This window comes from Crocodylus siamensis, chromosome 3 (assembly GCF_052110815.1).
Source record: "Crocodylus siamensis isolate JL-2025a chromosome 3, ASM5211081v1, whole genome shotgun sequence".
Taxonomy (NCBI): Eukaryota; Metazoa; Chordata; order Crocodylia; family Crocodylidae; genus Crocodylus; species Crocodylus siamensis.
In genome coordinates this window covers 42,627,243-42,771,421 of record NC_143397.1, presented here as the reverse complement: position 1 = coordinate 42,771,421, position 144,179 = coordinate 42,627,243, and positions in this window count along the sequence as shown.

Below are 144,179 nucleotides of genomic sequence, written 5' to 3'. Positions count from 1 at the left end.
ATAATCCTTTTGTGTCCTTTTCCTGGGGCAGGAAATACATTTTAACATGAAAGCGGTCAGACAGTGTAATCTTGAACTCATTTAAAGCAGCTTTTTCCAGTATTATTGCTACTATTAAGGCATGGCAGTAATGAATTTATATTCTCCATGCTCAGCTCAAAGAGTTAGTTTAGTGATGCTAGTTCTTGTATACAGGGTAATGTCGATATTAATTAATAGCAATAAATAACCCTTTTGTGTCTGTTAACTTATGACCAGGCACTAGAATAGCCATGATTCAAACCAAGATGTGATCTGAAGTCAAGAGCATTAATGGTTTAGCTAAAGAGAAGGCACCTTCTAATTAGCTTAGTAGGAACTCTGTGACTCTTCTTCTGGAAGTCCTCTATGCATTTTGTGTAATTGTAGCAAAAGAGAAACTGAAGTAGTGGAAGCTTAACTGCAGAGAAAACCAACAAGTTAATGTTACCTGTGTTAGTCTGAAGGCAGGCAGAAGGCAGGATAGAGATGTACCTTATAGATTGAATTGGAAACGTATACACTTACTTATCTGAGCTCACTTCCTCAGATTTCTAATTTGATTTCATCAGATGAAGTGAGCTCAGGCTCACAAAGCCTTATGTATATCTGATTTAATTAGTCTATAAGGTGCATTGCTACCCTGCTTTCAAGTTAATATTGGAAATTCATTATAGATCAACGTTTTGAGATGGGTAGAATTGAATGATTCAGATACAATTATTCATTTGTAATCTCATTTTCAAAACCAGAGTGAAAGACTGGAATCAGTTTTGATTTACTGTTAATTCTCAGTGTTACCGGAGACAGAATGATGGTAAGAAAACAGCTCTTGTGGGTTCATATTTTTTAATGAATTATAGAATCCTGAAGCTCTGAACGTCAAGATTATTTTTATGGTGGAAAGCTTGGAAATGTTCAGTCATTTTCAAAAACATTTTTTATTTCAATATTTGTATTGGGTGATTCCATTAATGTCTCTAGGGTAGACATGTCTCAATGTCTCAAAGATGAGGAAATTAAATAATGTTTATATAATTATTTCAAAATATTTTGAACTTATAATGCTGCCTTGTTTAAAGTTGTTTGTAGATTTTACACATCAGCAATTCATACTAGAGACTAGCCTGTTTTGGAAACCTATAAATATCTAAAAAAAGAATAAGAGTTAAGTAAGAGATAGAAAGATATTTCAAGTGGGGGTGAGGGGGAGGTGGTGTGTATGCACAAGTGTGTGCATATGTTGGCATATCTCATTCTCTTCAACAGTTTTTTGCAGTAGTGAAAAATTGGAACTTTTGTCAGCAGGTCTCACAATCTGGAGTTTCAAAGCTATTATTGTCTTTGGTCATAGAAAAGATAAATGGAGATCAGGAGTTCAGTTAACTTTTTCCATTAAATAGAAAAATTTGGTTTCCTTTGGTTTCATTGATCTTACATCCTAATTAATTAATGCTCCTTCTTTCCTTCTTCGTTTCACAGAGGAGAGAGATAGAAACTTTTTAACGCATTTCTTATAAAAATGTTAATAAACAAAAACGTAAAAAGTATTCATTGCTTCACCATAGGACTGGGCATTCAGCCATCAAATTTACATCATAATCAGATATTGAAACCCCCTTCTGTCTTCCACTTATGCCTTTCACATGGCCACACTCTTTGGACTAGCTGGCCTTCTTTCACCATACAGAGTGCGCCCTCAATGGCCCAGTATAACACAAATTCATCTATGTTCTCTTGAGAGAGAAAGAAAGAAAATCCTGTGGGCAGCAGAGCTGTAGAAGATGTTGTTACAGAAGTGTGTGTGAAGAACTGAACACAGTAACACAGCTTTTCCAAGATTATTGCTGTCTATTAAATTTAGGGCTCCTCTTTGATGCAACCAGTAGGAATGGGCATTTCCACATGTGGTAGTCATCTTAACATTAATTAACTACTTGATTGCTGCCTAAAGCACCTGGTACATGGAGAAAATCTGCCTCTAGTGCATTTTAATGAAATAAGCATATCAAAGAACACAGTGAAACAGCTGCTAAACTGAAGGAGGGGAAGGCCTAAAGGTTCACAATGGGCTCTTATCTTGTATCTGTTATTTACATAGATTTTATGATAATTTTAACATGGTATTTTTTCAAATATAGAAGAGCTAAATATGGAATAGCTACTGCAGTAGTGCTATTACAATACTAAACATAATCTCTGTTTTAATTAACTTAATTGCACTTTCAATTATTTAAAGCCGGATTCTATAAAAAACTATCATAGGTAGCTTTTTTGGGGTGACACACAGTACTTAGCTTTATGCGTTGTATTAAATGCTTGGAGGAGGAGTTCCCTATGTTTTAGATCTATCTGAGTATGATGACCCTTTCTGGTTTTAATAATTCCTGTAACCATTCCAAGCCCCATTCTGTTCTTCCCTCTCATGCAGTTATTATGATTTACAGTAATATCTAACGCCCCCCAGTCACAGGCAGGGCCTCGTTTTGTGATTCTCAGGATAAACACATAAGGAAGCACAGTCCTTGCAAATTCTCCTTTAGAACAACAGACACACACAAAGAGTTAGTGGAACAAATAACATGAAGGAGGTTGTGCTGTGCCAGTGAGGATACCAGGATCCCTTGGTTACTTGATAGTTTGGACTGATTAAAGCTTTGATTATTAATTAACAGTAATGTTGCATTTAAAAGTTATATTTAGGTGAAGAGATGGATATCAGCAATCTCACTAGGCCTGTGTCAGCAATAGAATTATTTCAAAGTAAGACTTTGTTCTCAATTTATATAGATTTGCTATGTTTTGGGGCAATTGCTTATGGGGATGTAAGTAACTCACTGTCCTAGATAAATCCAAATGAAAGTGTTAATGAAAACACCTAATTACAGTGTTGTTCATCTTACTGTATTGTTGGACCAGAAATAGCTGTTTTTAATATTGTAATTTTGTTGATATTGTTGGATATTGCTTATACTTTAAAATATTCCCTGATAGTCCTAGAGAAAAGACAGAGCAGAAATACATGTAGATCTGATAAGATTAGCTGGAATTTGTGTGAATTCAGATTTCAGACTCCTTAGCAGGTTTATGTTTTTGCTTGCTGAATCTGTCCACATTGTTCAAGATCACTTTCCTTTCATACTCTTCAGAGTGCTTTGTCAGAGGTGAGTAAGCATTATTACCTTCAGATCCAGTTAGGGAGACTGAAGCATACATGGATGAAATTATTCAAGTGCCATTGAATACCTTTATTTAACATTTAAAATGTTTTCTCTAACCCTGCTGAATTTAAGTAATTTATAAGGAGTCAGTTAACCTTCAGGCCAATTTCTGCCTAGCTTTATACAGAGGTATAAGAGGCCAGGAATCAATAACAGATCTAGGAATGGGGTGGAAATGTGTGGCCTCCCCACATTGGTTGTGCTTCACATGCACAGTGAGCTCTGAATTCACTTCAGTGGAGGCTCCTGTTGGAGTGCGGCAAGAACAGTGAGCTCTGAGCTTACCAGTTGATTGGGATGGGATCTAACTAGAGCCCCTTCTTTCACATGGCTCCAGAGCCCAGGGAGGGGGTGAATGCTGCTGTTGTTCACCCTTCCCCTGTCTCTCACTACCTATTGAATTCATCAACAAGGGAAAGGAGGAGATAAACAGCAGTGGCAGTGCTCAGGCTCTAGTCTTGAGTCCTGCAAAAGCATAGACTCTGGTCAGACCCCAGACTAAGATCTCATGTGCAGTGGTGTAACAAACAAGATTGCCACTCCAGGGAAAGCAGTGCAAAGGGTGTTGGGGGTATATGTGGGTTCTGAGAATGGACAAGAGGGTACATAGCTCCAAGAGTAGGGATGGGGGGTGCAGTAGATTCATAAATTCATAGACACTAGTGCTGGAAGGGACCTAATAAGATCATCGAGTCCAGTCCCCTGCCCTAGGGGCAGGAAGTCAGCAGGGATCATAGGATCCTAGCAAGATAAACATCCAAATGTGTCTTGAAGGCATTCATAGGAGGTGCTTGAACCACCTTTGGTGGCAGTCTATTCCAAACTTTGGGGGCTCAGACAGTAAAGTTCTTCCTTATGCCCAGCCTGAAACAGTCATGGAGGAATTTGTGACAATTTGACCTTGTCACCCCTTGGGGTGCTCTGGTGAACAAACATTCCCCCAGATCCTGGTGAGCACCCTTGACAAACTTAAAGGCAGACATCAGATCACCCCTGAGCCTGCACTTTTCCAGGCTAAAGAGTCCCATAGCTCTCAGCCTTTCATCATAAGGTCTGTTCTCCTGACCTCTGATCATGCACATGGCTCTTCTCTGCACTCTCTCAAGCTTCACCACATCCTTTTTGAATTGTGGAGGCCAAAACTGGACACGGTACTTCAGCTGCGACCTCACCAAGGCCAAGTACAATGGGAGAATGACATCGTGGGATTTTCTTGAGAAGCATCTATGGATGCAAGCCAGAGTTTTGTTCGCTTTACTAGCAGCAGCATCACATTGATGGCTCATGTTCATCTTGTGGTCAATCGTGACCCCCAAGTCCCTTTCCTCCACCCATTTCCTGAGCCTGTCCAGGTCAGCCTGGATCACCCTCCTGTGCTCAGGTGTGGATTCTTTACCCCAGAGTTTGGTGTCATTGACAAACTTGGGTAGTCTACTCCTGACACTAATGTCTACTTCATTAATGAAGATGTTAAATAGTATAGGCCCTAGGACAGAGCCTTGAGGGACCCCACTGTTCACAGCGTGCCACAACAATTGACTTCCATTCCCCACCACCCTCTGGGTCCTACCACGGAGCCAATTCCCCAGCCAGCAGAGTGTGGTGCAGCTGAGGCTGCAGTTGGCCAATTTTGCAAAGAGGTTTTGGGATATCAAATCAAAGGCTTTTTTCAAGTCAGGATATATGACATAAATCTCTTCTCCCTTGTCCAGGTGATGGGTCACCTGGTCATAAAAGGAAATGAGATTGGTCAAGCAAGTCCCACCCACAAGAAACCTGTGCTGGCTATCCCTCAGTATGTTGCCATCAACCAGTCTGTTAAGGATGGCCTCTTTGATAATCTTTTTCAAGACCTTCCCTGGGCTAGAGGTCAGGCTGATAGGCCTGTAGTTTGCCAGATCCTCTTTCTTCCCCTTCAGTAGTCTTACCCATGCCAGGAACTCCTATACAGTCCTTAGCTGAGCAATTGTTGTCACTGCCATTTAATCTGCCTGCCCCAGCTGTTGGTCTTAAAGCAAAAGGATTAGCAACCAGGGACTGTTCTGGAGTTTCCAGCATGTGTATGCTTCTGGGGTGTGGACTCTGTGGGCTTGGTGAGCATTTCTGGTGCCCCTCCTAATTTCGTGCCTGGGGCAGGTCCCCCTCTCACTCAGGGTCTTGTGAAATATTAGCATTATTGGGCATGCAGGCACATACACATGATCCTCAAGATAAACCCAGAAATTTCAAATAGAAATCCATAAAGTTAAAAACATTTCTGACCTGTTGTGGTTCTTTCTGAGTTCTTTGCCACTGAATAGTTTTATTACTTTTCTATAGTCAAAAAGGAAGGGAAATCTAAGAGCTGACATTTTCTGAGGGGTGCAAAGTCTAAAAATGTTGAGAACTGCTGTTGTACTATTTTGATTTTTTTGTGAGTCTCCATATGGGTGCTGCAGAAAGAGGTGTTTGCTTAGCCTGAGGATGGGTACTCTATTGGGATCTGCCGGCTCTTGGAAAGAAGCTGCTATCTATATTATTTTTGTACTTGTGATTTGTGACAGAATGTGCTCACAGTGTTGGATGTGTCTGCCTTTTTTAGTATTATGCGCATTCAGATAAATAAATGGTGTCCCATCTGTAAAATTAGAATCATGGCTTTTGCCATAAGTGAAATTTGAAACTCGATAGCCTTAACAAAGTTAAGAGCTATGTTTATTCAGGTAGGTAATCTTATCTCCATTTTCTAGATGGAGCAATTGAGGTTCAGACAAGTGAAGTGAAGAGGTTGGTAGGTATTTTATATGCGTGCATTATGCTTCGTCCAGGAAATCACGAGGATGTGTTTAATCTTTATTAGGCGTGTCTACACAAGATGCTTAACACTGCATTAGCAGAGTTTACTGCAAAGTAAGAATGTGTATCTACTCATGCATATGCTTACTTTGCAGTAAATCTCCCTAATCCTGAGTAAATTTGCTACCTGCAAAGGCAAATAGTAAATTTACAAGAGATTAGTAAAGGTGCCATAACGCTCGTGTAGACACCTGACTGGGAGGAAAATCTTCTCCCAGTCAGCTGTCCACCACAGGGTAGGAGATTGCTCCCTGCCCCTGAGAGCTACCTGCTGCTATGTCAGGCTCTGCCACAGGAGCGGGGGGGTGGGGGGGACTATGTACCCCTGCCCCAGCAGCAGGGAGCTCCAAGCCCCCTATTCCAAGATTGTGATCAAGAAACGAGGCTGGGAGATTCTTGTCTCACAGCTGCTGTTCTGCCATCATGATTAGGGAGCAGAAGGTGGGAGACCCTCATCTCCTAGCACCTGCTCCACAACCATGGAGTTGGTGCTGGGAGACCCTTATTTCTCAGCCTGAGCTCTGCAACAGCAGGTCTGGGAGCTCCCTGCTTGGGGACAGTTCTCCGCCCAGCCTGCAGTTGGCTGGGACCTGCCGGTGATCTGGACAGTTCCCAGTGAGCCCCAGGCTGTGTAGAGAAACACTGGCATCCTGGAGGCAGCTGGGGACTGTTCTATTTAAGCAGTCCCAGCCAGCCCTGAGTTGCACATACAGCCCAGGGCTGGCTGGGAACTGTCCTGGTCAGCGGTAGGTCCCAGGTCCATGTACTGATTTGGTGATTGAGGCATGGGGCTTGGAAAGAGCTGCAGGGGTGGGGTAAGTCCCAGGCCCCTCTCCTGATATGCTGGTCGGTCATTTAGCTGTGAGGTAACTGCCTCACTGGTGCATAGGGAAAAGGGACTGGGATCTGCCCCTCCCCTGCAGCTCTTTCCAAGCCCCATGACCCTGATCAGAGAGCTAGGATCAGGATCTCCCTAGTGATATTGCCCCCTTCACAGCAACAGGCAGCCCCCTGGCAGCTCCTGGCCTAGCACTCAAGGGAAGTCTGGAGCTCCTCCTGATGGTAGCACGGGCCCACTGCAGGGCTGCAAGGAACTGGTGAAAATTTTCTATCAAATCAATGCATGTGTAGACACTTACCCCAAACCCTTACTTCAGCTTGTTTTACTCCAGAGTAAACCTGAGATGGTGTAAATGGATGTGTAGATGTGCGTATTGTGACCTTGGCATGTCACATTATTTCTCTGCCACTCAAGTTTACCTGTTAGATATGAGTAATTATATTTAGTTATTAAATAATGCCTTAAAAAGTGAATATAAGGATGAGCAGCAGGGTTGAAATAGGGACTACCTAACTCTCAAAGGGGCAACATGGATTTTTGCAGGCAACCTTTCTGGCATTGGGAACTCAAACATTTAATGTGCAACATTAGTATAATTTACCAGCATTTATGTGTATGCTTTTCCCATGTTATAACTTTAAGCTGTTTGCCATCCTCTTTTCCTGTAGTCCTTTAAGTGCTATAAAGAATGAAAACTATGTTTGTTCAGTGTTATCTGCTTGTTTTAAAACTGAATCCTGGATTGTATTGCTTTTTTGTATAGGAAGAATATAACTCATTTCTCTCTTGGGACCATCAGAGAAATGAGATGTATTTGTCAGGCAACTACTCCAGTGAGCAAAATGTTAAATAAATGTCAGTCTCAAATGTCTGTTGTGTTCACTGGGCCTGCTCAACTTATCAGTATGACTGGGGGGGTGGAGGGTGGCATCAGACTAAATTCTCATACCACTCGTATCATATCTTGCTATTATTAAAACTGGTTTCTTAACATAAATGGATAGTTTAGAAAAAGACTATATACTTAGTTAGGTGTTGTGAGTTGTGTCTGTATGTGTGTGCATAAGTGTACATATATTTATAATTAGGAAGTCTTCAGATTAAGTGTTCTAAAATAAGTATAAAAGCAATGTGTTAGGGAGTGTCTTTGACTGAAGAGGTGTACTTGGTAGCATGTTGGTCTTAGACAAAAATGACATACAAAAAATTAGAACTCTTGGTTCCAAAATGATACCTTTTATTATCTTTTATATCTTTTAATAAGTTGAACTTATTAAAAGGTATCATTTTGGAACCAAGAGTTCTAGTTTTTTATATGTCTTTTTGACTGAAGAGGGCAGTAGTGTCTAGTTGATGCAATCCCCTCATTATCAACGAAACAAGGTTTATTTCTCACTAGATTTCTTTTGATGGATAATCTGAAAGTCTTCCATTACTGTTTTAGAAATGCTTTATGCAATTACACTTTAGAAAATGGTACTTCTGTACATTAGCTTGTAGGAAATATCTGAGTCCCAACCACTGATGCATCAAAATGTTCCTTAAATTGACTGGAAGTCCTACTTTAAGCAAATAGAAATGACTCTTTGAAACTTCACAGAGGTTTTTGTTGTTGTTGTTTTTCTTTGGTTCCCAGTTTCAGGCTTCACCTACTTGCATTTCCTTCATTTTTTCTCATATTTTTTAACCACTTTTTTCATAAGCTTAGAGAAATGTTAACCAAGTAAATTCTAATAGTTTTAAGGACAAAGTTATAAAAATGTTAATTGAATTGCTGTGATTCTGTTTTTTGGGTATGCAGCAGTCTCTGAAAATTAGGTTACTTTTAAGTTGTTTTAGGTTGGGCTCTCAAAAATAGAGGCATTCAATCACTAGGCAATTTCGAAAATCATTATCAGAAAGAGTGGAATGGAGTTAGAAAGGAGAGTGCTTTCTTTTGGAAAAAAGGTTTACACAAAACTATTTTATGGAAAGGAAAAGTCATATAACCAAAAATCAAAAGGCTAAGTAAGGGATTATATATATGTAATTATATATATATAATTCAATTATTCTAATTATTATAATTCTAGTGTGTGTATATATATATGTATGTGTGTGTGTGGTTTTATTTACCATTTATTTATCTGGATGCACATAATATTAAAAAGGCAGACGCATTCAACACTGTGAGTACATTTTATCACAAATCACAAGGACAAAAATGAAATAAATAGCCGCTTATCTCCATATATATGTATGAGAGATTCAAGAAGAGTGCCAGGAACAGAACGTTGACCTTCTCATGTTCATCATCTTAACCAAAGCCTTTGATACAGTGAACTGCGAAGGCCTCTGAGAAAACATAAAAAAGTATATGAATGCGCCAAAAAATTCATCAATATGGTTTGACAATTCCAGAATGGCCTGATGGCATGCATCCTTGAGAATGGTGAATGCTCTGACCCCTTTCCAGTCACAAATGGCATCAAGCAGGGCTGTGTGCTCACACCTACCTTCATCAGCATGGTATTCCCTGCCATGCTGTCAGATACCTTCCAAGACTATGACCTTGGTATGGGGATCAGGTACCATTTTGACAGAAATATTTTCAACTTGTGCAGGCTCTGAGTGAAGTCCAGACAGCCATGCTTCGTGACTTACTCTTTGCTGACGACTGTGCATTATGCGCAGGCTCATAGGGTGACATGCAGCAGTCCATGACCTATTCTCGTCAGCTTGTGACAACTTTGGACTCGCTGTAAACAGAAAGAAGACCGAAGTGATGTTTCAATGCCTGGCACAATACCCCTGGAACCACACATCTCAGTTAAAGGCCAACAATTGTTGATGGCTGACAAGTTTGTCAGCACACTCTCCCATGCTGTCCACATTGATGAAGTCAACGCGAGACTAGCAAAAGCTAGTGTGGACTTCGGTGACTCCATAAGTCAGTCTGGGACTGTGGAGAAATCAGAATGTCAAACACACACATACATATATGTTGTTGTCCTTCGTGGGCAAAGACAACTGCATCCAGTGTCATGGGAGGAGTTGGGGGAGAGGAGAGAAAAGAAATAGAAAAGAGAAAAGGAGAAAAAAAGGAAACAGGAAAAAAGAGAGAGGAAAGAAAAAGAAGTGGGGCAGAGGCTAGGTCATGGATGTATGTAGGTGAGTTATAAGCCCTATCTTTGCTTTGAACAATCTGCTGCAGCAGGGGCAGGAAAGCAACGAGGACTAGGTACAAGAGGTTTTCATTTTCCTGGCCACGCATTTCCTCATTGCTTCTGCTGTGAGTTGCTGTTCAAAGGCAAGTACTCTTTTCTGGACTGATGACCTCCAGGATGAATGGTCACAAGCAATTTGCTCCCATGACTCCAGGCCAATGTTGAAACTCTTTAGGGACACCTTTAGGGTGTGCTTGTACCACTTCTTTGGTGTGCCATGAGAACATACTCTATTTGCAGTTCACTATAGAAGATTTTCTTCAGCAGGTGAGTGTTGGGCATTCTTCAAAGATGGCCAGCCCATCTTAGCTGTGCCAGTTTCAGTAGAGTGTGAATACTGGGAAGAGCTGATCTTCCAAGCACCATGGCATCCAGAATCTTGTCCTGCCACTTGATCTTTAAAATCTTCTGCAGGCAGCACAGATGAAAGTGGTTTAGTTTCTTGACATGATGCTGGTAGATGGTCCAGGTTTTGCACACATAGAAGAGGGTCAGGAGAATGATGGCTTTGTACACCTTCAACTTCATTGACATTCTGATTTCTCCGCAGTCCCAGACTGACTTACGGAGTCACTGAAGTCCACACTAGCTTTTGCTAGTCTTGCGTTGACTTCATCAATGTGGACAGCATGGGAGAGTGTGCTGCCTAGACAACAACATATATATATGTGTGTGTATATGTGTACACACACAAATACACATATAAAATAGCAAATTAAGGAAGGAATATATATATAGATACAGAAAATATGTTTGTGTGTGTGTGTGTGTGTGTGTGTGTGTACATATATATATATATATATAGAGAGAGAGAGAGAGAGAGAGAGTGCGTGTGTATGTTTCTGCTAGAATCTTTCCCTTGCTAATACTCTTACAGTATTTATGCCTTACACAATTTATCCAGGGTCTTGAGAAATCCATTTAAGTTAATTGAAAGGTATTATTTTTTATTTTTAGTAGAAATATTTGCCTCTCCTAACCTAAATGGTGCATTTTAGCTATAGTACTAATGATGCAATGGCATAACATTCTAATTTAATTTGAAATAAGCTTTTGTCATGAAAGCCAATTTGACAACTCTGTTGAAGTTCCTATAATTAAGGGGTATGTCTTAGCTGGATTTTTCTGCAGCCTGTTGATTGTATTTTCAAACATCTAACTGTATGGCCAAAAAAACATAAAGGAAGAAAACAAACAAACAACCCCCCCCCCCCAAAACCCACCTCATAAAGTTTCAAGCTAAACTATTGGTATCTCAATGAAACATTTCTAATTAGCTAACCTGTTGTTTTTGTTTTTTGCTGTTTAATTGAAAGAAAAGGGACAGACTCTGAGAGAGGAATGAATGACAGGATGCACTTCATTGCAGTATTATACTTTGTACCTACAGTATTTTAGCATACTCTGGATTTGTCAGGAAAGATCAAACTCAGGCAGTTATGATGATTGGTAAAAAACAGAGACATCTTCTGTAGCCAGCATATGGTTGTTTTTAATTCGAAGTTTGTGAAAGGTGATTTTATAGCCTTTTCATAGTTTTCTTGAAGCAGGAGATGGGGAGCAATGTGGATTCTGTACAGCACATAGTGTCATATTTAAAGTAACCTTTTTTTCTATGCAGTAAAGGGATTCTGAAAGTGCTGCTAAATACACTATATTTTTGGTTTTCCTGTAAGTTTGAAGCCTAAAATATCACTGCAAAGCCTTCAGGTCAAATTGTACAAATACCATGGGAGTAATATACATTATTTACTTAACTTGAAAAGAAAGCACTGATTCAGTTAGAATACCCTAAAACCATCAATGACTTGATGGAGGTTCAGTATATAATTTTATAAACTGTTCATAAGTTTATGAACTTTCATTTTCATCTGCCTATACATAAATATAAGAATGATATAAACTATGTGTTCGTAGTATTTGCAGAGGGAAGATTGTTAATCAGGCGGGTTCAATAGGAGAAACAGATATAAATAAAATCATTACTTAGTCACATTCAGGTCATCTGTGATGAACAGTGCTGTGGAGCCTGGGAGATGGAATAGAAATAGAATATGCTCTATATGCTCCTTGGAAAGATGGCAGAAGTGCTGAATGCTTCTCAGAGGTCATGCTAAGACCAAATGGTATATGGCAACTACAGGTGTGCAAACCTCAAATCCCAGGGCTTCTATTAATATATTTCTGATTAAGCACTGTAGTTTTTGAGAAACCCTGCACCTTATTGAAATGGGGTGCTCCTTTGCTCTTATATGTAGGTAGGCTGGCCAGAGTGATGATACAAACTGCATGACCATGGTGAAGGTAATTCATCAGGGATGTTCACTTTATATACAGAAAAAATAAATCTTTCAGCCCTTGATTTAAGACAAAAAGACACTTCTCCATCAAGGCCCAAGCTTCATCCTGTAATAAAGGGATGGGCAAAATATGGTCCATGGGTCATGTCTGGCCTGCCAGGTGATTTCTTCCAGCTTGTGTGGTGGGTGCCTACCAATTCACTGTATCCAGCCTAGCCCCAGGCTGACTCTGATGTGCTCACATGGGGCTGAGCCCTGCTCACTCCTGTAGGATCAGTGCATGCTGCACTCCCAACCTTGTTCGCAGGACAGCCAGGACCCTGGGAAGCGGCAGCAGTGGGCAGGGGAAGGGCAGTAGTGGGTCATGGGAGGAGAAGTGGTGGTGGCAATGGCAGGCAAGTGGAAGTAGTAGTGGTAGTGGTGGTGGGCAGAAGGGAAGCAGAGGTGGATGGGAGTGCAGCAGTGACTACACAGGAGGGGTTGGTTCCAAGATAGCAAACCCCCCTCCCAAAAAGTGTACTTCCAGGAACAAGGGGATGGACTTCTGGTGGCAAAGATCGGGGTAAGAGGTAGGACTTCAAATCCCAAGATGCCCAACAGGGGGTGGGGTACTGGTGAAGGGGTGGGGCTACACTTGCAGCCCTCAACAGATCACCAAAACTCATTAAGCAGCCCTCCCGCTGAAATAAATTTGCCCACCCCTGACATAGATCCATGTAGATTGATTCATATCATGCTGCCAGGGTTTCTTTGTTTTTTTGCCTCTGTACTGGCAAGATGTTGGGCATCTGTGTAGGTATAACCCATTGCTGAGTTTGAGCCAATCCACAGAGCATATGAGTTGCTACAGTCTCCAACCACTAAACGCTGGTTTTTAGTTCAAACTGTAGCTCCTTATACATTTAGCTCTGGAAGCTCTCATTATGTCAGCCAAGATTAAGGCCATCTATTAGGCACTATGCAGCTGTCCCTGGGAAGGGTCCTCTTTTAGCATCTACAAAGAGCTCCCCAGCTGTGGTGCTATTCTTGGCCTCTGAGGTCTGGTTGGCTTTATGTTCTCTAGGAGGTAATCACAGCATTTTTCATTCATTCAATGCATTTCAATTTATTTTGCTCAGATTTTCTATGCAGTCCACAAATCCCTTCATAATTCCATTAGCTGCAGTAGGGAACAAAGATACTAGAACAAACTCAGCTCCAAAGCGAGATCCATTATTGCAAGCATACCTGGTATTGAATACTATATTGATTTGTAGAGAACAAGGGATTATTAAGATAGATAGTCTCCTTTGAAACATGAGTATTTCAAAAGAGATGAAGTTAAATGGGGAATTTAGGACTAAACAAGGGCTTCACAAGATGAAGCCCTGAGTACCATTCACTGACATTTGAAATCAGTAGGAGATAAAGGACATAGCACCTAACAGAAGAGCTTAGCGCCTTACAGGATTCAGCCCTATGTCAGAACACACAGGAATCATTTTTCATAGGACAAAAATTTCCATAATTCCACAGTGAGGTTTTAATGAAGGGATCGTATAATTTTTCTTGTGACTCATGCTAGATTTATACCAATAGACCTTTCCAGGAGCAAAAGCTTTGTCTGGTACATAATGGGCAACATCTAAAAATAAGCTAATCTAATCAGTGGCTGTCAATAAGTTAAAATAATGACAGGACAAATATGATGCATGTTATAGTAGTTATGAGGAAAGTTCTATTCTTTGTCTGACCAGGGGAATTTCCTTTCTGAAAGAGTACTCATAGTGATCTATGCCTTCATCTTGTGTAATGCATTCTACTTGAAACTGAAGGAAAAAGCCACATAAATAAGCAGTAACTCACCAACTAACTGAGGCTTTTCTTCTAAATGAAGAGAATATATCATTCTAGTTCTCTACAACCTTCAATGCCCTATGCTTCAGCTTCATATCCTGTAGGACTTACTCCTCAAATGGATTAGGTTTGAGCTTTCATCTTAAACTATCATGCCCACTGTTGACTGTAACAGCTATAATCAAAAATGAAAATGGGACTAGTTATCTACAGAGAGAAAGTATGAGTGTTTCAGCATTTTTAGCGGAAGACTCAAGATTATGGAATACTATTTCACTAGTGATCACTTTGTAAATATTAAAGTCTTACTAAATATAGAAGAGTAAGATCCTTTTCTCCTACAGGTCTTTCCCCAGTAAGAGAGCTTGAATAAAACCAGAACCATACAGAAAATATTAGGATACATGAAAACTGGGTAGAGTGTAGTTTCATTATTGGAAGAAAAATATATTCTCTTTTTTTAATATGGAGCTTCAGTACTACTAATAAATTACTTTGATGCATAGATTGTATTTTCTGGATGTATATACACATGCATATGATCCAAGATCAGCTTACATGTGAATAAACTACCACGAGTAAACATTCACGGGCAGGCATCTACATATGCAGGGCTGTGGGAGTAGATTTGCTGCTCCTAGCAGGAAACTGCTCCCACTTTCTGCAGCCCTGCAATGGGCCCTTGCCTCCACTGGGGAGAGCTTGAGGCTCCAGCTGCAGCTGCCAGCAGCTTGTAGCCATCTTGAAAAGGCAGCCCCAATTTCTACTGGCCAGCCACTTCCCTTGCCTTGTTCAAGCTGGTCATGCCTGCCAGCCTCCACTATGTGGGCCATCTCTTTGATGTGGGCAAGGCCACTGTCAGGGACATCATCCTGGAGGTGTGCAGTGTCTTTCTGGACAAGCTAGAACACATGGTGCTCTGGGTGAATGACCCCCTAGTGGTGATGGTGAGGTTCTGTGCCCTGGAATTCCCCCCAGTGCATTGAGGCCTTGGATGGGACCCACATCCCTGTCACCTGCCAGCCCAACAGCAACCCAGAGGGGCTTTCATTCCATTGTGCTCCAGGCCATCATTGACCACCACAGTGCTTTCACAAACATAAGTGCTGGCTAGGGCAATGGTGGCCAGTGGTCCCCTGGTGTGGCTGGCAGGGCAGGTATGTGGTCCTGGCCACATGTGGAGCCAGGGTGAGCAGAAAGCCTGGGCCCAGGCAGGGGGAGTTGGTGGCAGGGGTCAGGTCAAGGGCTTCTGGCTGGTGAAGGGGGCACTGGACCTCTGTCCAGGCCCATGGGGGGGGCCTGCTGTTGGGTGGCAGACAGCTGCCAAGGGGGAGTCAGGGATAGGGTTGGGGGCCAGGCAGCAGTTGACACAAAGGGCAGGGCCAGGATGGTGTCCTGCACATGGCGGTTGTCCTCCATGGCCTGCACTGCCTTGGCCACAAGCACACTCTGTTCCCACAGGACCTCCACCTGCTTGCACTCTAGGGCCAGGAGCTACACCCAGCATTCCTAGTACACTCAGTCCTGCACATCCTTATGAGCCACACTCTACACCCACCACACATCCAGCCACTCTCCTGTGCTGCGGCAGAGCCCACAACACCATGAGGCTCCCAGACAACTGGGATGAGGAGCTACCCATGCCATCACCCTCCCTGCAGGGCCCCTGAGCTTTGATAGTGTAGGAGACAAGCCTGGGCTTCCCCATAATCTCTGCCACCACCTGGAGTGCTATTTGTCACTGTGCTACACATCCCTTCCCCCCACAACTGAGGAGGCCATCGCTGAGACCAGGGGAGTGTGGCCAGGCTGGGAACAGAGTGGGGGCAGGGGAAGGAGCTGGGAGCAAAGCAGGGGCTGGAGCCAGGAGGGCCTGCCCCACAGTGAGGGGCTTACAACATGGTCAGGGCTGGTATGGCCAGCAACACTGGTTGGTCCCAGCTGGTAGCAACAATGTGCAGCTCTTGGTGGACTCTTCAGCTGGTGGGGTGTGTGTGTACCTGGGCAGGGGTCCACCCCAGTGAGGAGCTGGTGCTGCTGGTGGCTGGCAGTAACATGGCCAGTCATGGATTGTGGCTAAGGCTCTGGCTGTGAAGTTGTCAGGGCAGGTGCTGGCTTAGGCTCCCCAAGCTCCTGGTGGAGGCTGTGGCTGGGGAGCTCAATGGGACAGGTTGGTGGTACCCTGAGGGGCCCTCCCCTGGCAACACGTCACATTCAGGCTGAGGCAGGGCCTTGGGTAGGCCTTCCATGCTGCAGTGACCTGGGTCCCAGGGCTCAAGGATCTCTATCAGCTGTCCTATAAAGGGCATGGTCTTGTGGGCTCTCCCCTAACGGTGACTGTGGTCAGAGATGGAAACCCACTGTGCCTGGAAGGCCTTGTCATTTATGTGGCATTGCCACGCCAACCAGTCATACCTGCACTCCTACATCTATCCTGACAGCCTCTCATACACATTGGCATTGGAGTGCCCAACTCATGTGAAGTGACGCTGCCCATCCACCTCACTCCACAGTATCATGAGGTCACCAGTCTCCTCCTATGACCATTTGAGACCCTAGGTGGTGGGCTGTGGCATTGGAGATGATGAGGCCATTGGGACTCCCATGCTGACTTTCCAGGCCTCTGCGCACATGTCCCTGTGTTGCCAGGCCTGGGCAGCTGCCTGCAGTGCCTAACTCAGGGGCACAGGGAGGGACTGGCAGCCATGCAGGGAGATAATGCCCCACAGCACCTGTAGGGTCTCAGCAGGCTGTTGGGGGTAGGCTGCAGGAAGCTGGAGCTGTCCCCAGTGGTCAGGAATTGCCAGCAGCTGGGCTTGGTACTGGCAGGCCTGGCAGGAGCCTGGACGATTCAGGCCTGACAGCTGTGTAGTACCAGAGTACAGAGGTGCCAGCCAACAGTGCTGGGGTGCGGGCAGGCTGGTGCAGCTAGCCTATGGCCCAAGAGGGGGACACAGGCATCTGGAGTGGAATTCAGGCTGCTTGCTTGTGCCCCAGGGCTCTAAATGACTTCAAGCTTTTAAGGTTCTGAGGCTGGGGCAGGCACAGAGCCGGCCCACCCCTGGGGCAGGAAAGGCTCCCAATCTCAGAGCCCTGTGGCTAGCCTTGGGCTGGACCCTTAGTGGTAGGGCTAACCATGAGCAAATATGCATTACAGTGCAGTTACTACTCATGTGTAAATTTGCTATTTGCATTTACAGTTAGCAAATTTACTTGCAAGTAGTGTCATTTACTTACTGTGTGCAATAAGTATGTGCATGTGTAGATATACACTCTTACTGTCCAATAAACTATGCTACAGTATGGCAAAGTGTCTCATGTAGATGTGCCCTCTAAGAATTAATGTAGCTAGTGGTTATATGCCAAGGATTTTGGCTGTCAACTTGTTGTTCTTTTTGTGTAGTCATAATCTATGTGTGTGCTTCGGGATTGATGCTGAACATAACCAGTCTGCAGATCACTATAATGGTATTCTAATCCTTTCTTAATCTTCTAAGGCTTCTCTCTAAGTACCTTCTGTACCTGAGTATTTGGTTTCAGGATCTTTTCCTTCCATTACCTAATTTTACCCCTTGCTGATACAGATAAGTATGGTGCTCAGTGTCCCATTCGTATAGAATTTTATAAGAATTTTACATGCATTTTTATTTCTCAGAAGGGCAATAGTGCTTGTCACAGAGATCACATGTTTTAAATCTTGTCTTTCTTGGGCACTTGGGATTTGCAGCCCTAAAGCCTTCTGTGGTATTTGGTGAATATGTTAGGGAAAGGTTGCGTCCTCCATTCATCTGTGGTTAAAGCCATAGGAAATATGGATTCAGTTTTCTCCTGCCTGAAAGAATCCAAACCCACATCTCTAATCTTCCAGTAGAGTGCCTTGATCACTAAGTTATAGAGGAGTATGTGAAATAAGGGAAGTTTGAAGTCCCTACCTTTGAAGAGCTTTGCATGGAACAATCAAAGATTCATTGGGCCAGAGAGAGTAAGAGAGACAGACTTGCCTAACATCTAGGTTACGCACCACAGAATTGAGGACCCTGGGCCTAGCTCCTGCTCCAGTGGTTAATTATAATTTTCCTATACTGTCATGGCAGGAAAAATAGAACTAAGTATTCCCTCCAGCCTATAACATAAAGTATCATGCTTCCTCTGTGCACTCTTTCTCCAGCCTAATGGTAGAGTGCAAAGTAGAAGAACTTCAACAGAAAAGATTCAGAGTGTCTTGTCTTCAAAACAGCCAATAGTCTGGAGTTTCCTACCCGGAGGCAGGAAATGTGAATTCTTTAAAGTGGACAAGGAAATTGAAGTTCCACGTCTGTAAGCATGAGGTGAGTGTTCTGACGACTGGGCTATTGGATAAAGGGATAGATTCCAGTGGTGGTTAGGTGTGAGGTAAACACTTAGCTGATCAGTATTGTCAGGACTAAGAAAGAATTTTAATGTTGAAAACTTAAGTGACTATAGACTTCAGGGACCTCCAAAGCTATGCATTAAATGACCATGGGTTTTGAGAACTACAATTTTAGACTAGGTGCCTCACATAGGAGTTAGGTGTGACATAGGACTAGTGGATCTAACCCTAAATATTTGTTCTTAGAAGCTGGCTCCTGGAGGTTTTGTTTGACATGTCCATATGTCCAAAATTCCTATTGACTTTCATGGGAAATTTGAATATTCAAGGAACAGTAAGAGAATGACAAAATGCCTACCTTGGTCCACCCAAAAAATGCTAGTCAGAACTGGATTTTCAATGATCTAGGTACTGTACAAACATATAAGAGACAGAATCTCTATTTTTATGAGCTTACTATCTAATGTAACATATTCTAGTGTTGAAGGTTATAAGTAATATGTCATATCTGCCAAACTGACTTGAATGAACCTTCTGTAGCTTTAAAAATATCTATTTTCTATAGCTCTTGCTATCACAAGACAGGGTTTTGTGCTTCATTTGTGATGCTTGATTTGTTTTTTTTATGAGCATGTCTACATGTGTTGCTATGGTGATGTTGTTACTGTGCTGTGATTTAGTACTTCCTTTTAGGACTGTGTGCCTTTTGGAAGTACTAAATCATGGTGCAGTAACAGCCTGTATTGTGCCATTCATGCGGTGCATGGTTATTTTTAGCAGCTAGTTCATTGTAATAGTGTGTTATACCAGAGGAGTGCATCACTATGTAGCTGCTGGTTATGTGTAGACACCTGTGGGTGCTACATCACTGCAGCATGTTGCTACGGTGATGTAGTGTCACATGTAGCTATGCCCAGTGACAACTAGCCACACTCATTTAAATTAGTCTTCTTTAAGCCTGAACAGACAACAATTGAAATGCCTGCATATTCAGGTAATTTCTGAAAATCATGCCCATAATACCTACCATTAATAAGGTAAGTCATATTATATATGAAAAAGTAGATTACTCCATGTGATTATAATGAATTAGAATCTGTGTACCTTTGTGCACCAAGTGGTATGTTAGGTGTGCTTTGAACATACCTACAATGAGAGGGCTCAAACAGAGCTTAGGTGCCACTTTCCCCCCAAATTTTTAGATCCCAATGAGGCCCAGATGGGAGCTATATGTCCAGCTGCTCAGATTGAGGGAGTTCTGGGCATGTGCATAAAGTAGAAATGCATGTACCTACAAACCTTTAAAGTCAAAAAACGGAGGTACTTCTTGAGTTTCAGTGGCTTCTTTGAGAGGGTTTTTGTTCTGGGTTAGTTTTAGACATAAGGATTTAAAATCTGCCAAAATTTTGTTTTAGGTGCTTAAAGTAACCCCTTATGGATATAACCCTAATGGGGTTCTATAACCCAATCACAACCCCATTGCAACACGTAACATTTTGTTTGAAAACAATAGAAGGATATTAAAAGAACAGAAAACTCAGTGCAAGTAAACCTTCACGGTGTGTTAAAGGGGAATCAGCCAATAGACTTTACTGGAAATTCCGTACTTTACCTGTGTAAAAGTTTATGACTCATGAACGAAGACCTTGTAATGACAACATCAAAGTTACTCACATTTTTTTCCAGAACAGAGCTCCCACACACTACAGGCCAAAAAATATAGACCTGTCTAAATGTTTAACAAGGAGGTTCTTATACAAGGGCACAAATATGCGTTTCATTACAGCAACTGTCAGAGCATTTACTAACATACCGTGCTTTGTATATAATGTATACGCATGAACGGGAAATCTAGGGTTGAGTTGTATTTTCCCAAGGGTATTTTTTCCCTGGAATAGAACAGAGGTACCATTTCATCTGTTTAGCATTATGTTGTTTGTTAACCAAGCATTACATGAGTCTCTGTTTGCTAGCACACTGTAAAAAAACTTTCAAATATCAAATCCAAATGAAAGACTGTGTCACACTCCTGAAGAGATTCTTAGTCTCAAGGTCCCCTTTAAAATATAAATTCATCCTTCTAATCTTCACATAGGTGGTAAGATATGGTCAGATAATTTGATTTGTTTCTACACATTTACAATTTTGCGGGGATAGGCTTTCCATCTTGGTCTGCTATATACTTGGCATATTAAATTACAGCTAACTCACCCCCATATACACAGTTATGCTGTGCCCCAAAAATTTAGTAGTAGTGCTCAGTACATTAGGGGTAACCTAGGATAAAAGGAGAAGTAGCAGTACCTCATGGATAGAAAAGAGGCACTATATCTACTTGTACTTTACTTCAGTAATCCATGTCAAAACACAAGTGATATTCAAGTTATAGTGCAGCAGGGCACCTTTGGTGCCTGCCACTTCAAGGACTTGAGCAGGCAGCAGAGCAATCTGCAGATGACTGCAGTGCCAATCAGGGGAGGTCGCATGGGCCATCAGGAGGCTGCCTGATTGGAGGAAGGCCTCGCCGCTGGAGAAGAAGAGCAGGCCCTGAGCAGCAGAGCCAGCAGTTGATGCAGGAAGCCAAAGGAACAACATCTCCTGGCTGGAGTACTGCTGCTCCCAGAACACCTAGTGGTTAAGGGTAGGAATTTTATGGGGATGGAGGAGGTTCCTGGTCCTGGGGAATGACCTAAAACTACACCCTGCTGGGGAGGATGGTGTGATGGGGCTGCTTGTGGCAGGGCAGTCCTCAGGAAATGGCACACCTGTGCCTCCCCAGTGAAAGGTGAGGATGGGTGCTGGAAAGCCTCAGTCCCTGCTGCCTTGGCAGTACCCTATGGAGAGGAAAGGGCAGGGGAGCACACCCTGACAGAAAAACATAGGGTCCAGGTCCATTGAGTGGGGCCTGCAGCAGGGCCCAGGCCCATTGAGTGGGGCCTCAGGCAAGGTCCAGGCAAGCTGACAAAAACCTGAGGCCTGAGTGGGCCATAAGCTGAGTTGGGAGCCCAGGTACGTCAATAGACTCCTGAGACCAAAGGGGCATAAGACCCAAAAGCCCCAATGAGGGGGCAGAATATTGGCCCCAGTGAGGGGATGGAGTAGGAGCCAGCAGCCATGTACAATATGGCATTAGGGGGCCTGAAGGACTGCACATGGTCTGACTGGTGCAGCTGCAGTTGAGGCCCCAGTGACGGGGTAGGAGGCTCAGGCATATCTGAGGATACCTGAAGCCAAGTTGGGACAGAGGCTGAGTGTGGCTCAGTTAAGGGGCTGGGGAAGTAATAGTGGAATTGGATGCCATCTGTGAGGCATGGGACACAGTAAAAGGGAGGCCAGAGCTGTTTATGATGCCCTTTGCATCTGGGCATTAAATGGGCAGCCTCCTGCATTTTTCCATCAGTTTATATGAATACATAAAAGCATGGTGGGTGAATCAGGAAAGACTGCCCTAGACAGGTGGGTGGGCCAACACTGTGGCCAGCCTCGAGATGGCCTCCTGTCACATAAAGCTTTTAGAAGAACATTTAAAATTCTCTCCTTCCAAATTTTCTGGAGTTCTGAACAGAGGTTTTGATTTTACTAATTAGTAAGATAGATCCAACCAGCATCTAGATTTACCTTTGGCTTTTACCTTCACAACATCAAGAGTGTTCAATGCTACATTTGCAGTATGCAAGGGGGGTTGGTAGAGATGACAATTTTGATAAATATAAATGATATATTTTTTAGGTTGATTTCATTAATTTTCCTATTATGTAAATGTTCATTTCCCTTTCTCAAGTGAGCTTCTGTTCAAATACTCAACAAATATTTAAGTTTCACTTGGCTCCTGTTCTGGGGTCTCAGTTCTGACTCATTCCATTGTATCCTTACTGTGTTAGGGAGCTAGAGAGAAGGACATTACCTAGGAAACCCCAACAATGTGCTCTTGCTCATGTGTGCCTAACCCAGAAATGGAATACTGATGCCACTCTAGGGTTGTTCCCGTGGTCACCCTCAAAACTTTGGTCTCTTGAGTACTTAGAAGATGTTTAAAGACACGCTTTTGGAATGGCTTCACTGCTGCATTTCTGGATTTGGTATGTATGAAGAGTGGGTGGTTTGTCTAGGAATATCTCTCTATTAGCATATTATGGGTGGGGATCCTGAAAGACCTAAGGATTTGAGGTCTGACACACAGGTCCTAAGTCTTTGATGTAGTGGAAAATGTATTTATAAGTTGATTTTGTTGATTTGAAGCAGGAAAACCATTCTCAGTGCTACAAACTGAATTTTTAAAATTAAGTCATTGCTCTGTGGAGCAATATATTTTAAGTCCTGATTCTGCCATTTTGCTGTTGTTACTAAAATATTAAATATGTATTATTTCAGTGTGTTAAACAAAAAGGAGTGAAGTAGCATTAGTTTTATACTGACACATGGACATTTAGTATAATGGAACACCACCTCATTAGAACAATACATATGCATGTAGTATTGTGCTCTGGACAAACAAAGTGACACATGGAAAACATACCTCAGATCATTTTTCTGAGTGTACGTTGCTATAGGACTAGCATCCAAATGGTTAAGGATTCCATTGATCTAGTATATGCCACACAAACTTAATCTATTATAGCATGGTTAAATATGCAATTTATAGCTTTGAACATATTAGAAATGGACTACTGTGCTATTCACCTCTGAGACCCAGTTTGGCATCATTGCATTTCATTTGTAAACGGAGGTGGAAACAAGACAGTGAGGGGAGAATTCAGATCCTTTTTTTACATATTATGTTATGTTATCATGAACATTTAAAACTCGTTTTAATTTGCAACTACATCCTGAATTTTTCAGGTGTGATTAGGGATTTTCAGCAATGAAATTTGTGAGCACCTAGAGAGACAAGTGGGGGGCTGACTTTTAAAGGGTACATGCTCAGCATTTTACAAAAGGTGCCTCAAATTGGGTGCCATACTCAGACATCCCCCACCTCAGCAGACAATACATTGGTTAGTTATCATTCTAGACTGGTTTCTTGTTTTGTCTCTCTTTGTTCAAGATGGCTGCCTTAGGAATAGAAGATACATCCTTGCAAACCTTGTATCACCACTCATTGAAATTTCTCACCCAGATGGAGATAAAAGCACAGCTAGCAAAGGTGAATTATCTTTCTGCCAAAAAGGAATGTATAGATTGATAAAGATATGTAGAGAGAATTAATAATCTCAAACAGAATTAATATATTATATTATTTTCCAAAATAATCAGAGTAGGATTTTTGCTTCACTAAATCTGCGTATTAGTGGACCATGTGGCTACATCCCAATTACAAGACTTCCTTCTCCTCTCCTGCAACAGATTGCATCAAAGTAAGTAACAAAGGAGGTTGTATCAATCTTTCTCAACCAACATTAATTTCACTCTAAAATTATTGGAGGGGGTTCTAGCCTAAAAAGACAGTGACAATGAGCTCAGGGAGTTACATGTTCAGTTCCTAACAACATTTTAAACCAAACTAACAGTTCTGCATTTTCCCCAAGATTTAATTGGCTACATTGTTGGTTAAACACAATTGTTGCTTGAAAAAAATACTTGTAATAGTACTCTATAGGCTCTGATCCAAATTTCACAGAAATCAGTGGATTTTTGATGACTTACTGACATTGGATCAGCTCCATTGCAATGCACAATAGTTTCTTTACATGTTCTGTTGCATATCACATTTTTTGTCTCTGTATAATTCTAGACTCGTAAATCTGCTACCTACATAGGATTTACATAGAATTTGCCAAAGTCAGAAAAAGCAATCAGAACATCCCCACTATACTGACTGCAACATCCGTAAGACACTTAAATTCATTCAACACCAACATTTTTACACTGCAGAGATCCCTCAGTGCTTGATCTCTGGCTTAAGTGCAAGTACAGAAGTACTTATGAGTCCCTGGAGAAATCTAAACCAGCAGGTGTGCTTAAAGCATTCCTGCCATGTACAAACAACATTGAGTTTGGTACAAAGCACAGCATAATGGACACTTTCACTCCACTCCTCATCTTTTTCCTTGCCCCCTTCAACCTTACCCACACACACACATGCACGCACTGCACACTTCAAACAGTTCTCTAAACACTAGGCTACTAAGCCAGGAAGTGGGAAACTTGCATTCTGGCCCTTCTCAGCCAGCCAAAAGTTAAACCTACATCTCCCACCACCCAGGAGAGTACCCTAATACATCCTCCAACTTTCCTGTTTAAATTGGGCCAGCATTCAACCAAGAATGCAAAAGTCATGTTGCCAGAAGGAGGGTTAGCAAGCAGGCATCTGATTTGTATGAATCACTTTATCTGGTTTATCAGTGCTCATTTGAAGTAGATTATGGCTAGGGGCAGAAATTATACATAAACCAATATAAGTGATCAGAAACTGGTTCAAATCTGTAACACAACACAACTTCAGAGCACTTAAATTAGTTTATTAAACTTCTGTCCCAGATCCAATCCAGATTCAAGTTAAATGGATACTTTGTGACGGTCTTTCATCAGTCCCATGGGATGCCCATGCCTGCTATGGGACAGGGAGGTCCGGGTGAGGGAGATCCCTTGCCCTCCATCAGTGCTGACCTCGTGAAGGAACTTCTTCAGAAGCTGCATACCTTCAAGTCAGCCGGCCCTGACAATCTACACCCCAGCGTGCTCAAGGACCTGGCGAGCATCATAGCCCAGCCCGTAGCATGGATCTTTGAAAATTCCTGGTGCTCTGGTGTAGTGCTCAAAGACTGGAAGAAGGTCAATGTGGTGCCGATCTTCAAGAAAAGGAGGAAAGTGCATCCGGCTAACTATAGGCCCATTAGCCTGACTTCTATCCTGGGGAAGATCTTAGAAAAGTTTATTAAAGAGGCCATCCTTAATGGACTGGCAAACAGCAACATCCTAAGGGATAGCCAGCATGGGTTTGTTGTGGGTAAGTCTTGCTTGACCAATCTCATTTCCTTCTATGACCAGGTGACCTATCACCTGGACAAGGGAGAAGAGATTGGTGTCATATATCTTGCTTTCAAAAAAGCCTTCAATCTGGTATCCCATGATCACCTCTTGGCAAAACTGGCCAGTTGTGGCCTTGGATCCTCCATGATCCGCTGGCTGGGTAATTGGCTCCGTGGTTGGACCCAAAGGGTAGTAATTGACTAGTGGGGTCCTCCAAGGTTCTGTCCTTGGACCCATATTTTTCAACATCTTCATTAATGATGTGGACATTGGAGTCAGGAGCGGACTGGCCAAGTTTGCCAATGACACCAAACTTTGGGGCAAAGCATCCACACCAGAAGATAGGTGGGTGAACCAGGCTGACCTGGACAGGCTCAGCAAATGGGCGGATGAGAGCTTGATGTTTTTTAACACTGAAAAATGCAAGGTGCTCCACCTTGGTAAGAAAAACCTGCAGCCTCCTTATAGGCTCAGCAGTGCTATGCTGGCTAGCACTACGGAAGAAAGAGACTTGGGGGACACCATTGACCACAGGATGAACATGAGGCTTCAATGAGATGCTGCGGCTACTAAAGTGACCAAAATGCTGGCTTGCAACCATAGATGCTTCTCAAGCAAATCCCGGGACGTCATTCTCCCCTTGTACTCGGCCTTGGTGAGGCCGCAGCTGGAGTACTGCATCCAGTTTTGGGCTCCACAATTCAAAAAGGATGTGGAGAAGCTTGAGAGAGTCCAAGCTCTCATGCCATGCTTGAGCCATGCGCCTGATCAGAGGTCAGGAAAACAGACCTTACAACTCCTAGTAGTGCTTGGGGGAACAGGAACTCCCCCAGTGCCTGCTGGTCCCCCCTGACTAATTTGTAAATGGCCACTAGATCTCCCCTTTGCCTTCTCTTATAGAGGTTGAATAGGTTCAGGTCCCTTAGCCTCTCCTCGTAGGGCCTGCCCTGCTGCTCCCTGATCATGCGGGTGGCCTTCCTCTGGACCCTCTCCATGTTGTCCAGAACCCTCTTGAAGTACGACACCCAGAACTGGAAGCAATACTCCAACTGCAGCCTGACCAGTGTCACATAGAGGGGGAGGATCACCTCCTTGGACCTTCTTGAGATGCATCTGTGGATGCATGAGAAGGTATGGTTAGCCTTCCTGACTGCTTCCCCACACTGTTGGCCCATGTTCATTTTGGCATCAATAATGACTCCAAGATCCTTTTCTACCTCTGCACTGATGAGAAGGGAGTTCCCCAGCCTGTAGATATGCTTCTGGTTCTTCCTCCCCAGGTGCAGTACCTTGCACTTGTCAGTGTTGAAACCCATCCTATTCTCATCTGCCCACCCCTGTAACCTGTCTAGGTCTGATTGCAGCCTATACCTTCCTTCTAGCACGCCCACTTCCCCCCACATCTTAGTGTTATCTGCAAATTCGAACAGTGTGCTTTCTACCCCCTCTTTTAAGTTGCTGATGAAGATATTGAACAGTGCAGGCCCAAGGACCGAGCCCTGCTGAACCCCACTGCCCTCATCCCTCCAGGTCGAAAATAACCTGTCCATCACCACTCTCTGGGTGCGGCCCTCCAGCCAGTTAGTGACCCATTTGACTGTGTAGGTGTCTATGCCACAGCCGCCTAATTTTTTAATGAGAATGGGGTGAGAGACAGTGTCAAAGGCCTTCCTAAAGTCCAGCAAAACTACATCCACTGCTACACTTGCATCTAAGGAATTTGAACCTGAATCTTGCTGATATCTGAGCATGGTATACTAACTGCTAAACCAAATATCAGGCATTAGCTAGCTAGCCTCTTGATGGTGAAGACACTGTACTTTGATTTTATAATATAATTGGATAACATTATTGAAGAGCATGGGAGATCTTTCTTGCCATTGGGAGCAAGAGCATAGCTAGAAATAAGGGCTTACATTTTATCAGATCAAAACAATTATTTCACGGCTTAGTTTGTTTTCTTTTTATTTCCTAGCCTCACATGCCTACCTGTCTTGGTTTCCCAAGGGTCAGCTTCAAAAGAGGACTTCTGTACATAGGCAGGTGTTTTTTTTTTTTGGTTTTTTTCCAAAAACAATATTGGGAAAGGGACCCTAACCTGTGATGTTGTGGACAGAACATTGTACTGGGAATTCATAGAGATTTAGGTTTAGCTAAAAATATGGATCTCCTGCTTTTTGGGTACTCTAGTCACTCAGCTGCTGTGGCTAATACATGAAGGTTTCAGTTTTCTCCTCCAATCATGGTATTTTGCTTGGTAGAATTCTGTGACTTAAGTGCATCCAATGCATGTGTTTACCTGGCAGTGTACCTGTCAGACTAGTGCTTAGCCTGCTGAGCATGTCTAATATCAAAGTGCCTCTTGTTACCCATTCAAGGTGGCTACATAATTCCAAACCATGTGTAAATGCCCAAAATGCCGCTTACATGCCTCAAAACAGATTTCTAAATTTAAACTTTCTGCTTCAGCTTCCCTTTCTATGTAATGGCAGTATGTGACATGAGGCCTCCCCAGGGCCAGGTCTTACATCAGTCCACCCACCTGCCTACGGCAGTCTGTTCCATCTTGCATGCCATGACTTGACGTAACACTAGATACTATAAGCAAGAGGCCGCTCATTCACTGCCCCAATGTCAGGGGGCACTACCCATGGCTCCATTCCTCCCCTACACCATGCCCATGCCTTGCAGACAACACCCTTGAGTTGTTCTATGGTCTGGCTTAAGGCTAGGTCAAACACAGTACACTGTTAGGCCTCACACATACTACCCTGTTATGGGCCTCACACTCTCACCGGGGCCTCTTGAACTCTTGCCCCTCCTGAGGCCACATTCACTCTTCCCTTCTCCCGTGAGTGAGCATGTAGGCTATCAGGCTTGTCTCTTCACTTCTTGGCTGGCTCTGATGAAGTCTTCTGGGCCTCTCCTGCAATCCTCATCTGCATGGTGGTCAGGCAATTCACCCGAAAGTGGGCTGACTCTGCCCCTGGCTCCTCACTGGGTAACTCAACCCACAGGTTACCTAATTGGGGCCAATTACTTGCCCCTTTTACTCGTGGCTTCCTCTGAGCTACCTCACTCAACACTCCCCCCCATCTCTCTGGGACCTCACTACTGCCGCCTCTCTGAGGCTACACAACCACCACCTTTCTGGGGTCTTTGGGGTCAACTCCCCCTCATAGGGCTCAAGTGCCACTATGGGTGGGCCTGGCCCCCTAACCTCATAATTACCCACTGAGGAGTAGGGGCTAGGTTTACAAGGTGCCCTTATTCACCTTTCCCTGGGGAGCTAAATGGCTTGGCAGCATGAACAGCCCCATCAGGCCACGCATCCCTGGCATGGTGCAGTTTTCAGTCATACCCAGGACCAGGAGCCTCCTGCCATCCCCATAGCTTCTGCCCTTACCTCTAAGATGTTCCAAGCATCAACTCATCTGGGTTTTGGGCTCTCAGCTGCCAGCAGTAGACTGCTACTTCTGTCCTGTGGGCCTAGCCTTAAGATGACCAACTCATTAGGGCTGGCCTGCATCTGCCAGCTGCTCTCAGCCCTTAAAGTGGCAGGTACCAAAGGCGCACTGCCACAGAGTAATACTTATTTATCATTGTGGATCATTGCCAACACTATACAGCATTTTGATCAATACTGTATAGCACATTTATAGTAGCATATAGATTATGATAGTTATTATTTAAAGTATAATTTGAAGCGACACTGACAGAAACAGAATTTCTTTTAAAAATTGCTTGCTTTACAGAACAAAATAAAACAAAGTAAAGATCTTTACTTTTATAATGTGACAGGTTCTCTCCAATTGCTCTAGAACCCACAAAGACAACTTAGAAGTACTATATGGATATAACTTACTTTATCAAGGCATTTTTTTTCTCTCTTTTCTTTATTTGTCATGATGCTTTCAATGAACACAGTAATAGCATAACTGACCTAATAAGAATGAAAGTTAGATAGATTTTTTCGTGCTTAGTTATCTTAAAGATGATGTTAAAAATAATGAACAAAAAAATCTAATTTGCTTTTTTGGTGTTCTTAATTTTCCAGAGTTATTGATTACTCTCACACGTAACTTATATGGCACCTTTAAAAACATGATTATTTTTCTTGATATCTGAAAAATACTAGGATATTCTTCTTCCCCTAAGCATTCTACTGAGACTTTTAAATCACACCTATTCAGCATGTTATCCGAACACTTGTCTCTTGCATATTTTAGATTGTTACATTCACAAAAGTGTCATTTATTAGCTTCCAAGTGAGTAAAATCCATTGAGTCATTCAAATGGTACACCTTCTAAAAATATCCCTAACCATGATGAAATAAACAGGTGGCACAGAATTCTTAAATGTCAGAATAATATTCATTCAATCAGAGTCATTTAAAAATATAACGAAAAGGATAACATCTGCAGATTATCTCAGACCATTTTGATAAATTGAAGCAGGTGCTTGTATTATGTCTAAAGATAGAGAATAGCCCATATGCAGAACTTGATTTAATATAATTTTTAACTGATTTATACTTAATTAAAAGTAAGCTTATTACTCAAGGGATATATATAGCAAAGAACTTTGTGAAATAAACCTCTTTAGAAGATTATGCTTTTCCAGAAAATCCTACTTTTAGTTTCTAAATAAGGATCCAGCTACACAAAATTAAGTGGAAATTATTGTTTTAAAATCTAATTTTATCATCTAAGTTCACATTTTTCAGAATTCATTACCTTGAGAAATTTGGTTCTGCTTGTATTGAAATTATGGGACTTCTGACAGTTATTTCAATTAGAGTAAGCCCTGATATCAAAACTGATCTAGGATGTACTGAAATACATGGAGCTTTTTTCCATAGGCTTGACTACGCATTGAATTGGGCCTATTATTCCAATATTCTGCTAATATGATTAATAATATAATTAGAGCTGACATTGTGAGGGAGGTAGTTAAAATATCTGAGAATTTTGCTTTTGACGTTATGCTCCATGTCGTGTCTACTCAGACCTTCATAGGAAAAGTGAGATAGAAATAGCAGAATGACATAAAAAAGCCACATTAGTACCTTCTGATTCCAAAAAAAACCCAGTCATTCTCTTCTGGTTGCTAGCGGAAGTCAAAAAACCATCTAAAGTGAGATACAACTATTTCACTTATTCTCAGTCTGATTATTATTCAAACTTGAGTTATTGTTGGAAAATGCTCATATGCATTAAAACATTTTAACTATCAGGCAAAATATAACTCACTCTTCTTCCACTAAAAATGGAAATAAAAAAACACAATATTTTGGTTTAAATGTTAAACAAAGAATGGACAGTTTTAAAAGATAATAGACACTTCACATGAACATTTTTATTTACTTGAAAACCCAGTTTAACTGCAGAAAAATGTGTTCATGGAAAACTGTTTGAACTAACAAAACTGGCTTGGGAAATGTTAGTTGCAAAATGGAGAAACTCAAGAAACAAGCAAGCACAGTATGTCAAGATCATGTGCTTGATTTATACAAAGTGACAAGTTTTCTATTTTTCTAAAAATAAAAAATTGGAAGAAATATTTTAAGCCTCAAGTCAGGAAACAAAACTAAGAAACAAAAGGATATTTATAAAGTTGGGTAAGACCTAGAATAAATAAAAGTTATTTTCCCTAATTTTAAGATGAATTGTTGTATATATATTTACCAGGACTTCATTAAAGCCAGCGGGGGTTTGTGTCAAAGAGACTCAAAATAAACTTTTGAAAATGAGATGGTGAAAGGAAATTTCAGAAGTAATACACGGTCCACAAAGACCTGAAGGGTAGAACTTAAATCTTCTGGTTCCTAGGGCAGTGAAGGGTATAGCACTGCAGGTAAGATTTATGTGGTTTCTGGAGGAAGTTATTTACTCTGTGAATAAGCACACCATTCACGCTAGCCAAATCCAATGAAACTATCAGGGAACAGAAAAAGGACAATTTTTTTGGAAGGGGTGAATGAAGAACTTTTATACCTGGCCTTTTGCTTTAAGACAGCTTTCTTCCTGAAGGTCAAAATGCTTCACTAAAATTACCTGTATTGTGGTAACCTTAATAATGGATTGTTTAATTTATTAATTTATTTTTGTATTTGTATCTTGCTTATGTCTTTATGTAACAAAAAAAATAGCTTTCTGTGTAATCGGTAGTCTAAAAATAAGAACTTTACAATACTTTCAGCAAAACCTGCACATATCCTTATATATTTATTACAGTTTTTTTCAAGATTTTAGATGCAACCAGGAGAACTTGCTTAAAAGAACCATCACTAGTAAGAATGTGCTCCTTATGATGGAGAATATGGGCAAATTCACCCTTCAGTCACAGCAGCACTATCCTTTTGATGTCATTGGGATTGCAAAGATAATTGGGCACATCTACATGGTAAATTAGCCATTTTTAAGGTGCATTAAGGCCACTGGTCTACACATGTGTGCCCTTAATTCACCTTAAAAATGGCAATTTTAAGCAAATCGCACCTAAATTTAATAACTGACTAAAGCAAGTATCAAATTTAGGCACAATTAGTTCAGGTGCCTTAACCCATGTGTAGATGCTGTAAGATGCCTTAATGCTATGTGGTTGAGCGGGCTGGAGCTGAGCCTGAGGGGCCCTGCGCTGCCACCAGGAGCTGCCAAGATGAAGAGGTGGTGTGTGCTGTACTGAAAGCACAGTCGCTGCAGCTAGGGTAACGGTTCCAGTAGCAGCAGTCCCTGTTGGTGTGCGATAAATTGGCAGAGGGGGCAGGAAGCACGAGGGCTCCTGTCAAAGCACAGGGGAAAGCATAGTGTGGGCAGGGCCTTTCCTAGCCACTTCCCCATGGCTCTCCCTCGGGATGAGTTTGCTGGCTGGGCAATACAGTTCTGGAGGGGTGGGTGCCTTGCTGCCTGCCCAGGATTCAGGTGCCCTAAGAAGCCCATGCTGGGCCTCCCACCCAGGTCTATAGGCAGACTGGGACTGTGTCTGCCCCTAGCACCTGGCACAGCCTTTTCTGCTCCACCCACTTTCATCCTGGGCAAGCACCTGGCCTCCATGCTGGACACCGTGGGTGGGAGAAGCGGCATCAGCTCCTGGGGCCTTCATGTGGTTCAGCCTGGGCAGGCTGGGCACACCAACAGGGACCACTGGTGCTGAAAGTGATGTTCCAGCTGTAGCATCTGTGCTTGCAGAACAACACTCACCACTTCTTCATCTTGGTGGTGCCTGGTGGCAGCACGGGGCCCTATGGGCTCAGTTCTGGCTCGCTGCCATCTGATGCTGGGGAGGCAGGAACACCGGGAAGATGTTAGAATCAGGGCCAGGTCTGGGGCTGGGATGGTCACATCCAGGGGACTGGAGACACTCACCACCTCAGCTGGCGCTGGGCTGCGCTGCCTGGCTATGCTGCCACAGGCTTCTGGGGGCTGTCCAGGGTGCTAACCAGGAAGGGATCATGCTAAGGCACATTAAGAGGTCCACATGTAGATGCACACCTAAATCACCTTATTGTGCCTTAGGCTAAGATATATTAAGTTTAAGTGTGTGTAAATTAATGTGTAGACACACCCACTGAGAGCAGAATAAATCTTTCATGCAAAGTTTTGCATTCAGTTAGCCATGCAAGATAATCTACACTGATATGTCTGCTGACTATGTCAATAATATATTGTGATGACCAGGAATATCTTATCTTCACTAAAATTTGCAGGTAGGGAAAGAAGAAATTCAAGGTATTCTCTAATTACAAACTGTTAAATACTATATGAATAAGAGGAATATTAAGTTTGGCCCAGAGAAGGTTATCATAGCCGTTCAATTCCTGTCAATAATAAGCAAATACACTGAAGTGCTGAAAGTGTGTTCAGCACTGTTTCATGAAAAAAATCAAGGTAGTTTCTGTCTCAAAGAGATTGTTCTGGAATAAATAAAAGACATACTGGGAAACTGAGACAGGAGTTAATTTTAGTTCTAAGTGAGCATTATTAGTTATTGTACATATATTTAATACTTGCTTAAACCAGCACTGAATAAGTGTGCAATAACCCCTGCACAGTAGCATCTCATGTAGGTGCACCAAATGAAAATGTTCAGTTTTTGTTTTGTATTTAGAAACAAATGTCATCCAATCTGAAACAAATATTCATTTTCCATTTTCAGGAAATCAAAGCAGTTGAAACAAATGAAATGACTTAGGCATAATTCAGAAACAAAGAAATGGTGCTGGTACACTTACCAGAGTAGATAGGACATGTTCTGGTTAGCAGATAGTGAAGTTTAATTCTTTCTTTTGCTAGAACAGATTTGAACCATACAACCAATGTCCTAACTACCAGAGGCATTTTAAAGCAGGCAGCTTTTGTCTGCCTTCATGAAACTACCTTTTGTATAAAACACTTATATAACCCAGGCATTTCACCTCCCAGCTGAGTGTACTTATCAGTGGGTTATAAAGTCATCCCACACTTGACTCAATAAATATATGAGCATTTTATACAGAGTAAAACTGTTCCAACAAAAGAGATGTTCCTATGCCCTAAAATATGCTATAACCCCTTGATCTGGACACTCTTCTAAAAGGTGGTAGCACTTGGTTCGAATCTCTGCTATCAATCAGGCAGAGAATGGATTTTGATACAAATCACCCACCTCGTGGCAGAGCACGGGTTATTAGGTAAAAGCTAGTATGGGAAGATTGCCATCATTCTTCCTGGTTTTGTGAACCTATGTGCCAAAACTGTTTTCAGTTGGACTGGTTTTGAAAGGTTAACTTTAATTAGTGAATAGTTTTAGATAAACACAAACTGCACTTTTTTATGAATACTTTATTTTCTAGGGAGAAAATGTCGATATCTATCACTAGTTAAGATCTGAATGCAGAGTATAGTTTGGTACACTGGGATTAAGAGATAGCACAATGCAGAGGAGCTAGCATGGAAGAATTCATGAAGAGAGGAATGGGAAAAGCGAGAGTAACAGCTCTTGAGGCTGGCATCTCTAGTGGAATAGAATAGATAAGAAAGCTGAGTTAAGACAAAAGATGAGACATGATGGAAACTGTAGAATGGGGATGGCTATTTCTAAAATCTGCAGGGCATGGAGGGCAAATACAAACAATTTAAAATTGATACTGTAGGCAAGAGAATGATTTAAATGGGTTTCAAATCTACTGTCATTTTGTGATGACACATTTGGCAGTTTGAATAGTAAAGTAAAAATTCTGCTTTAGGAGTTATGCTGATATTTAAGTGAGTGGCCAGAGAGATGGTTTCTGTCAGTATAATACATTGCACTCCACAATAAAAAGATTAGAGCATTCACATTTTGTGTAAGGAATTTTCTGGCAACTAGAAGGTGATGGAAACTTATACAGAAATCAAATGTAGCTTTCGTAAGTACAGCACAGTCCTTCCATAGCAATTGTTGTTCCATTCTTCCTGCATCGTGCTGAGGTGCACTGGATTTCTGTATCCTCTACTTGCCTAAGTGGCAAATTCTTAGAAAACAGAAGTTGCAGAAAGACTCCACAATTTGCAGAATTTTCAGAGAATAATTTCAAGAATGGCTACTCAAGGTTCTCAAGGTAGGAAATATAGTGTGTCAGTCCCAATCTACTATATCTTACTATATTATTAAAACAGTTATGTGCTGCTGCTATTTGTCCCAGGGGAAACAAGAACTTGCATGTGTGCACTCATTGGGATCTGCCCAATGAGTCAAATGAGTCTACGTTTATTTGCATTCCTGCAGACTCTTTGAGCCATATTCAGAACAATTGCAAACTGGTACTGCTCACTGAAATCATGATTTCAATGATGATATGGTAATTTATACATACAGGTTTCCCTCACTTTATACTAACATGTGTTTCTGGAAAACAGTGCATAACTCAAATTCACATAAAGGGAACCCATTTTACAATGTAACAAACAGGGGTGCGTTCCATGATCTTGACTGTACTGACCCCTAGACCTCATTTCTACCACTTTTACAAGACAATTTTGGTACTCACCAACAACAGGCAGTACAGACAAGCACAGGGTGGTTGTGAATGTTACCATAATGGGGATGTCAACTACAGGAACACATCACCGACAACAAGCAAGGAGCACAGATCCACACAGAAGACTATACTTTAGTGCACATCACTCCCGCAATGCACTGCACAAAGCAGCTGACTGTGGGCTTCCACAACACTGATTGCATAAGAGTGGATTTACCATGCATATAACAAATTTTTGGTATAAAAAGGCTCATCACATAGTATTAAGTTGCACATACAAAACCCACATAAAGTGAGGGAAACCTGTACTAACAATATGTCCAGTAAATGTCAGTGAGGATACATCAATATGTTAAAGTCACTTGAAGAAATAGATGTTTGAAAATTCTTCAGTTATGACCCAGCTGCATATAAATACCTGACTAATAGGGGAAACTCCAATGCAGTTTACTGAAGCCAACTTCTTGAACAAGAGCTCAGCTGAAGGTGAAACAATAGATGATATTATTGTTTTATAGAAACACAGAAGCAAAAGTATGCTAAAGCCTCTTCATCTGACAACACAGATCTTGGTATGTATGTGTATTATGTAAATAGGGTAGTTGTTCAAGTGCTATCTTTTTGTAGAATGACAACTTAGAGGAGAAAATAAGTGCTTTCAGTCTTATTACTGATACATTGATCGAGACCTTTGGAAAATGTTTGGCTTCTGGATCAACTATATTAATCAATGTCTAGTTAAGGGCAAAAGCAAAATAAGGTGGAAGAGAACAGTTTTATTATAATGAGAGAGGTTAAAATCAGTATTACTTCAGGACACTCATTACCAGATAACATATTGGTTAGAGATACCAGTAACACATTTGATTATAGAATAGCTTCTTGAAGAAGTTCTTTTATCTAAATAAATTGTCCCTTCCCTTTTTCTTCTTATATGGGTCAGTAGCCACACATTTTCAAGATGATGAAATGGTTTTAGTGGTGATTTTTAGCTGATTAAATGTCTTTAGCTATACTAACCTCATTTAAGGATTAATTTCTATACAGCAGCAGAGGATAATAGTCTTCAGCTTTGATATAATCTTCTGTGACAGAAGATTTAAACTGCCTAGGAGCTGTTTTTATTTTCATAAGAAGTATTCTGCAAGAAAGATAAATTAGTTTCTTTTTATTCTGGTCACAGTGATTTTTTTAAAATAAAATAAAGAGATGTGCATATCCATATAAAAAATAACATTTATTTCTTATTTGTTGAGTTTCAGGATTGGTAAATCACAGGCTCTTTTTACGATTCATCATCTAAATGAGTTGCAGTATCTTTCCTTTTATGAGGAATTAGTAATTATTATTCCTCCACATAGGTTCATAATATACAACTTGCTTCATCTTTCATTCATTTTCATTTTTACACCACAACACTCTTCTAAGAAGATCTCAAAGCACATTAACAATATTAATGATTCAGCTTCACCATGCCACTGTAAAAGAGGAAGAAGGTAAATGAAACTGCTTGTTCAAGGTCTGAGAAGAGAATCTACGAGTCAAAAATATTCAGTTGTAAACTAGATCACACACCTTTCTGGCACCAGTTGTAAGGTAAGAACCATAAAATCTAAGTCTGCTTCTGTGCTGCTTCTGTTACAATTCTATAGTCAGACACTAATATCAACACAAATGTGGACTCTTAATCACACTGAGTAAAATTATGGCCTCAATGGAGCCAGAATTGCACCATTTAAACATTACTTAATTAGATTTGGTTTTTAAGTTGTAAATTTATGGTAGGTGCACAAGTTACACTTAGATCAACCAAATTTGGATTGGATTGATATAAATGCTAATCTGTACACATGTTTGGGGAAGTTAGATCAGGCAAAAAATGTCTGGCCTGATCTATTGAAAATCTGTACATGCCCAGAATACAGCTACAGGGTTTGGGAAACCCAACCACTTGCACCAAGCCTGGGGCAACACTTGTTTCTTACTTTTCTCCTAAGCCCTGGGCAGTTTTAAGCCCCTCAGATCTACCCCGCACCCTGCTCCTGGACAGAAAACACCCCCCACCTCTTGTGTACTCATATATCCCCACCCAACATGGACCAACTAGCCCCACCCCTCTATCCCAGCCACCCCGCCCTACATCCCAACTCCAACTTACTTGGATCAGGTTCCTGGTGCAGCTTCCAGCACTGGCAAGCATGTGCCATGCCACACCCGATCTACAATCATGTACTTTAAGGATAGAGCAGGTACCCCTAGCCTTATTCCAGAGGACCAGTGTATTTTTCATGAAATAAAAGATGGAATAATGCTATATTATTGACCATCAAAGGCAGTTTATATTATTACAGGGTCATATTTCAGAAACTCGACAAAGTGTTAGTGAAAGTACTTACAAAATGTCACAAAGAATTTTCACAAAAAATCAGTAGTTCAGTCGTCTGCACTCTTACCTGTTTATATAAATTTCCAATTTTTTTTTAAAAACCTTCTAGACTCTTGATCCCAATGTCTTGTGGCAGTGAGTTCTCTAAGCTAGATTTCTCATGTGAAAAAAAAAACTTGTTTCTTTTCATTCACTTGAAAAGTGCTGCTTCTCTTTTGGATGTCCCCTTGTGTTTTGTTAGCTTTTATTTTCTGTCTAATACAATACTCACTTGTGGCCTTTGCTGTAAAAAGCATTACAGTGCCATGCTAGCACTAATTTCCCTTTTCATCATCTCAATTAGCTAAAGAAAAGAGCACTGACAGCAATTAATTCTGAAGGAAATGAAGCTGCTCATCAGATGCCAATGTTCTTGCTCTTTGTAGCATTGAACAAATGTTTGAAGGAGGCTAGTTCTTATTTATCAAGGAGGTATTGTATCTAGATTTCAAGAGAAGAAAAGTTTTGGTAAAAGTCTGCTCCTAGTGAAGTTAATGATAAATTTATTCTTGACTTCCATATTTTACTCTTTAGTTGGCTGAAGCAGGCACAGGTCCCAGTACCCACAAAACAGCAACTATAAACAGCTCAGAGTTCATGAGATAATAAATATATTATTTCAGAATTTCTGGGGTTAAGACACATGTTTACTTTTGATGCACATATTATTTTAGGTATTTGTGTTCAAGAAAAGAGAAGACAAAGTAGCAAAGTTATGTTAGGACATTTAGAAGTCTCATCCCAGGTCAAAAGCATTATTCTGCAAGATGTTACAGTAAGATGGACAGTGACTAGGCAAAGGAAATATTTCCATTCTGCATATTCTCTATATTGCCTCCTTAGCTTTTTGTACTCTGAGAGTGCATCTACTTGTCCACTTTACTGCCAGGTTGACTAATTTACTCCTTAGTAAAGTGTCACAGTCTACATGTGTGCCCATATTGGGGTGCAGTAGACTAATTAATTCCACCATAGGATAGTACTACCCAACACAAGTACTATTCTATAGTGGACTACTTACAAGAGCTCAAATGCATGTGTAGACTGTGACTGGGGTTGGCTGGAGCATGAGGATGCTAGCTTCTTGCTAGCCCCGCACTATAGCACCCTCATGCCCCAGTCAGGTCCCGACACTGGCCAATTCTACCACCCAGAGCCTGGGGCTCACCCTCTGGGTTCCCTGCTCTGGGTGAGATGATCCCAAGCACAACATCTTCATGTGCACATGGGACTGCCCTGGCTCAAATTGCTGTGGCTCCAGGTACATGTGAAGATGCGTATCCAGGAGCAGTGAGCAGTCGTCTCTGGTGAAGATTGTACCGGAGTTTATACAGGTGCATTAATATCACATGTAGATGCACCCTGAATTACAATAATGCATCTGTAAAATGTAAATTCTGAAGAGTGAAATAGTGATTGAGTGTGTGTATACTTGTCCAGATCCAATAGAAGATCTAAGTATCTGGCCCCTGGTTTGGAAACCAGAACCCTGTGTTGGGTCTCTACCCTCTCTATGCTATACGTTGGTAGACCTTAGCTTTTTCAAATGTTATCTAAAACAGTTAGTCATAAAGAGGAATCTACAAGTAAATGATGGAGCAGTAAGACTGTGGGTGAGCTGAGAGGCCAAATGGGAGCCCACCAGGCTGAAGCTCAGATGGTGATGGGAGTCCTGAGGAAGTTTGTTGTTATGGGGGGAAGCTGGAAGCCACAATTACTAGCCGTAAGACAATTAGGGGATTGGAGGACATGATTGAGGCCATGGTTGATGCTGGCAGAGGACAAGGGATGCTTGCTAGACATAGCAGATTAGCTAGAAGGTTCAGGACCCAAGACACTGAGACAGGGCTGGCAGAGTCAAAAACAAAACGGAGAATAAGTCTGAGATGGGCTGAGGAGAGAAAAAGGACAAAACAGTAATGCCTTGCTTGGCCCGGGATGGGGGCCAAACATCAAGGCATGGCAGGAAATGCATAGAGCAGTGACTGAAGACATTAGTGGGGTGACATAAGATCAGAATGGCTACTAGGGAGTACTTCAACCACCCTCAGGATGCAGATCCTGTCACAAGGACCAAGCAACAGTAAGGGGGTTTGGAGCAAACAGAAGACTAAATGCTTTTGAACTGAAATGTACCTTGCCTAATACAACACCTGCTGTTTGCACAGTGTTTAAGCATTTGTACTTTTAGAGGGCCTACCCCCCCTAAAAAAGATTGATTTTTGTTCAAATGTGGAAGCTTTTTAATTTTTATACAAAGCCATGGTGCTTCTACAGAGTAAAAAACCATCCCCAGCTTATAAAATTTATAGAAGTTTACAAAGCGTGAGTTGCAAATTATGCATGTAGATAATAAAACTCCATAGGTCAGTGGGCCATAGCACTGAAGTTGCCCATGCAGCACAAACACAACAGTCTTAAATACTTAAGAAATCAAAGAAGAATGCCAAACAAACACATGAAGAAAAAATATACAGACTCCCATTGGCAGGGATATGCTGTGTGTTATCACTACAGTTTTTCCATCCATGAAATCACAATGCACCATTCTTTGTGCTAAATAAGTGAAAGTGTAAACAGCATGTTAAACAAGTATGTAGTTATTCTCCCATGAGTCAAGGTTCTATTTAAAATTAATGAAGGGGTAGGGGGCATTCTAAACCTATGTCACATTGCCCAGAAGGTCTTAGGACTATAGAAGTGCTGTTTTACATTACAAACTGTTCATTGTTCATAAGCAACAAAAAAAGGTGCAGACTGAAGTTGTGTTTTGCACATGATTGGCTCCCTGAAAGTGCTCTATAACCGTGTCATGGCACATGTGCATGGCTCCAGAGCACTTTTAAAGTGGCTGTTTGCATGACAAATTAACCTTCATTAAATGAGGGAGCAGGTGAAGGGATTCCACTGTAAAGTGCCTTAAGGAAATTCTGTTCCCTAGGTTTAATTTGTAGGTTGATTGGAGTCCCCCTGCCTCCAGTTCAGGGTGGGCAAACCCAACAAACATCTTACCATCTGTCCCCCCTCCCTCCTACTGACAGAACTTGGCTGCAAGTAGGCACCTTGGGCTCCTGCAGGAATGCTTGATTTCCACCTCCCTTTCCCCACAACCCAAGGGGTGAACACCTTTTGGGTCGGGGGGTGATCTAACTCATGGCACTTTTTGTAAACTGCTGTGAGTTAGAGTAGGGGCCTGCACATGTGTTAGCTCCTGAAATGTGTGGCAAAGGGCAATACTGTAAACGTTATGCCTTTTCCTTGAATTAGTTATACAAGGCATGTCTGCACCAAGTGATTACTGTTTGGTGAGAACATCACGCATGTAGCCTAAAAATCTTTGAATCTCTGCCTCCCAGATCTCAGCAATTTCATGGATGTTGTATAGCAGAGTTATAATTTGAGGAAGGTATGGCTCAGCTGTCTCAAAGTTTCATATTAACGACCACAATCTAACCTTCAGTCGCCCAAAGGTGCATTCCACTGTCACCTGTAGATGCTCAGGTGACAGTTAAACAGCTCTTTTCTGTGATCTATTCATTCAGTAAAAGGCTTCATTAGCTGGGCTCAGATTAGCAGAACAACAGGAAAAAAGTGGACAAAATTAGTGCAGCTTCTGAGGGAAGCTAAAGATGTGAAAAGGGGAGATGTAACTTTTTGAAGCTCTACAGAAAAACCTGTGGTTGACTTGCAAAGCTGCAGCCATCAATAATGGGACCCTTATCCCATCACAAGGGGAAAAGGTGCATGGGCTCCCCCCTTTCCAGCCCCCACCACCCTTGCACCACTTTCTATTCCCTTTCACTCCCCTCCCCTTGCTCTCTCTTGGGTCTGCAGGGTCACCCCTTCTCTTTGAGGTACCCCCTGCCTGCCTTGAGTGTGGTTCACTTCCCTTTCCTCAACCCTTCCTTGCCCTTGTGCTCTCATGCCCTCTCCTTACATGCCTTCCCCCACATTAGTTTGGCAATTGTTGCTCATATTTCCTGGGTTCTAGTACAGATCACTAACAGGCTGAAGAGTTTGAAATGACAGCCACCATGTTCAGGTGCAGTCAGACCCCAATGACCTCAGGGTGGAAGTAGAGGAGTCATATGACCTGCATCACTCTTTATAAACTCAAGTTTCAAGCCAGAGAAGCAGTCTGGCTGTAGGAGTCCCAGCAGCCCCTTCCTGCAAAGAGGCAGAGGAACTGAACTCAGAGTTGGGAAGGAGTGACTCCAGCCAGGCAGAAAAAACTGGTGACATCATGTTAGGAACTGGATAAGTTTTGGAACTTGTTTGGGTTTTTTTGGTTTTGGCTTACAGAGTGGTGCCCAAGGATGAGACAAGCCTCAGGCAGACCATTTTGGTTTTGAATCAAAATAATACCCAGGATTGTGGGTGATCCTCAACCTGGTAGTCCAGCTGGTGGCTATAAGGGAGATGGAGGCCATGGAAAAATGGCACTCATGAAGTACCCCAATCCTCAACACAACTGGAAGGCAGAGGTCAGAAGCTATGAGGTTAACTCTGAGCTCAGCAGGGAGGAGATAGATGGGACTGAAAGGCCGTGGCAGGACACATGGTGGCAGGCCATCAAGCTTGTGACATGTCTATTGTGCCTAAAGCTTGTGGCCCTGATTGGTGGGCTCTGAGCTAGTAGACACAGCCAAAGTAAAATTGGACTGAAGTCAGGGGGGCCCCAGCTCAGATACAGACCTGATGCCAGAGGGTCTTCTCACCCATGAGAGACTTTTTCTAATCTATGTGTTCCATCAAGTCATGGCAGATGAGTATACAGACAGGGGAGAGCCCATAGGAACTGGGAGGCTAGATGGAAGAAGTTCTTGAAAGTGGGTACATTGTGTTGACACAATGGGTGGCGTACACCATTGTATGTTGAATACATCATCATAGAAAGAGCTGTTTTGTCTGCCCATGAAGAGTTTGAAAATGGGATTGGTTAATACAAAAAAGGGATAGATTATAGGAAGTTGAGAGAGGAATAATGGTGGTTTTAGAGTTTGACTCTTGGGCATGGAGTGAAAGCGAAGCTGGCTAGTTTCTGTAATGTATTCCACTATGTGCTGTGGGAACAATGCTACAACATGTAGACCACTGCAGCAGGAATGTGGGGTACCCAGCTAGAATGTGGTACAGATACTCTGAAGGAAATTGCTTCCACGTGGAAGCAAAAAATCATACTAAGATAAGAGTTGGCTGTTTGCTTGGGTAAGGCCACTGTGTGGTATTTAGGAAGAAGCAGTTACCACGTAGCCATCTAATTCTCAAATAAAACCCCTTTTGTAGCCATCCCTTTAATGAACATCACACCTGAAACAGCACATAGGCAGTTTGTATTTTATTAAACAATTTTGTATAAAGCTTGCATAAAATATGCACCAAAAATCTAGTTCTCAGATGAGATTAGACATGAATCTCTATCCTATATTTTGAATCCCCCCAAAAGAATAGTACAACAATATAATACTAGAATAGCCATTTCTCTTTCAGTTTGATTCTGGTTTCAATTAGAATTTGTAAATTTTGCATGGTTATTGGTATTCCCAGTTCAAGACAAAATCACTAGTTGTGGTGGCAAGTTTTATAATGAAGACAAGTTGCAAATACAGGTGGACGTAGACAGGCTGGCAAGTTGGATGGATCAGAACCAGATGAAGTTCAGCATTGAGAAACGTAAAGTGCTCCTTCGGTGGATGAACAACCCCCAACATACTTACAGGCTCAGTGGCACCTAACTGATTAGCACCATGACTGAAAAGGACCTAGGAGTAATAATAGATCATAATATAAACATGAGCTGTCAGTGAGATGCTGTAGCCAGCAGGGCAAACAATACTGTGGCATGCATCAACCAATGCATCTCAATGCATCTCAAGCAAAACCAAGGAAGTGATAATTTTTGTTAGTACCTTTCCTTTGTCAGAGTTCCTTTTGTTGGCTGCTGTATTAGACAGCCTGTTATTAACTTTTATAATATTGGTTGCATTTGTAAATTTCTCAGCTGCCTTTATTAACATTAGACTCTTTTTGGAGGGTGGGGGCGGAGTTGTGTAAATAGTTATGATACAAGTAATCCTGTTAAGCGATGTGAGGCCTACTTTCACATTATGGAAAATATAGTATATTTTGCAGTGAGTCTGAACATAGGTACAATAAAGTACATGAGCTGCACATTCCAATTGTTAGTTAAGTGTTCCTATCGAAGAGGATTAGCTGGTCCACTTTTTGATTTTGTTTACTTAATTGAAGAGACCACTCTTTTCTTGTTTCACAGGTGTATAACTGTTAGAACTGTAAAAGGATTGGTGGTTTCATTCAGTTTGAATAAATACACAGTTCTGGAAATCTTACTTGGATTATCTGTATTTATATAAAATTATGAGAAAATGAGCCAGAAAACTTCTCAGAACAGACTTCCATGCAAGGTATATAATATTTTCAGACTCCAGTTGAATCAGAAATACCTTAAAATACTACTGCTTCTAGTTAAAACTAGGTGGTGAAAAATGAATATCTGAATATAATGGAAGATACTAAATAAATTCAAATAAATGTATTTTCTAGAGATCATGCACCATCTGGGATGGTCATACGACCACCCCAGACTAATGAAACATGGATAATGGAGAGTGTTCTATAGTTATAATATATTAAACTATGGAAACTATAGAAAGAGTCACTTCAGATTCAGTTTGGTTAAGAATGAGAAGAATGGGATGAGAAGAATGTGATGTATGCTGAAAATACTGAATGACTTAGGTTAATCAGAGTAAACTAAAAAATAAGTGTCACTTCATATGAAAAGCAGCTGATTCAGACAAGACAGTGAGACACTGAAGAGGAAGAAGGTAACTGGGTCAATCTTTTAAGGTTTTTTCTTTTCTTTCAAGCTGTCAGTTTCAGGTCTGCTTATAATCAGGGATTCTGGTTTTCTCTGATAAAAAAAAAAAGGTTCCCAAATGAAACACCACTAAACACCACACACACACACACACACACACACACACACACACACACACACGTATGTATGTCTATATGTATGTATGTTTTATCATAAGCATGGATCCTGGTTTTCCGTTGATAAAGAAAAATCCCCAATTTCAGATTAAAAGTTACCCAAATTCCATATTTTTCACATGGTTAAAATGAAACACTACTAATATACATACATATAAATATATATATAATATTATATATATAATATATGTATATGTATGTGTGTGTGTGAGTATATATAATATATATAATGAGAGAGAGTTATCTAACTATATTATATTATATATAGTTTTACTATATATTTATTATATTATATATTTATTATATATAATATATAATATTTATATATAGTTAGTGGTGTTTCTTTTTAATCATGGAAAAATGTGCATTTTGAGTAACTTTTTAAAATCTGAAAATTAGGGATTTTTTTAATCAGAGGAAAACCAGAATCCATGTTTATGATAGAACATACTGATTAAGTATGCAGTGTCATCTTCATCTGCAAATTCATCTGCGGAAATATATGAAACTGAGAAGTTCACTAGCTGGTTTACAGCCATCTTGAATATATCCATAACAGCTACAGCTACAGCTACAGCTACAGCAATGACTACAGTGCTGGCATTCCCTTGCTGAACATACAAAACTAGGCATATTGTGGAAAGTTTAACACTAGAGTTAAGCCCTAAGCAATTAATAATACAGTATTGTGGTATTCTTTCCTTATTGGTTTCTAGTACCTTCAAAGTATCATACAAAATGTTTTTAACTTGTTTATAGTAGACAGTCCATATCACCTCAATTGACTCACCATTAGATATATTTGTGAAAAGTAGCACTTGTGGCATATTTAGCAGCTACAATTGTTCTCTCAATGTCTCAGTGTCTAATCATGGCTAAAATTAGGGAGCCTAGTTTGATGGATGATATGAAGCAGTTATAGCATGCTACACAATACTACTACAGAGCTCATGGGGATACAAATTTCTCTTTATATTTCTCAGTTTAAGTGTGAGCATCAACATAATTTCCTTTCAGACTTTTCCTCTTTATTTAGCAGTTCATGTAAATCAACTGTAATGCTCATGTGTAAACTTTGGGGTATTGCTCCACTCTTCCACCCAACAGCACACATTATTGTCTACTGTTGCTGTGCCTTTCTATGGAAAAAGATAGAATCTCATATCTGTGAGCTAGAGGTATTTTTACAATCTACCCAGATGAAAGGAGCACAGTGGCACCAGACCAGGACCAAATCAATTATGGTTTCAGTGTTTTAATTTTTATGTGGACTAACCTGACAATAATTCCATTAAGTGTAGTCTTTAGATACTGTAGTACTCAGAAATTTTATCCCCGTACAATTACTGCTATGTTCTGTTGCTCTTGCCATCTTTTTGCTGAACAGTTCCAGTTATTGCCTTCGGTTCTCTGATTATATTGATCTGTTTGACTCTTTCCTTGTCTGAAAGAATAATAAATGCTTGAGGATGCTATAGACACATACATTTTTTATTTAGGCACCAATCCTGCAAGTACTTTATACAGTGTGAGTAGTTCTACCGATGTCAATGGTGCTAATCATGATCCATAATGTCCATAAGACATAGGGACGCACGCATGCACGTGCACACACACATGCGCACACTTCCTTGTGGGATCAGGGTTTTAGTCATTTAAAATGCCCACTACTTTTTGTTTTCTTCTTCTTTATTTTTGTAAATGGCTAGGAGCATTTTAACTATCATAATAGGATATGTTCTCCTATGTCAAGCATGGAAGAGGCGTTATTGTTTTCTTTAGTAATTCTTAGAGATAAATTATACTGCTATCAAGTGAAGAAATTTGGTTTCAGCATATTAGTCCAAGAAATAATCATCTAGCCAACACATAAATATTAACAGTTCACTGTGGCTTTTATTTGATTTTTTGTGTGGAATTTATTGAGATTACTTTTAATCAAACTGATGACTGATAAATCATACATGTGTCCAATTTTATGTTGCCTAATTCTTTAGAAACATAGGTAATGAGATATTCCTTCTTGGAGAAAAATCAGCCACAAAAATGCCAGTGTACACAGTAAAACCATTATTCTTTTAGATTTTTTAAAACATATTGGTCTTTTATTACAACCATTATCTTGACTCCAAAGAGGGCAGGAATAAGTCCTTAATCATTTTTGATTCCCTCAGGAGAGGGACAGAGAGGTAAACAAGAGAGAAGTGAATTTCAGAATAATTTCCCCTCATCTAATCACAGAGAGAATCACACAGTGTATTTCTTTTTTCATTATTTCAGAGAAAGTGTGTACTATATCAGTCATATTGAATAAATAATTTACCTTCTTGAGTCTGGAATCTGAAACACCTAGGACTAGCCTGATGTATAGACATCTGAATCTACAAGGATAGCTTTCTGGTACTGTTTCACATCTGTAATCCAATCAGATAATCATAAACCTAGTACTTTCTCACTTGAATAGCACTGTTTTATACAACCTGTAACATTTATCATTCTTTGAGATAAGAGTCAAACACATCAGTCAGAGAGACACAGGAGATACCCAGAACTCTATAGATTCCATAGTGATGATAAGAAACTTGGATTTAAATTTGGGCAGGCCTCAGATTTGAGTTGACTGTTTTAATTCCTCCCAGCATGGTATCAACTTGATGCATCTATTTGGTTATTCAGACAGGCAGATATCTTTATACTATATGCTCAAATTTTGCACGTTGGGTTTTTGGGATCCATCAGAATTTGTGAATGAGAGAGCCTGCAATGTTTTGGGCAAAGTCTACTTTATGTGTAAGTTTAGAAACAATGCCTGGAAGTTTAAGACCCTTTCACAATATTTGTGCTCATCAGTATGAAAATATTGTCTTTGATGCTCTGAATTGCATTTCAGAAGTGGTGTCCAGATAGACCAACAAAGGACTAGCATTTGTGCATGCAACACACCTCAATCCTTGTTTGTGACAGCAATTACCTTTTTCTGCACTCAGGTATACATCTGACATGACCTTTAGCATCCACAGTGGGCATAGGTAATATTTGTAGGTAGAATTAGTTGTCCTGGTTTGAAAATTTGACATTTTGAGGGAAAAGGTTTGACATGAGGTATGGGAGGGAATGTTTGAGAGTCTTACTACTTTTTAAAATTAGTTTCTTTGGAAAGTTGGTCATGCATTTTTTCAAATATGCTTTATTCATAACCAGTAAGGGTATTAATGAATGACTGGTGCCTCCTGAGTTGGGGGGGGGGGGACACACTTGTCAAGCTACTTCATGAAATGATTTAACAGGAAGCATCTTGTCTTTCTATATTATTGTAGTAGCATCCCATGCCTATTTCCCTTTAGATGTAAGATGACAGTGTTAACATAATCAACTAATCCAATCTACTCTTCTAATTAGTATTTCCACAGTACACTTTTACACAGTATTGCTTATACAATATTCTCCTAGAACTCTTCAAGCCATTTACTCCATGCATGATCATACAATAAACTAGGTATGCTATAGTATCAAATACAGGTGAACCCAGTACATACAGTAAATCAGGGATGTATGGTTTAGCTGCTGGGAAAATGTCTGCAACAGTAGCCTGCTTTGTTAGAAAACACAGGCAAAGGGCAAGAGATACTACTCTTAAATAGGAAGGGGATTCAGTGCGGTGAATGATCCAGAATTTTCAATTCTGTTGTTTGCTTAGAAATGCTGTAGAAGTTATCACTTGTCAGTTGTCTTATTTCTCTAATTTAGTTTTTTGGAATATATATATCTATATATATATATATTTGCAATTTTCAAACCTTCCCATTTTGAAGTTTTCAAAGCGAAAAAAAAAGTTCTGATTTTTCTGGTTGAAAATGACTTTGTTGCACTACTTAAATGAGGAGCTGGGATCAGGTGGCCAGGAAATAGTCAAGGAAGGCTGGATCAGAGTATCCTATTATTCTGACTGAACATTACATAGTCCATTGGTATAGATAACTTAAGTAGAGGGCCTGGTACCCTTCCCACCCTATCCAGATGGGGCCAGCCTGATGTTCCCCACTGGCTAATCAGCTCAACATGTGCTGTCTGTCATGATTTGTCACACACATTTGTTAAAAATATTAAGCTACCTTTAATTAAGCTTAAAAAAGAATATGAAATTTAAAATGAAGTTTGTGGCAATTACTGATATTTTGATTGATTGACAATTGGAAGGATTTTTTTTAGCTTTTCACTTAGGCTAAGTACAGTTGTTCCAAAAGCTGGAGGCAGAATAGATTTGATCTTCATAGGTTTTTCTAAGCTGTATAGATTGTACCAATAAACTGAACTGACATTCAGTGTTTGGGTGGCCCAGACAGTCAGCCCAGGCCAGGATTCTATTTCTTGTTGGGGGTGAGGGGCCCTTATGATGCCCAGGAAACTCTTATGAGAGGTGGGAGATGAAGGTTTGAAGTTACTCAGGCTGAGGAGGGTATTGAATTTACCTCTCCCACTTTCTGGGTGAGTGTTTTAATCACTGGGCTTTTACAGACATCTTATCAAGTGTGTTCTTGCTCATGGGAGCCTATGCATCTCTGATTTAGGTAGTCTGTAAGGTACATCTCTACCCAGTCTTCTGCCTGACTTTATACTAGCATGGCTAACTGCCTCTCTGGGCTTTATTAGGAAAGGTGAATAGTATCATTAATTACCACCTCTTCCTACTCTGCCATTATAAATATAAAGCAGTGAGTTCTGCTCATTCTTTGAAATAATAAAATGGGTGTGCCTACTTCAGGAGACAACTCTGACCTATGGATCCTCAGGGGATGGAGGTACTTTCCCTTGGAAACCTGATTCAGGTGCCTAAGCTACAGTTTGAGGAGGGGGAAGGGAGAGTTTAGGCATGCCTCTATTTTGAGCATTTTCTGTTGGTTCTCTTCTCAGTTTGTGTTTTCTGAATTACCTTTCTGAAGTGTCTGCCCCTCCCAGTACTTCTACGTAGGAAATCTAGGTGTCTGGCTCTGGCCTCTGGATTATGTTCAGGTCTCAGCTTTCTAAAAGTTAGGAGTTGCAGCATAAAATTGGTAGCTGCCTCAGCCCTGGGAATCTGACCTTAGGTTTAATCGTGTTCTATAACATCAGTAGAAACCTGGAAATAGTTAAGACCAAAAGCCTTTTCATCATACTTCATTTTGCAGAGTAAGTCTCCCACAGTGGCTTTGCATGTCCTCCTCACAGACCCTATGCCCTCTTTCTCAGACAGACCTCTGAACCATCTGATATATTGCTTTTCCACTAAACACCAATAATGTATAGATGTATCTTGTGAACTAGATCAACCAACGCAGATGCAGCTAATAAATCCCAATCAACTTTGATGGCTACCTGTTCCAAAGATTCTTAGATGTACAGCCAGGTCTCATGGGTTTGTTGGTTAATGTAGCTCTGTTCTTAAACTACTAGCAATCAGTTATTGTGATCTTTCTTTTAATATCCTAGTATTAGTGCTAAATGACATATTGTTTTGATTATAAAACTATAAAACATAACATTATACAACGTATATGAAAATAATGGGTAAACAAAAGAGCAGGGAGAGTTTTAAAGTGTAGGTATGAATATTTCAAAAGTGCCTCAGTAACTTAGGAAAAGAAATCATTGAAAATCAGTTGAACTTGTGCTCCTAAATCACTGGTACCTGTGAAAGACTTATGTATAATCTGCAAAGTCTTTCACAGGTGCTAATGATTTAGGAACATGAATTCAACTGATTTTCAATGAGATTTATTCTCCTAATTACTTGAACACTTTTGAAATATTCACACCTACATCTTTAAAACTTTCCCTAGTGTTTTGATTTACCCAGTATTTTCATATAAATGTATATGGCTATTATTATGCTTGTGCTTATTTAGACAAATAAAATAGCTTTCTTAAGACCTTTTATGCATCTAATACACATATTTATGTGACTAGGCATACATATTTCTCATAGAATAGTGGATAAAGACAAAAGAGTAAGCAAAATAAGCAAAATAAATATGTATTTACAACTTTGGGTGGGAAAATAATCTGTACCTAATTAATTGAATGGTCACACATCTGTAGATGCCTGAGAAACACAACTCAGTAATTAATTATCATATAAATGGGCTAGAAAAAAGCACAATATTTTTAGTGAGTTAGCTGCTGCTTACATATTATTGGCAAATAGTAGCTTTACAATAAAGAATGGGTTTGTAGTTATTGGAGCTCTATTAATGCACCGTGACCGTGTACCATTCAAGTATGGATCAGGTTTTAAGTGATCAAAGGTATTCATGAGAGGGCTGTTTGGTAGTTCCTGAAAAAAATCTATTTTATGGCCAGTGTCTAATTTTGCTGACATATATACAAATAAAAAAAGCCCTCCCTCCCACACACGCACATCCACACACTTCAGAAAGAAACCAGTACCTTTCTCTTCCAAACTGACTGACAGGCATTACCCATAAATATGCAGCTATGAAGTTCTTAGAAAACCAAAAAAGTTATGTTGGTTTCTGTAAGTGGCATAGTTTGACTCAGTACAGAACAGAACACATATTTGCCTTTTGGTTGGGGAAGGGGAGTGCGGATCTTAGGCTAGGTTTCACAGTTTTTAAATCAGTCTATGTGTGCCGAACTGCTGTTCTGTTACAGGTATGGACTTTTTTTGTGTGCTAAACCTCTGTTCTGTTATGGGTACAGGCCAGTTGCCAATCACTTATACCAGTAAAAGTGTAATGTCTGTACCTGGCCCGTGTGAAGAGTCTCAGTGATTTAATTATTTAAATATGATGCTAGATAATTGAGTGCTTATTTTCATTTGCATTTCTTACCACTGAGTTCTACAATGTGTCACTAATTAAACTTCACATAGTATGAGGAATTCTTATTTTAAAAGGAAATATATATACACACATATATAGCTGAATGACAGACTTGGTAGAACTGCTTTCCCTTCACAAATATCATCCTTTTTAACACTCTGGACATGTTTAAGAAGAAAGTGTAGACATGCCCACTGTGACTCTCTTTAGGGCTCTGTAGCTCATAAAGGATCTTCATGCATTATTACCATCTCTCAAAACTTGTCCTATGGAACCAAATCTTGTCTTTTCATGGGATAATCTGGGAGGATTCCACAAGAAGATTCTCACTGAAACAACTTCTCCCTTGCCATCTCACAAATTTGATCACTGATAGGAACAATCCAGACTACTGCCATTACAGAATGTCACAAACTCTTGTTCAGACCGTGACAGAAAGGTTAAAGTACTTTCACTTTGGGGAAAAAAAATCCCCATGTTCTATAGTTCTTAAGAATGAGCATTTGTCACAAAATAAGTTAATTTGCCATGCAAAACTTTTAAGTTTCCATATTCCAGATTACTAACTTTTGGAATGATATTTTTAATATGCAAGGGAAATAAAATACAAAGAAAATAAATCATAAAAAAAGGCCTCAGTGGATAGATTATATGACTTCATGTTTTTCAACTCTCAAATAAGATTCATTTTCTGAAAGATTTGGTCAATATTTTTGCTTTCATCAAATTAGTATCCACTATTTTTTAATAAGGAGTAAATCAGAAAATCTATACTAGTCCTTACATTTCTGACAATCAGAGTTAGCAGGAGAAATACCAAATGGTATCAATCTTATTGTTTTTATATAAGTGAATTTAATGTTGATATTCTTGTGTAGCTTGTTCCTAGATTTGTGTGTCCAATTTTTGATGTAATGCTTAAGAAATTACATTTCAAACATCAAAACATTTGGTAGAAACAAAAACATAATAATCCATAATTGCTATTTCTCAGCATATTTCCATTACAGATGCAACATGTTAGTAAAGCCAGAAAAACACCCACTAATATTATTAACCTACTCTTTACCATGATGGTATTTGAAGACAACAGCTTAGTAAAATCACAAAAAGGATTAGTAATATTAACTTCAAAAGCTACATTAATAAGTTGTTTAAAAATATACTTATACTTGATCGTGTAGATCTAAGCCAAAAATAATAACTTTTTCCTTAGGGTTATGGTGTTCTGTAAGCAAAGAAATTGTTTCCATTTCTCAAATAAAGGGTGTATCTACATGAGATATGATAATGTGCATTAGCATAGTTTACACATCTACGTGTATGCGTATTTACTGCACAGTAAAAACCCTTAATCCTGCTTAAATTTGCTACTTGCGCACACACATGTAGACATGTAAAATGCAAGTAGTAGATTTAAGCAGGATTAATTGCTGCACATTACTGAAGATATAGACACGACCTGAGACCAAATTTGCTCCTGGGTCTGCCCAGCCACTAGGGGGTTGGCCTGAGGCCAGCTGCAGGGCTGAAAGCTAGAAGCTTCTCCTGGCTGAGGGCTGGGCTGCCCCTATGGCAGCCCCTGTCTGCAGGTTATAAAAGCCTGCAGAGATTTTGAGCCCAGGGGCACAGAGACAGGGAGCCTGGGGGTACTGCAGTCCCCTGTATGCCCCTGGACAGGCTTGCCTGCCAGCACCTCAGCACTGCTGCCTGGTACCCGACTGCCACACAGCAGACCAGCAGAATGCTGCAGTATGCTGTTGCAGCCTCTGGCTAGGATCCAAGCCTCCAGGGCCACCTTCAGGTAGCCTCCAGCCATCAGAACCAGTGCCACCTTCCTCCAGCACACCTTCAGCAGCCTGCCCTGAGTCTGCAGGTGGTACAGGGCATGGCCTCGGCCATAGAGCTTACTGTCCCATGCCATGGCTTTGTGCTGGGCACTGCTGGCAGCTCACAGATAGCCACACGGGGGCTCAGAGATCCAGCACAGGACCCAACATGGCTTCTTCCTTCCCTGTGAATGTGTCAAGGCCTATGCCCTCCAATTGGGAGGAGGGCATAGGCCTGGGCACATCCATACTCCCCTGGCCCTGGCCCTGGCCATTTTCAGCATGCAGGGAGGTAGGAAACAGTATAGAACTTTATTGAGCAGCCCATGGCCCTGAAGCTAGGCAACTATGGGCCTCTCACACACTGAGGAATGTGCTGATGACAGCAGTAATATCCTTCTCAGCAGTGGGGGGTGGGGGGTCAGGGATGTGTAGCACTATCAGTTGTAGCCTTCCAGGTGGCAGTAGAGGTTGTGGGGCCACCTGGGCTTGCCCCCTGTACTGTTGTAGTTCAGGGTCCTGTACCAGGAGTGCAGGTGCACCTGGGGCACCATGAGGATCATCATCAGCAGGGCATAGTGGGTTGGGCACCCCTCAGTCCATACATACACTTCATCATGCACCACCTGGGATACACACAGCAGGAACATCCTTGGGGATCAGTAGCATCATAGTTAGAGTCTGGCCCCAGGGTGCCTCCCCAGAGAGACCTCCAGCAGGGAGGGTGGAGGAATAGCCAGCTCCTCATTCCAGCTGCCCTGGAGTCCTGTGCCCCCTGAGCTGGGTGCTGTGGGCTGAGCGACAGTGTAGCAAAGCACTTGGCCTCCAGGAGGAGATGGTGGGCAGCATGGTCTGGAGCCACAGCAGCAGGTGCTGCCACAAATCTGGCCTGTCCCACCCTGGGGACAGGGCAAGGGAGGCAGGCTGCCTGAGGCCAGTACCCAGTGACCCACCAGCCTCAGGGGAGCCTGTGTGGATGGGCACTCAACCAGAAACTGCCTTAGCCCAGGCCTGCCTAGCCAACTTACTATGGTCCCTGGGCATCTGTGCACGCTCAACCCCTAATTTGAGGCCTGGCAGTGCACAGTCCCTGGAACAGAGCATCTTACTTCTGAAATGTTGCAAACTCTCACAAAAAGATTCTATGTCATGGCTTTGCAGGTCCAGCAGCTGGACACAGGGGAGAGGCCACACTTGGCAGGGGGGATGCAGCCTCAGGGTTGCTGGCACCCACAGCTGGGGGGCTGAGGATGTGCTGACTCTGCCATAAGTAACTGGTGGCAGTTTTGGAGGAGTGTGCAGAGGATCCAGAGGCCTGGCAGGTGGAGCGCATCACCTGCAAGGATGTATGGGACTGGCACAAGAAAGAGCAGGACCAGGTGGACTGGGAGTTCTGGGCCGAATTCAGGGCCCTGGAGCCTGAGCAGCTCCAGGTGCTGTGGGAACAGAATACCATCCTGTGCCAGGTACTGCAGGCCATGAATGACCACCACTGGGTGCTGGACACTGTTCTGGCCCTGGCAGTCAACTTCATACCACCTGCTGCCCAGCCACCAACCCTAATCCCACACACCCACAGCAGCACCTGCTGCCCAGCAGTAGGCCCCCACCTAGGCTTGGAAGGAGGTCTTGCATTGCCTCCAGCTGCCAGGATCTGCTGCCCTGGCCCATGCCCTAGGTCTGCCACCACTCAGCCCGCCCCCTCCCATCTGGTTCCAGGCCCACCACTCGCCCTGGCTCCATGTGGGCATGGAGCTGGAGCTGCCAGCAGAGGGGCCAGGACCTCACACCAGTCATGCTGGCCATGGACAGTGCCTGGCAGAGGGGGAGCCACTCATGTAATGGAACTAGTGGCCACCATCACCCCTGGGCAAGCTCCCAGCCTGCCACACTTACCATGATGTCTGCACCCATGTGGAAAGGCCCATAATCTGGGGTGCTGGGCACCTGTCCCCACGCTCTGCCTCCTAGGCACCCTCGCACCCCACAGCCTCCCACTCTGGGACACCACAAACAACACTTTGTACATAGTTTGCATAGGAAATAGGTCTTTTATTGTTGGTCTGTGGAGAGGGTGGTGGAGGGGCTCTATGTGTTGAGGAAGGAGTGGGTAAGGGGATTCTGTGTGCTGAGTGTGGAGGAGGCTTTTTTTGATGTGAGGGAAATAAAAATGTGTTCTTCTGACAGGTATCTGCAGTGAGCATTGTGCAGGGGGTGGGCAGGTGGGGTTTGGGGTCTGTGGGCAGTGGTGCCTGCCAGCTAGAGTGGGGAATGTTGGAGGACGTGGTTGTCCAGGGCCTCTCACAGCCAGGGCCCTGGGACCCACTGGCAGGTGTACGGCTCTCCTGGGGCCTAGACAGGGGAGGAAGAGGTGCTGTTGGGGCCAGCAGGGGCAGCACCATGTCCAGCAGGAGCATGGGGCACTGGTCGTCACTACCAGGGGCAGGGGCTGGAACAGCTGCCTCTGTACTGGACATGCTGCTCCTGTGCAGGGAAGGGGCTGGCCAGAGAGAAGTGAGTGGAGCTGGCTTTTAAAGATGGCTGCTGAAACCAGAGCCTGGAGCTCCCCCTCATGGCAGCATGAACCCAATGCAGGGCTTCAGGAAACGATGCGAAGAGCAGCAAACCTTCTCCCTAATCACCACATGTGTAGACACCTGCCCAAAAGAACTTACACCAGAGTAAACTTAGGCCATTTCAAATGCATGTGTACGCATGCCCAACGTTTCCATATCATCACTATAATTAATCACTTGACTGTATCATATAAAAAGCATAAACAATACTTGAAAGAGGGACTACAATTTAAAATCCTAAAACACCCTCCCTAACCAGCAGTATATAGAGTTATTCTCACTCTTTCCCAAATACATCTCTGCCCCAAATACATGTTTTTCCCTTGAATAGCAGCATATTTAGAAAAGGAGGAATGGAAATGCATCCATCCAGAATAGTTTGTGGCCCGATGGTTGGGACACCATCTCAGGAGGCAGAAGAGATTGATTTGTAGCTCCTCAGGAAGAAGAGGGAAAGAAACCTATTTCTTTCATGGCCTGGGCAAGAGCTCTAATGGCAAAGTTTTTAAATACATGATGGGTCTTCTCTTTTCCCAGTTTTATTTTAAAAGGAAATGGCAGCTGCCACCACATTTTTTTGAGGAACATCCTGTTGACATGTTTTAATAAGGTTCTGAGAGAGCCTACAGAGAAGGCCTGTGCCACCCCTCTCACCCACTTAGAGGACACAGGAGGAGGAATGCCTAGTTTTGGATGCAGATTAGGTTTAGTCAGGGGCATACACCCAAGTTGAACTGTGGGTGTCCCAGCTGCCTGCAGTGGGTTTGTTCAGGATTGAGAGAGTGGTCAGTGTAAAAAGGTAAGAAAGGTTTATTGATCTAACAAACACATAATTATGTAAAGCTTAACAACACAACAAAGACAGACAAGTAAATCTCCGAGTCGGTAACTTATCGGCAGTGCCCTTTTATGCCTTGTATACGACAAGCCTCTCAAAATCCAGTGAAATCAGGCATTCCCAATCTACGCTGTCCAAAGGGGTACTGGGAAGGACCCTGATATTCAGTCTTTGGGCTTCTCAGGACCCACCACCCCACCGAATTCAGTTCTGTGATTTCTCTTTCACAGTGATAGCTTCCTTTACCACACCGCTTTCCTTCAGCTGATTTCTGGATGTGCTGGCAAATTTATAGATTTGTTTGAGTTAGCTGTTGACTTGCAGCCAATTATAGTTCTATACTACAAACTTTCCTTATATGACTAACCAATAGCAGTACAAGCCTTTGCATTTTCCTTATATGATTAATTTTAGCTGCGCTATCGCTAATGAAGTTGGCTTTAAGCTATGGCAAAATGCATTAACAAAATACAGGAAATGCTTAACCACAATGGCTTCCTTTTACACTCTTTCTTCTAGCTATAAGCATTCTGCAATACACAGATAAGCAGCAGAAAACCAGGTTTAACCCTCAGAAAGTGGGTTTAGCTGTTGCAGGATGTCTCAGCAAGCATTCTTTTAAGCAGACACTATTTTGCTGTCAAGAGACATGACCAACTCACTGCCACAGTGGGTACCTAGGGTAAGGTGTCCATTTAGTTTAGGCATCTACTGAGTTAGACAGTAGCTAAGTGGGGGGTTTCAAGATTGGAAGTTTCTACTTAAAAGTCATTGAAATCCCCTGTTAGGAACCTAAGGCTCTTTTTGTTTCCTTCTTTTAGTCCTTCTGTAATGGTCTGAGCCTTGAGCACAGAGAAGTATTTTAAGCAGTAGTTAATTTAGAAAAGTTCCACACCACACTCTGGCCTGTTCTCAGGAACACCAGTGTACAGGGGGTAACATGGCTCAGGATGCTTTCCCATAGATACAACCACCTGCACCACCTATCAAACCAACTTTGTCAATTCTTCCTTTGAAAAAAAAGCTAACATCAAGGAGGAGGGAGCCAGAAAGAATCTGACAGTAATTTCTTCCATTTAGATTTCATTTAAATTTATATATAATAGGTTTGCGTTTACACGGTAAGAAATTACAGTGATATTCTTGGCAGTAAAGAACAGGGATTTGTCTGCTGATGGAAAGAAAATAATGATTCCCTCCCTACTCTGCCAAAAATCACATTTCACTCTTTAAAGAGAACACACAATGGGTCAGAGGAAGTCTGGAGTCTGGCTTTTCAATTTATATGTTTAGTAAAGGGATAAGTAAAGCTAAGTTACCAATCTTATTCTAAGGCTCATCTTAACTACACAGTAGTATTTATACTGAAGCAATAGAAAGTTTGAGAAGCAGCAAAATTATTTCCTTCCCTCTGTGCCCTTGTACTGAAGCAAATGGAATATATCTGTGGAGAAAATGTGCCAAGAGACCAAGTTATATCCTTGCATATGATGCCAACTTCCTATGTGACTTGATCTCCCTTTGACTCAGTGTCCTTATCTGTAAACATGATCCCATGCACTTAGCACAGAAATAAGCACCTCAGAAAAGGTTACAAGAGATACATTTATATTTTTTATAAAATGTTTTGATAATCCCAGATGAAAGCACTGTATGCTAGCCAAGTGTGATTTGATTCTTTCTCTGCAATGCTACAGTTTAGAAATAAAGAACATGTTCCATTTACAATTTTATTGCATGTTTTAAAGAAACCAATATGGGATGCCATAATAAACAGCCAGAAAAAAGAAAAGTGTTTCTGGGTTACAGGAATAAATATCAACTGGACCCACCTGCTCTAAATTAGACTCCACGGTATTGTATATGATAATTTAGAGAAGATGGATAATTCTGTTGATAGAAGCAGCTAGACTGTTTCTTTCTTGTGTTTGACTTAGATTTTTAATCCAAATCTGAAAGCAACCAGGCATCAAGTCAGTCCAATGTATAAAATACAGCAAGTTTAGTATTATGCCTTTACTTTAGCTATCAAGATCCTAAGGTCAGTCTAATAGCCAGAGATTATCAGCATACCAGAATATATTGTTTGTACTTTGGCTGTATCTAACTACACTGGAGTAAAGAAAGGAAAGGCATAATAGTCACCAAAGTGACTGGAAGACATGGGAAAGTTTCTTTCAATAAGAACAGTTCTGTTCTGGATTCTGAGTTTATTGCTACTCTGTTCTAACAATGTAACCACAACACAGCTGAGGCTCTGGACCACTTGTATTTTAATATATAATAATTTGGAAAGTAAATTTGATTTGATTAGAAAGATATTGCTGTCAGTTGCTCTATGATATATTAATGAGCTGTAGAAAATGTGTAGAGGAGACGTGATGGGGAAGGCTGAGACGTGGTTTTGCTCATTTACCATTCTAATAAAGATATTAAAGAACCTTATTCCCCCACCCCCATGAAATGCAACACTAATTAGACAGTATTTTTAAAGAATGACTCTTGTTTTTTTCTGGGTTGCCTACACATACCACTCAAGGACTTGGACAAGCTGTGGCTAACAGAGAAAGAACAGGCTGTTTTGAAGTTTAAATCTTTTTAAGCATGGCAGCTTCTTAATACATAGAATTAATTTGACAATTCTGAATTTCCAGGTATAATGTCACTATAAAAAATATATCTTCACTTTCCAAGGCATGTGCTGATTTGAAGAAAATGATTTCCAATGTATTATGAGGTTTTACATTATATTTCTATTTTTTATTATGTATTAGCTTCTGTGGTGCTTTAACAGAAATGTTTTCATTCAGCAGCATATGATGCTATATCACAGAGAGAAATGCTTGACACAGCAAACATTTTTCTGTATGTCCTGCAGCCATACTTCCCATTGCCATGTGTCTATGCTACTACCCCATGCTCAATCTTTCTTTGCATCTTGTGATAGCAATGCTTTTATTTCTTTTGTTGCTCACTTATTAAGGTCCTAATCCTGCAAACCACCATGGCTACATGAAGTTACATAGACAACAAAGGGATTTTACATAGGTCATAGCATTATGTACAAAATCTGGGTCTAAAACTGGAAGCTCCTTGTACATCAATTAGCATGATGTCAACATCTGGTGAATTATAAATAATGAGCATCCTGTTCTAGCAATAGCTACCTGTATCAGTTTCTTTTTGAGAGTTTCTTATTGTATCATTTGTTAAGATTTTCTCACTAATACTTTTTATCATACTGCAGGATTTTCAGCTAGAAAAGACTGAACATTCAAATGGTTGTACTTAAGAGATGCATCAGAACATTGGTCATTCAACCTTTTGGTCCTAAAAATCAGACTGGAAATCTTCTGAAAACAGTTTCTCTCATGATTTCCTTCAGTTTCTCTCAACAAAATCAGAACTACCAAGAGAACAACCTCTCTTCTTTTGTATCTTTCAAAGGCATCTGGTACTGGCTGAAGCCAGGAAACACTGGGAACTCACTCTGTCTTCAGAAAAGTGAAATGTTGACTAGAATTTTAAGCTTCAGAACAACTCTTATTTTACGTTAACATTAACATTCTAGGTTGAGTCTTATCCTACTGGTGTTCCCCACCTAATTTAAAATACATTCTCAGAAAACTGAACTCTATAATTAACTACATTCATATGTTTAAAAATAGAGCTATATTTTTAAAGGCTAGAAGTTTATTGTTATACACTTGTAGTTGAAAGACAAACTGCTAGGTGGTATGTATATACAGAGTTAGACTTGAAATTACAAAAGATCTGCAGGACAAGAAGTTCCATATCTGAGATGTTTCAGGGGTGTGGGCTGTAGCTGTGTTGGTCTAAGGACATAGGCAGACAAAGTTCTTTGGGTAAATCTGGTATCTTTTATTAGATCAACTCAAAGAGTTGGAAAAATTCTTCTTTATAAGCTTTTGGGTACAAATACCCTTCATGAGGCTGAGGAAGCATCTATAGTTGGTCTGTGTTCTTCATGGATAGAATGAATAGTTATGAAGCCAGAAGCTGGTAGGTGTGCATGGTATATATGCATGGTATGTATGCTGCCTAACATCTGACTCCCCAGGTACCTCTCCACTATTTGCCAGTTACACTTGTTCCCCTCCTCCCCTCCACCCCCAACCTGTCTCTCACCCACTGACTCCTCAATTTACATCTTCACTGACTGGCATTCTTTACTATTCATTCCATTAAGGAAGAGCACACACCAACTGTAGGTGCTTCCTCAGCCTGACAAAGGGTATCTGTATCTGAAAGCTTGCAAAGAAGAATTTTTCCAATTATTTGAGTTGGTCTAATAAAAGATATCATATCTGAGATGTCACATTTTTGTGGTCCTGCACAACCAGCTCTTTCTGCCTGGTAGCTATCCCTTTGACCTCTGCAATAGCCAACATTCAATATAGCCAGGGACAAAAATTATACATCAATTGGTACAAGTGATTGGAACTTGTTCAAATCTGTAGCAGAACAGGAGTTCAGTGCACATAAATGGCTCTCAAAATGGCCAAAACCAGTTTAAGATAAACCTGGATGGATGTAGTATCAGACTTAACTGATTTAGGTTAAATCAGTTCATTAAACTTCTGTCTCAGATTCCTTCCAGATTCAAGTTAATTCACAGTCCCCCAGCATCCCAGAATGCTTTGCACTTCCCCTCAAGAACCCCTTCACAGGGTGAGTTGGCTAGCTTTGGCCCAAGCTGTCTGCTCCAGCCAAGCAAGGAGGTATGCTCTAAAGCCACCCCAGCCTCACCCCCAGCTTTTGGCCTGGGCCACTGCAGGCACGTGGCTGCATTTCTAGAATTAAAATAAATTTTGTTCAGTTGCTTATTGGTTCAATCTATGCTGTTTAGACTAACCTGTAAAGACTGAATCAATTCAGCCTCAGATTTTTTGAGTGTCTATACTTACCTTATAAAATATCAGCAGTAGGAGAAGCATGTTGCTGTTTTCAAATGGAAATATGCTATTCAGAGTGCAGAGGGCTGTTACTTTGACAGGGCATCTGACCATATTCTTTCTGCAAAGTGAGATAAGATCCTTTGTAAATCCTCATCTTCACTTACCCATGGAACACTGACTTTTCCTGTAAGTAATCCAGTAAATTTAAATTTGTTTTTTACAACTTGAATATGCCCAGTGCAAATATTACCTGAGAGAGAAATATTGGGAGTCTTATTCAGGAATCATTGAGTTTAGTAGGAAATACTTAATCATATTTTTAGAGCAACTGGTAAGTCTATTACTTCATAAAACTTTTTTTTAGTTTTATATCTTGAAGTACAATGATTGAGTACTTTATTTCAATTTCAGTCCTCCTTTAAAAACAATTAGTTTTAATTTGAACTCCATTCTTCATATAGTGATACTTAACATGAAAATAGAAAAGAAATCAAATAATTTTGACAGTTTTATTGTTTGACCTTCTGCTGGTCAGCATTTTCTCTAACTTTTCAAAAGCACTAAAAAGCTTATTATATTGCTTTCATTTTTTCCCTACTTCTGACTCCAGTTTTATGTAATTTCTCATAAACCTTTAATCAGTAACAGGCACTCTTGTGTGGATTTTTCAATGTACCTTTTAGCATTGTAGGCCTTTGATATTGCACATTTTTTACAACTGTTTTTACTTATATTTTCAGTAGTTCTCAAATTCATATATAATGACATTTCTTTGTGAATGTAGTAACACATGGACAAATTCATAGAGAGCTAGCTCTTGCTCACAGTTTAAAAAAAAAAACAACAGGAAAAAGATCAAATCATTTTCACTAGGGTTTTTTTACTGGGTTTTTGGGAATCTCAGCTATGTGAACTTGAGAAGTCTGAATCAACCCAAAGCCCAAAGTTAATGAAAAGACACTGTTGACTTTAAAAGGCTTTGAATCATGCCATTTCTACAACAGACAGGAAAGAAATGTACATAATTCACAGAGGTCCAGAAATCTATAGCTGCATATATTTATATGACAGTTTCCTTTTTTAAACTTTTGATGTTGGCAAATCTGAGATATAGATTATTAAGGAACTTGAAACCACTTAATTAATGGAGTTTATTTTATGATAGGCATTTTATGATTATTTGGTATCACCTCAACAAGATGGTTTTAAAAATAGTTAAATATTAAGTTCCCAGGCAATTTTATATTCTTCTTTTAATGAACAAATTTAATGCTTGAATGTGTCCTAGAAATAGTCATCCCTAGGCAATTTTATATTCTTGTTGTGAATATTTGATGCATGAATCTGTACTAGAAATAGTAGTGGCTGGAGCAGAATACACAGAATTTAAATTAAAAAATCTACTTAGTCCCATGCCAGACACCAATACTCTTGAAATGTAAATTGGAGTCTGGAGAATGAGGAAATGGATACTTAAAGATGGAAAAGCTTAGCTACATGTGTCTACTTTTTCCTGAATGCTCTTGGGGAAGAAGTAGTTAGGCATGTTAGTCTGAAGTCAGTCAGATAGCAGGGCAAAGTGGCACCTTAGGTTATGGTCAGGTGTTCAAAAAGCCCCTGGCAAAAGTACTGTATCACACTTTACTTAAAGCACTACAAGTTAGAAAGCATGGGAATTCAATGGATGTGCACTGTTTGTTGAGGGAGGGACACAGAACCTGCCCACACTGGCCACTGGAGATGCTCCAGCATGCCTCTGAGGAGGCTGCCCCAGTGCCCCCTCTCCCCAGTACCACCTCCCTCACCAGCTGATGACTGTTAGCAGTGGCTGTGGGTGGGGAGAAACCCTAGACCCCTTCCCCTTGAGGCCCCCTTCCTGGGTTGCAATGCAGCATGGTCTGGCAGGGGTGGCTGCAGGGAAGGAGAGCTCTTCCACTACAGCCCCCCTGCCATGTAGCAGTGAACCAGTGCCTGGCCCAGACTTCTTCCTGCAGCCCCCCCCCGCCCCCCTAGCTATGCTGCTCCCCTTCCCCCCACCCCCCTAGCTATGCTGCCTCCCTTCCCCCCGCCCCCGTGCCAAATCAGAGGCTGGAATCCAGAGGCTGTCAGCGACTAGGATCAGTGAGGCATGAGGGGGTAGGGCTGGCCCAGGCTTAGGCAAAGCAAACAGTTTCTGTCCAAAGCTCGAATGCAGCCCTGTGCAACGCCACCTGGAATGCCAGCGATTGACCCTTGATGGGATCTGGCACAGACATTTGATAAAGTGCTATAACAAAAAACACTTTATGTTAGTATATATCCATAGAAGGTTAACTTAGAACATGATCTGCCACTTTTAAAGTGCCTTAAGAGCTTTGAACATCTGTTCAGTTGTGGCTTTAGTGTGCTTTCTGACTGCTTAATACACAATATGTGTAATGTCTGTACCTAGCCTTAGAGACTAACTCATCAGAAATGTATAAATTTTTGTAAACGACAGCTTACTTGCTCAGATGTTAGGAGTGGACTTTGCAGAGAGTGTGGGTGCTAAATAGAAAGGAATAAGTCATTTAAATACAAAGTATAGGGAAAATGGAATGAAGGAATAGGGAGAGGAGTGCTTCTAAGAGAGCAGAAGGAAGAATTCATAGAGAATAAACAAAGCTGTTAACCCATTAAGGGACATAAGGGGAGTGTCTACATATTCCCTGTGAATGAGTTGTATTCTCTTGCCTTGGAACTGCGCTGAGTGATTCGGACTGCACTGTATCCCCCAACACTTTCCTGCCACACCTTGATGGAATTTATGTCTGGGAGGATGGATGTTCTGGCTTGCACATCCATCTGATCTTGTCACAGATCTTCAGGCCTCCAACCTTCCCTATACCCTGCCCCTTTCCTTTTAGGTGGATGTTCACTGTTCTCCATGGATGGTGAATGGAGACAATCCAGGCCTCTCTCTTTCTCCCTGATCCTTAGCTTGTGGTAGCTGATCCTGCTTTCTCCTCAGCTCTGTTGCTCTGTGAAGATTCCCCTTAAATCAAAGAAGTGTTATCTATCTGAGATTCCTTCGACTCTTTCCTTGCAGCTCCTGAGGCCTGACCCTCAGTCTTCTTCAATTATATTCTCGGGGGGGGGTGTAAATTTCTTTTCCCTTTTCTTTAACTCAAATCAAATTGAAAGGGTAAGGGTTATTCCTTTCCCTTCTTCTTGCTATTGCTCTTCCTTAGTGTGGAGGGATTTCAGTCAGAGTTAGGAACCCTATCTGGGTCCACTCTCACTAACTTAAATTGTTTCCTAACTCAAAATTAACCGGTACTCTCTCATGTCTCTTCTCTCCCTTTCTGGATCTATACTGTCATTGGCAGCATGTCCCTGCTTGGCTCTTCACTTAATGGCAAGACACCTAGTCTCTATTCTTTGTTCTGGCAGCTTCAGGATAGCCTCTGTCCTGGCTTGCTGCAGCAACCAGTCCTTTTTCATCCACTACCTTTCCCTCATTGGTGGACTAGCCCAACTGCTTCCCATGGGGATTCTTACCCTGGATGACCAGCCTGGGCTTCTGCAAGGACCAGGTCTCTGTCCTTTCCCCTTTTCCTGGTTACTTATCTTCGTCAGGTAAAAGGCTTCAACTTTGTCCTTGGGGCTTATTTCACTCTCTGCATCTCCTGAAGGTCTGGCATGCTGGGCTGCTTCTCCAGGTTCCTCCTCCTCCCTGCCACCTTCTTTCTGGGGATTTCACAGGTTTCCGTGATCTTGGGATTGCCAGCAGGTGTATTCTTCTGGCTGCCTGAGTCATGCTGCTTGTCCAGACCCAGACAGGTAAGTTCCCTGGGCTGCTTCTGTGGGAGCATGGAAGGGGCTGGGACCCTGTCCCTGCCCCATCACTGTACAGCAATATTGCTATGGTGCCATGCTTTGGTACTTCCTTTTAGAAGTACTAAAGCATGGTGCAGAAACCGTCTGTACTGCACCATGTGCACAGCCCATGGTTAGTTTTTCCACTACTTCTCCATAGTGGTGTGCTAAAATGGGGGGTGTGCCACTATGGTGAAATTGCTGCCAATTGTATGTAGACTCAGATGATCTATGTCACAATAGCATGCCATACAGTGACATAGCATGTCACTATGGTGATGTAGGGCAACGTGTAGATATGTCCGAGGGTTATAAAAAGTAGTTTAGATAATGGGATCAGAATCCAGAATATCTGGGATGCAAGTTTTAAAATTTGGGAGAGAGGGAAACAAGTGGAAGAAAGAGGACATAAGAAAGCAAATAAGGAAAATATACAAGTGTTGGTGTAACAGAAGACTTCAGTGAAATGAAATAATAAAGCATTATAGAATGTTGTAAAGTTACATATAGTTCATTCATTTAATATGGAGCTATCCAAATGGCAGTTCATGGCCTGCAGGTGGCCCACAAGTGATTAAAGCATGGCCTATGGGGCTGTAAATTCTTTAGTAGGGTGAGCGTGGCAATATTAAACTCCTGAGGCTATCAGAGCTACTGTGTCAACAAAGCAAGCACTTGGGGTTAAAACCATTGCTGCTTGTTTTCCTGCAGAATTTCTGGGCTAAGATCCCCATTTGGGATGCCTTTCAGTGCCAGCTTGGTGAGTGGTGGTGGCATTAACCTCATAGATGTTGGTTTGATTTTGGCAGCATGGTCAGCATGTAGGGGTTAATACTTTTGATGCTCACCCCACTGCTGTAAGAAGCCCCAGGATCTGGATCCTGCCTGCCAACGCAAATTAGCTGGAAAGCCCTGATTTAAAATATTTCCTCAATTGCATAATTAGTTTAGTTTAGTTAACTTTCATTCAGCTATCATGATTTACACCAGCTGAGGATCTGGCTAATGGAGTACTTTGATGTGTATAAGACAGAATTTAAGAGATGGGAAAGGGAGGGAGCCCCTAGAGGAAAACTGCTCTGATCACTTTTCCTGAACAAAATATATCTAATGCTGTGCCTGTTCTGCTTGGGCTATTGAGCCACATGAGGAATACTTACAAGGCCTTGGAGAGAGATGCACACAATACCACGACATTGAGAGGATTGTGAGATTTCATAGAGAGAAAACTGAAAAAGCACTTAGGATTTTTGTAAGGTGTACTTTTTTTTTAAAAAGTAGACATCATTAAAACTCAGGTTTTGTTAGGTTATTTTAATCTCCTTTTCTAAACATTTGAGGAGTATGCCAGTTACTGAAGGTATGTGGGGCTATGGCTGTTAAGATTTTAAATAAAGATGCATTTATATAAAGGAAACCATAAGGACTTCAAGTAGTAGAAGGTCTGCCAGGAATGGAAACAAAACAGTGCAGGAACATGCACAATCAAGAAGAGCAGCAAATGTGCAGCATAAGTGACAGGGGTAATAATCAATCATAGCTGATACGTTTTCTTGGATGCAAGTCAAAGCTATTCTCTCCAGTGGCACCCTCAGGCCAAGCTGATGCTGAAAAACATTCTTTCTTCCTTGAGCAGAATGTAAGCTTTTCAGAACAGGGATCTACTTTTTCTTTGTTCAGTGCTTAGGACAATGGTGCTTTGAATGGATTATGGTCTCCAAGTAGCACCACTTCAGGAAACCACCTCTGAGACCTATTTACAACAACTTATCTTGGAAGAATCTGGGTCTAGGTATATAGAATTCCAATTCTTATGGTAACTGAAATTTAGCTGTTCGCACAACACCGCATATTAGAAATTTGCATGATGACATTTTCAAACATTTTCAGAATTGTATTTTGACCTGGCTGAATTATTTATTGTGAATAAATTACCAGATACATGTTGACATTTTCTTCAAATAAACCATTGGTAAAGAACTATTTATAGTATTCAACTAGCCTTGGCAAACATCTAAAAATATACTGTTTGTATGTGTGTGAGCGCACTTTTTTTACCCTTCCAACCATGGAAAATATTATTTGCAAGTACATTTTTTATTATTTGACCTGTTCTAATTGGATCAATTCCAGCTGGTTTAATCACAAATTGCTCTGATCAAACTTAGTGGTAACATGTTTTTTAATATTTACAAAACAAGTAAAAACTTTTGTAAAAAAGTGATGTCTTTTTCCCAGAAAGTGCAATTTGATTATGTTTGCTGCAGTTTCTCTGCTGAACAATATTTCTCTTCACAGAATCACACAATTTCTGCTACAGAAACATAATAGATATTCTTTTCTTAATAATGAATCAACTTTCTTTTCATGTTGATAATGACAACTCTAAACCTTGAAAGGTGCCAGGCATCTTCAGATCCCAGAAATGGGAATGACTGAAGAGTCTTAGCAGAACAATTATTAAGATTTGATCCTTTGAGTCACATTTTTTCTTGATTACTCTTGTTAGCTATAGCTTTCATTACCTCAGTAACTTTCACTTTGATATCACAATGGGTATGGAGCAAATTTGAAATACTTACCTGGAGTGACTGCTCAAATCCCTATAGAATGATATAATGAGCAAATTCTCTATGAGACCATTTTTCCATTTTGGTTCAATGATACCTTGGAGCTAATGACCCAATAAGTGTGGTAGAGCCATTTTGTTTGGTGAGCATTCAAGCAGGATGTGTTTTTCTGGGTCAGTAAAGCATGTTTTTGAAGTTGTCATTGTTCTCCATAATCTTGGGCTAGGTGTACACTACAAAGTTTTGCTGACACAGCAAGAAGTATACAAAATCCCACATCTTCTGGCTGACATAATTGAGATACAGTAATTCCTATGGAATAAGGCTTTAGGGGCTTAAACATGGTCTATCTTAAAATGTTAAGGTAGTTTTTGTTGACATAGTTCTGCATGTGCCTATACACAAATCTGATGTAACCAAGAGAACCCAGGGCTAGGTGGGAGGCATCATCAACTACCTGCTACTCACTGTGGAGACCTTGCATGAAGTTGATCTTGCAATCATTGAAATGCATAGTGAGAGGAGGAGGAGTGACAGGCCAAATGTATCTGGATCCTTAAACCACTCAAGGTACATGCAGATATTCCCGGGGCCCAATCACATGGTTTACTTTAAGCCTCGTTATGGTAGATTGGGTCTTACTTGTGCAGATGTTTACCAGTGCCAGGAGCCACACTGAGAATGTGATGTAAGTAAGCTAGATTGAGAGGACTGGTGAGCAGGACTGGTGGGGTAGCAGGTCCACAGAGAGGTTTGGTGGGTCCATGGGGGAGTAGTGTGTTGGGAGATTGGTTGGGCTGGCAGGTTTGTGAGAGGGTTGGTGGGTCCATGGTGTGGGGGAGGTTGTTGGTGAGGAGGCTAAAAATAGCCCATGCAGGATGGGGTGAGCAGCTGGGCTTTCCTAGTCCTGGGGCTGCACTTTGTACATGTACACTTTGTACATGTACAGATGTTCAGTAGATTAAGCTAACATGTGCCCAATCTAACTTAATTCAAGTGAACTAAATTAGATCAGGCTGGCTATTCTTTTACCTGATCTAACCTCCTGGAATATATGTACAGACTGGCATTTAGATTAACTAGTTAAATTATCTAAGTGTAATGTCTGCACATACCCTCTGATAGATAGAAGCTTTTTCAAGTACATCAGCACTGGAGTCATACACAGAAGAGTCAGGATGAATGCAATGAGAAAGTAAGAGACAATTTTGGTAAGGATACTACTGCGTATTTTTTTCTGAAGTGGATTTATTTTTTGCTTTTCCAAAATGGCCTTTCCCAACAGCCTATTTGAAAATACACTTTCCCACGACCGATGACAGCACAGAACAGTCAGAAGTTTTTATTTATTTATTAATCAGAGGTCTACTGGTCAGAAAATAGGATGAAATTAGAAAATAGAGGTTTTCAATTGAAAGTTTGCACACCTGAAATATGTTCCATTTTCAGCCAGAAAAGGTGAGTAGTATGATTCCGTACACCCAAGTTATATTACATGAAAGTATTCCTGGGAAAACATTTGTGTACCTGCTGAAGCAAGGTAGCAGTTCTGTGGAAGATTTTGTAAGAGAACTTCACACAATATGTAAAAGGAATGACTGCCTCAGTCCCGAGAGGTTAATTCTCACATCATGTTGTGATTGACGTGATACTTATGCCTCTGGCTTGGATTTCTTCTGGCTGAGAAAGCTAGATTGTGTGGCTGCAAGTGCTGCAAAATGTGTTATTTTACTTGAATATAAGTAATTAGAAGTGGGAAAGTGGGAGATTATTAATAGCTTTCCACACCGGAATGACAGTCATGAACTAAGGATTTTCCAATCCTGAATTGATTTCCATTGATGCGTGTGGTTAGTAAACTTCTTAATAGTCATTCTATTTTGACTCTCAAGGGAGATGTCATTCTAAGGTACACATTCCAGAAGGAGTAAAAAACTCAAAGTGCATAACTCAATAAATGGAGCTTTTCTATTTGAAAGTTCTTCAGGCACTGCTGATCTACCCAGATCTTCACAATGCAACTCTAGGGGCACCTCCGGACAAGCCTGCACTTACCCTTTGCAGTGTCTCAAACCCCTTTGAGATGCTGCAAGAAGCACGTGCAGGAACAGGAAAAGGTTCCCTCCCACTGCAAGTTTGCAGGGCAGGGACAAAATTAGAACCCTGGATATCCAAGGGTCTAAAAAAATGGTGTTAAGAAAACCTGAGGTAACCAGAGGCTGGGTCCTCCAAGAGGTGCTCTTGCTGCCAGAGCATGTCTGTTGTTGGCTCTCATCCTGGTGCTGAAGCATGCTGCCAGCAGCAGGGCTCCAGTGCCAGTAAGTAAGGGGTTGGGGGAGGGGGCTGAAGGAGGGGGGAGTAAACTATGGGGGACCCCCGCTGGCCCCATCTACTCCCTCAGCCTCCCCCAGCCTTGCCCTCCCCAGCCCCATCATCCCGCAGCTCTCTGAGGCCCTCAATTCCTTTCCTGCCCAGCACCAGCCTGCTGATCCCTGGCCTGCCTGGTCCCATTCCCCACCAGCCCCCTGAGACCCCTGATACCTGCCCCCCACTCCAGCATCCCCACAATAAACAAACAAACAACCCCCCCAGCACTTACTGGCAGTCTAGCTGCCATCTGTGTCACTGTGGCCCCACCCACACAGTGCAGGGCAGGGCAGGGGGAAAGGCCCAGCAGCCCCAGCCTGGGCCCTCCTGCCCTCCACTGCACTGTGCTGCCTTGGGGTGCTCTTCCAGGAGGCCCCAGAGCCCTCACAGCCCCTGCTTCTAGGGTGAGTAGAGGCTTTTTTTGGGCTTTCTTTTTTGAAGTAAGTGTGCCTGGGGCTGGGGGTGGCAGCCATGGGGGCCTGGGGGTTCAAGTGGGGGATAGGCCTGCATAGGGCAGCCATTGGGGGGGTCTGGGGGACTGGGGGTTGGGGCTGGGTGGGGCAGCTACTGAGTGGGCTGCAGCAGCTGGCAGGGGATGGGACTAGGTGGGGCATGTGGGCCCTGCAGGGGTAGTGGTAGCCCCTGCGGGGCCATTTGGCTCCTGTTGTGGGGGCTGTAACCCAAGGAGGGGGCACAGCCTCTGTGTGGGAGCTGTGGCCCCTGTGGGAGGAGGGGCAGCAAAATATATATTCATGAAACATGTATTTAGAGCTCACTTAATTATTAGGATGGAGACACTGGTCGGCTTCCAAATTGCTTTGACACTGTAGATATATCAATAAACATTGCCTAACTGATTGCTGTCTCTCTGTCTCATTCTCTCTCTCTCTTTATATTGGTCTTTTGTTTAAATTCTGGAGGAACATGTATTTTGGGATATTCTACAGAGTGACCAGGATTTTTTTATTAGGGATTTTTCAGTTTTCCAATAGGGAACAGCAGAATTCCTGCTAGGGAGGCCAGTGGTAGGACCCTGCCTGCTCAGAACTGGCACCTTGGACCCAGCTGGCTGTGGCTGACCTCCTAGACAAATGGGGCCAGGAGGACATGCTTTGACAGTTAAAAGCAAGCCACCACACCCAAAACATCTTCTGGGTGATAGCTACTCAGATGGCCAGGCAGGAGGCACACATGGCAGTAGCTCCGCACAGAGGCCAACCCTGCAGCCACAGCCCACTGGCAGCTGGCCCAGAGGGGCAGATATCTCTACTAGCTGTGCAGTCCCCATCTGGGTCTGGCAGGTGTGCAGCAGGTCACAGCCAGGCAGCAGCCCCCACTGCCAGACTGCTTCAGTGGGTAGAAGGTGCAGGGAACTCTCAGGGCTGCTTCAGCCATCCAGCTGGCACAAGGGGTAGTGTCCTCAGGTACCAATTGGCTGGGCCCCAGAAGGTCCTGAGAGTGAGTAGCCCTGAGCTACTTGCCAGGGCAGCTTTTTGGACTTCTGGGGACAGCGCAGGTGCTGGCCCTGGGCTGTAGCTCCCCCTGGCTGAAGATCTGGGAGGAGCCAGGCAGGGTTATTTTGCCCCAAGTGGCTCTACAACAAAGTGCATGTCTGAGCATGTGCTCTGAGGCAAAAAGCCCCAGCTCAAATTTGCACTGCTTCTATTTGGACTGCTGCAAGCGCACATGCTTGCATGTGAGGACATGCCCTAGCAGTCTGTGTTTGTTTCTCAAGTGGAGTAGCATTCTTCATGGAATTGAGCTGTTTGGTGAATGCCTACAGAAGCCTGTAACTTTAATACACTCTGCATTTTCCACCTTTTCCCTGTCATGCAGATCTATGCAGACTTTGTCACTATCAGTCATTGTTATATGGTATTGGTTATTTAAAATATGCAAATACAGGAAAATTACACATCTTGCCAAGTATGGAAGGTGCCAGAATATGCACAACTTATGTAGGATCCATAGTAATGGCAGAGAGGGAGAAAAACCAAATAACTATGACATTTTTAAAAATGTGAACATTCTTGGATGGAAAAAGGGTTTTAAATATGAAGCACATACAATTTTCCTGGCACAATAACAGTATCCCACAATACTTTGAGAACTATATTCCTGAGGGGGCAAGGAGCCACTAGGATGCCCACCCATTTGTTAAAAGCTTTGGCTCCAGCTGACCCACCACATGTGCAGAACTGGCATGAGTACCCAGGGGTCACATTGTCCCATGACATAGAAAAATTGGTAGTTGAAAGGCAACAAATGTTGGTACAACTTTCTACAAAAGACATGGATTTATTGTGTGTCATTCAAGGAGATAGGGTAGCTATGCCAGCAGAACCGCTCTTTCTGGTAGCAGAAACTGCAACTCCACTAGGGAGTTTCTGCCAGCAGAGATGTGATAGTGTATCACATGGAAGACACTTGTCTAATGTAGATAGCCATTGGCTTTCATTAAAAAGAAAGAAGAGTAAGTAATTGCCTTATGCTTCTTGTGCCATAAAATAAGTCATTTTGAAAATACAGGATGGGGGAAGGGAGTCTATTATCTTTTATACAACTAGGACTGGAATTCTGTTTCCCTTTGAGCATGTTAATAGTGCTTTTGTAGCCATGCAAACAGTAGTTTTGGCACTTGCACACAGTTTGATGTGTGTTTCTGGTGCACTGTGGATCTGCAGCACTTAGATTAAAAACAATTGTTTTTAATTAATCCTTTTGGTAACAGAAATAGTTTGAAACTAGTATTTATAGGTGTCACGGTATGGGGTCCTGCAGGAGGGCTGTGGTCTCCCCAAAGCCCCTTTCCTATGCCAAGTTGGCCCAAAGGGCACCCTCAATTCTCTCCCGCCATGTCTTTGTTGGCAAAATATATAATAGGGAGGCTGCCTTATGCCCTCTTGGACACGGTTTGCTGTATACTCTGACACCATGGATTCCCTGACCCCTGGTGGGTCCCACTCCAAGCTAGCAATGGGTGTTTTGGGGCACCCTAGCCTTATGGGCTATGCATGGCTCAACCACCCCCTTACCATGCCCCAAGCCTTGCAGGTGGCACTGATGTTATTCAGTCTGGGTCTTGTTATAATTTGGCCCCCTTGTCCTCCCTGTGCCCTCTCTGGTGCTAGGGTTGGTGCACCACCAGTGCTGCACCCTCTCTGGCGCCGTGGTCCCCATGCTACCATGGGTCCTCTATGAGGCCTCCTCCATCCCCTAATAGCCTAACCCAAACCACCGGTCTTAAACAGCAAACAAAATACAAGCCCCTGGGCTATAACATAAATTCTAACTGCTCATGTCCTCACTCACTGCTAGGGCTCTTTCCCTAGCAGTTTCCCTTCTTTAAAAGGAGCAGGGCACCTAAGTGCTCTGCAACAATGGGATTAACTGGAAAATATATTTTAAATGTTAGCCAAATCTAGAATCAGTTGCATATTTTGAAACTGCCGCCATCAGTATGAGGGTATAACAGGGGACGCAAACCCTGTTACTTCAGTGTAAGGGAAGAGGAGAAGAGAGAACTGTGGCAGAGAGTAAGGAGGCTCCTACCACTTTAAAAGGATGCAGCAGGCTCAGCCAGCTGTTTGGGGACACAGCTGCACAAGAGCAGGCCGGCCCTTGATTAACAAGGAAAACCCTATGTAGAGCCTGGGAAGGCACATGACCAAAAGGGGGTGTGGCCTCTAGGCATATAAACCCAGGCCCTGAACCAAAGGGAGCAGTCTGATCCTGTATGCTGAAGGGAGATGAACTTCTGTTGGAGATTCCTGCAGCAGGTAGACTAGCTGAAGGGAGATGAGCTGTTCTCTGCTGCTTCCTGGAGGGAAACTAAAGGGACCTGGTGGCCTGACTGAGGCAACCATGCTGATCTGGATAGGCTTTTAGTTAGGAAACAGTGTCTTGCATTTATGTTGTAATTTAAAATTTGGAACAGTGCAATAGGTGTGTCTAAAAGGGGAAAAGTGGAGACTACAGGGGCACCCTGTGTAAAGGCTTGTCCTGGGCCAGGGATGTCAGAGGGATTGGGAAGAGATGATAAGGGCAGCCTTTCTTCCAGGGCCAGGGATGCCAGGGAGGGGACTAAGACAGATTGTGAGCAACTTTGCATAGGCCCAAGTTCCAGGAGGCCAGGACAAGATGCAAGGCAGGGCTGACAGGCCTGGGCAACAGAGTTACACAGAGGGCTTAAGCCAAAAGAGCTAGGCCTAAATCAATGGGCCAGAACTAGAGGCTGACCGCTAGAGTAAAGGAGGGCTAAAGCCAAGAGAGCTGAGGTCTCTGCAAAGAGACTGTGGATAGAGGAACACCTGTGAGGCATAGGCATGGCTCTAGGGGTGCAAAAGGGCCACAAATTTAGTCCATAAGGGTTATAGGGCATGGTAGAAGCAAACTGTGAGAGGGAGAGAGAGAGCACCCAGGTCAGAGGTGGGCAAAAAACAGTCTGCAAGCCAGTTATGGGCTGCCAAGAAATTTCACTCAGCCTGCAGGTACCTGCTGACTAATTGTACCCCATTCAGCCCTTCTGCCCATGAGGGTAGGAGCAAGGAACCCATATATACACCCCTCCCCAACATACCTTATTAGGCGTTGTTCCCACTCTTGTGTACAGAAAGACCCGGCCCAGCTTCTGGGTGGGCCTGTTGCTGCCATGGCTGCCACTGCTGTGGGACCTGCTCAGCTTCCTTGGTGTTCCACTTGCTCAAGGCACCAGGTGGGGAAGTCGGAGGGGTGGGGAGCTGCAGCTGGGTGGAAGTGCAGACCATGGGGCTAGGCCTGGCAGTTATGCACCTCCAGGGGGTGGAGGGAGTGTAGAGCTTGAGTGGGCTGAGTCTGGTGGACAGGAAGGGTGGAAGCATGTGGGGACTTCCCACATGCTGCCCCCATGGTGCACAGCTCCCATCTGTGGTAGCAGCAGCCGGTGGGAGCACTCAGCGTGCTTGTGCCTAGTACTGCCAGCAGCACACAGCTCCAGCCAGCAATGTATGTGGGGTTGGGGTTGGGGTTGGGGTTAGGGTTATGTTTAGGGGTGAGTAGAGCAGCTAGGATGGCCTTCCTCTATTGCATGGGGCTCCCGGCAGTGCATGTGCAGCTCCTGTACTGGGGTGTCACCAGGGGAAGCCTCGTGAGATGGAGCTAGCTGCCTTCACTGCCCTTGCTGCACAGGGCTTCCCTGGTGGAGTCTGAGTGTGGAAGCTGCATGTGTTTCAGGGAGCCGCATGCCACAGAGGCAGGCCAGCCTGGCTGTGCTCCTTGGGCCAGGCACAAGCACCCAGAGCACCCCCACCTGCTTCTGCGGCTGCCACCAGTGGAGACTGTGCACCATAGGGGGGAGTGTATGGAGGGGTCTCCATACTCTCCCCACCTTCCCTCATGCCCCACTAATGCCACACATAACCCCCTGCCCCCACAATCCCCCTACACATACACCCCCCAACCTACGCTGTCACTCCCCCACACACACACAGCCACACCCTATGCAAAGTAAACATGAGTAGGACTTTAGTTTTGAATTATTATGCAATAATCTCTATATACAGTATGGAAATGCAAATCATGATGTATTTTTTGTTGTAAAATTAAAATATGTTATAGTAGTTGTTTGACTTTTAGTATGATTTGGCGGGGTGGGGGAGTGTTTTGGTTCTAAGCTGGCAACCCTTCCCTCCCAAAAGGAGTATTTCCAGGGGGCAAAAAAGGGACTTCTGGTGGTGAAGGTCAGGGGTTAAGGGTGGAACTTTTGGTCCCAAGATGGCGACCAAAGGGAGGAGAACCTCTCAAGGGGCGAGGCTACCCTTGCAGCCCTCAACAAGTCACCAAAATTCATTAAACAGCCCTCCAGCCAAAAGAATTGCCCACCCCTGACCTAGGCTCACCAGACTCTGAGGGCAGCCTCCCCTCACTTCCTTTTACAACATGGTGTGGCAAGGAAGCAAGGCAAGACCCTGGGAGTCAGGCAGGACCAAGGTGGCTGCTAAGGGGAACCACAGCAGCCCTTAGGTACTGTACCTGTTACAGAAGAGCATAGTGGCAAAGTAGTTTCAGATGGAGAGATATGAGTTCTGGACTTGTATCAAAGGCCACCCCCAGCTGACCCAAATACAAATGGGTATCTGGTCTTTAAGGATGGTGAGACAGAAGTGGACAGGCATGATGTTAGCCACATTAGCCTATAGTGCTATTGGTCACACATAATCACTCTAATCCAACTGGTAACCTAGATCCAAGACCGATTTTGGACCTTTTTCTTTTTTTGTTTTTATATGAACTATGGTTAACTGTCAGTATTTTCATAGATTACCGTATTTTTCGGACCATAAGACGCACTTTTTCCCCCCCCAAAAGTTGGGGGAAAACGAGGGTGCGTCTTTTGGTCCGAAGATGTGTGTCCCGGGGAGACGGGGCGGAGCTTGCCCGCGGAGGCGGCGGAGCCCGAGCGGGACACCCGCCGCTTGTTTATGCCGTGTCCCGGGGAGACGGGGCGGAGCTTGCCCGCGGAGGCGGTGGAGCCCGAGCGGGACATCCGCCGCTTGTTTAGACCGGAAGCCGGCGCCCGTGCCGGTGGCCGGGAGCCGGCAATAAAAATGGCCGGCCGGAACAGACGGGGCAGGAGTCCGAAGGAGGGACTCGCTGCCGCAGAGACTGAGGCTCCAGGAGGGGTGCGTCTTATGGTCCGGTGCGTCTTATGGTCCGAAAAATACGGTAATTCTGTTTCTTCTTCATTGTATTTACCTGTAATGATCTTATGCTTTAAGGCATATCCATCTGACAGAACCAATTATTAGTTTTGAAGAAAATATAAAACTTCTGTTGTCTACTGACTCTCCCAAATTTTTCATTCTGTTCTAATCATTAGTGCCACTGATATAGAAAACTTTCCTATTACAGAAATTAAAGGCCTTTTTGAATGATGTCTTTATCAGATTAGGAAAAGCTTATGTCATGCTACATGTCAGATTTCAACAGGCAAATTACAAGGCAATTTAAACTATGCATTTTAATGGCTGATAAGCAAGCTAATTTTTCCATGCAGAAGGTTATAGTAACACCCAATACATATAAGAGTCAAATGGTACAGTGGTTATTATCTTTCTATTCACGAGCACCATTAAAGAAACCATTTAGACAAGAAAGAAATATTTCAAACGGTGAAAAATTAATTTGCAATTTATAGTCTTTATCTTAAGCTTCCCAGTAAAGCTTGAAATCATGGTCTCTACATGCACATTTAATTCAGGTTAAATAAAATCATGGCATGTTAAATAGATATAAATACATTAATATAGACACTTTATGGGGATTAGCAATGCAAGGGATAGCAAGTGATTGGCTGACTAAATGCAGAAAGGGGGACAAACGGGTACACATCATCATCCCAAATGCTCTTGCAGAGCTGAATGCAGAGCTGCATTTTGTGGAAGAACAAGCTGCAGTAGTTAAGATACTTTTTGAGAAGAAAGTATAGTATTTATTTGTTAGATGTATATGCCACCCTCCCCAGAAAAGGCTCAGGCCGGGTTGCCCTAATTCCCCTCTATGATCCTTAGCTGGACAACATTTCTCATGATGCTTAGGCAATGATGTGACTCCTCTGTTGCACAATTGTGGAGGTAGCCCAGACTGCATAAACGGACATATGACTGGATCAACAGATATCTGAATTATACTTCCCATGAGACAACTCATTAACAAAGGGTGATGAAATTTAACTTTTAACTAATTCAAATTGAAAACTTTCAGGTCAGTTGAACAAACTTTTATTCATTTGAGTCAAACAAACCCAAACCAATATGTTCCATTTCTGTTTTCTTAAAGAAAAATAGTTGCAGGTAAAGTTCATTTGTAATTTTGTGGAAACACCTGTTGTCATAGATAAAAAAACAAAAAAACAAAAAACCTGAAAAGCACTTTTTGTCTAATCTCTCTCTCTGTCTCTCTCCATATATATAGAAGATACCCTGAGGGATATCATAAGATGCAAAATATAAGATGTTCACGTAGTCATTTCAATGTTCTTAAATATTCTATATTTTTTGAGCGTTATGCTCTCAAAAGTCAGAAAGTATATCCTTCCATCCTACTTCTGAAAAACCTTTATCTTTTTATTTTTCTCACTCAACTTTTTTATTATTGTTAATCCAACAAACCTTTCCTCCATCCTGTTCACTTCATCTAAGCAAATTCAAGCTGTTCGTGTATTTAAGAAAACTGATAATCAGATTACCTATCTATAGACAGATCTACATATGTCACTATGGCAATGTTGTTACTGCACCATGATTTAGTACATGTTTCTGTTTAGCTGGAGCAGAGAGCTTGGCCTAAGGCTAGACTGCCATTCTGCAAGTGGGAGTTTGCTGAGGAGATGCAAAGCATCTTGGGATGCAAGGAGACTATGAGTTAACTTGAATCTGGTGGGGATCTGGAAAAGAAGTTCACTCAGCCAATTTAACCTAAATCAGTTAAGTCTGATACTACACCCATCCAGGTTTATCTTAAACTGGTTTTGGCCATTTTGAAAGCAGTTAATGTGCACTGAACTTCTGTTGTGTTACATTTTTGAAGAGGCTTTTAATTGCTTATACTGGTTCATGTGTAATTTCTGTCCCTAGCCAGTGCCACTACTGTGATAGACATCCATGTTTGTGCTTTAGAAGGTTTTCTTTCAGCCTTCTTCTACACTGTAATCAGTCACTGGTTTTAAGAGTGTACAACCCACCCCACCTTTTCTCCACTGACCTGTAGATATTCTCCTTTTAAGCCTGAAATACACTTCTTTCAGAGGTGCTCTTGTTTTTATTCCATGGACAAAAGAAAGAGTTAAAGCAAAATCTCATATTTAATAGACCAGACCATTACTATAGGCAGGGATATTAACAACAAGCATATCTTTATCTATTATTTTCCCCAACATCTCAATCTTCATTAGCTGTAAATCTAAATTAATAGTTTATTATGGCACGTCTTGTGGATGTGTTGTATTCAGGTGGCTGATGAGGGCCACCATAAACAAATGAGTTGTCCTTCCTGTCCAGTGCAGGCTGTTCTGAAATCTACCACATATGATAGGGTTAGCTAGTATTTGTATGAAATTTCTGTTGTTCTCAGAACTGCTTTACATTTTAGCTGAAATATTTGCTTGGACACAAACTAAGTGTCCAATAACAACAAAGTATCACATTATTTTAAATCCAAATTTCTCCTGACATACTGAACAAATTGATAAGTGTAATCAGAAAGTGGGATAGAAAGAAGTTAATCAGGTGATGGAATGTTAATCTAACCAGTTCTACTTAATTTTACAACAGATTTACAGGGGGAAGGTGAAGTCCAGCTAATCAATAACAACAGTCCAGATTAGCTAATTCTAATTAAACTTGGTGCTATAAATAACAGCATTCAGAGTTTCCAGATACAGGACAGTGAAAGGAAAAACAACTCCTTAGCAGCTAATTTCACCTTTCTGAACAATTCACATGGCTGACTTTTGGAAATGGCATTAGTATCGCCTTCCTCGGTTTTCTCATTTAAAATTCAGTTACATCAGGACAGTGATAATCAGGACTGCCTAGTAACATGTCTCTCTTAACAGTGATCACTTCATTATCTTCCATTACTAATCCATTATTTAGTCCAGCAACTGCATGACATATTTATAGATGATATGTAAACAATATTATCTCACTCTCTGGTAACATTGAACTGTTCCTTCCATTATGTTACATAATACTCTGGTTTCTAGCACTAAACTTTTGCCTGGGAAATTATCCAGCATTCAGATTTCATAGATTTCATAGACATTAGGGTTGAAAGGGACCTCGGAAGATTATCGAGCCCCAAAGGGCAGGAAGTCAGCTGGGGTCCTAGGATCCCAGCAAGATAAGTATCCAATTTGCTCTTGAAGGTGTTCAATGTAGGTGCTTGAACCACCTCCTATGGCAGGCTGTTCCAGATCTTGGGGGCTCGGACAGTAAAGAAATTCTTCCTTATGTCCAGCCTGAAATAGTCTCGCAGTAATTTATGACCGTTTGACCTCGTCATTCCTTGGGGCGCTCTGGTGAACAAACGTTCCCCCAGATCCTGGTGGTCACCCCGATAAACTTATAGGTGGCCATCAGGTCCCCCCGAGCCTGCACTTTTCCAGGCTAAAGAGCCCCATGGCTCTCAGCCTGTCGTCGTAAGGTCTGTTTTCCTGACCTCTGATCATGCACGTGGCTCTTCTCCTGACTTTAGCGGAAGATGCACCTTACTTTAGTGGAATGACTTGTATGAATTAGAATCCTGTACATAATGAGAAGGAGCCACTGATTCAATCCAATATAAGAGGCAATGCCATGGTTAAGGAGGGGCACACAAAACATAAATATTGGTAACTGATTGGAAGAAGGGAAATAGGAGTTATGCCACTGCTATATCTACTTCTATGGCTCCTATCTGTTTTTGCAATCATAATATTGAAGCTTTCATTTACTTTAAATGGGCATAATGAAAACCCCCTTAAAACCAGTGAGATTCTTTCTATTGATTTCAATAAACTTTGAGTAAAGGTTTGTATGATATATAACCTACTGTACAATAATGTGAAAAGAAAATATGTATGATGGGAAAAAAATTGCTCTTACTATTGGCATATTGAATATATTCCTCTGATTCAATGTTACAAATAGAACAGAAGTTTACAAATGTCTCTTTTCTCCCATGACAGACTAAAACTGAAAGAACAAATATTTTATGAGTACTTTACTTAAACAATTCAACTTTGGCATGTGTCTAGTATTTTTATTTCAGAATTACTTTAGTTGGCTGATCAGAATATGGGATGTGTGATGAATTTTGCATTATCTTTTTCTGGCTGAAATGCATTGAATTAAATGCCATATTTCATTGTTTCAGGCAACAGGCATTTAAACAAACATGAATCTGAGTTGCTGAAGAAAATTCCTATTAGTATTTGTGTTAACAAATTACTTTGATAACTTTCTTTGACAAATTAATTTTCCCAGTAATGTGCACAAAGGATAATTCTTTCATGAATATAATAAAAGGAAGAAAGAAAATATATTTCACATTAATATTGTCCATGCAATAAAAATCCATTGTGCAGGACTTCCTGATGGCTAAGTATAGGAAGGGAAGACACTTTAATCCATTTTCAGAATAATACATTTTCCTAAAAACAAAATTTTTTTGCCACACAGTGGTAATATCAAAGATGTCCAGAGAATATAGAGATGGAAGTGACCTTATTTACTATGTCCTCTTCCTACACATATTATAATAGTTTCCTGAATGAAAATGGAGGCTCTATTTCATAATTTGAATGACCTGATTGCTAAGAACAACTTTTCAGATGTTTGGTTTAAATTTTTTTGTTCATCTTCATCTAACTTCTGCTGATATCCTTTAAGTACAAGTCATAAGGAGCATGGAATTGCAATTATAATTTTCATTTTAAGATGAGAAATGCTAAAAAAGATGTTGAAAGAATATTAGGTTTTGTAGGAAAATACCTACATGTACACATGATTTTGGGGGCAACAGTCAGAAACTACTAAAGAACTTGAGAGTGACAGTTATTTCTCTATTGGTATATACCATGGAACTGAGTCACTGAAACAACTGTAGTACATTTATGCAAAATAGACTTCTAGGCTTAGACCTGCCTATGTGATAATTTTGCCAAAAATCAGGGATACAGCTGAGAACACACAGAACCATGGATTCTGTCAGTTAGCAAGGAGATGTGTCCTTGGTTACAAGCCCCAGTCCCAGAGCTAAGGATTTTAGGAGACTGATGAACAGAATCAAAATAGCTGAAAATGTGACGCAAGAGGTTAAAGTCAAATGGGTCAGAATTTTATTGGGGCAAATATTCCATTCTAAGGCTAAGCAGTTGACTCATTCTGACCCTATGCTCCTGTCTCGTAAGTACAGCCTCTTGATACAGTTCATTAAGTGGATTTCTGGCTCAGGTTACAATTTGGAGGGAGAAGGTATTTTTAGTTCCTTAAATTAGTTCAGATTGTCTGAATTGTATCCTTTCCAGAACCAATGTTTTTTTCCTACAATTTAAAGACCTGAACAACATTATTTGCAGTTTGCATTATACCTGAACACCTTGAAAAGTACTATGATTTTTTTAAAGAGAAGATATGTTGGCAGGACTTTTTTCTAGCTTCACATTTCATGTTATAGCTACTGTTTGGGGTTTTTTTATATGAAAGATAAGGAACAAATAGATTTTTATCTAAAGTTCATGTCAGCCTCTATATTTTCTTCATCCCAGTAATGTTTTCCAGGTAAGTTAAATTTTAGCTATAACATATAGCATGTTAAAAGACACCATTGAGCTTTATTCAATTTACATTTAACTCTGAGATTCGCTTCATGGGGAAAAAAAATCATGTTACATATCCTGCTATTATAAATGACATAAAAAATAAATGACATAAAATTAACATTTTTTCAACATGTATTACTCTCTATCTTATGTGAGACTCTTCATAAGTGATTTAGAACTGTAGTTTTCAAGACTTTTTCATTTGTAGACCCCTCTGGAAATTTCAAATGGAGGTATGGACCCCTTTGAATTGTAGGTATGGGTATTCATATATGTTTGATCTTAGTAATCTTTTATTAGACCCTTTAGATATAATCTGTAGTCCCCCCCCACGGGTCCACAGACCACAGGTTGAAAACCAGTGGTTTAGAAGATGGTTTGAAAAAAAAAAATAAAGATAAACTTTACAAAGCAATAGAAGTCTGACTCCTGAAAAACAGGACTAGTTTTCTGCTAAGTCAGTTGTGCTGATTTGACTAACCTCCCATTATCATATAACTTTTGCAGCCACCCCTTAAAATAAAACTTTAATTGATTTGTTTGATAGCACATTAATAACTTCAGCGATCTTAAGTACCTGTATGAAAATATGGATGGTATTGAGTGTAGGGATGGTTATCTTGATAGAATAAAAAGGAATAAAATAAAGACAAGGACAAAAAGAGATATCTAGATTAATTGTATGTTGTAAAATAGCACTTTTTTATGACAATATTTGGAATATATGCTGAAGTATTTTCTGTAGCTAGCCAGAATATGCTCTAGATGTATCTTTCCACTTGCTTCTTTCTTTCATCATTATTGAGAAATGCCATATACTGTAGTCACCCATACCATCTACCAGGGGAAAAAGGGAAATTACCTGCTATGACAATCTGGAAAATAGTAGTATTTTTTATTAATGTGATTTATGTGTATGTGTTGGCTTATGATAGCTACTGCTATGGAAGTAAGTTATAAAGAGTTGTTAGGAGTATCAAATGCAAAAGGTTTAGATCAGAAAGGTGTAAAAAATGTCGCATTTCTCTGGCAAGAAAGCCTTTTGACCTGGTGTCCTACAGGCCTACTAGTCCATTGTCCCTCTTAATAAGTACCAGTGAAATATACAGAACAAAAATGTACTCACACTCCCTGTGCCCCTGGCCCCTGGTCTGCATTTCCTGCCAGACAATGTTCTGTACCCTGTTAATTAAATGCAGATCATTCAAGTTAATTGAGAGTCATTCCAGGACAAGCCTGTCGGGCTTTGTGCTCTCACTCACCACCTACTGGGACAGAGGCAGAAATGCAATTTGGAAGGGCTACTTGTATAAACGGCTGTGCTGCTTGTATTCTGATCCAGATTGAAACCTGAATCTGGACCACCTCAAATGAGATACCTATTTACAGCCAAGCATCCCAACAAATGCTCACACTCTACGGTTAAGCAAGTTACTCCTTGGACCCCGAGTAGGAACTGTCCATTTTTTTCAAGGCTGAGAAAAGACAGGCCCAGAAAACATTGGGAGTTGATTAAGAATATATGCAACTGTTACATCTAGGTAGATTTAACCAGGGTTAGGTTGATCTAAATGCTCATGCATGAAGGCATTCTCAGAGTTTAAATTGGTCAAAAATGGCATGCCTAATCCAAGTTCACCTCAGGTGTTAGGTCACCTGAGGGGAGGAATTCACTTAGAGCGAGAAGGTGTTAATCTAAACTACAAAGGAGTCAACCTGATTTTTAGTGAAAACTTACATGCATTCACAACACAGTCCCAGGACTAAGAGAGCCCAGCCACTTGCCTCAGCCTTTTGGGCTATGCTGTTCTTACCCCCCAACCCTGACTAGTCTTTTTTAGCCCCTCACCATCTCCCTTTCCCTTATGGACCTACCAACCCCTCCACAGACTCTCCAACCACTCCCCAAGACTCCTCCTCTCCCTCCCATATCCTGGCAGGCCATGGGTGAGGTGACTTGGGCTGCTCACATTGCTCCACGCAGCAGTGAATGACAGCAAAATATTGTTCCCATTCTAAGTTTAAGCAACTTAAAATAAAGTACTTAAACCTAGACCAAGTGCAGAGAATATTTTTATGTACCCTGAATGTCCAGGAAGCTCCCCAGAGAGTACCAGTGAGGACAGATGCACTAAGAAAGGGACATGCAGACATGGAGAACATAAAATGAGGAGAGTCTGGTCCGGTCACCAAGAGATATAGCTCAGGTGGGCTGAGAAGACTTTACAAAACTGACAAGCAAAGATTAAGGTAGGAGGAGGGACAATGTTTCTAAGCCTTCTATTGTTTTTATTCCGCATGTTGTGTACCCATGGGGAGGATAAAAAATCAAGCTTTTGTTTTAAGGACACTAGTTAGAGCTGCTTTTAAACAACTAACTGTTCACAGATGCCAAGAGAAAAAGGACACGCTGGTAGCAAATGCATGTAGGTTGGTCAGAGTAGCGTGACTGGGAAATAAAAGAGCTGAAGCCCAGAAGTCTGGTTTCTGAGGGTTTGGACTGAAGGGTTCCTCTTAGAATAATGAGGTCTAAAGCACAGATTATTTTATAGCCATGATATCTGGGTGATTATCTGGGCAAAGAGAAATTGATAAATATAATGGGCTTGATCTTGATTTCACACTGGTGTAAGTTATGAGCAGGCATCCTGGTTTTCTCTAATTAAAAAAATCCCCAATTTTCAGATTTAAAAAATAACCCAAAATCCAATTTCTGTAATTAAAAATGAAATGCCACTAATAGATATATAGATATGTCTATTCTACTAGTAGTACTATATCTATTAGTGGCATTTCATTTTAATGAATGATTTCTAATTCTTGACTTACACAGGTAGTAAGAAGATTTGTCCAACTAGGAGAACCAACCCTGACAGGCAATGAACAGCAGGATTCACTAATTTCATCAGCAGCCTACAGTAGGTGCTGTGAGGACTAGCACTCCCATCACACTTTTCTTAGTTTTAAACCTGGAACATTTGTTTTTTTTTTAAGTGAGAGTACAGCAATAAAAAAACCTTTGAATAGAAGTCTTAAAGCTTTATCAATGACTGATTCTTTACTCCACTCATCAAAGACCAGTGTTGTTCACCTAAAATAAACAGTTATTCATCATGCTCCATTTGCTGTACATTTCTCTCCCACTCTCAGGATAAGCATTGTGTTCTTCAGTCTGTATGGTACCACTACATCTGAGCTAATTCTTTTGTTGTCAGCGGCTACCAGAGTCTCGTACTGTCCTGAAAAGGAAACTGTAATTATTCTGTAAGTTTTTCTTCACTATCCACTGCACTTGATAAAAAGAAAGTTCCCTTTTGGTTTTAACAATTTGTCCTCTCAAGTGATCTTAAACTAAAGCTTCAAGGTTTTCTCACTTAACTGAAGAGCATTTATAAATTTGTTTTAGCTGAAATATCAGTATCACCTAAGTAAGGAATGCTATGTTGATGGGCTGTGGTTTTAGTAAACTGATGGCCATATTGTTAGGTAACTATTACTGGAGTGGAAAATTAAAGTAAAAAAAAAAGATGCTCTCAAATATTCTTTATACTAAAATCTAAGCACTTGTTTGTTACTTGTTTCATAAGTATTAGTATAAATCCTAAATATATGGTTGAACAAGGTTTAATAAACAGAACTTTGTGTAGCTCTTCTTGGTATTAAAGCTTAGCTTTTCCATCCTGGGAGGAGAATTGATAAGAGGTGACTAATCATACAATGTGAATGGTGAATACTCAGCATGACTTTCATACATAATCCATAAACTGAAATTTGTTCATATAAGGCATTTTTCAAACAAATAGAAATAATGAAAATTATTAGAAATTGTAGTCTTTTCCCTGATAATTAAAAAAAAAAATAACGAAAGGCTGAATTTTTTTAAAATAAAGCCTCAGTGTGTGTCACTTCAATTACTTTTATCCCAAGCCAAGCAGTAGAAGAAGTAAAAGAATCATAACTCTAAATTCACAGTTAAATCTAATCTTAGGGCATCCTGTCCGAATACTGCCACAGAGTGAACTGTCACACTGGGGAAACCTAAGCATCTGGCTTCAATTAACCATCAGTCCTTACAGATAAATGCTAGAAATAGGAGGGGTTGCTAGAAATATGAGAGGTCTGGGGTCTGGTAAGTGAAATGCAGCTCTTTCCAGAGAAGCAGGGTCCATTTCTAGGAAGGATGATAGCATGTCACTAGGTAAGACAACTACTGTAAGCAATGGATATTGAGTTGGATGAGAGTTGGGCACAAGCTGAGGCTTAAATATCCTAGAGCGGAAAATGAACTTAAGGGAATCACCTAAAGATTTTGGGTGTAGGTGGTGTGACAGGGGGCATGCTCAGGGCCAGGTCTCATACTAGCCAGCCCACCTGTCTCTGTGGGGCAGTCTGCCTAGTCTTTCCTGCCATGACTTTGCTGTTCCCCTAAACTGGTGGTATAATGTAGAAGCCTGTCCATTTCTAGCCCTGATGCCAGGGGGTGCTATCTGTGGCTCCAAAACCTTCCCTACATCGCAGCCCATGTCTCACAGATGGCATCTACATGGTGTAATCAGAACCTACACCACAACTGCTCTCACAGGGACTCTCCCTCCCTCCCTGGAGCAGTGGGTCATCGTGCTCAACCTTCAGGCCACACTCAGTTTCCTTGCAGAGGAGGACTTACCAGGGTCAGGATTCACCCCTCACTCTCTGTTTGAGCCCCCTCCTTGGTGTCTGGCCCAGCTACAGCCTCAGGCTGGAGGAGGAGAGGGAAAAGTACCTTCCAGCATGGAACAGAGCTCCCCCCCCACAGTGGGGGTAGGGTTTGAGGAAGAGTCCCCATGTGGGACTGGGCAACAGTGCATGGAGCCCCTACTCCCCACCCCTCAGTGGTGGGGGAGAAGCAGGGAGAAGATGAGGGGGGGGGGCTCTATGTGAAGCCGCTAAGCCCATCCCCAGCCCTGGAAGGGGACTCTTCCCCCTGCTCTTTCCCCACCTGTGGGGTGAGGGGGTGCTCTGTATGGCACTACCTGGCCCGAGTGCGGAGAGCAGCTGTAACAGCTGCAGCCACAAGGGAAGAGTCCCCCTCTGGGGCCAGGAAGCCTCACATAGAGCTCCCCCTCCCCACTCTGGGGGGAGGAGGAGGAGGACGAGGGGGAAGAGTCCCTCCTAGCACAGAACAGGGTCCCCCTCCCTGCCTGGTAGGATAACCATTCCTACATGGTGTTGTTAAGGTGAAGGGGGCCGGAAGAATGGTTAATTCCTCCCTCCATATCCTGTGGTCCCTTCTGCCCTGAAGCTGGTGTCTGTCAGCCCCAGGGGCCACTGCTGCAGCCCCCTCCCCTCTGTTTCCCAGCTGACAGGCAGACCCCAACTGTGGTGGGGGAGGAGGGGAAGGAGAGAAGAATGAACCCCCTTCCTGTCCATTTTGCCTTAATGGGGCCATGCTATCCAGTGTCTCACCGTCCCCTGTCCCTGCTCTGGCTAGAAAGCAGAGGGGAGGAACCAACCCAGCTCTGGCGCCAAGCAGAGCCCTCCCCCAGAGAGCATGCCGGATGTTGGGGGAGTTTGGTTTATCTTCAACCAGCAAGAGGTCTGGGACAGACATAGGATAAACTGGTTTAAACCAAATCAGTTAAATCTGATACTACATTCAATCAGGTTTATCTCAAACCGGTTTCAGACATTTTCAGACTAGTTTATGCGCACTGAATGTCTGTTCTGTTGCAGGTTTAAACCAGTTTGGGTGATCACTTAAATTGATTTATGTGTAATGCCTGTCCCTAACCAAGATGGCAGAGTTGATTATGGGTTCAGGAAACTGGAGAAAGGTTGGAAGTCAGAAAAAAAATGTCAACTACAGGAAAAAGGTCCAAAAAAAAGAGAGAAAAGAAACTAAGACTCCTGAGACTCGTATTATAACTATTAAAACTATTAAACTAGTAATTATTAAAACTATTCTTCAAAGAAAAGCACCCCCCCGCAAAAAATGTATTTCTTGCTTAAGCCCCTCTATCCAGTATTTTTTTTATTTTTAGTAAGTAAAAAACCATAGATGCCCAATATAGGATTTACCGTCCCAGTTTAGGTGCCTAGGCCCAACTGAGGAAGATTTGGCATCAGGCCCAGTTGGAAGTAATTTGCAATTAAGCTGAGTCATTCTCTGGGGCTACAGTAAAAGGGCTATACTCAAAGAGGCCATTTTAAGCATAGCAAGTTGTCAATGCAAGTACTGTTATGCTTTTCTCTTAGACACACAAAACTATACTCAGGATGGATTTTGACTCCTGGTTCTAGTTTCTCAGACATGACTGTGTCTCCTGATTCTTGTTTCCCAATCCTGACCTTGGTTTGTTCAGCTCTGCAATCCTGCCTCCAGCTTCTGGCTTTAATTCTCCAGCCCTTTTCTCCTGGACCCTCATACCAACTTCTGGACCTTTCCTCACCACCCAGGTGATGTATCATGAATTTTCCATCTTGGTCCCTTACAACTCAGGCTAACTGTGGGGTCAACCAGATATTAGAATCATGGAAATATAGGGCCAGCTACTAGGAGTGATTAGATAATTATTGATATGGCACCTGGACTGAGGAGCCTGGTTCTCTGAAGGAAAAAGTCTAAAGAAAATATGCTTTCTTATTTATAGTGAGGTCAATAAATTCCTCCCTGGTTCTATATGTCATTGTTTTAAATAATTTCTCCTTTACATACTTGTGACATAAGGGCCTTCTCTGATTGTCCCTGGCCTCCACAGCTGTGACTTGCCACTGGAGGCCTGGTGAGCAGGGGTAGGGCTAGGAGCTGCAGCTTTGACCTCTTACTAGAGGGCTTGTAGGCCAGTACAGGCTTCTTTCCCTTCTCTACCGTTGGGATGTGAGTGATCTTGGGATACTGGAGGACTTCAAACTTGGGTGGCATATTTGTGGGGAGTGGCCACACCCTAGTAGAACAGAAGCTTGATAGTACAGATCAAAGATCATCCTGCCCTGGAGTGGTGTAACTTTGACCTGCATAATGAGTCCTTAAAACTACTTTAAGGTGTTAATTCACAGACAATCCAGGGGTAAAGTGCTTCAATTACTGTGTAACGAGGGCCTAAGAGGGTATAAAAATAAATTGTTAGTAACTACAGTCAAAACAATGTTGGTGAGTGGGATGATCAATCTTTCTATATGTCAATGGATGCCCAAAGATGGGTCAAAATTTTGTGGGATTTTACTAAACAATGCAGAGACAAAAGTCAATTCTTATTCCATACCTTATATAGTTGAATTCATTTAAATGGTCTATGAAATCTGAATTTATTTCAACCCTGGTTTTGAGTAAGGGTTGTTGGCAAATTCCTTTTTCACAAGAATTGGAAGAATATACTGTTCTGCCTGAGAGGATTTGAACAAAGCTCCCATCACAGTGGCCTATTAGGCCTGAGGGTTGGAAAAATCATTCACTCTTCCACCTGTCAGAAAATACTTTATTACTTACTATAGCAGGGGCAGAAAACCAGGTCTTCCCCTTTAAGATTAGTGCATTACTTGTAAACCACTGAACCAACAAGTTGGAGGATGGGATCTATATTTTGGCTGTAGTTATTTTGTGCTTGGAAAAATTTTTCTGGATTTGGCCATGAAGGTGATATAGGCAGGGAATGTCTAGTTTATGAATCCCATTACAGGTTCTAAAAGCATGACTTAGCTGATCGGTTTCTCAGTGCTGTTGGGCAATTCTGCACATAACCAGAAGCAGAAATTAGGTACCTAGAGAATATCACATGGGAGATTTTAAGTGCCTCCATGACAGTTGACTGGGAGTTTTAAGGATCTAGATTTTGGACTTGGACTTGCTACCTAATGTAGCACCTACTTCACTTTGTGGGCATAGGAGTGTAAAAGAGAAATGGAAGTAAATGGGAAGCTCAAGAATTAAAGCATGTACATCAGGGTCGGCAATTATTTCATGTGGAAAGCAGCTTAATGAGTTTTGGTGAGTTGTCAAGGACCACAAGGTAAGCCCTGCCCCTTCACAGATGCCGCACCACTTGGTCACCATTTTGAGGCTAGAAGTCCTGACCCTAACACCTGAACTTTGCCACTTGAAGTCCCTCCCTTGCCCCTGGAAGTACTCCTTTTTGGCGGGGTATGCACTCCCCCACCCCCATGGTAGATAGCTGCTGCCAGTGGCGGTAGCAGTAGCAGCAGGTGGGTCCCTCAGGGCCCTTGTGGCCTGCGCAGATGCTGCTGCCCAGCGGCAAGTGGATCCAGCCAGACCTCGATTGCATGAGGCTCCCTGCAGCACAAATACAACTCCTGGCACTTGTGCATCACTGAGAGAAGCCTTGCGCAATAGAGCTGGCCACTCCTCCCTACCATTTCTGGCAGACTCCCAGTAGTTGCATATGGTAATAGGGATGAGGAAAGGCATCCAGCTCCATCATGTGGGGCTTCCCTCCTGGTGGCATGCGCGTGCTGAGAGCTGTGCCATGGGGAGTCCCATGCTATAGAGACAGACTGGCCTGGCTGCTTCTTGCTGTCACATGCAGCTTTCATTGGAGCTGCATGCTCTTGGGTATGAGTGCCTGCATGGACCAAGGCCCTGAGGGCCACTGTCTGCTGCTGCTGCAGCCACTGCCAGTGGCTGTGCACTATGGGGGTGTGGGGAGTGTGTGTGTGGAGGGGGTACCCACATCTTCCACCCTCCCACACTTCCTGTCCACCTAAGCTCCACGCTTCTGCCACCCCCCTGGGCACAGGTTCCAGGCTGCCCCCTGCCCTTTCTCTACTTGCTGCCCAGAGCGAGTTCTGCAGCAGGAAGATGAGGAGTTGCTGGATGCTGGGGAAGCCAAACGCAGCAGTGGCATCAGCCGCTCCACTCAGAAGCTGCTTGCTGGCTAGGTTGGGGGCCATCCATGCACAAGGGTGGGAGCAAGATACATGGGCTGGGTGGGGTACAATTAATTGGTAGGCATCCACAGGCCATGTTAAATTGTCTGGAAAGCTGGATCTGGCCCATGGGCCATATTTTGCCCACCCCAATGTAGATAATAAAGGATCCTTATTTGTTTTGTTGATCTTTTGTTTACAAGCTTATTTAAAGACATTTAAAATTATCTAAAATACCCAGGAGCTTTGAAACATGCTAATTAATTACAACACAATTTACCACTGAAAACAAGAGGTGTATAGTAGTTTCTGGATGAACTGCACATATTACAAGCCAGAGGAAAGGCGGAAAGTTCAAGCTTATGTTCATTCTCTTTCAAGTTCCCACTGTAAGTCAGTTTTTAGCTATTTTTTTTTTTAAAAAGGGATCAATGATGAATTTTGAAAATATAATTTTAGCTTTAGAATGCCCTTTAGCATATGGGTACTATGCTTTACATTTATTTTTTGAAAAAGAGTTTTTGAAATAACCAACACACAGAAACATCTCTAACACCAAAGAAAGATACAGTGGGGATATTTCCAGTTTGTCTTGGAGCAGGAAGCTCTGAAAAACTCTTGAGGAAGCCTACATTCCAGAAAGATTTGAAATATAGTTTTAAAGTTGCTAGCAGCATGGAAGTCCTGGATATGCAATAGAGCTACAACTTCTGACGTTCATTCTTTTTACTAGATGTTATCCTTTGATAGGACTGTGCTCTTAGAGGATCCATTAGTGTAGCTTAACACTCTGGAAGAAAAGTAGTCCCATTGTTATGAAGACCACGGAAGAAAGTTCTTGCTGGTGTCAGTATAGTATTTCTCTAGGACTGTTCCTCATTGCCAGAGAAACTTCTTTCAGAAGTTCCACTATTTTAAACATTTTGGGGTGGCTGATGATACTAGCTAATGGAGTTACTTAACACTGCTAGGTTACCACCCTGCTGAGGGCACTTACTGCTGCACAGAGGAGCAATTACTTCTCGCTGAGATGTGCTGCAGTGAGACGGCTTCCAAATGTGAATACTGCATCTGCACTCTTGTGCTGTCTGGATTTTAACTGCCTGGCCTTATATTGCATATGTTTTCTATTACTCAGAAGAAGTCTTGTTTATTTAGCTATGGATGACTCTTTTAGAACCAGATAGCAGCCAAAATAATGAAATGGGTAAAACACCATTTTTTTAAAGCTGACTCGGATGGGTTTTTATTAATTTTGATTTCATACAACTCTATCTGTTAATACACTGAACTTTGTCCTGGAGGAAAAAAGAGGGCATTTAATAATGTCAGACATAGATATTAGGGCTGTGTGAAGCTTCAGTCCCTGATTCGATTTGGCAGAGATTCAGCCTGATTCAGTGGCTGAATCTCTGAATCTGAATTGAATCAGAGGACCCTTTAATCTCCCTGAATTGTATCAGAACGCTCTGACTTGATTCAGAGAGATTCGGAAAGATTCATCTATTCAGACATAGACACAGCTTTAAACATTTTTTCTACATACCTCTAGGTAACAGGTGGCTTGTGAATGCTATGATGCTAGGGCACATGAAGTGTCCCACAGAAGCATGGGGGGCTCCCCAGCATGCTCTGCAGCAGACCTGGAAGTGGACCACAAGCCCCAGCTCACCGATTGGTGCCTCTTGGGTCTGGGGTTCACCCAGAGTCCCCCCTGCGGCTGATAGCTAAGCAGGGGAGGCTGCGGGGGGGAGGGGTGCACTCTCTGACAGACCCGGAAGTGGACTGGAAGTATATCCAGTCCACTTCTGGGTTCACTGCCAAGCACATGGGGGTCCCCCATACTCCTGTGGGATTCTCCATCCGCCCCAGCATCACAGCATTCATGAGCCACACCTGGTACCTCGAGGTATGTAGAAAAAACATTTAAAGTTGTGTCTATGTCTGAATCACTGATTCTCCAAATCAGCATCAAATCTTCAGATGTGTATTCCACTGAATGGAATCAGGGACAGTGATCTGAATCAATGAATTGAATCACTGTCCCTGATTTGGGCCAAATTTGAATCCAAATGAAATAGGGACCACTTCACATACCCCTAATAGATAGTGCTATGAGAGGTAAGTTTGGAGAGCATCTCACACACCCCAAGCACTTCACAATTAGGAATCCTACGCTGCATGATGAAGAGCTGGAAGTTAGAAGTGCTTAGGAAGATAAATTAAAGTGATGACAGGTTTGCTACTGAGACCAGTAGAGGACAGAAATAAATCTAGTGGATGAGGAGTGCAAGGCAAGTTCTGACTTATTACTCTATTTTTTTTTTCACAAAAGAAGCCCTAATCACTCTTCAAAAATGAGGACTAGATAGTAGAATGAATGTTCTGGTGATATGATACCACTCTTACACCTAGTTGATCTAAACTACACCATATTACACTAGTATTATGAAGTAACCAGAGGCTCAGATTTTGAGATTTTTAAATAATGCTTTGGCTTCAGTCTCATTGTTATGATTTTATTCATCTTTGACATAGTATCTTTGCATTTGTAATTGCTAGTTACTAATGCATAACCCTTCCTTCCTTCCTATTCAAGGGGAACCCCCATTCATAACAAAAGGGCACATAGAGTAGAAGGTAGGTTAAAGAATCATTTTGCAGACTTTATCCACTCTGATCATCTGAGCAGATGCAAGATTCGCTCTTTCTAAATCATGCCAAATTGTGCTTGTTCCTATTCCCTACTCTCTAAGAGGAAAGGAGGGGAAAACTGGAGAACCGTACTATTAACCAGTCCTAAATTGTGGTATTATAAACACCTGAGGGCCATGGGAGCCCCAGAACTCAGTGAAAGGCATCTTCTCCATGCATGATGCATGTAAGAAGGATAAAGGAATGGTTTTGGAGAATACATATTTATTTAAATAAAAGTTTACATGGAACAGCTAAATTTCAGAATATGTTTAAAATTAAATGTACAAATGAAGAATCATATTTTCAATGTGTTCAATACACTGGAAGCCACAATTCTGCACCATAAACAGTGATTAACAAATGGAGAAATGTATTTGAAACAATGAAGTGCAAATATCAGTATAAACTATCAGATCTCTCTCCCCCAGACAAGCTTAACACTGTAGACATTTACTTCAAAAAGGCTATAACAGGCTGGTCATCTAGGAAGAGATTGAGTCAGTTCCTCCAAATCAAGTGGAGTGCATGGAAGGAACCTCAGGAGTTCATCTAGTCCAAGCTCCTCTCAAAGCAGGACCACCCCCAACTACATCATCCCAGCCAAAGCTTTGTTTAGCTGAATCTTAAAAACCTCTAAGGATGGAGATTCCACGACCATGGGCAACTGGTGCCTCCTGAGTTGGGGGGGCACATACCCCCCTTAGCAGCCAGTCAACAACCAGGGGGTCCCCCGAAGCTGATCTCACTGACTGGTGGAGGGGCCCACAGCCAATCGTGCTGACCTGGAAATCCCAGTGGCCCCTCTCCTGGTGGCTGCACTCCCCAGCTGGTGCTTGCAGGGGGGGCACCAGTGCTCCTGCTTACCCCCCATCACCCAAGTGGGGGAGTGCTGGATGTCAGGGGGGTGCACCAGCATTCTAAGGGGGTGCACATGCCACAACCTCTCTAGGTAGCCTGTTCCAGTGTTTTACTACCCTCATACTGAGAAAAAATTTCCTTGTATCTAACCTAAACTTCCCTTTGCTGCAATTTGAGACTGTTGCTGCTTGTTCTGTCATCAGCCACTACTGAGAACAGTCCAGCTCCATCCTCTTTGGAACAACCCTTCAGGTAGTTGAAGGCTGCTATCAAATTCTGCCTTAGTCTTCTCTTCTGCAGACTAAGCCCAGTTCCCTCAGTCTCTACTCAGAAGAAGAGCTGGAAGGGATAGGTTGCACCCAAGAGTGCTACAGGAACTGGCAGACATAGTGTAGCCACTGGTGAGGATATTCAAGAACTCATGGCACTCAGGCCAACGTACCTGAAGATTGGAAGAGGGCCAATGTGATGCCCATCTTCTAGAAAGAGAGGAAAGAAGACCCAGAAAACTACAGGCCAATCAGTTTGACCTGAATCCCTGGGAAATTTTGGAAAAAAAAAAATCAAAGAAACCATTCTTGACAGGCTAACAGAAGGCAACATTCTGAGAGATAGCCAGCATGGGTTTGTTGTGGGTAGGTCTTGCTTGACCAATCTCACTTCCTTCTATGACCAGCTGATGTATCACCTGGACAAAAGAGAAGAGCATACATTTGGACTTTAAAAAAGCCTTTTACCTGGTGTCCCATGATATCCTCATGGAAAAAATGAGCAACTGCAGTCTTGACTACTCCACAGTCTGATGGCTGGGGAACTGGCTCTGAGGTTGGACCCAGAGAGTGGTAGTTAATGGAACCAAATCAACACGGCACTCAGTGACGAATGGTGTCCACCAAGGGACTGTTCTCAGACCTGCACTCTTTAATGTCTTCATAAGTAATTTGGACACTAGTGTCAAAAGCGAACTGGCCAAGTTCACTGATGACACCAAACTTTGGGGAAGAGTGTCCATGCTTGAGGATAGGCTGGTGATTCAGGCCAACCTTGATACGCTTGCAAGGTGGGCAGATGAAAACCTGATGGCATTCAATACGGAGAAATGCAAGGTGCTCCACTGTGGGAATAAAGACCTGCCTCACACTTACAGGCTCAGCAATGCTACACTCGCTAGCACCATAACCAAAAGAGATTTGGGGGTCATGAATGACCACAAGATGAACATGAGCTACCAATGTGATACTGCAGCTGGCAAAGTTAACAAAACTCTGGCTTGCATCTACTGATGCATCTTGAGCAAGACCCAGGATGATATCCTCCCTCTGTATTTGGCCTTGGTGGGGCTACAGCTGCAGTATTGCATCCAATTCTGGGCTCCACAATCTAGGAAGGACATAGAGAAGCTTGAAAGAGTACAGAGGACAGCCATGCACATGATCAGAGGGCAAGAGAACAGGCTGAAGAGAGTCTGTGAGCTATGGGACTCTTCAGCCTGGAGAAGTCCAGGCTCAAGGGTGACTTGGTGGCAGCCTTTTTGTACATAAGGGGTACATATCAGGATATGGGGGAATTCCAGTTCACTAGAGCACCCCAGGGGATGACAAGGTTCAGCAGTCACAGACTCCTGCTAGACTGGTTTAGGCTGGACTTAAGGAAAAACTTCTTTACTGTCCGAGACCCCAAGGCCTGGAACAGTCTCCTCCCAGAGGTGGTGCAGGCACCTACTCTGGAAACTTTCAAGAAACATTTGGACATTTATCTTGCTGGGATCCTTTGACCATAGCTGACTTCTTACCCCTTGGGCAGGTGGGCTGGATCTGATGATCTAACAAGGTCCCTTCCAGCCTTAATGTCTATGAAATCTATTAAATAAATCATGTGCCCCAGCCCCCAACTTATTTTCACTGCCCTCTGCTGGACTCTGTCCAATTTGTCCACATTCTTTCTGTAGTGGGGGGGCCAAAACTGAACACATTACTCCAGTTGTGGCCTCACCAGGGTTGAATAGAGGGGAAGAATCACTTCCCTTGACCTGCTGGCAACACACCTACCAATGCAGCCCAGTTCCTCATATGGCATAAGGCTTCTTTGCAACAAGGGCACACTACTGGATCATATTCAGCTTATTGTCCTCTGTAACCCCCAAGTCCTTTTCTGCAAAGCTTCTGACCAGCCAGTCAGTTCCTAGCCTGTACTGGTGCATGGGATTGTTCTGTCCTAAGTGCTGGACTTTGTACTTGTCCTTGTTGAACCACATGAGACTTCTTTTGGTCCAGTCCTTCAATTAGTCTAGGTCACTCTGAATCCTAGCCCTAGCCACCAGCATGTCTACTACTCTCTCCAGCTTGGTGTCATCTGCAAACTTGCTGAGGGTGCTCTATGCCATCTTCCAGGTCACAGATGAAGACATTGAACAAAACTGGGCCCAGGACTCATCGCTGGGGCACTCCACTTGATACTAGCTGCCAACTAGACATGGAGTAATTGATTACCACCCTTTGAGTCCAATGCTCCAGACAGTTTTCTATTGACCTGACAGTCTATTCATCCAGCCGAAACTTCCTTATCGTGCCTGCAAGAATGTTGTGGAAAACCATATCAAAAGCCTCACTAAAATCAATGTATACCATGTCCACTGGTCTCTCCATGTCCATAGAACCAGTCATCCCATCACAGAAGGCAATCAGGTTGGTCAGGCAACTTGCCCTTGGTGAATCCATGTTGACTGTTCCTAATCACCTTCTTCTTCTCCAAGTGCTTAGAAATGGATTCCTTGAGCATCTTCTCCATGTTTTTTCCAGGGACTGAGGTGATGATGACTGATCTGTAGGTCCCTGGATCCTCCTTCTCCCCTTTTTTAAATATGGGCACTATGTTTGCCCTTTTCCAATCATCTGGGACCTCTGCTGATAACCATGAGTTTTCAAAGATGATGGCCACTGGCTCTGCAGTCTCATCAGTCAACTCCCTCAGCATCTGTGGGTGCATCATCCCATCTGGCCCCATAGACTTGTATATGTCCAAATTTTCTAAATAGTCCTTAACCTGTTCTTTTGCCACAGTTGACTGCTCACCTCCTCCCCAAACTGTGCTGCCAGGTGCAGTAGTCTGGGAACTGACTTTGCCTGTGAAGACTGAGGTGAAGAAGGCATTGAGAACTTTGGCCTTTTCTGCATCTTCTGTCACAAGGTTGCCTCCCCCTTCAGTAAGGGACCCACACTTTCCCTGATCTCCTCTTGCTACTGGCATATAGAAATGCTTCTTGTTATCCTTCACATCCCTTGCTAGCTACAACTCCAATTGTGCCTTGGCCTTCCTGACGTCATCCCTGCATGCCTGAGCAATGTTCTTATGCTCCTCCCTAGTTGTTTGTCCAAGTTTCACTTCTTATAAGCTTCCTTTATGAATCCTTCAGTGATTTCATTTACTTATGAATTCCCTACTAAACTGAACTGGTCTTTTGCCATACTTGCTAATCTTCCCGTGCAGCAGGATAGTGGGTTACTGCATTCTCAGTATGGCTTCTTTAAAGTACAGCCAGCTCTCCTGGACTCCTCTCCCCCTCAGACTGGCTTCCCAGGGGATCCTGGCTATCAGTTCCCTAAGTGAGTCCAAGTCTGCTTTTCTGAAGTCCACAGTCCTTACTCTGCTGCTCTTCATCTTTCCTTTCCTCCGGATCCTGAACTCAATCATCTTGTGGTCACTGCTGCCCAAGTTGCCATCCACAACTACATTCCCCACCAATTCATCCCTGTTTGTAAGCAGCTGACAAATGTTCAAACATGTACGATGGAAATCCTCAAGGATTAAAGCATCCCAGGCCATGGTTACTTAACTTCTAAAATATATAGATGCAGAGTTTTTAGGAGCCTATTGAACTGCAGAGTATGGCTAACATAACTGATGAATGAAAAATTGATCCACATACGGAATTCCTGTTGACTGAAAACTATCTGTCTTTTTCCTTTTGCAGACATGTGTTCCTGGTTTAGATATTTTGCTTACAAGCTCCAGGGTAGAAATCATAGAAAATTAGGGTTGGAAGGTATCTCAGGAGGTCATCTAGTCCAACCTTGTGCTTAGAGCAGGACCATCCCCAACTAGATCATCCCAGTCAAGCCTTTGTCTATCCAGGTTTTAAAAATGTCCATGCTCATGATGGTAAACATTGTGTGCTTTAGGAACAAGAGAAAAAGGATGAAGTATTACCCTTTAACAAATATATAGAATTCCATAAAGATGTAACTGAGCCAACCAGTTTAATTCCCATTACATCATATCAAAAGACAAGGGTTTTATTTATTAATTTTGTTTAATCCTTAACATTCTTAGTCCAATTTAGACAGGCATATACCGTTAGGTTTTAGAGGCAGATTTTCCTCTGTTCTTAAGCCCTATTTGATATAAGGTATGTGTAAGGTGAGTTGAGCATCAAAGTGCCAGTTTTAACTCCCTGGACTCATACCAATATTGTTTTTTTGCTGCTGACCATTAGCTGCACACACATAGGGTTCTTCATGGATGCAATGTCAGTAAAGGTTTGAAATAATTGTTCATAGGTCTTTCACAACTCACCCTTGACCCTCCTTTATTTAAAACAACCACATACTAAATGTGACAGGAGCAACAAGGTCTAGAAGTGGTATATGTGTACCACAAGGGGAATTTGTGCCTCCTGACTGAATGTGGTACAGGTATGAATAGGACTCCAGGATTAGTATTACCTACAGATTTTAGATATATTCAGATTTACTCAACAGTTAAAAAAGGGTGAATGAGTTATCTTTGCCCTGTAAATATATTTTACAGCATATGCAATGCAACACTATATCGAAGTGGCAGTTGAAGTTTTGAATGAGCTCTTTGTTCTGGTCCAGGATGTTTTTCCAAGGTATTTGCAAAAGAAAATAGAAGCAGCTTTGGATATTCTAATTGAGCAAATTTCCCAAAGCATGACAGACAGGAATTTAAGACAAGTTCTGCAGTTGTCTCCATAGCTGGAGACAGGGAATGAGAGGAAAGTGTGCTATATAATTCATGCAGAATGAAAAAAAAGTATTAATGAAGAGGCTTGGGAGTGTCGAGGTGTGGCGATTAATACAGCAATTGAACTAATGGAGGTCTGTTTCACAAGACCAAGACAATCCCTAGTTTTCTAGGGAACTATTTTAGCTCTAAGATTGGCATCTAATGATATGACTGCAAGGATCAGACTGAATCCCAGCCTTTGCAGCCACACAGAAATACAAGATCTATCCTTGGTAGTCCTCTATTCCCCTCTCCATCAGCGACAAGTGCCTAGAAGACAGAAGGATCCTGGGAGCCTCATCCTTCCCTTGCTATCTTGAAGAGGGGCAGTTAGAGATGAGCATAACATAGAACACTTTCTCTGCTTTCCCAATTCACTGGCCAGCATGTATGAGGAAGTGTAATGGAAACCAGCTACTTGGAAAGGTCAGTAGCAAATTATTATCCTCAGGAACAAGCTGAGTACTTTTTTTTTATGGAGCAGTGCCTTAAAAGAGTTTTGCAGGGAGTGGCACAGCATATGATGCTCCTTGCTGTGGGCTAGAAGTAAAAAAAAAATGCTTCCGTGAATAATAATTTATTTAGCATTTGTTTCTTTGCATATTTTTTTTACTAATAGGAATTCTCTCATGTGAGCCTTACTAAATGCTAACTTAATGAAATCTGAGTAGCAGGTGGTGTATTGAGCTCAGGAAGGGACATGAGAAAGAAAGTGGCAGAGAGCACAGGAAATATTCTGAGAGCTTTAGTCCTGGTTGCTAGGGAACTACTCTTTTTCTTCATGTTCAAAGTGTCATCTCTAGCCAGATTGGTATTTAGATGCTTGCTAGCGGAGACACCATACATTACCGCTTATCTTTCACTATAAAACTAGCTTGTTTCTTAGGAAGTGGAGGATGGGAAGGAAAATGCACAGCAAAAGTATTTAGTTTTCTTAGATACGTGCTTTGCCTTTTGGTATTATGTGGTCTTGCTGTAAGGATCTTTATGGTTACACATGCTACTGGTTTAGGGACACCTCTCTGCAAAAGCAGTTTTCGTGGTTTTGCTCTGCACATCTTTCATATCATCTTGTACAGTAATACATTTTGCATAATATTGCCAGACACTATTTATTACTGGTGTCTTGGATATTGGATGTCATTGTGGACTTTGTGTTTTTTTTAATCTAGAACTCAAATGTTAGCCCTGATCCTGAAATGACTTATGCACATGTTTAAGTATATGAGCATTTTCACTCACTTCCTTTGGAGCATTCACATCTTTAGGGTAAAGCTTGTGAATGGGCTATAAACTGATAAGCATATGTTACATGGTCCTCCTTGGTGGCCACTCTGCACAGTCCCTCTAGCAGTGCCTTGTCTCTTTAGCTTTTAGCTCTTGAAATCCTAATTCAGTCTTCTGTGTGTTGGTTGAGAGGACTGCCATTATACAGAAGAGTTTGAAGGATAGGGATCTTAATTTGTATGCCACAAAACAGCTACATTTTCATTTTACTCTTTACTCCTTTGGATTAACTTTATTTTTCTTGCCTAACTCTGGTTTCTAAGTTTTTTTTCTTCTTAAAGATACTATTAGTTTTTATATTCTCTTAGCTGGTAGCTTCTCCTTCCTACTGAGCATATACATTCTTACTGGAATCATGTCTAGTAGATGTCTATGCTTCTGGGGCATGATCTGCACCCACCGAGCATAACAGCAGAATTCCAGTACACAGTAGATACACAAAATTAACTGTAGTTTAGCTTTAGTATATTTTTGGCTGGGATTCACCTAACTTGCCTAGGCAAATATGAACATCCCAGTCTTTATGAATATTATTGAATATCCCTTTCATTATCTGGAGTGCTGTATTTAAATTACACAGAAAACTGTTACCAGAAATTTGAACTCTCTCCAAATCATACACCCTGCATTCCTCAATTTATCTGGAATAGCTGTGAGAGACCCTGCTACACTGTAGGATCATATTTTAAAGCATATCTGTTATATGTAAATGTATGCAATCCCCCCAAAACTATTTTATCAACCATATATTTGATTTAACCTTATAAATATGCACTCTCTTCTGAGCATGCTTACACACACATTATAAAATACAGCATATAATACAAAATGTTACACATGCGCAGATCCTATTTTGCCCTAAGATGTCAAAATGTCATCATGCCTACACCATGAGGATAGTGCTTCTTGGTTGAGATGGGCCTAAGCATCCTGCCTGTTCACTCTCACACAGAGTCCAAACTCAGAAATATGCTGGTGAGGTTTCTCCAAGTTCATCCCTGCTGCTTTCAAGTACTCTGGAGACCAGCAAAATCATAAAAGTGGTCACAGAGCCCTAAATGGCCTCAGTGGTATATTCCCAGGTTTAAAGCATGGCTGTGGGAGTAGGTGGATGGAGCCTGATCTGGAACACACAAATCAGGACTCTCCGCTGCCCTGGCATAGATATCCTTTATATTACTGCCTATAATCTTATTGCACCTACTCAGCAACCACAGATAACTAAGTTATCAACATAAATTATGCATCTCATTTTTTGGCTTTTAAAAGCCAACTAGATTTGGCATCTAGCAAGACTTAAAGGCAACTAGTCTTGGCCTCTAGCGTTCACTGAAGTGATCGGGAAGAATCACCTATTTAGGTGATTACTGAACTCCACCAAAACTCTTTTTGTGATCTGGTTCAATGTAAGTGAATACATTTATTCTAAATTCCTGAAATCTTAGAAGAAGAAAATAATGTTGTGTTTGATGCTGAGATAATGCATGATACTCAGTGGAGTAAGATGGCTCCCACCACCTTTGGCTTAGTTATGAATTAGGCGGCACCACTGGTGGTGAGAGAGTTGGGTTGCATTCTTCATATCTCCCACTTCCCAGGAAAGTGCCCTAAATCACTGGGCTATGGTTTAGATGCAGCTGAGGGCAACCCCTTCATGCCTTCTGTTGAAGCTGGCTCCCTGCATGGAAAGGAATGCACAAGTTATGAGGCCAGAAAGGGAGAAAGTAAAGAGGAGCATGACTATAAAGCCTGATATTACGTGCTCCTAATGTTGTTTATACATTCTGCATTAAATAATCATTGGATAAAATACATAACAATACTGGAAACAGGAATCAGAAACCAGGTTTCCTGTCTCTGCCAGGGGAGACTTTCTAGCTTGATCTTTTTCTGGCTTCAAAAATCTATTGCTTTTGGCTGGTCGGTAAGTTGCCTTCGAGAGGAAGGCTGGAGGATGCCTACATCCCTGGCTAGCCTAGCCTGGAGATAAGGTATTCGTGACATGCCCTGTCCCAGGATGCAACCAGGTGCACCTCTGAGACACACTCCCAGGGTGCACTATCACCTCCAGCGTCACCCTTCAGTTCTTAACCCCTCCCTGCCATCTGGTTCTTGAGGCACCTGTACATGTGATGGTCATCACAATATACATGTGACAAAAATGTCATTTATGTGTCTTAATGGTATCACACATTACACATATGCCAGTATTGGGGGTTTAGATGAGTTGTATCATTGCAAACTAAACTACATATGGATGTAGTTTAGTTTGCAATGATGCATTGCACCTGTCAGCTTGCCCCCTGGCCATGGGGCAGGCAGGCTGGGTCTACAGAAAAAAAGGATCAGGCTCCTCACCACTTCTACTTTCAGCAGGTGCCTGCTGAAGGCAGCAGTGGCAAGGGGTCTTTTTTTTTCCAGCAGAGCCTGACCTTCTCCCTCTCCCATGGCTGAGAGTGGGGAGGATGAGCTGATGGCAGGCCAAACAGTCCCAGAGTTGCAGGGGGCCCTGGTCCTTCCCTCTGTGGTGGCAGCACCCCCCAGGGCTGCCTGTGCAGACTGCTAGTGGGTTGAGTGCTGCCCCCGCTCGAAGGCAGCACCTAGCCTGATCCAACTATTTCCCAAGCCTGCCTGGAGCAAGCTGGGGCACCCCCCGCCCCACTAGTGGCCCATTAGCAGCCTACCCAGCTGGCTCCGAGGGGTGCTGCTGCAATGGAGGGAAGGACCGAGGTCCCCCACACCTCAGGGGCTGCTTGACCCACCAACAGCTCACCCCCTGGTTGCAGGCAGACTCCAGCTCTGGAAAAAAAAAAGTACAGAAAAATTGAAGTGGTGGGTTTCAATTAAAACCCACCACTTCAATTTAGGGGGCATAGGATAAAGCCCTGAGGACTAAATCCCCATCTCATGTACAAGCATCCTTGGACACTGAGAACTATCTGAGAAGTGCCAGGAGCCAACTCCTTGGGTCGTGCCATCACAGCCTTACCAGTCTCATTCAGGCTTTGCCCCCTGTAGCAGAAGGGATTTTGCTAGCTACAGAAAATCCTTTCCTCTGTAAAGAAAGCCTGTTTGCATGATCAAATGCTCTGGAACCACAGTTAACCCTGACACTAAGGAGGCAAATAGCTAACAAAATGGATCTACTGTTAAAAAAAAATATGAACAACATAACATAACCATGTTTGTTGAGACATGTAACCATATATTGAGATATACAAGAATAAACAAGCAAAAGAAAATAACGGGGCAATAACCTGTTGTTACCCTGCACCTGAAATCCAACAATACAGTTCCCAGTCTGCTTCAATAGGTAAAAAAGCAGTTTCTCCCTCTGACCTCACTGCTGGACCTCCTGCAATTACTCCTGCCTGTTTGCTTTATTCAGACAGCTTTGTCTAGGCTGAGGGACTCCAGTGTTTCCTTAGACCTTGGTGACTGAAGATTGTACCCTACTCACAGCAGGCTTAAGTACAGTTGCTTATCTGGATACTTATGTGTCACCTCTTACATTCTTGGGGTGGGAGGGGGCACACTATGCATATAATTTCCTGCTCCCCCACCCTCCCATGAATGTTTACCATTGCAGAAAGCATCCCTGATTTAATATAGACCACTATATTAGATCTAGAGACTACTTAGTGCCTAAAATGTAGTCTTTCACTGACTTTCCCTGCTCTGAGAGGTGTCCTGTCAGCTGGTATTCTTACAGGTCTCTTCCTTTAAAATGTAAATTCATCATTGCCTGGCAGGGCCTGTTTGAGAAAACAAGTTTTGTCAGATGCTAACTCCAAGCTATTACTGCTCTTCAGCCACTTAGGCCGCTTGCAGACATTAAAAAAAGAAAACCAAAACCCACACTTTACTGGAAGAAGCAGTGCATTACTTCAACTCGGCTCTGCAGCATGTGTATTCATTGGGTGCTTCAGCAGGGCTTTTTGGTGCTTTTATCAATAGCTGATTCAATCAGCTGTTAGATAAAAACACCGGAAGAAAAAAAAGCCCCACTAAAGCTCCCATTCTATACAGACATTGGGAAATTCAACTAATGTGATACCTCTTCTGAGCATGCTCTGGGCTTGGTGCAGGGGTGTGTTGAATTTAAAGTAAAGCCCCATTTTTTGGTGGGGGGAGGGTTTCTTTAATGTCTGAAAGCTGCCTTAGGCGTGGGGTCTTTCCTAGACATGAAGGCAACAATTTATTAGGGCAATATCTTTTATTAGACCGACTTCAGAGTAGGGTTAGAGTTAGACACACTGTCAAACGCAAAATGTTTTTCATCAGGTCTGATCAGTACAAGCCAAGTGCAAAGGTGTCAAGAAAACTTATTATTGTTTACTGCTTGAAAGATGTTATTATATTGGGCCCTTCTGGCCCTACTATAACATATAAGAAATACATTTTACGGCAAATGCCACAATATAGATAAACATAAGGATGATAAAGCTAAACGTATATGATACTACCTATGTGTAAAGACTATGCATGCCATACCAGTAAAACAAAATCAAGAAAACATGCATGATCCACAGGAGCCTCTTAGGTTTACGACAGCACTTTCTTGCCAAGTGTGGGGAACAACACAGTAAAAAATGAGACACTCCAGAATAGTCCAAAATGAAGGCACAGCTCAGAATAGACAATAGGTCAGTTATTCTGGCACTCTTCTAATATGGGGTGAACCCAGGTTCAAAATCCACCTCTGCTTGAGTCAGAGGAAAGACTTGAAACTAAGTCATTCCCCCAATCTCTGGTGCATGTCCTAACTAACCACCAAACTAGAGAACCAGTCTTAGTCAATCTTTTCTGTTGGAGCTGTTCCACTTTGTATGGATTATTAAATTTTAAGGGTATCAGAGGGGGTGACTATATAGCCTGGTAGATAGGATAGTTTGTAATGATGTGGGGGACTGAGGTTGAGGTCATTGCTGAGTCAGGTAGAACAGTAAATGATTTAGTGTTATTTTGCTCAGAGAGATAAAGTATGAGACTGACTGTACCACCTAGGGATTAAGGAATTCACCAGGGGTGTGGGTGAGTCAAGTTCAAGTTTGCTCCAGTGGACATTTAGATTCTGAAAGTGAAACAGTTTTTCAGGAAGAAAAACAAAAAGAATGGCTGCAGAATAGCTAACAGCTGCATGGTCAGGATACTGTCCTGGTTCATGAAGTCTGACTCCTGCTCTAATCTAGGCAAAACAAGGATTTGAAAATACTAGGCTATTGGGTATCATAAGGTGGGTTTTTTGGTTTCTGTTTTCTTCTTGTGCTATGTCACCTACATCCAAAAGAAGGTTCACAGATGAAAGTCCTGAATGGAGATACACATCTACCTATCTTTGTGAACCTGGGCCTTAGGTTCCCACTCTCAGGTGCCTAACTCACCCCTATGCCATTTCATTTAGCTGAAACCTTTTCAAACTGGTAAAGCCAGGACAAATTTGGGAATCTTTCAAGCCAGGACAAATTTGGGAATCTTTCACTACTATTTTAGAAGCTTTGGAAGAACCCATTCTAATCCTCTGACTTTCAGGTATAAAACTGTGCTATTCAGAATAAACAATTTTAGTTTTTTACTTTGGCCAGATAAACATATTAACTGCCAAACGGTTAGATCAGTATGATGAGCACTTCTTTATTTATCCATGTAATTTGGTAAATTTAGCTGGAGATAACATTTAAAATGTTTGTCCTGACCCACTGTAATATGCACCTTGTTAATTACGTATAATATGCAAGGGGAAAGATAGACATCATGATCTTTAGAAAAACAAATCATCTGTATTCAGCACCATGTGAAACATAATGTGTATATAAGCTCTTCAACATTAACATATGAAAGAGCATTTAAAATAATACAGCTGTGGTTCTTTGACTGCCAGTCATGGCATACAATTATGTCTCTTATTCAGTGTGTCTTTATGCAACAAATATAATGTGAAGGAACTATATAGGTTAAATAAGGTCCAAATAATGTGTTTATTAATAAAAAATGGTTGATGTTGGAATTCATAGGAATTTTCCAATTTCATAGGAAATCTTATGTTAAAAATTTCTTCCATTTGAGTCAAAATAAAATCAAATATTGCTGGAGCTTGCCATGAATAAAAAATTCTATTCCTTTTTGGTTTTAGAAAACCTTGTCTATAAAAAATCCTGATTTTTCATTTCAAAACAAAATGTTAGTAGTGGTAGTTTGTAATAGTAATACTGAAGCATAATTAGGGAGACCTTATATCCCAGTTTGGCCAGGACACTCCTGGATTTCATAGGCCAGTCCCAGCTGGTTGAACAAAAGTCCCAGAATCACAGGGGTGTGAGGCGCAGTCTGGCAGGGAGGTGGAGTGGCACGGTGTGTCCGGCGGACAGGCGAGCTGGCATCACTGCTGTGTGGGAGCAAGCAGGTGGACTGGAATGGTGCCAAGCCCAGCCTGCCCCATTGCCTCCAGCTACTGCTAGGGAGGAGCTGGGCCAGGCAAGTGCGAGAGGGTGATGCCTGCTCCAGTCCTCCTGACTTACTCCCACAAAGCAGCAGTGGTGCCTGCCCACCAGCTTGCCTGCAGCACCATGCTGCTTTACCTCCCCAGTGGACTCTGCCCTGTGCCCCTGCCAGCCTCTACCTCTGAGGTTTTGTTGGCTGCTGAGACTTAGTAAGAGTCACCAGAAGGTTCACAAACTATTAATATGACTTTTTAAATGAATAGTGGAGCTATAATACGAGTATAATAAGAGCTTCTGCTCTGCCTCCATCCTTACCGAATCTCAAATACTTGCATAGCAATGGATCTATTTGTTCTACAGCTCTCTTGTTTGTTTTTTTCCTAAATCCCTTCTTTTTTCCACCCATTCCTTACTCTCTCTGTCCCATTTAGATCTCTGTCTTGCCTCCTACAAATCTGTCACCATTTGGGAGTGGTTGCCCCTTATTGCTCCTTATTCCTTTCAGCCGATAGCCTCAAACAACTAATTTGAGATGCAGCATGGGAAATTTCAGTGAGCTAAATTTATTTTCTGTGAGAGACTGTTGGGGAGGAGTGAGCATGGAACTGGATCGGGCTGTGAGAACCTACCTGCAGTAGAAACTGTGGGACGGCTAATCCTAGATCACAACATTCTCCTGCTTTTCGTCACTTTTTACATGATGGATACTGCCAAAGGAAACCATAGGGCACTGTTATTGGGCTGGTGGTCAAGGTCATGATTTTTCTTTTTCAAAATAGCTTACACTGTAGTATTTCTCTGTGGTCAATAGTGCTCTCTGTAGTAAGCAATCAAAGCCTTAGGAAATCTATTATGTTGTAACTGTCACACCAGTTAAGAAGAGGATATACAGTGCCTGTTTGTAATTAGCTGGCACAGGTCTACCCTGTTGGCAGCAAGGAATGACCCTCACTGTCCCTTTTCTATTTAAAAACTATATATGGATTGTGCGAACCAGCCAAAAGGGGAATATGACAAATGCTTGCTTGATTGAAATTGCAAGGCCTGGCTTCATTGACCTTACAGTGTATTATGCAGCTAACTGTACTGCTGGCTGCCTGCTGCTTACTTTAAAACCAGAAAAAGAAAAATCAATAGGTACTTCAACTGTCTATTGCCACTGTTCTCTTACACAATCCTTCAAGCATCTAATTTCCAAGAATCCAGATATGATGGCATCACCAATGGCACAAAGCTGGTTACAAGAGTCTGAATCCTTTCCAACAATCTTATTTTTCACCCTGAGAATGTGCTTAGCCTTTAAATGTATATAGTCATTGTTAAAACATTGAGTTATATAGACTAAGAAAAAACAGAAAGTAAAGATCTGGTTTACAATTTAAATTTTGCTGGCATAGGCAGGCTAGTTTGGTTTTTTTTCCCCACCACTGCTGACCTATATAGTTATGCTGCCATAAACTCTAGGAAAGAGCAGTTGTACCAAAAAAAAAAAGTCTTTTGGCCAGTATGGATTATTCTGTTCAGGGACTGGGTTCTAACTAAGCTGGCAAAAAAAGCCTTTTCCCATATTAGCTATATGTCACTAGCACTTATTAGCAATAGCAGTGGTCGAAAAACATCACATACTTGACTAGCATAGCTGTACTGGCAAAGGCAAGGCTTTTACCATCTATCTGTCATCTGTGCCCCTAAGACGTTGCACAATGAATATTTAATTGCTTTACACATATTTGGCTTTACACACACAAATGTTATAAAGGGGTTTGCCAATTTAGTTATACTAGAAATGCAAGGCATATAGCTAGGACATTAAGGTTTGCTCCTATCAGTCTACCAACATTTCTTTCCTTCTCTCCAAACACAGGCCCACACTCCTTCCAGTTTAGGGATTCTGGGTTATGTTTTCCAAGAAGTCTGTCCTGCATGAAGAAGTGATATAATGTGGACTGCTTTCTAACTGTGCAATCCTGGCACTCTTTCCCTCCCTCTGAGAAGAGAGTTTCAAGCAGTAGTAGAAGAAGCCTGCTGTATGTCCGCATTGATTTCTATGCAGCATTTCTAATGACTGTCATGAAAAATGCACTAAATTATTGGATGCATTGTCTCCCTCTACCCTCTGCTAAGACGCATTCCCCCTCTGACCCTAAGAGTCAGGGTCCCTCTTGTTTATTCTCCTTTGGACCCCATGATGTTTCCCTAGCTTCAGCAGAAAGCCTGTGTTTTGATGGCTAAATTGCTGTCTTCTGTAGTAAATTAAATTAACACATTACGGTTAGATCATACTAAAAGCACTTAAAACTTGGCTGAGCACAAATTAAGATGCATTAAAAAAGTGCTAAGTGCGCTTTAGGCATTTTAAGGTTACACCACTTTGGGTGAGGATTATCTTTGAGCTGTGTTTCCAAGTTTGAGTGAAATTAATGTCTGGCTGTTAATTGAGATAAAACCACCAATTTGCAGTCTTCCAGTATTCTATGAGGCACTGCTCCCAAGTGGATTACCTATCACACAGGACTCTATGGCCCTAGACTGACAGCTTGGGACAGTCAGACAACAGTTCGGTGAGGATGGAGTGAGCGGGAGGGAGGAAAAGGGAGTGAAGAGGGGTAGATGAGTCTTGAGGAGGGGGAAATGGGGAAGGGGTGACCACATGTACATTTAAATTATGTTATTATAGACTTGACTGTTTTTTACCTCTTGTGCATCTCTCTCATTCACTTTTATGTAAAAAAACCAAACAGAAAAGGGCCAATGGAGTTAATTTATGGCCCTTAGTCACTATCTCCCACTCAAGAGGTAGTTAGTACAGCTCCATACTAAAGAAAAATCAGAAGATATTATCTCGACAGAGGTAGGGCTCAGTCTGAGGCATGTCTGGCTAAACCCTATCATGCTAACACTTTTTTCCTTCTCAACCCCACAGATTCCATTATGTGAGAACATGACTGTAGCTCACACAAAATTTCTGCTATTCATAGCAAATTACCCATTGTTTTGCTGTTGTGACATGGCAAACTTCCAGTAGCCCCCTGGCAGAGCTTCTAACTGCAAAAGAAGGGGAAAAGTTTGTAGCATATGATGGAAGTTCAACTCCTTATCTCAACAGTAACCATAAAGCCAACAAAACCCATAAACCTCTGCTAGGCACATCTGGCGGCTGAAGAGAAATGTTATAAATAATAGGTGTTAAGAGAACTGAACGTGCACACAGCCAATTCAGCAGAATATTAAATAAAAACTATCATTCTGCCTGTTTCTACCCCATATCGCTTTGCTGTGAGATTGTCACCCTCTGTTCATGGGGCATCTCTGTTTACATCTGTCTTTTCCCATACTTTAATAAGATCATATCAGTCAGTAGTTATTTCTTACCCTACATATGTAATCTTTTCTTTAGCTGGGATATTGCAGGAACAGTTACTATTGAGCAGGGGCGTTGGATTAGATGACTTCAAGACGTCCCTTCCAGCCCTATTTTATGATTCTAACACTGCTGGAGAGAGAGAATACCTGCCTGTGAAGTTTCCATTCACCCAATTTAGACAACATGTCCAAGTTTCACTCGAAGTTGTACAATAAGAAGGTGTGAACAAGTGGTCATCATTATCATGTGAAACCTTTTGCTTGAATCCAGTATGGACTGAAAACCACTTTTTGGAAGCTGAATAGTTAAGGCATTAAATAACAGGAAGTCTTTCACCTCTAGGTCAATGGTTTTGAAAGTAATCTACCAACTGAAGAATTTTTATTTGGCCCCAGGTTCATGTCTTATAAAAGCATATATTGACAAGTTGAGGCCAGCCAAAAATCTAGTCCTAAAATTCTATCATTAGATCAAGTGTCAGTTCACAAAAACCTCTGCTCAGCAGACTTCAGGCACACAAGTACAAGGTACATTTTAAATTGGACTTCCAGATTGAAAAATGCTAGGCATGTAGGAGTTAAATAATCATTCCATTCAAAGCATCCTGATGTATAGGATTACACATATTCCATTTTTCCAAACTCTTTATATTTGCAAATTCATTATGCGTGTGCTTTTGAAACCTGGCCATTCAGTGGAACAGATATTGCAACTCATTTCCCAAGAACTGATAAGGTCATTGTATAAGCATATTGGTTTGTTCAGCCTTGTGCCACTCCACAGTATATTGAAGTTATAGTTGGATTGTTTCTTAAAGGAAACTGGAAACTTAATAAAATGTATAGGAAATGTTCACTCTAGAGCCAGACACAAGATCCATCATGGGTTTTATTAACTACCTACATAAAATACTTGCCTTAAGGAGTACTGTATTTTATAGTGTATAAATCGACACAATGTACATATCAAACCTATTTTTTTATCAAAAAATTTAGGTTTTTCATATATCTGTTAGAAGTTGACCCAAAATTTAAAATGAAAAAAAATTGTAATGAAAAAATTGCAAATGAGTCATTTGATCATTGTATGGATCCTCGATATCAAATGTTTCTGTCTCTTTATCCTTGCTTTGATCTTTGTCACAAAAAAAAGGATTGGGCCCTTGAGTGCTGTTGGACTCTGGGGAGAGGGTTGCAGGGGAAGCTGGGCACTGTAGGCTCCACAAAAATCAGGATCAGACCCATCACTGTTTCTGCCTTCAGCAGGCCGCTGCAGCTGGCAGGATTTGTCACTGCCTGGGAAGGGCTACCTCACCCCATGGGTAGCACAGGGTGTCAGGTAGGGGCAAGAGGGGAGGCTGATCCTGCCTGATATCTGGCTCTGCCTGAGATCCCTAGCCTCCCCACACACATTGCCAATGGGGCAAGGAATCCCCTTCCTAGCACCAGGTGTCCTGCCGGCCACAGGAGCCTGCTGAAGACAGAAGTGGTGAGGGGCCCAATCCTGCTTTCAGCCCAATCCTGCCCCCCCCCCCCATGTCAGGGGGTAAACTTGAAGTAGACTAATTTACTGCGCTGCCAGATAGATACCACTTGTATCTGACGGAACTGGCAGTGCTGTAAATTACTGCACTTAAATGCACATGTAGATGGTGATGTTGGGATTACTTTACCCTGGTTCAAATTGAGCCAGAGTATATTCAGTTGCATTAATTTCACATGTAGATGCACCCATACAGTAGCAAAAGAAGTAGTTGAACTTGAATTAGTAGGCACTAATAATAAAGTTACATATGCAAACTATCAGTTTGAACATCCAAATGAAGGTTTGCACTGTTACAGACTTCAGCTTCTCTCATTACAGAATTTGGCCCAGCAAAGTAGAAAGAAATATACAATGTTGTAACAGTTTCTAATTGTATCTTCAGTTTTATAATTTATTAGTACATGAAGTTTGAGTTCTGTGATTCTGCATATTTACAGCATCTTAATCTCTATGTGATTAAAAGCAATGTAATGTTTAGGTACACACAATCAAGAGGTGATTACAACATTTGTGTATTGACATAATCAAAAAGCAATTAGTCCAGCACAGAGTTTACTTTGTAGATTTGTTTTTCAGACAGTTTTATCTCCTCCTCATTCTGTGTACAAATAATATAACTGACATGGACTTTCACATTCAAATGGAAATAATATGCTTAATGCTAGAATGATGGATCCTATTTGTGTGTGAAATTGGACAATTAACTAAATAGTTTTGCTCTTAGCCTTGTGAATGGTTTCTTAAAGTATCCAATGTCTTTATGATGCTTTTCTGCAATGTTTACTACATAAACCATGTTTTTCATTATTTAATGCTCTGATAAGTTTTACGATATTCACATCTATATATTCAGAAAACTACACTGCATAGCTGTTTTTGTAGAATATAGCTGGATGATTTTTGAAGATCTAGTAGTTGTTTGGTGCTTTGTATTTCTTTACAATAATCCATTTATTTTGTGTCTTAGTATGGAACATGAAGCTAACCTATAGGTATCCTGTAAGTTTTTTTTGTCCATAATCCCCAGAATTAATATATTTATGTTTGATGTATGACAGATTCTACATTTTGAAAAGTATTTTAGAGTGAGAAGTGTTACCTCCAGCCAATTACCATTGCTGTCTTATTCCCTCATACATTCTCTTTCTTTCTTGTACCCAAGAAAGCATAAACCTAAAGGTCCTGTCATTTTGGGCAGAATCCTATTTCATTGCTAAGACATCTAAGTGTTATTTACACCATTTTTAGGACACAAAGATAGGAATTCTCTCTCCTTTTCTAGCCACATAAATGGTATTTTTTTGGCACTCAGTCATCCACACTGCAGGGTTAATTGAATTGCAGCCTGCAGGTTATTATTCATGCATAGACTGAGCATGGGTTGTAGACTACCCACTGGCCAGCTAGGTACCTGGCTACATATGCAGGCCTGTTCCAAATGTGTAATTACAAAGATGTAGCCAGCAACAAATTCATAATTAGCCTGTGTGTAGGACTTGGGAAGAGGACTTTTCTCGTGGTTTTGACCAGTATTTGACTGATGTGGGGGCTACTCAGGAAACTGGAAACCTTAGTTCTGAGCACTTCCTTGCCCAAAAAGGGTTTGGACCTCTGCCTCTCTGACTGCCTAGTACAATGCTTTAACTACACATTAGGCATGATCTAGTCTCCTTTCCAGCACACCTTTTCATGCGGACCCCTGGGAAGCCAAAAGAGAGACATGAGGGAGCAGAATAAAGAAAACAAGATGAAGAATTTGCAGCTAGTTAACCTTAACACAGGAGTAGAAATGCCAACATTATGTGCTGGAATTTATTGCTGTGCATTAATATGCACACGTAGATGCATACATCAGCTGTTACATGCAAGGGGTGATGGGTGTTATCCTCAGAAAAACCCAACAGCACACACACAAAAAACCAAAACACTGGAGAGGAGTGTGGATAAAGCCATTCTCTGGCCTGGTGGTTAAAGCACTGTGCCGGGGAATCAAAGAGAAGATGACTCCAATCCCCCTTTAGGTAAACACAGGTCTTCAGGTTCCTGGGTGAGTGTTCTAGTTATTGTGCTAACATAGAAGGTCTGTTTCTCTGGGACTTACCTTCAGATACACACACATCTGGGCACTGTGGAGCCTACTGTGCATACTCAGTCTATGTGCTCATACTCATGAGGCCACAGCATAAAGGTCCAAAATAGGTAGACGTCTAGAAAAGTGTGCCTTAGATGAACAAGAGAAAATAGAATCTACTTGAAGTCACTAATATCATTCTACTTGACTCATGTAACAGCCTGAATCACAATCACATGCCTAACATTTTTTCATGTCTACATTTTTCCCCCATGTGATGAAGTCGGTTCCAGCTGCACATGGTCAGAAGCTATTCTATATTGCCCCAGAGGCATCCAAGGTCATTTACATTTCATTGCAATTTATTTTAACCATGGAGCACAGAAATGCTGCATGAGCCACTGAAATTGAAAGCAGTCAAATACTGTGACTTACAAGAGTTTGATACTGAACAGAGGCAGGCATAGCACTTATGACTACCTTTTGCTCAGAACTCTAGTGCTTAAGGAAAACTGCCCAGGACGGGGAGACCTAAGAACCAGAAGTTGTAGGCCATCTCTCCCTACTAAGAATCCCCAGGGTTAGATTGCGCATTAGAGTTAGCAGGTGTTCATTGTAAGACACGTTAGTCTGTGTTAAGGTTAACTAGTGCTAGCAATCAGTCATATGTTCCCCCTCCTTGCCTGTTTCCAGGCCTCCTGCAGCCTGTGCTGCCCCCCACCCCCAAATCCAAACCCCACGAACCCTCTAGGTTTATGGTGGCTCTTTGCCCCCACCCCTCCTCCCCACAGCCTTCCCCTTTTCCCTGCCTCCCCTTCAGTTGCAGGGTCTGGCAGGGACTGGATCTGGGTGCACAGAAGTGGCATCATCTGGAGGGATCCCAGGAGGAGGCAGGGAAGAGGAAACCCCCTACTGGTACCTATGTCACTCAGGCTGATCAGAGCAGCATGGCAATGATCAAGTGGTGGAGAGGCCAGTGGGGGTAGGAGGGGTGAATTTGGGTGGCAGGGATGTGATCTGAGGGTGGAGGGAGCCATTTTAAGAGGTAGAGGAGGCAGATGCCTAGCAGGTCCCTACACACCCACTCCCCTTGTCCCCCCTTCTGTCCTATCCTCAATCATCCCTTCTCCATGCCCCCCACTGCAAGACTCACCTATCCCCCCTGTTTACTCCATTTCCCTCCCTTCCCACTCACCCTGTTCCCAACTACTGTTCCCTGGTTTTTCCCATCTCTGATTATTTTCTTTAGTATGGATCTGTACTACTTACCCTTTGAGTGGGAGGTGGTGACTAAGGGCCACAAATAAGTCCCATTATCCTTGTTGGGACTTTTTTGTTTTGTTTTGTTTTTACATAAAAGTGAATATGAGGGAGAATCAAGGTTATTTAATGATTTAAATGTACATATGGGTAATATCTTTCTTTTAAAAAAAAAAAATTGCTGCTTATACTAAAGAGGAAAAACAATCTCCAAGATAGCCATTTCAGAATCTTTGATTACTACAGTCACTTTCAAAAATCCTAAATAAAACTTTAGGGTAACTTCATAGTTCTGGTGTTAGAATGGCAGGTTAGACTTTATACTTCATGCAATGAGATGGACTGTATAAAAAGCAGGTAGCATATGCAGTATAAGCAAAATACTTAGTGGAGTTGAAATTCGTCAAAGAAAACTGCTGCAGTCCTGGTTAAAAATGTGGTAGTGAAATATGATGCCTGCTGGATTCAAATAGTTCTCTTCCCAGTCACATAAACTGAAATTTCTTTTGCTTTCTTTAACTTATCCAAAGTTGATGGAACTGAAGAGCAGTTTTTTTTTCTCCCTGGAGGATGGACAATGATTTGGTTAATGTACTTTTTTCCATGCTGCTTGAGTGGATTTAAGATATGAAGTGTACTCTTCATAGTGCACTCAAAGATACCATATAGTGAAGGCACTATAATGTAATAGAGGGAATGTTTGCAAGCATCTATGAACTTATGAAAAAGTCTGCAGTGACCCAAAGGATTTTGACTGGCAAAGGATGGAAGATTCATACATTGCTACAACTATTTTCTAAATTTTCTTCATATTTTGCTATTTTACAGTGTACATGACTGTACTGGATAAAAAAAAATACCTAGACAGCAGGATTTAATGGGAAGAAATAATGGAATCCCTTACTGAGGAAGGAAATGGGTGGGGATCTTTTAAGAGACACTGGAACATATTTATCCATGCTTCAAGGAAGCTTTGGCAATCTTATCTTAAAACTCTACCACAAAAGGAGAATGCAAAGAAAAAATATGGTCAGTAATTTGAGGGATGGGAAAAATTTAAAAGATGGAGTTGAAGGGACAAAGAGGGAGATAATGGATTATTTAGTGAAGGCATGCAGGGGGAGGTAAAACAAAAGGACTAAAAATAAATACATATATTCCAGTTGAACAGGTTATATGAAAAGCAAAAGGATGTCTGTGGGCCTGGCATTGCCAGTCCTAAATATTGAAAACCTGTGAATCAAACAGAAAAAACACACCAAAAAACCCCAAACCACGACTGTGTTAAGATTTTAAAGATTTTATGCATTTTGAATCCCTCTCATTCCCCCGCCATCTTATTTTGAGCAATAGTGTTCACACATCCAAGCTTTTTTCTCAATGAACATGACAGCTAGAAACTTAGGGCATATCTCTACCGGTTTAGCACTGTGCCATTGCACCCCATTCTCTGTGTGGTACTTCCCCAAATAGGAATGTAGCAGCCCTAATGGAACATTGGTGCATACCCACGTATTCTCCAATTTGCATTCCTATTTCTGTTATTGGAGAGAGCATTCATGGAGTGGGGGTGGTGTGCCTTGCTGTTATGATCCCTGGTGCAGAAGTGAGGTTGCATAGACATGCCCTTTGCTGGGTTTTGCTTTTTAGATGAAACCTCGTATTTTCATGAAGTCATAGGATCATAGGACAGTGGAGCTAGAAGGGACCTTGTGAGGTCACCTAGTCTAGCCCCTTGCTCAAGGCAGGATCATCCCTGACTAAACTATCATATGACTGTAGGACCTGTGCCTTTAACCAAAACATTGAGACCCGCAATAAAATAACAAGAATTGGCAACACTGCAAGGATAATAAAGAAGATGCCTAATTATAGGAAACCAGTCTTTCAGTAAAGGCTAAATCACCTTGACTAAAGAATGGTCAAACAATATCTCAAAAACAGTGGGACCAATGACTTTCTGCTTTTAGGGCTTTAGAAACAAGAAAGACATGAAGGAGGACTCTGGCACTTTGAACATATTGTAATACGTTTAATATCTAGCTCTTCCTTTATAGTGTTTTTTTTTCCCTTAAAGAATTCAAATCAAAATAAACTAATCACCCCCCCCCCAAAAAAACCCCCCAAAAAACAAACCCACCCTATAAACCAGATTCTAAGAAACTTCTCTCTTGGAAAGAAGCATGTTATTTCCAAAATTAGATATGCTGCCAAACCCTGTGGCTATGTCATGAAATCAACACCGGGTTTATAGAGAAGCTAAAGGGATTCCCAGGAGACAAACCCTGAGTGTTAGGAACCAGGGCAACAGGCAAGCTAAATTTTCTTTAGTTGGCCCTGGTTACTTGAGTAAACCAGGCTGCCAATAGCTTAACTACTCCTGTTGGCCCTAGTTGACTAAATGGGTACGGCTGACTTCAGCAGCTCTTACTGTTCCCAGGATGCTACTCATCAGCCCAGATGTCTAGTTTTAGCTTTGGGCTTCTGACTGCTTAGTTTCCCAATTGATTCCTAGTTTCCCAGTCACTAGGTTTTGCTTGTTTGTTCCAGGGTTCCTGACTTCATCCTTGTTCCTTGATTCTGCCTTGCTAGCTCCTTGTGCTAGAGACTCTAGTCCAGACCTTATGGTGGGGTACTGATTTATAGCTTAGCTTGATGATTGTTTACATCTTGGTCCCATATAACTATAGCTGCCTGCGCTGGTCGAATGTAGCCTTGCTGGTGATGGAGATTTACACACACACTTTAAAAACTGCAAATCTCCATCAGCATGTGTGTTTGAAACCTCCTAAGTTAATAGCAAAAGGAACAAGCTTCCCAAATTATTTTGGAGCCACATACATATAAGTCAATTTGTTTCCCAGAAGGAATCAACAAATGAGTTAACTGCTAGGTATAACGATCACTGATTCTGTAGGGGTTAATAATTAATAGAAAAGGTTCATGAACACTAACATGGGAAATATTAGTAAGGTGCATAATATTGAGGTGTTATAAAAAAGATTTGGCTTTCACATCCTTGGTTGAGCTGAGACCTATTTTTCGTATTATATTGAGACCACATCCCGTTTCCAGCAATGCTATCTATCTTCTGTGTTAGCTCCCGGTCCTGTACGTCTGCACTGTAAATTCATTCACTTCTTCAGCAGTTGCAGGATGGTGGTGGAGTGCTTATGTGGAAGGACAGATGTAAGATGCTGCTGCCTATGAAATAATGTGTGTACACATATGGAAAATGCTGTGTGTATGAGTGGCCTGCTGTGACCTGTACAACATTTGAGGTTAGAGTCAAGTATTTTAACATGGAGAGGATCCTGTTAATATTTTAGTTCAGACAATTAGAAAAAGTTGCTATCGACACTGGTGCAGGTTTAAATGAGGCAAGGGAATTGGGAATGAAATAAGTGTCTACATTTTGGCTATGACACCTGGTAATGTTAATAATTGATTGTAAATGCACGTGCTACTTTCAGGATTATGCTTTACTATGGAGCATGCTTTACTGTTTTTCTTTTCTTTTTTTCTGAATCTTTTTACAGCTCCTCTAAGAAGAAGGAACTGCTTCAATTTGTATTGTAGCTAAAAACTAAATATTGTATCTATTTAGTTTTCTGGGCTGTTGGATGCTATTTTTGCCTCGTGTTGATTACACTGTAAATCTCTGAGTATTAACATACAATCATGGATTTCCATAAAGTTATGTAGATTGTTTTGTGTTTTTCTGATATGTCAGTACAACTTCCAAAAGTAACTGGGGCTATTCATTTTCTTGTAAATAAATGGACAACCAGTGCTGAACACACAAGTAGAAGTTGAGCTGAATTAACAGATATTTTAATATAAGAGCAACACAGATCAAATGACTGCTAACAGTGAGAAAATGTACTTTTTTGTTGCTTTTTTAAATGTGTTAAGCAGTGTACAAGGTGTGAAAGTAAAATGCAGAGAAAAAGAAAAGTAAACAAAAATGAACATGCAACACTTTGATGATGGTATATGCCATTTGCAGTGCCTCTAAGATTGTTCCTTTCTCCTGCACAGCATCTAAGCAGGTGTTGTACAGGGCTGCAAAAGAAGAGAGGCGCAGCCATTGTTTGATTCTACAACTCCTATAATTCCTTTGCACATCTGTCCTGAGCTGTCTTTAGGGCAGTGGCATACTTGAGGGTGGAAAGAAAGGGCCACTTATATGTGGTTTGTGGTTGCAAAGCATTCACCTATTTCTAAGGGATGTGGGCCTGCACATAAACTTTTGCAATCTGGGATCTGTTCAGAAATATCAAGAACAGGTGCTCTATAAGCTCCTGGTCCTGTTCTCTTTCATTCCTTTTGTACCTGCTGAATCCACTTAAATTCAGCAGAGCCCTGAAGCCAGGTTCTCCAGAGCTCTTTTTCAACACAGACTGTCCACTTAGGATATGGGCATGATGTCTGGCTCTTCAGAGGTCAAAGTACCTAAAAAAGAAGTGGAGAGAAACTAAGGCCAGGGATAGAAGTTACACATAAATCAGTTTAAGTGATCAGAAACTGGCTTAAATCTATAACAGAACAGAAGCTCAGTACACATTAACCATTTTCAAAATGGCTGACACTGGTTTACGATAAACCTAGTTGAATGCAGTATCAGACTTACCTGATTTGGGTCAAACTGGTTTATGAAACTTGTCTCAGACTCCTTCCTGGTTTAAGCTTTATCACAGTCCCCCAGCAGCCCAGTATGTTTTGCAGCCCTGGACTGGGCTGTGCTCTCTGCTCCAGAGAGCAGGGCTGGCCCCACACCTCTGCTCTCTGGCTGGAGCAGTGAGGGCTGGCTGACAAGGGAGTGGAGGGGGAAGTCTAGCTAGGGGTGCAGCCCAGTCTTTGCAGGGTGGAAGGGGGGAGATTGCCGCCTCAGGCAAACCCTGCCTGGGGTCTGGGGCCAAGAAGGGGGGTCCCCCCCCCCTTTCCCCTGCTTAAACATACTGCTGGCTGCAATTGTTGACTACAAATCTGAGGCACTTAGAAACAGGAAGAGGAAGTGATAAGTGACCCTACAGAGTCCTGCTGCTGTGATTTTGGATGGCAAATCCCAGAGACCTTGGGGCAGCAGGAAGAGGACGTGAACACACAGCCCATGCTGGCTGCATTCCACAAACTCACGCTCTAGTGCCCCCCCAGCTTCTGGCCTGAACCACTGCACGCATATGACTGCGTTTGCTGAATCAAAGGTAAATGTCCATTCACTTCTGTTTCAATTTAGTTTCTTCAGTTTAGACTAACCTGCAAGGAGTGAGTCAATTCAGCCTCAGGCTTTTTGGCTGACTTTACTTAGCCTAGATGAAGAAAATGCATTTTAAGTGTCACTTTGTCTGTAATTATTAAAGATGAACTACCCTATTTATTTCTACATGAAGATGAGTCCAAAGTTTCCTGTTTTTCATCCTCACTTGTGAGATCAACCCATTCATGTCCCAAATTTTGTTTTGCGGTTCAAATCAGGGTCTCTATTACCAGCATCAGAAACTTTTTTTCAATCTGGGCAAACTATGGTAAACATAAGCATCCATAACTGGAGACAGACTTGAAAGCTTGAGTTTTACTCAGTCTGTGATATGGGTATAACTGTTGTAAGTATGGATGTAGAGGTATATGAAGCTGTATGTGAGGCAAAACACATCAATACTTCTTGGTGTAGACATGCTCTTTATAAAGTAAGCCAAAGTAGCTCATGTAGACCTGTTAAAGAGAACACTTAAAGAAAAAGCTCATGTAGACCTACTTCTAAATTTACTAGCTTACTCACTCCGATTGCACTGAGTTCAGCTAAGGCAGGTAGCTCACATTTATCAAGGGAGCTGTTGGACCACATGCTGTCTGAGGCTATATTATTAGTACTTAACCTAACTAATGTGGGTAAATTTACATTATATCTGCCATTTTGGAACTTAGTGTATATATACCCTACATATTATCCCTAGCTAAATAGATCTATTTTTAAACACTTGGTATGAGAACGTTACCATCTCTCCAGAGGTGAGGAGGAGGAAATGGGAAGTTTGAATATTTTGCTAGGTGAAAAAAAGTGGGATGCTGCAAAATGGCCATGGTAGCTCTGTAATTATTTTCTCGTCAAATTTAAAAAGCCAGTCCTAAAAGAGACATGCAGGGGAGGTGGAGTAGGAAAAAGATCTTAGAGACAATACACTCACAGGTGTTCTGAAGACAGTCACAAGGGAAGCATCTCTGGAAAAGAAACCACCTTTGAGTTTGGCGTGACACTAAATATAACATTGTTTCTTTATGAAAATTACCTTGAGTCTCTGACTGGAGAGGGGCCTTCATAAAGGGACAAATTGTACTCTGTAGTCACATATGGCCCAATAGGCAATGAAACTGGTGCACTTATATGAATGATTGATGGACTGATTTTGCTGCCAAAAACTTTAAAATAAATTTTGCTGGACAAAGTATTCAACCAAAGTGTACTGGATCAAAGTTTCATTTACGCTGTTGTCTTAAATCTTAATTACTTTTCCTTTTAAATACAACTGTTTTGACTTTTGAGGTTATTTTTGTATTTTCTTTGTTTATTTTTTCTAACTAAAAACAATTGTCAAATAGTCATAAAATGATTTGCTAACTATGCATATTTTCCAAACAGAACTTTCAGCCGGAAAACACTGCCTCGCTTTCCCGGGGTAGGTCTGTTATGCTACCTCTTTTGGGATGAAGAAGGAGAGTGGGTAAGGCAGTTGATACATCAGTATGGAAACCCTTTAGGGATGAGTTGTTTTTTTTTTCTCTTTCCACCTCCCACTCCCCCACCCCCGCCCCAGTAGACAGCACGTGCCATTTTAGATGTAATGATACAAGTCATGCATTATATGTGTCATGAACTTTATTATGTTGGACACAGTGTATCACTTTCAATAATGTGAAGTTTCTGGTGTGGAATGCTCTGCATTATTCTCAGTAATGACCTTTGTGGAGGAGGCTTCTAAGTAGGTTTTTGGCCTGCTTAAGCTTTTATCACTTTATTGCCTGCCCTCACTTAATAGTCACCTTAGATCCCATTACTACTGCATAACAATCATAATCATACAGAGGGTTAAATCCTGCTTATCTTACACATGCAAAGCTAGATTTCAGTCTACAGGAAATTCGCATCAGTACAGTGAACATGATTTCACCCAGAAACTTTATGAAAGAAAGAACTCCCTTCTTATCTCCTTCTATAAGGAATTGTGTATTTTCACATATGTCTGAATAAAGTTATATTTGGAATATATATCTGTATCTCTAACCCAAATAAAGTGCACTATAAAGGCAGCATTTACATTTGGTAATATATTAGCTATTAATTAACAGCATTTATTTCCTTGTGCAATTAAAGGAGTCATTTCAACACCATTATACAGATTAATTTTATCACATCTCATTTCATTTAGTAGAAAATTAAAAAAAAAAAGGCTCTTCTGCCCCAGGGTCCAAGCCAGGCATTTGCTGACAACTTAATGAATTTCTTAGTTATTTGTCATCTGGAAATCAATGGTAAGGAACACATCAAATGAAAAGACGCGTTTCAGAGTGTGACAAATACCATTGATTAAGATCATCAAAGGCCAGAAGCCATTGCAGTGTTCAGCAACGGAATTTCTGTCAGTCATCACCTAACAGGTGGACATTTTTGCTTTCTGTGTATTTGCTTTTTTAATATAATTTTATATTTCTCAGAATATGACAGAGTAAGTGAATATACTAAGAATAGACAAAGTTGATTCAATCTTTAATAAAACTGTAGGATGCAGTCTGAAGCAGGCTCTTGTTTTCTATTATACACAGCACTATATGTATCAGAGGGAGCGATCTTGATATTCCTTCTTTATCTAGTTAAAAGGGGAGAAAAAAATCTTGTGAAATATTGGTGCTGCTGCAGTGCCATGTATCCTGTCAAACCTAATGCTGTCTTGAAAAATCATCTTTATCATGTATTCTTGGTCACTGATCACCTCTCTGAAATTGGAGAGAATAATACATTACATCTGGGTTGGATTTCAAGAGCAATATTTGCTTTCTATATTGTAATGCTACAGAGATGTCAAAGCTGGTCTGTTCCTTTAAAAAAAAAAAAATTCTTTCCTTCCACCCCCTCACTTTGCATTTAAGTTTCCAAGAACAAATTTTGAGTTCTAGAGTCTAATAAAATCAAAATATAAAAAAATTTGATTTCATGCACTGTTTGATCCCTGTGAAAAGATACAGATCTGATGCATTTTATCTTGCTCTGGAGTACAGAACTGCTAGAATAATTAAATGCGATGTGTGACATCCATTCCTTCCCACCCTCCACAATTACAAGGTCAGAAATGACCTTGACAAATAGTATAAAAAACAGAATTAGCCTCTAAAACTCAGATAATTTCCTCAGGGTATTGTTCTGAGGTTATATATAAAATTTGATGAGTTTCTTTAATTTTGTTACATCATAATGATGTAAATCCTATTTACTACTGATTGTATGCTATTATCTGTACTATCAAATAGTGATATTTAAAGAAATATAATCAATAGTTGCTTCTTTTTATATGTTGGGTCCAGATCTTCAAAGGTACTTAAGTATTTAATTTCCAATTTGGTTTCTCTAAATTGAGTATAGTATTATAAGAAAAATAAGTAAAAATATTTGAAAAGTGACCTCCATAAAAACAAGCAGACTATTTTCAAAAAATGGTACCTAAAAAGAGTTCACAAAATCTGAGCATGAATTGATTAATGATTTTACTTGAATAATGCAAATCAGGTAACTGAAATAATCTCAGGAAAAAAAAAAACACAATCTGATTTGTCAATTTAGAAGCTGTTTGAAAATTTTGCCCTAGATTTTCTAATTTTTTTGTCATCTTAAAACTTAGAGCCAAAAGGTAGAGTACAACTCTCATTGATACATGCTCCTAAATACTATGTAACCACTGTGCCCACTCTGCATGACTTTCTACTGTTCATTTTCCAAATGGCTTTTATGCTGCTTCTGCTTGAAAGCAAATGGCCATGGCCAATTGATCTGTAGCTGCCCCTGTCATTCCTTGGGGCATTTGCTCTTGTCAAAGCTTTAGATGCTCCCAAGCAGGATTTTCAGACATGATTCCCTCACCTAGTCTGACTTGCAGGGGTTGATCCTGTAGGTGAGCTCTGCAACGCCTAACATCTATTCTCTGCTAGGCCTTGTTTTAGGAACATTAGACGTAGGCCACTTAAAAAGCTGAAGCAACAGAACATCCACATAAACTAGATGCTCTAGTGTACCTATGGGAAGGTTGGCAAGTGTAAGCCAGAATTGGAGAGAGACGAACACTTTAGAGGAGTCTAAGCCACGTTGCCATCTGCCAGCCTTGCAGGGAGGCATAGCAGGGCAGGAGCAGCCCTAGGTTGGGTTGCTCCTGTCAGGCTCTGTTTGCTCCTAATGGGGGTGCATGTATAGATGTGCTCTGGGGAGCACTTTAATAAGCCTGAGTTTTCTGCGTAGAAAATGTAAGTGCATTAATTGCATGTGTAGGTGTGCCTAGTGGATGTGAAAGAAACCAACCAGAAAACAGGAAAACATAAATATCTATGTAGCAGACATCCACCTCCTACATGAATACCACCTCCACTGATGTAGGAGGTGGATGAGATGGAAGTTGCCTTAAGTAAAGGGAGAGGTTTAGCCATGGTTGTAAGATGCCTTCCATACCTTCCCACTCCTATTTCTATCCTACTTATTTCCTTGGCTATCTGAAGCAGCTTTGTATTCACAGCCTGAGCTGTGGGGGACTGGAGCTTTGTATTCACAGCCTGAGCTGTGGGGGACTGGAGGTACTGACAGCTATCAAAACAGTGACATATTTATGTTGACTTTAGCCATACTGTGTATACCTTTCTCCTTGTCACAGGATTGGAACCCAAGGCTACCATGATGTCCCCTAGTGGCTGCCTCTATCCTGCCTGGTTCTTGTTCCTTCTTCCTAGGGTCCATTCTGCTTCTTCACTTGCCACGCCTTGTTAAAAGTAATGAGAGGAGGTTGACCTCAGATGTTGGTGAGCCTAGGGTGCACTCTGTCTCTCTCTCAGTATTCTCTCCCCCAGGCCCTACTTGCCTTAAGGGCTAAATTCATGGTCTCCTCTTGGCTCAACAGCCATACCATACCTCACAGGTGCCCCTCATTTGTAAGTTATTCCCTTGTATAGGCTTCAGCCTTCTTAGCTTTGACCTACAGATTACTTTGGCTGCAAAATGGTACTTGGGCCTGGCTTTTCAGTTTCATTTTTGTTTGGCCCTTGGCTTATTGCAGTCTGTTTGGACCCTCGACCCATGGCTCTCCTGGGCTCAGGCTCCAGCCATCTCAATCCCTGGTTGCCTGTGATGCCCATTTCAGGGTCTGGCCCCAGTTCCCTCAGCTTCAGACCAACTGTGGCTGGCTCCTCTGGGCTTTATCTTTAGACCTCTCAACCCCTAGCTAGCTGCGTTGCCCCTGTCTGGGCTCAGGCCCCTGCCATCTCAGTTTTGGGCCCACTATGTTGCCCCCCTGGGCTCACTTCTTGGCTTCAGTCTGCCTATGCCCTGCACCCCTGACCCTGGCAGGGCTCAAAACATCTTGTGCCCCTCAAACACCCGTATGGCCTCCTCATCACCCCTTTACAGCCACACTTGGTCTGCTGGTCCTACAAGGAACATAAATGAGCATATGTTAGTACAATTAAAATATACATATACTCTCCTGAAGTTCACCTCCCATGAATTACAATTCCCGGAGCCAGGTCACGTCTTGCCCTTCTGGATAGGCTCTGTTTCCCTGGGTACTGCTGCAGTCTGCTTCCCTGTGGAAGCTCCTCTCACTTCAGCCTGCAGGGCCGGACTGCCCTTGTGGGCTCAGAGACTGGGCTTATGTGCCCGGGCATCCCACCTCCTTTCAATCGCATCCCTACCCTCCTAGCCATATTCAGGGTTTTCACTCTCTTAATCTTATAAAAGCCAACCTGTGCTCCTACTGCTCCATCCTTTTAAGGTGACAGGAGCCCCTGGCCTCCTGGTGTGAGTTCCATCTGCCTGTAATGGCTGCTTCAATCTCTGCTCCTCTCACAAGATATTTTCTCACAATCCTCTCCTGAATGCCATCTGCCAGAGATCCCACCTTCATGGGCACTGCTTTGGCACAGGCTCTGGGTATGTTGACTTCTCCCTCCCTTGTGTCCAAGTAACAGGGTTCAGGTCCTCTGTTTACGTTCTCCTGCGGTACACCTACTGGCTAACCTTTTCTCCACAGCCTTTTATCTGGCATTTCAGTGGGGCACAGTGGATGGGTGTTTTTATGGTATTGTGGATTTTTTCGGGGTGGGGGTTGTGGTTTTTTTAATGAGGAGAACTTGGGTAATGGAACGGTGGTGTCACTTGACTCATACCCTCTACTTTTATCTCTTTATTTTCACCACTGCACTGACATACCATAATTAGAAAATCTGCTTCTGTCAGGTGAGGGCCTGACAAGGCCTGCCCCCATGCTTCTCCAAACATTGCAAGTGCTAAAACATCACTTCAAAGAACTTCCACTATACAATCTTCACACCTCTTTACATCAGCCTCTTACTAATATCCTTCCAGGCTGACAAGTACTCAAATGTGGCAACGTATCTTATAAAGGTTAGAGAAGAACTGTCATCTGGGAAGACTGAACCATGCTTTTCTAGCAACATATTGGAAAATAGAGAAATGCCAGGATGGAAATATACACAGGTTCAGGTCCTGAACCAAGACAGAAACAGATGTAAGCAAAGCAAGCTTAAAACTAGAATCTTATTTTCTTTCCTTTTGAAGTTGTTTTATATATCTGTGCCTTTTACAGTATAATGCAATAGCTTTATGCATTCATGGCTTAAATACAAAATAAGAAATTGGTTTGCTAGTAATTTGGTGTACTCTGAGCCTCAAAGTGATAATTATTTTATAATCCTTGCAGCTTTGAATTCAATCTCTATAAACTGTTCTATCATAGTCTCAAACCAATAGAAGATAAAAATACAAATTAATGTGGATTTCTGCTAATAAGATGCATCATTCCATCTGTTTTGCAACTTGTACAGGAAGGTTAGTGTAATGTTTTAGGGCCTAGTCCAAGCCTAGTGGGATCAGTGGAAAGGATACTACTGAATTGAGTAAGCATTGGGTCAAGTATATGAAATATCTAGAAATAAAAGGTGGGAACATTCTTCCTGAAAAGGCTATGAGACAGAGAGTGTTCATTTGCCAGTTTCGCCTGAAAGATATAGGCTAAAATTGATTTAGGGCAATTTTCATTCTAGTCAGATTGTCAAAAAAGAACAAGATAGGTCAATTAAGTTGCATCATTCTGCTGGGGTTTTTTTAACCTACTCCTTCAACAGAACTGGATGATGATGCTTGATTCTTTGCTTCTATAATATCAAGTGGTATCTAGCACGGTGATAAGTAAAAGACACTATTCATTTTGTATGTGTTGGTTTCTGATCTGTATAAGATAAAGATGTATAAACTATGTTTGCTTGTAGAGCTGAACAAATATTTTAAGAGATTAATCTATCTTGTTCTATTCATGAACTTTCCATATGTAGTTTACAATTGTCTGATTTTTTTTTTAAATTTAAAATTATATATTGAAGAACTGTTGTGAACGATTTGCCAACCAAAATTTTGTCACAACTGGTAGTATACAAATGCTGTTGCTATTCAAAATAAAAAACCTGAGAATGAAGTTGTGTTTAATTCTGATCAACCATTATCATGGAATTAAACATTTATGACATTTATATCAATAAAGCAACAATTAGACCAAAAACAAACTTTTTTTGAAAATCCAACCAATGCTGCAAAAATATCTGTCTGCAGGTCTGTTTGTCTCTCCTCTCCTGATTTCATGAGCATAATTCTTAAGCTCAGGTTTCTAATACCATATTCATGTTTAATTGTTCCTATTTCACTCGTGAATATTCTTATATTTTGTTGAAAGAATAGTTTCTCTGGTTTTCTTGTATTTGTTTATTGAGCAAATACAGATAAATTGACTATTGTAGCAGAATTTTTAAAAATATAATAATGAATAATAAAACAGTTTGAGCAGTCTCTCTTGCATTTACAGTGAAATCTGTAAGATATTTGCCTAATTCTAGTGTATAATATATTTTACACTTTTTGTCTTCTGTAGAACAACCTATGAGGGAAGTTTAGATTTGTAGAGTTTAATTTTACAGCATGATGCACACAGTCTAAGGCCAGAAGGAAGCATGGCGTACATTCATAAAGGGAGATCTTTACTGGAGCTAACAGGATGAAGTTCAATGCAGACAAATGCAAGGTGCAGCACCTTGGGAAGTATAATAAAAACCACAAATATAAGATAAGTGACACCTAGCTGGATGGCAGCACTGTAGAAAAAGATTCTTGGAAACTTGGTAGATCACAGACTCAATAAAAGGCTGCAGTGTGATGCAGCCACATACAAGGTGCAAGTGGTTTTGGGATGCATCAATAGAAGTATTGGGTACAGGACACAGGAGGTGATAGTGCTTCTCTAGTTGGTACTGGTTAGGCCTCATTTGGAGTATTGTGTGCAGTTCTGGTCTCCACATTTTAAAAAGGCCATGGAGAAGTTAAAGAGTCTAGAGATGGGCAACGAAGATGATAAAGGGCTCTGTCTGGGATCTCTTGACTATTTATTGATAGGGACCGCTGCAAATCACACGAGAAGTGCCCTCCCCCCCCCCCCCGCAGGTCTTTTAATGTTTTTAATTTTGCTGCTTGTCCCCGCTGTCTGATTGGTGGAGGGGTCCCTTCAGCTGGTCCATTAGCCACTGCAGCCAATCAGGTAGGAGGTTGTGAAAGGGGGGCAAGCGGCAAAATAAAAAATGTTAAGGGACCCACTGTGGGGGCACTTCTGGTGTGATTTATGGACATCCCTATCTATTGACAATCTTTTATAGAAGCAGGACTTTGGCTGGCAGAGTTCTCCTGCTTTACCCATGGCAGTTTAGAGTGACAGTTATGTCTGTGCTGTGTCAGGGTTGATGGTAGTCTGGCATAGGGTTTAGATTATGGATTGGATAGAATGGTTTGGATAGGAATAATCCTGTCTCAGCCAGAGGACTGGACTAGGTGACCTCTGGAAGTCCCTTCTTACCCTACTTCTCTATGACTCTGACTTGAGTGTGGTTACACTCAATGTTACAATGCATAACTCTTAGGTGTGCGATTGCAGAAATAGAATTCATGACCCCATGTTAGGTGCCCAAGTTCCATATACTATGCAGGAGGAAAATTAGGCACCAACACTGGCATTTATAGTTCCTAAGATAGCCAATAGGAAAGTAATATCCTTAATAAATACTAATTAAATATACACCAGGAAGAGAAGTATGTCTGTAATTCTTCCTTTTTCCTGGACTTAGATTCTTATGTGAGGCTGGCTTTCACAGCCCAAAGCCACCTCCTGGATTTAGACCTATAATTTATCTCTCTGGGAGTGGACAACTAGCTCACCAACTGCTCTATGACCAGGTATAGAAGTTATGCTTTTACCAGTCTAAGTGATTGGAAACTGGTTTAAACTCATAACGGCACAGAGGTTCTGTGCACATAAACTGGTCTACGATGAACCTGGATCAAGGTGCATTCAAACTCAATTTAGGTTAGATTGATGCATCAAACTTCAGTACTGATTCCCCTGTTAACTCAAGTTAGGGCACTGTCCACAAACATCCCAGGCTCCTCTGCAGCTCCCCACTAATGCCCTCTTCACAGGAAGGTGCACTAGCATTCACGCTGCTCTCAGCTGCTCTGGCTGAGCACCCATCGGGTGCTGTCCCTGAGCTGTCACAGAGCTGAGTCAGCACAGACACTTTGCAGCATAGACACCTTCTGCAGCCCTGCGTCCTGCCTCCAGTCAGCTGCCAATAGCAGGCAGTTGGTGGGGGGGGAGGGAGGGAGATGGAGGTCTCTGTCTTTGCATGAACCCCGTTATGAACCACCGCACGATGTACACACAGACCTGACACTGAGGCAATGAGAACCCCCATGAGTGGGTGCAGCCCCATGGAGCCTATACGTATGTGCACACACACACTATAAAATTGTATAAAATACATATGCGTGTGTGGGTGTATAAAAGCAATTGGCTTTTGGGGAATAAGACCTACATATCTCCTTTCATTTTAAATTAGGACAATGGGAAATGTAAAGGTGCACTGTGTTATTTGCAAAAGCAAAATTTATGACAATCCTGCTGAATGAGTAAAATGAAACTGCAAAGGATCTAAAGCAATTCTTTTGACAATCCCTGATACAAAAACTGGGGATAGGCCATGGCAAGCAACAAAGATGAGCTGGGGGCAATAAATATGCCCAAGTCAACCAGGAATGCATTTATGCTTCCCTGACTATGTTAAGGGTCTCAAACAAAGCACTTAAACTATGATAACCCAAGACACACACCTATTTTTTTTTAAATTTGTGTGGGAACAGATCACATTTTATCTGCAATGATGCAGTTTTCCTCCAGTTAAGAGGCTCCATGACTTGGGTTCCAGGCATGCAAATCTGCCCTCAACTGTAATTTAGCTGCTTAATTTTCATCCCCTTCCCCTCACTCCCAGTGAGGCCAATATATCATTTATTTTGAGACGGCACAGGACATCACATTTCATCCAATTAGCTTGAGCTCTGACATGCATGTGTTTGCGCTCAGTAGTATTTAACTAAAGCATAGTTAGTGTTTGGCTAAAGCATCTTTCAGGAAGGTATCCAGCTTTGATCTGAACATATAAAGAGATATCTAGACTCTTTAATTCCCCTGTTAATTTGTTCCAGGGGTTAATCAACCTTCTTGTTAGAAATTTGTGTTTAATTTCTAATTTGAATGTGTCTGGCTTCAGCTTCAGACATTTGATTCCTGTTATGCCTTTCTCTTCTAGATTAAGGGCCCTTTATTGCCCAGTAATTCTCCCCTTAAGAACACTTCTACACTATAATCAAGTTATTTCTCAATCGTCTTTTTCAAACACTAAGTGGTTGAGCTCTTATAGTCTCTCTTTATAAGGTTTGCATGGCCTGGATTCATTGTTCTCAGATGTATAACTTTGCATATATCTGTATTAAAGTCTAAATTAAAGGCAATTTAGTGGATGCAGTTTACCAAGCAATCTAGGTTTGCCCTGTATGATGGCTCTCCCCCCTTGTTATTTTGTATTCTATCAGTCTTCATGCTATTTATGAATTTTATCAACAATTATTGTATATTTACTTTCTTATCATTGACTAAAAATGTTGAATAATGCTGGAGCTAGTACAGACTCCTTTAAATTGCTACTAGTAACATTTCCACCCAACAGTTATTCCCCACTGGAAGAATATTCTTAAGATCTTTTTGAGATCTTAATCCATTTAGCACATCCTTTACTGATATTGTAGAGTCTTAGTCTTTTAATTAGAATGTAGTGCAATACTGAAGGCAAGCTATTCTGGATCGCCTTATTCAGAGAGTTCCTTGGTCCATTTTTTTGCTTAATACGAAAAGGAATATATTCATTTCAAAAGAGGCATGCAAACACAGAATAGCTAATCCAGAGTAATGTCATGTTTAGCTAAGACCTAAATCAAATACTTTATAAAAGTCTCTTATAGCTACACAGATACCTTTTAAGGAACTGAATTTATATTCATAGGCAGAACTCACTTTACACATTCAAATAGGAGTTACCCAGCTGTGTACCTGTCCATTTCCACCCATAAGCACAGTTTGCATTTCTACTTTCTGTAAAGTGTAAATATGTTAGCATTCATAGAAGTAGGGTCAGAAGGGGCCTTGTAGATAATCAGGTCCAACCCCCTGCCCTGGGCAGGACAGAGAAACTGGGCTCAGACGACCCCAGCCAAGTAGATGTCAAGTCTTTTCTTAAAGAAGGAAAAACCCAAGAAGATATGGTAGGTGTGTATGAAACAAGACCTTAGAACATGCAATGTTCCAGATGAGATGACAGTGGCCAAAAGTGCAATAGAAAGGATAACTTGATAAGTGGAAGGGACTGTTCAAGATCCCCAGTGCCCTTCAGGCTCCCCACTACCCAGCCTGAATAACCCATGAAGGGGAACTGTCAAGACCCTCAGGAGTCTTTTCCCTTTGGGGCTTTCCCTCCGGCTGCTGGCCCCAACTGAGGGCAGAGGGGAATCCTTCCTCCCCTGTGGGAATCCTCTTTTCCAGGGCAAGTCACAGCTCTCTGGTCCCAATGAAGCTGTGCTGGTTTCCCTGGGAGAGGCGTTTCCTCCCTTAGCAGGGAAGTCCCCAGCTGCTCTTGGCTCTCTGTGGCCTGGACCCTCTTTAGGCCCTGTGCACTGATGGCCCTTCTATGCCATGTGTCCGGCTTTGTGCCAGGGGTTAGAGACCAGAGCTGCCTTGTGCAGCACCAGGGTCTCAGTCCATTCCTGGACCCTCTGTGCACCACCTGTGCACTGTGGTCCTGGTCTTGTGCCAGGGATTAGAGACCCAAGCCGCCTCAAGCAGGTCCTGGATGAGGGTCCACTCCTCGACCCTCAGTGCACTGGCTGTAAGTGACAGCCTGGCCTCATGCCAGGGATTAGAGACCCAAACCATCTTGTGCAGCTCCCAGGGTCTTGGTCCCTCTCAAACCCTCTGGGCACTGGCAGTGCACCGCTCACCATGCTCCTTTATGGCGGGGATGGGGGACGTGCTCACTTTGCCATTCCCTACCCAACTAGGAGGCTTTGGGCTCTTCCAGGGCAAGAGATCCACTCATCTGGTCTGCTCTTCTTTGCCTTCTTCATCCCTTGATGTAGTTGCCCGTGTGCTGGGCACACTGACTTTTTATTCCTTCTGGGGGCTTTGCCCCCAGATTCCAAATGGACTAATCAGAGACAGAGAGGGTTAGACCCCGCTCAGGTCCAGCTTTCACTTTGCCTTTGGGTAGGGTCAGGGTAAGCCTCTCCCCTGCCATCACCTGATTGGTGGGGGCACCCCACCAATTGCTCAGAGCCCTTCTGAGCTGGCAAACCAGGCTGCTGTCAGTTAGCCTACCACACTGTGTTTTGGGATAGACATGTGTAGGAGCCATAGATTCTGACTGTCTCACTGGGTGGAGAGGCTATAGAGCTGAGTTGATCCTGTGGAGGTTATATATTTACACATTGGTTGAATTCGTAGAATCACTAGAAATTCTAAAGTCTGCCTAACAGCAAACCAACAATGAAATTATTAAGATGAAAATGTGTTCAGTCTTAGTCCAAAGAGATAGCAAGTAAGATAGACAAAGGGGCCTTATATTACCTTGCATGCTGTGGAGTGCTGAGTACATGATCAGTGCTTAACAAGTAACATAATGGTCTAGATACCCAAAGTAGTTCTACAAACTTTCGGAGAACAATTTCAGTTCACATGAGCTGATTAAATTACTCTGCCATAATTGATTCATTTTGTAGACTATCAAGAAGCAATGTATTTGTGCTGAACACAGACAGTAAACTTTGTTTAAAACTACATTTAACTTACAGCATCATATTGTTCAAGTGATGAACTCTGTGGGTGAGTGCACTAATGTGTTCATTACTAACATTAATACTAGAATTATGCAGGTTGTGTGTGCTGAGCTTCTGAGTTTTTAAAGTGTCAAGCAAGAAAAAAGGTTTCTTTATGTAAGAAAGTTGCATTCATCCTTACTGGAGTGAAAGAGCTACAATATAACCAGAAATGAACAGAGCTTATCTCCTCTAGCAGGTGTCACTCTAGACCCTTTTAAAACAAGCTGATGAATATACAGGAACTCATTTATGCAGGGAACAACTCAAAATGTGCGTGAAGAAATGCTTACTACCAGAGATGATTACAATTCCCTGTCCCTGCTAAAGAATAGACCATACATTTTGTGTTAAGTTCTTAATCTAGCCATTTGTTTGGGAAACTACCATATATAGGTCACTGTAATTTCTTTTCTTTTTATGTTAGTTGTCTGTTTTATTTTAGTGATAAGATAAAAGAATATGCCCCATAGACATTCTGAGACTACTTTTGCTGCCAATTAATAATTGTTATATTAAATATCCAATTTGGGTTACCTGATAAGATGGGGGTCAAATTACTTTTCCCATTTAACAGCCTGTAGTGAATTGAATTGGATTCTTTTCGTATGGCTTTACTATTTGAAATAGTATTGCTTTAATATGGCAACACAGCCTTTTTTGAATGATAAGGTCATTAGCTCCTAATTAGAACTAAATTTACGGTTGTAATTGAAGCCTTGTTAAATAATAATAAAGAAGAAATGGGGTACTGCAAAAAGTTAAAATAAAACTCCACACATCTAATGCCCTGATCAATCAATCATTATCTGACATTAAATTGTTGCCTTAATTGTTGCTCTGTAATGTGCTTGAGTTTTAACAACCTCAGAAAAGTCATTAACTTTTTTACTACTTTTTTGAGAAATGCATGTAGGTTTAATTAAACAAATATTTCATTTTCCAAAGCCTTATCCAGAGAAGACACATCTCACAATGATGATTAGGTTTAATTAGTTTAAGAATGACTTCTGTACTGAACAAAAGTAAACCTTTGAGGATTTTGGCTTTTTATTCTTTTCTCTCTTTCAGCATTTGGAAAGAAAGAAAGAAAACCAAAGAACAGAAAACATTCCTCCCCCCAAAAGGAAATATTTTTTCACACATGTCAATTTTGTTTAAAGACAGTATGGCTCAGACTTCTTGACAAATCAGAGAAACCTTTTATTTTCCTCCCAAAGAGACCATTTTAAATCTTTCTTTTTCACTTTGTGAAGTGGGCCAGATGTAAGAAAAATGCATTTGGTATTTTGTGATATTTAAATATTTATGGCATAATTTAGTCTGTAAGAGCCAAAATTTTGTTTTCTTCTCCTTTTTTTATTCCAGGTACTTTTTTTTTCCAGGCCTATTTTTTGGATACAGTCACCAGCAAAACAAGTGTTTGAATTGTAGTTATATGGCAAGTTTTCAAATTGTAACAGATGGACAAAACACTTGAGAATTGACTGAAGGGAACAATTCTGCATTAGCATGAGGGAGAGGAATGATGACCTAACAATTCTTTTTTTATCTCAATATCTATTATTCTATGAGCTCCTAGGCAACACACCAGGTCTTTATCATAATTAGTTGCTTATCTCTTATTACATCTATATGGATACAAATTACTCTACAGTGGTAGGTGTATAGTCTCACTGAATTACCAAGGCCTTTGAATATTTTAGTATAACTCAGATTTGCCTCACTTAAATGGCATATCATAACATGTTTTTATTTAGGACATTGAATTACTATAATGTTATTTTTAGAATCTGGTTCAAGCATTAAGAAAATGTGGCAGAAATGCAAGTGAGATATTAGAAGAGATTAAGTGAAAGTTGAACAAAAGTCTACCCAAATGGGGACTGACAAAAGGGTTCAAAATTTGAAGAGACTTGGATGTCATCACGTCATTTAATTTGTATTGAAATGTATACATTTTTCTTATCTGTTAACAGGATCATCAGATGAGTATTACAGGAAACCGCTAGCTAGTCATCATCAAAAATATGAAGATGAGTCTGGTTTATTTCTATTTCTGGACCTTTGTTTTTCTTTACTGTTGGGCCAAAAAAACTAATTAAAAGGGATCAAGTTGCATTCTGACACTTTTCTCAGAGTGACGTGGTCAACTTTTTGGTGAACAAATCTAGGGCACAATCCTGGATACTCTGCAGCTTTCTAGAGTCAAAAGTGGTCTATCCCATTTCCAGTTCTAGCCATCCTAGGATGATATTGGAACAGGCTAATGAAGCTGGACGCAGGGCTGCTGGTATGCAGCTTCTGATATATTACAGGAGAGCTATCTAATTGTTGGCATTTGGGCCTTTTCAGTTGCCTCTCCTGCAGCCATGGGGGTGTTGGGGGGAGAGGAAGGGGAGGAGGGACATCCTGGGGGTGGATGCCATGCTGCTGGCCCTGCCCTTGCGATGTTAAATGATACTTTCATGTACTGCACACACCTTTACCAAAAAAAACTGCTCCTCCAAAGATGCAGTAGGAATTTTTCTGATGTAGTAGGAATGTTTTGGAGGACAGAAGTCCACCATTCAGAAGCAGTCCAAAAAATAATTAAGTTCTACTTCAGGGGCTCTTTGAGGACATTGGGATTCAACCATGAATTTTGGGAGTGTCCTAGAAAATTTAGAATGGCAAATCAGTATCTCACAAGATGTATTCTTCCTTTAAAATTACTGGAAGTTTGTTTGAGACATAAGACCCTTCCATTACCTATGGATCTATGCAATTCCTGTATGCTAAGAGCTAGTTCACATATAAAAGCATTTGGGGGAATATCATACCTTCTTCACAAAGTGCTTGGGAGAACAGATCAGCTTTGCAGAATGAGCTGAGGGTCACCAAGTCCAGGAAGTGGCCAACCTAAAGAAAAGTATTTCAATGGTCTAGACTTGACAAATCCTTACTCAGAAGTAGCCAAGATCAGCCTTCTCATATTTAAAGGTGTGGAGGGTAGTATTTATCTAGATACCTCAGCTGATTGCAATTTGTGGGGATAAGCACTCTCTATGGGAGCCAAGATTTTAGGTCTCTTAAGTTCAAATCAAAAACTTAAAAATCTGTCAATAGCTGGAATAAGCTGCAAAAAAAATAGAGATCCTGTTCAAGACCTGAAAAACATACATCAAACATTCTTGATCCTTGATCCTTTATAACATTACCTTATTTTTTTCAAGCTAGCTGTCGCTTATACTCCAGTTTCTGTTAACCAGTGATTAACTCGTAATACCATATCAGGTGGATTGGAGCTGTTATTCAGATGCTGAAGATACCATAGCTCAGACCTTGACACTTACCTTCTAATGGACTCTGCATGTTGAATAGCAAAGAATGAAATCCTGATAAACACAAATGAATGAGTCCTCAGGACAGAAGAATGCTTGTGTAGAATTATCTTTTGTAATGTCTCAGAAAGAAGAGACTAGAGATGGTCAAAGCACTTTCTAACCTGCTTTTGTCTTCCTCAGCATTAAATATCATCACTTCTGGTCAATAGCATTAAAGCCAGCAAACAAATCTAAATAGACACCTGCACTTTATTTATTGCCAGTGACTGATCATGATCTAATAAAACCAATGCAGTTATCATATTTCCTTTTTATATTTATGTCTAAAATACAACTTGGTGGGGTCAAAGAGATGGAACTGGCATAGATGAAGTTCCTTATTGATATTCTTATCCAAGCAATACTAAGGCTTTGGCAATAACTGGAGAGTCTGGCTGTACCAAAAAATAGCTTCTTGAAAAAGGTGGTTAACAAGCAGTTGACATCACTGGGAGACATGAAGTCTTCTGTAGGGCTGTCCAACTTCTCAACAGGCAGGTGCTGCATGCAATATGGGATGCAGATCCAGGGGACACCCCAACTGTAACCATTCCCTCACCCGTACACACAGCTTGGCTCCTCCCTCTCACCATGTGCTGCTCAGATCCTCCTTGACGTAGACATCCCAGCTCTCCCTCCTGGCCACATACACCATGGCAACACAGAGCCCAGCTCTGCAGTCATGTGTACTACACTTTCATACCCAGCCGCCTCTGGGCCACACATATTGCACAGGCAACTCACCTGTATCATGCAGCATGAGCAGCCTGACTTCCTCCTTTTCTGAGCATGCAGCACACACAGTCTAGCATACATCCACACCACGAGTGCAGTATGGACAGCCTGGCTCCCTCTTGCTGTGACACCCTACCCCCAGGACTGGGGGCAAGAACAAGAAACTGCAGGAGGGAGGGGAAACTCAGAGTTGCCAACCACCATTGCAAGAGCAATGGGTGGATTGGTGACTGAGTGGCGCCCATGAAGCACATTTTAATACCTCATGAGCCACATGTGCTGCTAGTTGGACAGACCTGGTCTACTCCAATAATGGCCCAACATTTTCTTTCCAATTTTTACCATCCAAGAGGTTCACATAGCTTGCTTGCCACAACCTAAAAATCTTGTAGCCCTCAATAGTCTCATCAACTCAACTAAAACTCAGGCTGGAAAGAATCAGAGGGCAAGGAGAATCTATCCAAAGTACAGAATGGGTGATGGAAGCAAGATGAAAAGCATTCTCCAAATATTCTAATTCAATTGGTTTTATATCAGGCTCCAAAGAATTACTGCAGATTTCTACGTATTTTGGGGCCTAGTTTTCTTGCAATTTATATAGTATAAAAAGCTTACACACAGGAGGGATTTAACATTCCTTCTTTTTGATCAGCTAAATTTCCAAAATATATGTTTTGCATGACTATTGTGTATATGTTATATCAGATCAGGAATGCTGAGTAACTCAGGAATACAATGAAGTACACAAGCAGGATTGAAAAAAGACTTTGCTTCTTTGATTTCTAGATCCATTGTAACTATTATAAATATTTTATAACTTTATTTGACAACACAGGAACACCCCCCCCCCATTCCCTCACTCCCAAATAACATAGCCCTGAACATTCTGGCATGATGAAACCTCCCTCTTCTAACTTCTATTTGGAGAAAGATTTCTGCTTCAGAAAATTTAGCATGTGATAGCTAGGACTGTGAGTAGGAGGCACTGCGGTGCAATATCTTACGTGCCTAATGTTGTGCTGTCAAATGTATAGTATCAAGTACAACCCTTCAGCCATTTACAAGGAGAGGAAATGCTGCAAAGACAGGCTAATGGCAAACAGGCTGTGTACAATATTAGTCAGAATATGAAATTGCTGAAGTAATAACAGTATTACTTACTAGCCTGTGAACACAGTAACTTTCTTCAATAAGCTAGAGAATGAATTATGCTCCCTCCCTCTCACAACTACAGTAAATGACAATGTGCGTGAATACCGAAAACTGCTTTCTCAAAAGTAATTCACGCTCCAAATGCATTCTGTATAGTCAGATCCGACAGGTGAATGTGGATTTGATAGACTATATTTATTATAAGATGTATATATTTTTTTCAGGTCAGCAGTTTTACCTGTACCAGTACAGCTGTCAGGAAAGGCTACACAGTCAGGAAGATTGATTAGCTGTACGACAGAGTAGCACATCTATTGAATTCTCTTCTTTCAGCTTCAGCTGATGTGAGCAAGAAAAGCACTTTGATTTCAGGAATAATCTAGGTTTAATTGAGAATGGTAAACTTGTTGCACAGTTCATTTTTTATTCTTACTTTCACTTTACTTCCTTTTCATATTCTAGTCCCATTACTCTCACATTCTATAATTTATAAGGCTCTTGGATGTCTCTCTGAAAATGCTACCCGTCACTGGTAGTTTAACAGGAGATGGCAGTGTCATCAGATAGGTCATGATAAAGTTAGGATTGGAAATCCAATGTTTGAAGTCAGACAAGTATGAAGGAGGGCTGGGGGCAGAGGGAATGGAGTAGTTAAGACCCAAATAAAAATAAAGCAAAGATTCCAATTACAATTGACTGCCATCAGTGGTATTACTTGCTCCACTCCTTTCCTCAGCTACTATTAATGTGGAAAAACTAGCAATGATTGGCTCTTTAATTACCTGAACACAGTACTTCTCTACTTCTCCAAATATTTTGCTCTTGTTTTCTGATTGTGTGTTCAAGGAGACTATATTTCTTTCTGTTAATGGATGAATAGTTCAACCACTGTAGAGTAGCAAGCAAAATCAAGTGTTCCCAGTCCCAAATTCTTAACACAGTATGGTCAGTGTGGTATCCTTCTGGATAAGCAACAAAGGAATTGCAGGCACTGGTGGGATGATGAAGATTACAGTAATGTCTAAAATCTCTAGTCATAGTCTGTTTCTTCTTTGTGCTTGGCACTGTGAAAACTCAATGCAAAAAAGTAGGAATATGGTCTCTGTCCCAAATAGTGTGCAATCTAAGACGAGACAAAAACAGCAGATGGAGACAGACAGACAGGGTACTGTAAGTAAACTGGGGGAGAATATTGATTAAATAATTAGTGGTCTCAGCCTAGTAGCTTTGCAAAAGGCAAATGGAGTTGGAAAAATGGTAATGAGAGAGTTCTGTAAATTTTACTGCAAGCTCCTTCCAAGTGAGAAAAATAATGTGGGAAACACTGAACTGTTTTTTCATGGCATCATGGGCCTTTGATAGGCAGGAGTCAATATCTCATTAAAGAGTCACAGGTCTATGCTGGCTCAGGGTTGATGGTAGTTTTATATAGAGTTTAGGTTATGGTTTGTATGGGAAGTTTGGAGAGTGATGATCCTGCTTTAGGCAGGAGGTTGGATTAGATGACCTCTGGAGGTCCCTTCCAACTCTACTTCTCTATGATATGATTCTGTGTGCTATCAATAGCTGACTAGAGGCACACCTCAGTGGGAAGATCCAGATAGTGGCAGTAGCCAGGGCAAGAGTGTCTTCCTGGTGCTTGTGAAAAATAGAGAACACCTGCAAGGAAGCTATCTATCAGAGTGCTTAAGGAATGAAATTTCATTATGATAATAATTTCCAATAAGTTATATGGATGATTGGTTAAGATGTTTTCTTTTTTTTAAAGATTTTTCCTACCTTCCCATTTCTCACTGAAATTTAATTTAGACAGACATTGTCTGAATAGCTTTACTAAGGCAGGATAGTCTTCCACTTCACTCCTATTGTGAGAGCCAGTAGTTAGGCAGAGCTAAGAAGCAAATGTCCAGAGGATCAGGATCAATTTTAATTGGCCTGTAAAGTATCAGTCCATTTTCATTGATTCATCATTAGAAATACTGAATGGATGTGGGTCAAACACTGACCAGGCAGACTTGTGTGCACATTGAAGATCACAAAGAGGGTGATGTACCTGAGAACAGAGCCCTGAAGCAGAAGAAACTCCTTTAGATGCCCATTGCTGTCAGACTTTGCGTGGAAAAATTTATCTGTGACAAATGTCATGGATTACACAAAGGAGCACTTGAATGGGGCCCCCAGTTGTACACAGTTTCTTGGAGTATCCCCTGAAGCTAGCTTAAGCATCCTTGGATTCTGAGACCTGGCCTTTTGGTCCCTGAATGCCCTGCTTATCTGTGGCCACCCCAGGAGGTTACCTTTTGGCTTAGATCAGCAGTGACAGATTCCACCTCTTTAAGCAGTCAAAGTGCACCTGAAGTCACAGACAGTGAAAACATAAAATAAAAATAATCTTCGTGGTTCAACAGCAATACAGCAGGCAGAGTCCTTGAGCCCTGAAGCCCAAATAGCCTCTGTCAAGAAAATAGCCCTGATTGTTCTCTTTCCAGCCTATTCTCTTGCTGTTCTATCTCCCTCTTGTCTCTAGGTGTCTCTTTTTCCAATGGCTTTGTTGCACAGGACACTTAGCCTTTGTTTTATCTGAGATCATAGCAAGCATTACATCCCACATTAAAAGTTTGACCAAGTTCTAGACAGTTTCACAATAAAGCTTACTACAATCTTAGCCTGCTCTGGACAGGGCTGGAGCCGTCTGTACCACTTCCTAACTCCTGGGACCAGGTGCTGGAGCTCTCATGTCCACCTGTGAGGATGTGCAACTTCCATGCCCAGAGCCTGTGCATTCCCTGCCATGTTCCCACTGCTGCCCAGCCTGGGACTCCTGCCCTGTCTCATCTTGGTGTATCAGGGTATCAGCTATTGATGGTAGGCAGAGGAGGCATGGGGAGCTGAGCCCAGAGAGGAGTTCCACTCTGACCCTGGATCTGCAGAGCAAGCCAGATCTCTGTCATTGGCAATATTAAATTGACTCTGATGCAGTTCTGGGACTGGAACAAGCAAACAGCTGAGTATTGATCCCAGTTCTGGCACCACACCAGTCTTGAACTCTTGCAAACTTCATGGAGCAGTCAGATGATAGCTGAATATATCTATTTAAAATGAAACAGAGATACACCTCCAACGAAAAGTTGTTACTGCTAAAATACAATCACACTTAACATGTGTTTTACTGCTTGACGTGTGGGCACTTGGGTTTTAAATGCAGTTAATGGGCACATCCAGATGAACATGGACTTTTGGTTTGCCAGGGGCAGGTAGCAGCAGCACACCTTGCACTACCACTACTTGTCTCTGGGAAATGGCTGTGCCACGCGTGTTTTGGCACATGGCAAGTTACCCTGTCGGGGTGGGGGGTAGGGGAGGCTGGCCCCAGGAGCCTCACCTAGGGCTGTGGTGGCCTCCCAGGGCTGCAGCAATGGCGATTCTGCTACATAAAGTTTGGCTGGCAGCCATAGCATGGCTCTGGATGGCCCAGCTCTGCTTTTGAGCAGCATGCACTGCCTGTGCATGTGCTTCTTTGCTTTTTTTTCTCCATGGATTTTTTTGATCCCTGGATATCTAGAGGTCAAAAAAATCTGTGGAAAAAAAAAGTGGAGCAGTGCATGCATGGGCAGTGCTCCCCTTGCAGCATGAAGAATATCTAAATGTGAGGTATGTGGCACCTAGACAAACCGGGCACTAGACACACCAGGGAGTCTCTTCAGGTGCTGGAATCAACGTAAGCCTGATGTATCAACATAAGTGAATTAGCACATAGTTTCCTGATGGCCCACCACCCAGTCACAGAGCTCTGACAAAGTTCTCGGCACTTCTGGTTTCAAACACAATTAACATTTTTTCTC